The sequence below is a fragment of the Schistocerca americana genome, chromosome 3, assembly GCF_021461395.2.
Source record: "Schistocerca americana isolate TAMUIC-IGC-003095 chromosome 3, iqSchAmer2.1, whole genome shotgun sequence".
NCBI classification, from domain to species: Eukaryota; Metazoa; Arthropoda; class Insecta; order Orthoptera; family Acrididae; genus Schistocerca; species Schistocerca americana.
In genome coordinates, this window is record NC_060121.1 from 115,449,792 (window position 1) to 115,593,970 (window position 144,179).

Consider the following 144,179-nt stretch of genomic DNA (forward strand, 5'->3'; position numbering starts at 1 on the left):
TAATAACGGCCTTGATACGACTGGGCATTCATTCAAACAGAGCTTGGATGGCGTGTACAGGTACAGCTGCCCATGCAGCTTCAACACGATACCACTGGCGTATTGTGACGAGCCAGTTGCTCGGCCGCCATTGACCAGACGTTTTGAATTGGTGAGACATCTGGAAAATGTGCAGTACAGCAGTCGAACATTTGCTGTATCCAGAAAGGCCCGTACAGGACCTGCAACATGCGGTCGTGCATTAAACTGGTGAAATGTAGGGTTACGCCGGAATCGAATGAAGGGTAGAGCCACGGGTCGTAACACATCTGAAATGTAACGTCCACTGTTCAAAGTGCCGTCAATGCGAACAAGAGGTGACCGAGACGTGTAACCAATGGCACCCTATACCATCACGCCGGGTGATACGCCAGTATGGCGATTACGAATACACGCGTCCAGTGTGCGTTCAGCGCGATGGCGCCAAACACGGATGCGACAATCATGATGCTGTAAACAGAACCTGAATTTATCCGAAAAAATAGCGTTTTGCCATTCGTGCACCCAGGTTCGTCTTTGAGTACACCATCGCAAGCGCTACTGCCTGTGATGCAACGTCAAGGGTAACCGCAACCATGGTCTCCGAGCTGATAGTCCATGCTGCTGGAAACGTCGTCGAACTGTTCGTGCAGATGGTTGTTGTCTTGCAAATGTCCCCATCTGTTGACTCAGGGATCGAGACGTGGCTGCACGATCTGTTACAGCCATGCGGATAACATGCCTGTCATCTCGACTGCTAGTGATACGAGGCCGTTGGGATCCAGCACGGCGTTCCGTATTACCCTCCTGAACCCACCGATTCCATATTCTGCTAACAGTCATTGGATATCGACCAACGCGAGCAGCAATGTCGCGATACGATAAACCGCAATCGCGATAGGCTACAATCCGACCTTTATCAAAGTCGGAAACGTGATGGTACGCATTTCTCCGTCTTACACGAGGCATCACAACAACGTTTCACCAGACAACGCCCGTCAACTGCTGTTTGTGTATGAGAAATCGGTTGGAAACTTTCCTCATGTCAGCAAGTTGTAGGTGTCGCCACAGGCGCCACTCTTGTGTGAATGCTCTGAAAAGCTAATCATTTGCATATCACAGCATCTTCTTCCTGTCAGTTTAATTTCGCGTCTGTACCACGTCATCTTCGTGGTGTAGCAATTTTAATGGCCAGTAGTGTACATTCGTGGGGTAATTTATTAGCCCACGCGCCACCGTTTTGTTTACAGTTCCGTTGCTATTGCACCGTCTCCACTGGCCTACTATGTAATCTTAGCAGCGGCTCCGTTTTTGTATTGTGCAGGCGTGTGTTAACCAGCGACCATTATTTCTTTAGGTACGAAACCAGATGTTGTCGAAGTCTATACCACGTAATTATAAACGTTAATTCTCTTAATTGCTATCGCGGCTTGTTTTAGACTAGAGCGACGCGTGAACGATGACCAAATTCTGTAGTTATTGTTACGTAGTGAAGACCGCTGTGTCACTGGATACATCATAATCTTTTCTAAATGCAGCCATGTTTAGTGACAAGAAAGCAAAAATATCTGAGCAAGAAACTGACAGTGAAACAGACCATGCTGAAAAGGCAGAGAAAGAGAATGTTGTCGAAGAAAGCCAAGAAACAGCAAGACAGTCTGGCTATTTTTATGGAGAAAAACATCGTAAATAAAAGCATCAAGATGGTGATTGAATATTTTATGAACCAACGCGGCATGTCAATGATAAAAGCAAACATCAAAGAGACGAAAATGAATTCCAGGAATTTTTCTAGGGATTTACGGACTACAATGGACGAAGGAAAAATTTTGAAAATAATAGCAGGGTTGACGAATCTGCAGCACAAGTCCAAGTGGGACCGAGACAGCCAAAAAAGTCGACGGTGTCAAAATGTCACACGTCCACGCCTTACATGTCAAAAATACGCGTGTAATATGCGTTCCATTGACAAACAGGTATGTCTTGACTTTGAAGAACGAAGATAAGTGCTTATTTGATTCGTTCATGTAAGTACTCTAATTTTTTTATTGGAAGTCATTGTTTATATTTCTCTATAGTTTAATTAATCCATCATTAATTGATCTCCAAACAAATTCGTGACAGTTATTGAAGTACATTTTCTTTGTTTTTTAAGTTAATTCCAAAAACTCGGTTGACGAGGCCAGAGTTAATGTAAGAGCCTTCATTGTTGATAAGATCATGTTTCCTTTTTTAATAAAGATATATTTTTCATAAATATATGCCTTTCTTTTATTGAGTCTTTAACAACGTTTTAGACAACTAAGAGACATACAAGTAGATAAATTTCAAGTGGTTTTTGTTTTGGAATCCAAAACCTATCCACGAATTTATTAGCGTCAGTCTGAATGGCAAGTATAGTTAAGGGTTAATACACGACGTTTACACAACGCGAGACTTATACGAAAACAGTGGAATATACGAAATTTACTGCTCTGACCTTGGTGTTAGCTACATCGCGTAAATGAGCTGAATTTTAAAACCAGTACAAGGAAAATTTAGGAAAACACAGGTAGTAAATCAAGTTACACAGGCCATCTCATACAAGATGGTCACACGATGCACTCTATCGAAAACAATGTCGTAATTTTTCATTCAGTGAAGAAGGAAGATTTAATGGACTTACATAAAGAATAAAAATATATGTCCACTTGAAAAGGTCCGTGAAAAAGACGCTCAAAGAACCGCGCGCACTAAGAGACATTAGTATCCTGGCTATATAGTATGCCGCCCTGTCTTGATGGCTGCCTTTAAAGGCACTGAGTAATTTTGTAGCTGCCTTCAGGTGTTCGCAAACTTGTCCTTGCCTTTTAAGCAGTCCACATTGCATGCATGATGGGTTGGCGACCTCTATAGTTCCGTGTTCTTTTGTCCGCTCACGCTAGGGGGCGTAACTTTTCACTTGAACTGGACGCAACGGCCAAGGACACTATTACAGAATTTCATTAAATCTAAATAAATATCTTTAGCGTTTCATTTATAAATGATGCAGTTTAAAATTTTGCACATGACAAAATATAACTATTTTCAGCGCTAAAGCATCGCAGTATCATCAGTGTTTCAAAATGTATACTTCTTTTTTAATGATGACACACCCATTTGTCCTGACATTATTGGGAATATCATTTTTAAATCCAGCCGATTTCTGTCATCGTAAGGATCTGACATTGCTTCACTATAGCACAATATAACCTATATGTTCCCTTTCTTTCTGTACTTACACTATACGTCTGTAAACTTTATAATTCCATATAGAAACTCTAGCATTCCTGTTAAGTAAAGTATCTAAATATTCATTGCGTCACGTATTTATAACATGAGAAATTTCGCTGCAAAATGGCTGCAATATAGAAGCCTACTTCTCTCGTGTAGTAAAATATTTTTGAATTGATTCAACTGTGGGTTCTTGGTGGAATGTTGTGTCTTGTATTAACTAAGGCGAAACACATTTTTGGCCTTACTCAGTAACGTTATTGTTACTGTGCGGCCAAGGATCGGGTTATAAGCCCATTTTCTAGTATATAAATTATCTCAACGATGATAACAAAGCAAAGATAAATAAATAAACCTTTTAAACAGTTCATTCTTGACTTACACTGTAAAAGTTACTCGTACCTTCATTGCCAATTTTGACAAAATTACATACGGATTTACAAAATTCATTAGGACAGCATTTACCTTAACTATGACTAAACATACCATGGAGCAGAGCTTTGAACAGAGATGGAATTTTACTAAGGGAATAAGTGCACCACTGTTGGTCTTCAATGAATGGGGTTGCAATATTGTCCAAAATGGACGAATAATGGACTGAGATTGTTCCTTCAGTAATAGATGTGTATACCCACATTTATTACTGAAAGAACAAACTCAGTTCAATTATTCGCCCCTATGGCCAATATCGTAACCTCTAAATAGAAGATGAACCTTGGTGCTTTTACAGTTGCTTTTAAATTGTAATCAATATGATGTTAGTTTACTTCTTTTCTGAGTGTGCCAGTGAGCTTATGTGTTGAAAAAGACGCCTATTCGGGAAGATAAATGTGTTATGGTCTATGCATTATGTAATAAGATGATTAGTCATTTTGTTAGTGCATTTACTTACATTTTTGTTAGTAATTTTCTTGTCTGGCTACAGAGCACAGTAACAAGTACATCACAACTCAACTTTTTCGCTATCATTTGTTTACATCAGTCTAAAGCGACTTTAAAACTAAACTCAACTAATTTATATCGCTAAAACAGGAAAACTCTCCTAAGAAATCGCAAACACTTTCAGACCACACGACATTAACATTGCCTTTACAACGCATAACAAACTGCAACGCGCACTGAGACACAACATGAACGTACAAACACGTAATCACACACAATCAGGCATTTACAAAATAGCATGTTGTACCTGCAAAGTCCTCTGTGTAGGCCAAACCGGGCGAGATTTCCAAAAAAAATACAACGAACATATAAATGCCTACCTCAGTAACGGATACAACGAATCAGCTGTGGCCACCCACAAAAAAATCACAGGCCATCCATTCCATGATATTGCGCACCATCTTCATACATATCATAAAGTGGACAAATGACACCAAATGGACCTATGTGAAGAACTGGAAATATTCATTCACGACAAAATACACAGAGACATGTTGCTAAACGATAAACTTGGAAGTAGTACTCTTAACTCCTTTAAAAACTTCTCCAATATTGAATGTCCATTTCATTGAAAGAGTAAACCGCCGCCTCCCCAGTTTGCGATTGCATATAGACCAGAGAAGTCGACTTATCCACCATTTTGGATTGGAACACGGTTGTTTTTATTCAATGACATACTGCCTTTAGCGGTGTTTCATTCTGACGGACAACGAATGTTGGATACAAAGTTCCGAGCTTATTAGGTCTAGTGTTTTAGTTGCGCCTCCATCTGAAGATGAGGCTTTTAGTATCATGAAACCGGTATTGATCTAAATATAAAGAAGTAAATACATTTGAAGCGGTTTATTAATACCCTAGGTCAAAAAAATTTGTTTTTACCAACTATACACCTAATCTTTGCCACGACATATATCCATCTAGACATAAATGTTTCATCTTCATTGTATACCACTGTTTTATCAATAGAAGCTGCTTTATATTAGCTTTCAAGACCCTTCAGATCGATGTAAAGGAACGATTGTGAAAGTGTGAAGTTGTGATGTTTTTGTTACTGTTCTAGTACATACTCTAGACACTATGAGATATTTTTCTCCCTGAACAGGCGTCTTTTCCGGCATGCGACCTCACTGGCACATAGAGCAAAGGAAACTATCCGCACTTCATGTTTATTCCAATGTAAAAGCAACTGTAAATGTACCTGGTGTGGGCAACGTGCTGCCGAAATCCGTCTTGCTAGTAAAATATTAGTAACAGGTAACTGTTGCAGTATCCGTTTTTTCATATAAATCTTACAAGACTGTTCAGCCGTCAAATAACATGGATAAATTTAAGTGTGACCTTCGTGCATTCATTGAAATAACAAATTTCCTTTTTCGTGCATAGCCCTGCAGCAGTTTGTGTTTATTCGTAGTTATTATAAATGCTATTCTAATGAATTCTGAAAATTCATACGTAATTTTGTCCAAATTATCAACAGAGATAACTTATACAGTGTAAGCCCAGAATTGATACTTTAGAAAGCTCACAAGTTTATCTTTGCTCGGTTCTCATCTTTGGGATCAGTTACGTACTAGAAAATGGGCTTATGACAAGAAACCTTTGTCGTATAGTAGTAAAAGAGTTAGTGAAAAAGGTTAAAAAAAGTGTATCGTTTAGTTTACACAAAATAAAGTACTTTTTAACAACAAAACCAATACATTCCATGGACATTAATCTCTAACCTCATCTCAGCAGCCACCATGAAAATCATGAAATCTTGACAGTAAATGTGTATGTTTATGGCCTTCACCTGGTAGCCCATGTAGCCCTCAACTGACGTAATGCCTTCGATCACAGCCTCAGGTCCCACGAAAACCCAAAGAGTTAATACCTAGGATTTTCAGACGATTACACAGACACCTGTTGTTCCTACCAGTTACTTCAAAAATGGTTCAAATGGCTCTGAGCACTATAGGACTTAACATCTCAGGTTATCAGTCCCCTAGAACGTAGAACTACTTAAACCTAACTAACCTAAGGACATTACACACATCCATGCCCGAGGCAGGATTCGAACCTGCGACCGTAGCGGTCGCGCGGTTGCAGACTGAAGCACCAAGAACCGCTCGGTCACACCGGCCGGCTACCAGTTACTCAAGTTATACAGAATACCTTGTAAATCCGACAACGATACGAAGTGTGAGAATTAGAATGATTTCGATTCATTTTCTGCGTTCTGACTAAAGCTGGTAATGTATTCTGGTGGGCCACCAGCGCTGCCTGGACAGCCAGCGCATCAGTAAGTTATGGGCGCCTGCGATTTAAACGTCTGCTCGGCGCGGTGTTTAACTAATGGCCGGCGCCCGATGCTCCACCATGTGTCCCTCCGCCGCGACCTCGACCTGGATAATTGAATGGCAGCACCTGCGGCTGGCGGAATACGCTGATGGCCGTCTGAATAACGCATGGCGGGGCGGGCCCCTCCAGCTGTTTATAGCTTCGGTCGTCATTCGGCATCGCTTTACTGTCAGGGGATGCGGTTCAGACCGCAAACTGCCCGTACGTCATCATGCCTTTACAGCTTGTAACGTAACTTAGCTTTCAGGTTCTTCAACATACTACGCAGACGCTCAAAACTAAGACCAAGTTGTAGGAAATACAGCAGGTTTACTGAAAATATTTTGTAGTAGCGAGTGTAAATATTAACATTACTTCCGCAAGCACCAACCAGAGTTCCCATTGCTGATAAAACACCACAGGTTCAGTTAGAGAATCCAAATGAAAACGTCAATGATGTTTACGACAGGGCAATATGTGATAAATAAACATCATGCGTTAAGAAAACAAACAGAGTGCATTTCAGCAAAAAGAAGTAAAGTAACCATCAGGAAAAACGGAGGCGCAACACGCAGACAACACAGCAGACCACACCACACCAGGAAAAACAAAATGGTACCCTTTATTTATTTGTTTATTGTTCCGTGGGACCAAATTAAGGAGAAGGCTACATGGTCATGGAACGAGTCAATACATGAAATTATAACACGATAGTAGAAACAGTAACTTTCAGAACAAACAACATAGTCCAACAAAGCCTAAGACAAGACCGAACAACCTCAGACAAATTCAGCAATGCAGGAATGTACTAACTGACATGCAACTCCTGACAAACTCAATACAACAAGCAAAGAGGAACTTCCTAACAAGGTACACAGAGAACATGAGAGCCTTGAAGCGTGACAGCACACATTCCACTTTGGCAGAACACTTAATAAATAAGAAACATCACCCGATTAATATCGAAATTGATTGACACATCCTGAAAAACAGCAAAAGTTTACACCGAAAAGTACGAACAGAAGAAAATTATTACATATGAAAGGCTATAGATGAAGGTAAAAACGTAATAAACGAAAACACAATACTTTGCAACAACACTCTCTTTACGGCTTTAAGAACTGGCACGCCACACAGAACAGAAATAACACATTACTACACAACCACACAGACACTTTCACACACAATACACGCACACACACACTCATACATGATCACCATCACCTCCACCCCCCCCCCCCCCCCGCGTCCTCCCCTGCAGCTACCACCACTCCCCGTATAGCTTCCCAGTCGCACACACAGAGACAGAGAAATAAATATGGAACGCAAGGCGTCAGAACTCACGCTACTATTTCAAAGCCTTCCCCCAATACGAGGTGCATACTGCGACACACGCGAATAGTAAGATGGCGTAATGTTTGTAAAAGTTACGTTTTTCTGTGTTTTAATAATTCATCTGCAAGCCGGCCAACGAATGGAAGTACATGACAGATTACGTGAGAACCTAGTGCCCATTAAAACTGTATCCACAACGCTACAGCAGTTCCCAATAGTATAACATTGACGTAGGTAAGTACACATTTTCATATACGTTAATAAAAGCCGCTCATACAGGTGCAGATAACATGCTGTATGCCGAAAAAACAGCAAGAGAACACAGAAAATACGCCGCAAAGACAGCGAAAAACATAGAAAACTTGTTGTTCTTTTTAAATAATTACGGAACTATAAAACTATTCATACGATACAGTACGTGCAACCAAACAGTAACCATTTAACAACGTTGTGTAGTATTTTTAACAATACTAATTTTGCACTTTTTTTAGTATAAAGAAAAACCAACTGATGATGGCGATATTGTCCCTGAAACTAAAATTTGAAAATATATAAATAAATAAAAAAGGATTTTACATCAAAGTTGACCCAAAGTCCCACATTGTAACTATCGCATCAAGCACAAATGATACACCTATAGATTGTGTAAGAAACATAAAGATTTTAGAAATGAAATTTGATTGTGATTTGATAGGGAATGAACATACGAAGATACTGGAAGAAAAGAATTTCATGAACATGTTATGCCCCTATGCTTCTATTCTAAGCTTGTAACAGCCTGTGTCTTGTGGTCACATGCTTCTCCGACATACAGTCACTTCTTAGTTATGGGATAATTTTCTGAGGATAGTAGGGACAAAACATGGACACAGCTTTTAAAATGAAGAAACAGACCGTAACAATCATATGTAGAAGCACCAGTCAGGCTCTTTGTAAGGAAATATTTATAAAACGGGTTATCCTTACTGCACCAGCGAGTACATCTACAAATCTACCGCGCAAAGCAGGGAAATCGTTACTAAACATTTCGCTAACAGTTCTATACATAATCATGGAACGAGAGCCAATCTGGATTTACATTTGCCAAGGTGAAACAATATTCAATACAGCAGTGAACAAAATTGTGTAGTAAATTGTCCAAGGAGATGAAAACCTTACAAAAAAAAAATATGTTTTTACAAAGGCGGCTAAAACATCCTTCACGAGTAATGCATAACACACATTAAGGATTACTTAGTGGGCTCAGAGTAGCCGTTAATAACGAAAGAGGAACACCAAAACATCCCACGACATTACGATACATGATCATAATGTAATGCTTCTACAGGTAATTGGTGTGCCTATATCTGTGGTGCATGATAGTAACTAATGTCTTAGGAGAGGAAGAACTTCTTACCCGAGATCGCTTTAAAAACTTTATTGTAGATAATCGGATTCGGTAAAACTAAGTTACCGTCTTCAAATCTTCTTAAAGATTATTACGAATCTCTTATGCCAGCTACACACAAAATCTTTACATTGAATTTCCAGGTACATAAACTTGATATGATCGATTTAAGAAAATTAAAAAATATATTTATTTTAATTTTTTAATTTTTAATGATTTTAAGTTTTGATGTATTAACGCGACGTTTTCATGTTTACGTATCTGGAAATTCAATGGGACGATTTCGAGTATATCTGGCACAAGATGCTTGTGGTAAGTTTTATGAAGATCTAAAGACTGTGACTTAGTTTTGCCGAAACCGGCTGTCTACGATGAAGTTTTCATAGCGACCTCCGATAAGAAGTTCTTCTTCTCCTAGGTAATTACTACAGATCGCCCTTCGAGCTCAACATGAGTAAACTAATAATAGTAACTAATGTCTTGACATTCTCCCGAGCTGAATATTTTACCCATCGCGGGGGGATGATGACTCACTTTTATTTTAGGCGGTCTACATGGAGAATATAAAGGACATAGTTGCATGTTTAGGGGCCTGGTGTCGGTTTTCCCAACAGACAGGAGCTAGTGCGAGGGGTGTAGCAGCATATTCGTCGTCCGGGAGTCGGTAGTTGGCGACCGTGGTGAGTGCAGTGATGCGGTGCAAGTCTGTGTCTTATATTGTGAGTTATCTGGCGAAAATTGTTTGTACATGGAAAACGTTGTACAATCGAGACTCATCGATGAGCCTGCACAGTTGTTTAGACAGTGACTTCATATTCCGGGGGATGTAGTTTGCTCTGTCCTACCATCATAATTTAGATTTTCCATGATTTTCCTAAAGCATTTGACGCAAATGCCCGAATGGTTCCTTCATCAAGACAACAGCAGACCATCTCTTCTATCCTCATAAAACCATACTTATGTATTCTGTGTATATGTTTATTTTAAGCTACTTATTTTCATTGTATCATTGTGAGAACTCCTGCATCGTCTAAATCTAATCAAATCATATCAGCCGTATGACGAACAGCGGCTCTAGTTGTTCACAGGCTCCAGAAGTTTGCAGACTACGGAGTCCATATTGACTTCTGGAAAGTCTGAAGCGGCGTCTATGTTGCAGCCTTGCTGCTGTCACATCGCCAGCGAGGCTCGGCGTTGATGAAACGAGTCCACTGACAAGAAGAGCACACGGCAATAGGATTTTTTTATCTTTTTATATTAATGGTACTTGAAGTTGAGAACTGAAGAATCAATATTTTTATTTATTTATATATTGCTGACTTTGGGCAACAAAGGCCCTACAGCCATACAGTACTTTCAAAAGTGTCATGTTCACATAATTGCTATAGCCACAGCAGAAAAATAAAGAGTTCGGTGTACAAACCTTAAGTTTTTAATCTAAAATTTAAAAAATTAAAACACGAACACCACACAGCTAGCAGTAACCGGAACAGTTAACATCAATGTATTTTTCGCAGTAGAACAGTGATATGACTGTGAAGTACAAAGATAAATTTGTTTGTCATGTAAATTAAAAACACAAAATTAAGACCCAGATTTCGAAGCGCGCCGGTTCCATAGAATAATACCCACAGCAATTTATAATTAAAATTTGGACAACAGCTTCGATCAGAAAAGTAAATTGTTAATATAAAGTAGAAATACTAACAGACATCCCAGTTTTCGAACCTGACTGGTTTTATTTTTTTATTTTACACATCTAGTTTCGTAGTACCAAATTGAGGAGCAAATCTCCAAGGTCATGGAACGTGTCAGTACATGAAATTACAACATAAAGGTAATAACTGATAAAATAAAATGTTTATGAACCCAAAAAGGGGCAAGCCATAAGTTTAAGGAATCAGCTTATTTTTTCAAGGAAATGCTCGACAGGATAGAAGGAGTGACCCACGAGGAAACTCTCCAGTTTCGATTTGAAACCGCGTGGATTGCTGCTTCTTTGGGAAGACAAGATCCACACAACTTATTGGTTAAAGCTGTATACCAGCCTCTCTTAAATAACTCGCCAGCATATAACACATATATACTCGTACATCGAACCGGTGAAGTAAAGTAGTCACACTTGAAAGAAGCGGGTAGTCCCTGCAAATAGTTCTTTGTACAAGGCCGCCTGTGCGACGAGTACTTGGTAGACTCCAATATCTTGTGGTTCTGATCCGTCATTGCCGTTGTGTCCTGATCATAGTATCCAGAAGCAATGATTTTCGACCTGTATACGTGGGCAGAGTAACATCTATATCACAGTGTGATGAGAGAGGCCACATAACGTCTCAGCCGAAAGGAGATATGTGCCGTTCACAGTTGCTGTCATGATAAGCAGTTTTCTTGACTGTCGAGTCGAAATCAGTATAAGGAATCGGTGTTGGGTGGCACTGTCCCTCAGTAATGCTTCTCGTAACGAGGCATTCAATACAGCTTCATTATAGAGAATTCCTTAACGGCCTTTGTCCAAAGCAAACGGACGTCAGTGTCCAATGTCCGCGCATCTGTTATGTCCTCCAACACATGCAGGATATATCTGTTGGTCTTTTTATCAAACAGTAGTTTCTGCAACACTCTCTGAGAGTTCGTGAGGATCTATACAAGCCGGAAAGCCAACATTTGGTGTGTGTTGCTAGAGGGGCTGAATGAAACGTATCCCACAACTGCCTCAGCTTCAGAGCCATTCATATAGGTGCAAGCACACTATGGCGAATGGTGGGTAAGGCAGTGCTCGAGGTCGTTCTGAAGTCCCTTGGCTACAGTGAAGAAAGTACCGAACAGAGTAGGAAAGCAAAGAAGTTTCGAGTCTTGTACGACTAGGGATAAGAGATGTCACGGTTTCCCATCGCTGTGATGAAATATCAATATGCCAAGGCAATAATTGTTGAGGAATTCCATTTTGAAATTTGTCGAGCATCCTCAATACCATAAACCAAGGTCGATTATTCGATTGGCCGTGCGGCTGCGAGGTACAACGCTTACCTGCCACGTGGGCGGTTCAGGTTTGATTCATGGTTGATAGAAATTTTAAACAAATTCTCATGTTCTATGAACATGGGAAAAAATCGATACAGCTCGAAACTGGTAATCGCAGGTTCGAGTCCCGTTTCTTCCCTTTTAGTTTAAATACTGTCGCGCCCCAAATGTGAATGTTGCTTGGGATTAGGAGACAGGGTTCTGGAAGAATGGTATGTAAAAGGCGGTTGGCGGAACTGAGAGGGAGTCTTCACCTGACTATTACAAAAGGTCAGCATGGAATAAGCACTGAAATGACAAATACCTATGAGTGCTCTATAGCTTTCCACTTTCTTTAGAAAACAGCATCAACTCGTGATGTACTTGGTTTGAGGGAATTGTACTCACGAAAAGAGCAAGCTTTACCCAGAGACGGTGACTAACTAGCATCGTTCCGGTATCTTAAAATGGAACTGTCAGTTCTAACTGAGCCCACACCCACAACACGACACGCTGTAGTCCCTAACTAAATGCTTGGGATTTCATCAGCTGAGCTGCATTTACTGCAGATAACTCCGCTTAGCCCCGCCTGGCTACTCTATCCGGGTGCCTGTGCTGATAACACTAACACCTTCCTGATCTGACTGCTCAAAAAAAAAAAAAAATGGCTCTGAGCACTATGGGACTTAACTTCTGAGGTCATCAGTCCCCTAGAACTTAGAACTACTTAAACCTAACTAAACTAAGAACACCACACACATCCATGCCCGAGGCAGGATTCGAACCTGCGACCGTAGCGGTCGCGCGGTTCCAGACTGTAGCGCTTAGAACCGCTCGGCCACTCCGGCCGGCGCTCTGACTGCAATAGACATCTCGGAGCGTTCTGCTTCCGAGTTTTACTAAGTTTGCTCATTCGCTCCTGCCAGTCCCTAACATGGTGTGATGTCGAAGGACCGCCCATCTCACTGGCTCTAACTGTGAAGTATTCTTCGGAGACTGAGTTCAGAGACTGAGGCGTCTGTCGTTAAATCAGGTCTTAAACCTGCTATATGCTTTTCATTACGAATAGGTGTTCCTTCCAAAGACTGTCTCCCTCTGTCTTACCCTCACTCCTTGTCTGCAGAAACGTCTCTCTTGTTTTTACAGCTTACGGTGTTGTCGCTATCGTGACCGTCACCACCACGACGCCTCTAGTCAGTAGTTTTCCCCGATGCGTTTAGGAGCCTCTGACATTTTATGCAACCGCCCTTCAAGGTGTGACTGTTGTTGCGCCTGGCGACAAGCGTATCTTGTCTCGTAACTTTCCCTTTGTTATGTTTCAAACTCACAACACTAGGCCGTTTCTCGTAGGTGCTACAATACCTATAAAATTTAAATATAAAATTCCTTAAATACACGCTAATTAACAAATACCTAATTGTCATGTTTATGAAAAGTGCACCGCTTCTTATTTCTATATCACAAACAAAAATCTAACTGTCGTAGGAAATATATATTCGTAATTACCGTTTTTATCTAAAATATTGATAACAAAGATTGTTTCAATTAAAAACATAAAAAATTGATTCTTTACGTCTTTATTTATTTTACGCATCATGTAAACCGTAATGAACCAAAACCTTTGTTTAAAAATTTGCACTGCCCAGCAATCAAACCCACGTCACGCTCGTGGCTAGCGAGTATTCCACCACAGGGCCACAAGAGCCATCCAACGACCGAACTTACTTTACGGTATTAAAGGTGATCGGAAAAATTCGAAGTCGACATCCCCGAGAATATTTTAGAGCTGCATCTAACTGTGTCGAAAAGATGTATGTTTGAGTTCTAAACTTTACGTACCATAAATATAAAGAAATACAGGAGTCCGATTGTCGTGTGGTTGCGCTGTGGGTTTTAACAGCGCGTTCTGCCTGCACCAATCCAGGCGGTTCTCGGCAGGTGGGGATACCGAGCTGGTTTATGTCTTCATAAGCGACCATCGTCGCTCTGCCTGGAACCTGATCATTCTAACCGTGCCTTTGTTTAGTGAGCTGTTTCTCACTCATACACTTTCTCAGGCATCATATTCTTACATCTGCGTTCATAGTCTCCAAACCACTGTGAAGTGCATCGTAGAGGTTACGTTCCATTGAACCATACACTATAACGTTTTCCCTGCTCCACTCCAGTAAGCAGTGCTGTAAAAATTACTTCTCAAACACCTCTGTGTGCGGGATTGTTGGAATTTGTCGACAAGCGTCACACTGTTCATGTTTCTCAGCATTTGCATAACACTCACCCGTTGGTTAAATAAACCTGTAACCATTCCTTGTGTATGTCCGATATAAGCTGAGAGTCTTATTTGGTCTGCATTTCACGTACTTGAGAAACAGAATGGGTTTCCCTAGACTTTAATAGGCAATCTCCTCGATAGACTGACTGCAGTCTCGCAGTGTCCCACCAATGCAGTAGCCATACCTAGACTACAATGTTTGTTGTGTACTTAGAAAATGATTTGAAGTGCTGGTTTAAGAAAATATTTATTTCAATTGTTTCTCCCACCTCTCTGGGGCCAAAGGCATACAGATAATCACGAACGCTTCTTTCTGCGTAATACATTGTGGGGCAGACAGAAAACTTAGAAGATGCAACAGGTATACGAAAAAGACTGCCTACACTGTGCTTGTACGTCCTCTGCGAAAGTACTGCAATGTGGTATGGAATCCTTACCACATAAGGTTGACGGAGGATACTTAAAAATCCGAAGGAAGGCAGCTCGTTTTGTACTGTCGCGAAGTAGAGGAGAGAATGTCACCGATATGATAAGCTAGTTGGTTGGAGACCAATAAAATGAAGGCGTTTGTCGGGACTTCAAGACCTCGTTACCACATTTCAGTCACCATCATTCTCCTCTGAATTTGGGAATATTTTAATGCCGCCACCCTACATGGAAGAAATGATCATCGTAATGAAATAAGGAAAATCAGAGCTCGTGCAGAGATTTAAGTGTTCATTTTTCACACTCTCTGTTAGAAACTGGGACGGTAGAAGAATATATGAAGATGTTATCTGTTCTTGTCCGAAAGAATAGATTGCATCGCTGATCGTGCAGCTCTCGAAGAAGGAACACCTACGTAATACAGCCGCAAAACTTAAAACTCGAAATAATATCATACAGAAGCTATGTGGGACCACGTGGGGCTCTCCCGCGGCTGTACTGAGATCTTCGGCTCTGGGACTTGTCTACACAACAGCAGAATATGCCGCACCGGTATGGCTAAACAGTAAACACACAGGTTTGATCGATGCTCAACTAAACTACACAATGAGGATGATATCAGGAACAATAAAGCCAACGCCTTTACACTGGCTACCTATACTGAGCAACATTCCCCCACCGGACCTGCGCAGAGAGAACGCTCTCTTACGCGAGTATGGAAAAGTGCTGAACAACGAGAAACTGCCAATCCATAAGGATGTTCCTGCCCTGGAGATGAACAGATTGCGCTCAAGACACCCCTCTTTAAAAAAGGCAAAAAATACGCATCCTCTCAACCCGGATTATGGCAACCTCTGGAAAATGCGGTGGAGAGAATCTGTGCCCCAAAACCTGCAGAATATGCCATGCATCAATGTCCAACCACCAGGATTCAATTTGCCAAGGAAAACTTGGACGACCCTGAATCGAATTCGGACAAATAACGGCAAATGTGCAGACAGCCTCCACAGGTGGGGTAAAATCACCACCCCGAGATGTGACTGCGGTGCGGACCGGCAGACGATTCGTCACATCGTGGAAGATTGCCCTCTGAGACGTTTTGCAGGAGACCCCAATGAGTTTCTGACCGCGACTGAAAGTGCAATAGACTATGTCACAAATCTGGATGTTTGTTTGTGAACCTTTGTTTGTTATATATACTATTTTTAAACACTTTTATATCTACAACTATATGTTACACACTGTGACTACTCTTTATTTCTGTGTCTTATGATTTTTATGTCTTTTCTATATGATGTGTTATATGCCATAAGCTAAATAAATCTCGAAGAATGAAATTACGATGAAATCCAGACCTTTAGCTGCTTACAGCCGATGGTAAATACCAAACGGGACAGTTGAAAATGTATGCCTCGACTGGGAATCGAACCTGGGATGTCCTGCTTACATGGCAGACACTCTGTCCGTCTGCGCCACATAGGATAGTCCGAGTGCAGCGGCTTATCACAGGCACACTCCACGTGAGACACACATTCCCAACTTACTGTCCACACACTACATTTGTAGTACTTCTGCCCACCATACTCATTACTCGCGGCAGTCAGTTTACCAATTCCCGTAAGAGTTCGGGCAAAGTGAGTGCATCCGCACTGAAGAAGATCATTGGCCGGTAAGCCTTATCTATATGAAGTTGGTATCTGGTCTTTCGGACATTGTACTCTGTATAGTTATTTTAAATTTTTGATAAAATATTTATCGTTTTTAACTAATTCCTCTGCTGTATTCAATAAATATTTTAAATTCTTCAATTAAACTTAACACAAAAATTAAGTCTCAGTAACAGATGCCACTTTCTGCATTGAATGCTATATTCAATATTTCCAGTTTCAGGATCTTACTTGAACATCAATATTTCTTTGAAAAGTACGTTGAGGGTTAAATTCAACAACAGTTAACGAAATTTGCGTTTTTTAAATTTTTTGTGGTGGTTACAAAGTCGGTAGTACAAATTACAGAAGGTGCAAAGATATCGCTGAAATTCTGCTGAAAGGTATTTTCAGATTATAAACCCTACTTATATACCAGTATCTCTTTAAAAAGCTTGTTGACAAAATAATTCAACAACAATTAACGTACTTTTTTAATTTTTTAGGGTGAGCATAAAGTACAACCCCTCCCCCCCCCCCCCCCCCCCCCCCAATTAGTAATGCACATTGATCTCTGCAGCCATTCACAGACCATACATTTATATACAGAGAGATAACCTTCTCATAAAATTAGAAAGTTGTTATGAAATGTAAGAAGACTTGTACACAGTCTACACTTGGGGTTAATGACCAGCAACTGAACCCAGATATAAACCTGCTGCAGTGTGAGGAATGACCCACAGCAGGTGCGAAGGTCAAGGCCTGCGTCCCTGTTATTGGCTCCTGGTGCAACATCGGACACAGCTGTATTTCCAGTTTTTTCAAAATACTTCACTCACATCCTTGTTTCATATAGTTATGATTTAGGATGGTGCATAAACAAAACTGAAATAAAACTTCCTGGCAGATTAAAACTGTGTGCCCGACCGAGACTCGAACTCGGGACCTTTGCCTTTCGCGGGCAAGTGCTCTACCAACTGAGCTACCGAAGCACGACTCACGCCCGGTACTCACAGCTTTACTTCTGCCAGTACCTCGTCTCCTACCTTCCAAACTTTACAGAAGCTCTCCTGCGAACCTTGCAGAACTAGCACTCCTGAAAGAAAGGATATTGCGGAGACATGGCTTAGCCACAGCCTGGGGGATGTTTCCAGAATGAGATTTTCACTCTGCAGCGGAGTGTGCGCTGATATGAAACTTCCTGGCAGATTAAAACTGTGTGCCCGACCGAGACTCGAACTCGGGACCTTTGCCTTTCGCGGGCAAGTGCTCTACCAATATCCGCAATATCCTTGCTTTCAGGAGTGCTAGTTCTGCAAGGTTCGCAGGAGAGCTTCTGTAAAGTTTGGAAGGTAGGAGACGAGGTACTGGCAGAAGTAAAGCTGTGAGTACCGGGCGTGCGTCGTGCTTCGGTAGCTCAGTTGGTAGAGCACTTGCCCGCGAAAGGCAAAGGTCCCGAGTTCGAGTCTCGGTCGGGCACACAGTTTTAATCTGCCAGGAAGTTTCATATCAGCGCACACTCCGCTGCAGAGTGAAAATCTCATTCTGAAAACTGAAATACTCTGATACCACATAATTATAATTTTTGAAATATACTTTCACAGCAGAACCATGTTAAACTTCATGCGAAAATAGGAATGATTCTGGTGGCATGACTAACCAACTGGGATACTATTTCCCAAATAATATACAGTGGCTATCATTAATATTTTTAGTAGCACATAGGGTGTAATGGGTATAAGTGCAGATATTTTTATTGATGACTGAGAAGAGTGTACTGAACAACACTAAATCAGAATTCACTTAACTCGCAGACTAACAGTTATAGCTATAAGAGTAGTACGTTTTTAGGTTTAGCGGTACCTCCAAGAACATATGGCATGAGCAAACCATTAATGGTTATTTTCCTCTGGGCAGCAGGTCAGGTGTTGAAGTGTGGACACACAGTTGCAAAATGGTTAGCCTAAGAAGGCGTAATCAATTTCGTGGTGCAGTTACAACCATGCAGAAAATATCAGGTTGTAAATTGTAAGACGTGTTTCTGGGACGACTGTTAAACACAGGGAAAAGACAACCAACACACTAACGTGCGGGCATCTAAAGGTATCACATTAATAGAATATTTTTGTAAATAATACTTCACACATTAACGCTATAGGGGTGGTTTGTGTCGGTCTAATGTGCAACCAGTCGCTTTTTGAATCTGATGTGAACTGATGTACCACAGACTAATTTTTGAGCGGTTCCACGCTCATAATCAGATGGAGCAGTATATGGACCACGTTCAGCTAGACGCCTTGGTTGTGCTGATGCCAGGAATAACAGAAATGTAGATATTATTTTTTACTTATTCACAGTGTGCTGTATACCCAATTAAAAACAAGTAACTCCAATTGCAAATAAGATATTAATTAATTCCAGTTTTGGCCTTTACATCAGGCCATTTTTCGAATAGATCTGAAACGGCCACCGTTAATATGATGGATATGTAAATATTTTACGTGACAGGTGATAAACATGAAGTTTAGCTATGTACAGTAAAAGTACAGCAAGAAGTGTAACACATTGTTCAGTAGAGAAGCAACGCCAATTGATAAAACAAGTAAAAGTCAGGCGGAATTAAAGCGTTTTGTATCCAGTTATGAAGTGAGAAATATGGAAGTGTCATGACTGTACAAACAATGCAGTTCGAGGCATTAAAAGTAGTGACACGTTTAGTTTTAAGAAGAGTTATAGGCTGGCATATCAGAAATTTCAAACTGCGTGCTTTGCCAATACAAGGCTACAAATAATTGGCAACGCATGGAGTTTGAAGTTTCGAACACGGAAAAATACGGATCTTTTAAGACTAAGCAGCCCAATGGTTTTAATGCATCGAACAGTATTGTTTTATAGTTATGAAACATCCATATTTTCACCATGCAGTTGGGCACAATAATTTTAAACCCATCTGACCTTTACTTCTTTCACCATCTGGCGTTGCTTCACCACAGCGCAATATAAGTTACATATTCTAAGTGTAGTTCTGTTGTTCATATTCAAGCTTTCTATTTATCACCTAATATATAAAATATTTATACATCCATCATATCATGCATAAATAATGGCAGTTTTAGATTCACTTGAAAATGGCCTAACGTAAAGGACGTAATAAGCAACTGAGGTGGCTTTTCATTAATTAAAGAAAATTAACTATTCGCTTTGAGGTCTTATTTCTTCATTTACGAAACGAAGAAATCTTTACATTTTACGATACTAACACTGCACTTGTGGTATCCAAAACAAGTTTATTCCGATAATGTATATTTTAGCAACTTAGACACACATGCACACGCACACACACAACGACACGGCGCACGCGCGCGTGTATAGCACGCACAGCCTTTAGATGCACTTGCTTTAACAGTACATAAACGTTGAATTAAGTACAGAGTATATGAAGATCCTGGGTATTACATGCATAATGTCAACTTACAACACCTACAGCTTGCACTGTTGACTCACATCCATTATTCCCGCTCGTACATATTTTATTCCGAAATTTAATGTATCTCATGTAAAACATCGCAATTTAGCACACCGTCATATCTTCATCTCTAGCATCTTCATACTCTTTCAACCTATATTCATTGTTTGTTTGTTGTGAAATCTAAATACCGTATACATAGAAAGTGTTGTGTGCTGGCAAAATGTACATTATCGAAATGAATTTGTCGTGGATACCACGACATACTAAAACATAATTATCATTTCATTTCGTACACATTTCATTAGTTAAATTTCCGCAGTTTCTGCCATCACCACGACCGTAGTATCTTGCTATACACGATTCAGAATATAATGTTCTTGTAACGCTTCAATCTGATAACGAGTTTTTAGTGGCTCGAAAACTAGTTAATGGTACAAAAAATCGGTTCAAATTTGAAACGCGACTTTTTGCATTCTTTACCTATATGAACGGCCAGTTTAAATCAAAGCTGCAGTTAGTCGTCCACAATGGATATAATAAATTTAGCACTATAGCGTCTTAAATCTTTGGTCATAATTTATGTATTCTTGAATACAGGAATATTTGGTGGAGTATTCCTTCTACTTTACAACCACATTCAAACATTCTTGCTCGCCACCAACGAATTCTACGGTGTAGTGAGGACCAATTACTTCCCGCTCTTCCGACAGTTTCCTTTTCAGGTCTTTTGATTTGATTGTAGTTCTCCTGGGTCTTTGTACCCAGTTCGTCCCATAAATTCTCTGCAATATTAAGTCCTAACGACTGAGAGGTCTCTTTAACACTCTGGAGCAGTTATAAAGAAGACATTCTTTTACAAGGCATATGTGTTTCAAGTACTTATCTTGAAATATTTGAATGATTGATGATGTTTGGTTTGTGGGGCGCTCAACTGCGCAGTCATTAGCACCCGTACAAATTCCCAATCTGTATACACTCCAATTTAGCAACTTACACGAATGATGATGGAATGATGAGGACAACACAGACATCCAGTCCCAGGTCAGAGAAAATCCCAAACCTGGCAGGGAATCGAACCAGGGATCCCGTGAAATTTGAATGTGGTTCTAATCCCCACCCATATGCAAATTTCGCTTCAGGATGTTAAGATATCTGTGGTGTCACCGCCAGACACCACACTTGCTAGGTGGTAGCCTTTAAATCGGCCGCGGTCCGTTAGTATACGTCGGACCCGCGTGTCGCCACTATCAGTGATTGCAGACCGAGCGCCGCCACACGGCAGGTCTAGAGAGACTTCCTAGTACTCGCCCCAGTTGTACAACCGACTTTGCTAGCGATGGTTTACTGACAAAATACGCTCTCATTTGCCGAGACGATAGTTAGCATAGCCTTCAGCTACGTCATTTGCTACGACCTAGCAAGGCGCCATTACCAGTTACTATTGATACTGTAAAACATGTACCGTCCAGAGCGACGCTCATCATTAATGGATTAAAGTTAAGTATTCCACCAGCTACGTCCGTTTTTCTAAATTCTAATTTCCTTGTCCTGTTCCAGACCTCACGCCAGCCTGCGTGAGCTAAAACGCGTGCCTTTCGGCATCCTCTAGTAACCCGGTATTGGCTCTCCTGCCAACCACAACAATATCCACATCGTCATTGAAAGTAATCTCTCCCACACTACGTGAGGATAAAGGAAGACACAGGAGCAATTCAGAGGCGTAGTGCTACATTTGCAACCTACAGGTTAGAACAAAACGAGAATATTATGCAAATGCTTTGTGTTTTTTCACGAAACACTATTCATAATGCGCTGGCGTAAACTGTCGCCAGCACGCCGGTCGGCAAAGATGTAGCAAGAAGATCGATAGTAGGTGCTGGAGCAAGCGCGCCTATCAGGAGAGAGACCAAAGACAGGCTCGCAAGCAACAGGCCGTCAACGCCCTCTCGACCGCAAGTATTTAGATCGCCGTCGCTGGGACCGGAGGACTCAGTCCCAGTCACTAGCTCAGCCACTGACGCACCAACTCGCACTCCAGTGTGGCGTCTGTCATTCATCGCACAGTGGGACATGTACTTCACCAGCAGTGAGATTAACGTGGACTATTACGGAAGAGCCTGTATCGCAACACATGGACTCTCTTAAAGATTAGTAGCTTCCTGTTAATGTAAATAAGGAACCCTGTTAATACATGTGCGCAGTTATGTTGCAGAAAGGGGATACCGGCCGAACAACATCCTGCCCCTTCATTCCTATGGTACAAGGCTCTACAGTGGCAACGAGGACTCAACACATACAGTTTAGAGAACCAGCAATGGTGGCTGGCTGTCCTAATTCCAGTAATGTACATCTCGCATAACGACCACGAAGACAAGATACTAGAAATTAGCATTCGAATTTAAGTATATTGACGGTCTTTATCTTTCACTCTGGTACAGAAAAAGCAACGATTAGCAGTGGTACAAGGTACCCTCCAACATACACCGTATCGTGGCCTGAGAAGTTTAGATGTGGATAGAGATCAGTGAATACAGGCCCTTACCAAAATACTACCTCGGCCGTGTTTTACAGCTGGTTGCAGATGTCCATCCTGAAATTCTTCAATTGGTTTCCACAAAACAGGACGTATTCCGTTTCTTGATAACGTATTTAATCAGTTCTCATCAGGAAATGTAGCATCATTCCACCACTCTGACCTTTGTTAAGGTTGCCCCGCGTGAAGTGGAGCCTTTTGCCACTGTTCGTTTTGATCACGTGTGGCTCTTACCTTGGCACTCTTCTCTTGTACGCTTCTCCTCGGTCAACCCTCCCAGACGCATTCACTTGCTTGGCACATCCTTGCAGCAGCTGGAATGCAAATTTAGGCGCAGTTAATCGAGGGGTACGCTTAATTTTTCTTATGAAAAACTGTGTCTCTTTCCAGAATGAGATTTTCACTCTGCAGCGGAGTGTGCGCTAATATGAAACTTCCTGACAGATTAAAACTGTGTGCCCGACCGAGACTCGAACTCGGGACCTTTGCCTTTCGCGGGCAAGTGCTCTACCATCTGAGCTACCGAAGCACGACTCACACCCGGTACTCACAGCTTTACTTCTGCCAGTACCTCGTCTCCTACCTTCCAAACTTTACAGAAGCTCTCCTGCGAGCAGGAGAGCTTCTGTAAAGTTTGGAAGGTAGGAGACGAGGTACTGGCAGAAGTAAAGCTGTGAGTACCGGCCGTGAGTCGTGCTTCGGTAGCTCAGATGGTAGAGCACTTGCCCGCGAAAGGCAAAGGTCCCGAGTTCGAGCCTCGGTCGGGCACACAGTTTTAATCTGCCAGGAAGTTTGTGTCTCTTTCATTTGGCTTCCTTGTTTGCATTTTATGAGGGGCAAATTCTGTCTTCCTCCTTTTCTGAACCGGTCTACTAGGTACATTAAGCAAAGTAGCACTATGTCTGCGACTACGTCTCTTCGCATGGTGAAGAAGTTGCTCTTCGAACACCGTGCTAGTTGCCTTCAATCCCACCGTGCCCCTGTAGACCACACGGTAGGACAGAACGATAACATAAGAGCTGTCAAGTCACACGTAACACGCATTTACACAAAAGGATTTAAGTCGTGCTGATACGTGATCGAATACTAAAGATTCATTCCTTTACGACCCTCCCAAATTAGTTATTTAGAAAAATACTATGTTAAACCTAAACTCACGAAATGGCTTTTCTGTAACGTCTGCTAAGAGTTTTTGTCTCTAGCACCCCTATGTATAAATGAGATTCACCTCATAAATCATTCACAGATTTGCAGAGTTGCATAGGCTTATTTTTACAATTACGTCATTGTTGTTTAAATACTCCCCGTTGATTTTACTGCACTAAATAAAGCCTGAAGCATTTTACTTTTTACCGCACAAAATCATATATTTTCGTGCGATCTTTAAGCAGTACATGAGCCGTGCTGCGGCTCGAGTTGGTGCCGTCGCTTGGTTGGCATCGTTTAGTTGGTATAAGAGGGCAGTTCAATAAGTAATGCAACACATTTTTTTTCTCGGCCAATTTTGGTTGAAAAAACCGGAAATTTCTTGTGGAATATTTTCAAACATTCCCGCTTCGTCTCGTATAGTTTCATTGACTTCCGACAGGTGGCAGCGCTGTACGGAGATGTTAAAATGGCGTCTGTAACGGATGTGCGTTGCAAACAACGGGCAGTGATCGAGTTTCTTTTGACGGAAAACCAGGGCATCTCAGATATTCATAGGCGCTTGCAGAATGTCTACGGTGATCTGGCAGTGGACAAAAGCACGGTGAGTCGTTGGGCAAAGCGTGTGTCATCATCGCCGCAAGGTCAAGCAAGACTGTCAGATCTCCCGCGTGCGGGCCGGCCGTGCACAGCTGTGACTCCTGCAATGGCGGAGCGTGCGAACACACTCGTTCGAGATGATTGACGGATCACCATCAAACAACTCAGTGCTCAACTTGACATCTCTGTTGGTAGTGCTGTCACAATTGTTCACCAGTTGGGATATTCAAAGGTTTGTTCCCGCTGGGTCCCTCGTTGTCTAACCGAACACCATAAAGAGCAAAGGAGAACCATCTGTGCGGAATTGCTTGCTCGTCATGTGGCTGAGGGTGACAATTTCTTGTCAAAGATTGTTACAGGCGATGAAACATGGGTTTATCACTTCGAACCTGAAACAAAACGGCAATCAATGGAGTGGCGCCACACCCACTCCCCTACCAAGAAAAAGTTTAAAGCCATACCCTCAGCCGGTAAAGTCATGGTTACAGTTTTCTGGGACGCTGAAGGGGTTTTTCTGTTCGATGTCCTTCCCCATGGTCAAACGATCAACTCTGAAGTGTATTGTGCTACTCTTCAGAAATTGAAGAAACGACTTCAGCGTGTTCGTAGGCACAAAAATCTGAACGAACTTCTCCTTCTTCATGACAACGCAAGACCTCACACAAGTCTTCGCACCCGAGAGGAGCTCACAAAACTTCAGTGGACTGTTCTCCCTCATGCACTCTACAGCCCCGATCTCGCACCGTCGGATTTCCATATGTTTGGCCCAATGAAGGACGCAATCCGTGGGAGGCACTACGCGGATGATGAAGAAGTTATTGATGCAGTACGACGTTGGCTCCGACATCGACCAGTGGAATGGTACCGTGCAGGCATACAGGCCCTCATTTCAAGGTGGCGTAAGGCCGTAGCATTGAATGGAGATTACGTTGAAAAATAGTGTTGTGTAGCTAAAAGATTGGGGAATAACCTGGTGTATTTCAATGCTGAATAAAACAACCCCTGTTTCAGAAAAAAAATGTGTTGCATTACTTATTGAACTGCCCTCGTACTTACGGCTGTCGTCTTCTTCTTGTGTTCATTGGCACCAGTCCGTTAGCAAGCGTTGTCTGTCCGCTAGTGGCAACAGCGACGGTTATCGATATCTAGTAACGGTGGTACTATCTTTGGGGCGACGTTATGGTGTTTCCGTGTCGTGTGAGCTATTCAGGCCTTCAGCCGTGAAACAGTTTTTAAATTATTACTAATGGGGCCATCAGCCGAGAAATAGTTTGAATTTGTTGTCATCAAGGCCTTGAGCCGTGGGTGTGTCCCTCTCTTAAAATTTTAATTAGAAAATTGTGTTCTAGCAGTGAGATTTTGATAATTGTTCTTTTAAAAATATTTCAATAACTGTAATTGCTGGTTGAAGTAGTTCAACTGGGTCTTAAGATTGCTATTCAGGCCTTCAGCCGTGAAACAATTTTAAGTTATCACTATTGGGGCCTTCAACAGAAAAATAGTTTGAATTTGTTGTCATTAAGGCCTTCAGCCGTGCAACACATATTAATTTATTGTCACCTTTTATTCGTTGTTATTTCCAAATAAAGTGTACGTGATTGAAAAATAAACTAACCGACAGTAATTGATTACGGCCCCGTCCAGAATCGCAACCCAATCCTGTGTTCCTCGGTACCAGGTCTCAGTACACATAAATAAACTGTCAGGGAACTGAATCTTCTGAAAAATTGTAGTATGTCTGCAGCATGCCACTTTTAACACAAAATTAAATTCCTGGGTTTAAAATTGCACATCAAAATTGCACTCGATAGGGCAAAAAGAAAGTCTGCAAAACTGACATTCACTGCTAGAATCTACAGTCTCCTTTACCACCAGTCAGGGCACATTTAATGTTAGCGAACACTTTAAGTATTTTATTGCAGGAACAGAAAGGTGCCCAACACAACAGTCCTGACGTTCTTCATCTGAATAGTACGTTCTCTTGTTCGCCAACAGAACTGTAATCACTGTCTATTGAAAAATCGTCCTCTTTGACGACCACTTCTTGATCTGTGTCACTGACATGTTGCTTTATTCACTAACAACTTCATCAAACATAGAATCGTTGACAAATCCCTGCGAACACATTTTGTGCTACACGAAGCGCGGTTTAGGAGATCCTAGCAAGTGGCAGCAACAAAGGAAGAGGGTGATAATGCAACCAGCAATAAAACATTACAGAGTTGGCGTTTGAAGGGGGGTTGGTGGAGGATAGAGGCACTTCGCCAGAATTTACCTTGGACAGCAAAATCGAAATTCTTGATCAATCTCAGAGATCACACCTAGAGAGCTAACGGTTAAGATTTTACAGAGAATGACGCTTCGTTATTTAAACGCTCTCTCCCTTGTGCTGCGAAGATTATTTACGTACGTTGCATTCGTTATCACTCCAATGACATCGCAGATTGATATTACAAACTGCATCTGGCCGAATGATGAATGCAGCCTGTACAGCCCGGTGCGTTCACTTCCAGAGATGAGACGCTACACGTCCCGTGTTGTTCCCCACTTGTTAGCGAGGGTGACGCCAGCTGGGCGCCGTGTTTTGCCAGGGTGAGTGCAGGGCGAGGCGACATGTGGCTGGGCTCTTCATTAAGGGAGAGAGCAGTGGGCGGCCGGTCCCCCGGGCCAGGCCGGCCGGGCCGCCGCTATGAATACATGGCCGCATTAGCGGCCCCAGTATTGATCCGCGGGGGACACCTCTCTGCCGCCACCGAGCGCTGTGGGGGAATCCGCCGCCCGACTCGCTGCGGAACGCTACGGCGCAGCTCGGTGATTCACGGCCACCGCCTTCTCGTACAGATGTCACGGTTCTGTCTGGACCTCCTTACGTACATGTACAGACAAACAAGTGATTACGGTTTCAGAAAAAACTGGTGATCAGTTCAGGAGAAGGAGCTTCAAAAATTGAGCAAGTCAGTAACCCTTTGGTCCACCTCTGGTCCTTATGGAAACAGTTATTCGACTGGACATTCATTCATGGAGTTGTTGGATAACCTCCTGAGGGATGTAGTCAATCATTCTTTCCATTTGGTGCGTTGTATCGTCAAAATCCAGAGGTGATTGGATGGCCCTGACCGTAATACTGCAAACATTCTCAATTGGGGAGACATCCGACGATCTTGCTGGCCAAGGTAGATTTTGTCAAGTACGAATACAAGCAGTATAAGCTCTTGAGGGCTGGCATAATCTTGCTGAAATGTAAGCTCAGGAGGTTTCCCATGTTAGTAACAAAAGGTGAAGTAGAATATCGTCTCAGTATAACGCTCCGCTGTTAGGGTGCTGGGATGACAACCAAACAGGTCCTGCTGTTAAAAGAAATGGCAATCCAGACCATCACCCCTGTTGTCAGGCCGTACGGTGGGTGATACCCAGACTGGTATACCACTGCTGTCTGGGGAGTCTCCAGACACGTCTTCGGCCTGGAATCTCATTGACTGGAGTAGAAATATCTTCAGTGATAATTCCAGCTGAACACGTGTCTGGACACGGCCAGGACAGGGGTTCGTTGCCTCCATACAGCTCTCAAACCAGCAATAATGGTCTCCAATGACATTTCATTTCGTAGCAGGACCCCTTTGATTGGCAGCTGCGTCACCCTTAGAGCACAGCAGTATGTTGACGGTCCCGTTTTTTTTGTTTTTTTTTTTTTTTTTGCCATTCATGGCAAGCCATACTGGGGTTACATTTCCACAAGATAACCCCCGCCCGCACACGGCGAGAGTTTCTACTGATTGTCTTCGTGCTTACAAAACCCTACCTTGGACAGCAAGGTCGCTGTATGTTTCCCAGACTGAAAACGTTTGGAACATTACGGTCAGAGCCCTCCAACCACTCGGGGAAGTTACATCCGTAACGGAATAAGTGCTGAGGCTGTCAACTGTCAATTTGTTTATACCGCCAAACTCATTTTCCTCTCTGCTGTATTCAGATTATACACCGAATAATTTCTGAATCATAAGATTTCATCTCCTGACATCTAAAACGACACTCAATGCAAATGAGAATCCACAAGTAAAAACTCGCTTAGGAAATACGGAAAGAGCAGATACGACCACTGGTTGCGGGGTGACGCTGATGCATCGCGAATCGGAGGGTGTGTTCACCTTTTCTGGTTGCTTGAGAGGTCTACAACGTGTGGATTGTCAAGGCCTCCGTAGCTTCGCGGTAAACGCTACGTACTCTCACACACGGGGCAGGGTGTCGATTCAGTTCCCAGTGCTGCCAAGGATTTTCCTTTTGTGGCAGGACTGGTAGGGGGTGTACTTCACGCGAAATGACGAGCTACCGGTTTGAGAGGTAGCGGGTCCAATGTCGAAACGTCGACAACGGCCGAAAGTGCGGTGTGCATACTGCATGAATGGCTGAGGATGACATGGCGGCCGATCTACTATTGCATGATCTTCAGGACCCATCACGAGGTTTCGCTCTTAAATCTATCACGGCATAATTCGATCATCGGTATAAATAACGCAGTTGGGGACAAAACATTTTTTGTGTAATTAATACAGCGTATTTCTGCCAGCTGATTGTGCATTGTACTGGAATTTCCTGGCAAGGTAAGGCTGTGTGCCAGCACAGCAACGTAAAAGACTCGCTGTGTCAGTATTCCTGGACTGTAGCTACGCCACATTTCGTAATACCCTTACATGACAAAGATTCATTACAAGTATTCATGTTCGGAATCTTTTCATTGGGAAATTTATCTTATTTGTATTCGGATATTTATAGCTGAATACAATCGGTACATTCATTCGCAGCTTAATTACCCCTCCGTCCTAAATGTACATGAGAGAGAACGGCAGGTTATTGCGCGCAAACCCACGCAAGGAGTCAACCAAACTGCGACGTTTTTGTGTTATTTAAGAACAGAATTTCCGACTGCATTATCCGATATGGTTCATAGATTGCTATCAAAAATGGCACTGTTTCAGTTGATGCACGGTGTGCGAAACAGCGATGTGCCCAAGGTGCCAGAGATTGGCAAAAAGTTGAAACGACGTGACAGACATTGACTTTTTACGGGTAAGAAAGCATCTGATAATGTGATTCAACGATAGCTTCATAAACATTACTTCCAAGTTTAAAATGTTGAATCACACTATAAACACGCCGAATCAGACGCTATAGTTCACTGATGCGAATACCTGGCTCCCAGCGAAACATTACCCGAGATAACAGTGAGGGCTTTCTCATCGTTACTTATGAACTTATTACCCATGTGAACTGTCGTTCTACTTCGACTAACAACGCTGCCGGTAGTGTGGTGTAACCAATACTGGATGAATACAGTAAAATGGGGAAGCATTATAAAAGGAAAAATTTGTGTGGCATTCTCTAAATCATTATTGCGAGCTGACCTGAGTCAGTCCTTGAAGATCACGCCTACCGCAAACTATGATTGTCTTTCATGCGTGGGATGGGAACTTTCGGCAAGATACTCTTCCTTGGAATAAGGGTGGAAGTGGCCGAAAATGGCTAGAAGAATAAGATCAAGGCTTCAAAAATCTACAACGAGCATCCCACTCTGAAGTATCATTCCATCCGAACATCCCCGCTACAGCCACGATCGTTGTGTATGGAGTTTCTGTTACTTTGGCTATCCTTCTATAGTCATGGGAAACACAGCACACAGTGGACCTCCAGAACTTTTCAAACCATTTAGTTCCAAAAGGCGATTTCTTTAGACACAAATAGTGTCGAACTGGCTGAGGAAGCACGTTTGTTAGCGCATCAGGTTTCCATTTGAGGAGAGAGGTTTAAAGTTCAAACCCCTAAATCGATTAAGGCCAATGCTGGGATGGTTCCCTTGAAGCGTGCTCTGGTGATTAAATCTCCTACCACTGCGCCACGCGGACTGCCTGCGCGGCTAGAGGCGCCATATCACGGATTGCGCGGCCCCTCCCACCGGATGTTCGAGTCTTCCTTCGGGTATGTGTTTGTGTGTGTGTGTGTGTGTGTGTGTGTGTGTGTGTGTGTGTGTGTGTGTGTGTGTTGTTCTTAGCATAAGTTAGTTTGCCTAAGTTTAAGTAGTCTGAAAGTCTAGGGACCGATGACCTCAGCAGTTTGGTCGCTTTGGAATTCACACACACACACACACACACTCACACACACACACACACACACACACACACACATTTGAACATTTTAACCACTGTGCTATCCAAGCTCATAGGTAATCTCTGACGCTCTCCCCTCGTCATTTCTGATCAGCTGCTTAATATTGTTATCTTGTAAAATTCTATGAAAGTCTTGTATGTGCACATATCGAGAAACCTTAATCTGAATAAGTAAGTTATACAACAGTAACCTTTAATCATCAAAAACATAAATAGCCCACAGAAATGTTTCATGCAGCATTGAATGCAGTATATCTACAAGTTTTATTTACATATCTCCAGAGTGGCTACTTTTGCGACACAAAATATGTCCCATTTGTAATCGACTTCTTGCCAAATCCTATAAAGCAAGTCGATGTATGGTATCAACTGCTTGTGTTACCCTTGTCGCAGATCGCCCACGTGTCCCGGAAGCGGAGGAGTAAACAGTATTTCATACAACCCCATACATAGAAGCCTATTGGGGTTGAATCAGGCGATCGTGGTGATTTTGTCCCACGACGTCTAATCTAAGTCTTCCCATTCCTACAGAAATACGCAATGATAATGTGATGGCGCACCGGCTTTCTGGAAAATGAATTCTGAGCTCGTATCCTGTTCAAATATGTCCAGGTACGATATACCTGTTACAGATGAATCGGCAAACAAATCTCGTTACAGCTTACAGCGCAAAAAATATTTACCTTAGGCGAGTCTCATACATATTCGATTACGTGACGTGGTTTCTGCTGACCCTATATCCGAACATTACGCCGATTCACTTTGCCTCGGCTTTGTCACTAAACACAATTTCATTAAGAAGTTCATTTTCTGTGTGCATTTTGTTACACATTTCTACATAAAACACAACCCGTTACAATTTGCAGAGCTTGAATGACTGGCGTTCCGTAATATTAGATTTATTCAATTCTAAGCTGCCATGTCTCTTTGATTTATCAGGACTACATATGTAAGACTGCTGAAATCGTTCAATTGTTGCATCGGGGACTTCTGGCCGACCCTGACGTGGTGTCCAATATGACACACAGCCAGTTTCGGTGAAATAATATCAGTTTGTCTTTGAGGTAGTGGCTTGCGATATTTAGTCTGAATTGTAGTAATGAATTCGGATTCATGAAACCATAAATTACACTGCGCGCACTCTGCACCGTTATACGACTGCGTGATGACTGTTGGAATAATTCTTTCGCGCATGCCATCTAGCGGGAACGTCGGGATCTAACAGCGTCAGGCAGGAATAGAATTTGAAGACACACGGCGTTCGGTGCTGTGTCAAACATTCAGAGAGTTATTCATCCTTTTCACAGTTAAAGATTTTTGTTGTATATCTAATTTATAAGCACCGTGTATATAGACTGAACCAAAATCGGTGGTCTCGGAGGTGAGTGTGCTAACCTTGATTATTCACACTAGTCTGTAACAAAATTTCGTGACGTGCACACCTTTGGTAGAAAATATACGTAAAAATAAAAAGTCAGCACTATATAATTGCATACGACCGGGAGGGCGGTGTGCTGACCACATGCCCTCCGTATCGGCATCCAATGACGCCTACGAGCTGAGGATGACACGGTGGCCGGTCAGTACAGTTGTGCCTTCATGGCCTGTTCGTGTGGAGTTTAGCTTTTATATAATGACATGCACGATCAAAGTCTCTCTTCAGTGTTACGTACCAGATCTACATTCCATGCTCTGCATAGGTGCTGGGCAGTTAGTGCAGTCGGTAGGACTTTACGTCAGAATACTTGTGTTCAAGAATCGCATTCTGGTTCTAGCTGCAGTTTTTTCCTTCTAATTTTGTACTTTGTTTTATAGTTTCTGGCTTCTTAACCGTTATACATCAATTACAGCGTACCTTATACAAAAAGTGGTAAGGACGCTATAATTGTTTTATTGCTCCACTTTTTTGCTGTTAAACGTTTATTCTCTTCCAAGCTCTGAACAGAAATGAGAACACAATCTTTTTAATTAGTTCACTTTTAAAGACGTATTTTGCGTTTAAACAGTTACTCTGTTTGTTCCATGCACTACAATCCTCCCTGCATTCTGGACTATTGGCAACATTGCTTCCCTTTTCATCTCCCTGAAGAAAAGACAGTCCCCTCACCTCTGGCTTTTTAATTTTGCAGGAAGTGGTATAAGGGAAGCAATACTGACAATAGACCGGAAAGCATAGAGGGGTGTTGTGCGTGGGTGCAAACAAAGTAATTATTTGAAAGCAAAACACGTCTTTTTAGTGGAGCAATAAAATGAATACTCTCTCATTTCTGTAGTGGTGTAAAACAGTTACATGTTTTTGTATAATACCTGCTGTAAGAAGCCAGTTATGCTGTCTAAAATTAGAAAAATTACTACTGAACACAGAATCGAGTTCTTGAAGTTGAGTATTCCAACGCAAAAGTTTGTCCACTGCACCAACTGTACAAGAGAGCATTCTGTAAGACAGATCAAAGTTTTCTTCGGGAATATAGAGACGAAGCTGTACGATATAACTGGTGAAACATTTTTATTTCACCGTGATTCACTACAAAGTTACAGGAGTAATTTAAAATCAGTGTTCTGTAGTTGTAAAGAAATTTCACAGAGTCACATAATAAGAAGCGGTGAACTTTCTGCCTTTATGAGTGCGCAAAAAAAAAAAAAAAAAAAAATAAATGCATTTCCTATCTGTTACGTCCTTCATACTACTTCTAGTCTGAATGTTTCAGATCATTTGTTATGTTGAACTGTGAGCATTTAGTACGCCCAGAGCAATTTTCGTGGTCTTTTGAATAAATCTAAAATATACTCGTACGCGGTCATGTGTTCTGATCTGCAGACATCACAGAACGTCTTACAAAGAAGTTATAAGTCATCTAGTGCTTATCAACACAAGGTATAACCGAAACATGTGCGTTGTTTCACAGTTTTCTACGGAATGTCAATAGTAAACAATTACGTTGACTGACAGCTTAAGTCCGACAAATTAAATATTTAATTTATCCGAAATAACAGTGAAACTTATTACTAATTTTAACAGTCTGGAACCTGAGAATTTCCTGTCGGAGAACGAAAAAACTGAACAGAAAATTTTTAGTATTCCTTTACGTGGGCCTTAATAATTTATCAACGAATGAGAACAGTCATCCTAAAGCCAAGTAAACATTGCAGCTATTTTTAGGACAATACCTAGAAATCTGTTGATAACCGGGTCAAATGTTCTTGTACAACGGCGTGAGAGGCCCCTAATAGAATGATTATTCCTGAATACACAATCTGTACATCACCTTGTAATTCGAATTGCCAAAAATTAGAAACAGTTTTACTTCTAAGTTTAGAATATGTGTGACTGTCTGCATAGGCATAACGTCTGAAAAAACGCTTCACAAATGGGCAACCGGATTTTGATATGATTATATAGTAAGTGGAAGATCCACAGTTTGCTTTAGATGTTCAGCGACGAAAAACTAAGCACCTCAATAAAGTCTGTAATGTCAATGAGTCGTTATTAGAACCAGTCAGGTCAGACGAATTTCTAGGAGAATCACTATGTGTGGATATCGAATAGAATCACCACATATGCACAATCGTGGTTATACCTGGTGAATGGCTACGGATCATTGGCAGGATATTGGCAAAGTGCAGTTAATCTACAAAGTGAGTGGCTCATAAAACACTTGTGTAACTCATTCTATAACATTGCACAAGTGCATGGACGACACTAAATAGAAGCAGTAAGGGATAGTGAATGTACACAAATAAGAGCAACACAAACAGTCATAGGTTTGTCTGACTCACGGGAAAATTTAAAAGAAGTACTGGGAAACCTGAGCTGGCAGACGCCTGAAAATGAATGCTACGAAAGTTTCAAGACAGAATATTAGCGAGAAATCCCGAAATATACAACAGCTTAGCATCTATCGCTAAGACAAAATTAGACTAATTACAGCGAGCACAGAGCGTCTTAACCAGCCGTCCTTCTTGCGTTCTGTGAGCGAATGAAACAGAACGAAACCCTAATACGTGGCACAGTGGTGTACACCCTCTCCCACACACCTCAGAGTGGTATGCGGAGTATGGTTGCAAGTAAGTATTTGTCATCTTGCACTTTGCTCGATGTGGTGTATATTATGTATTCAGCTTTGTTGTACGTTTGTCAGGAGCTACTGAAATCATGCGTCAGTATTTGCTGTGTTTATATTGTTTCATTGACTCAGAACCTGTAAGTTGTGCTGAGAAAAAGTCACGAAGCGTTGGAAAGTGAAGTGAGCTATAAGCAGGCGTGCTCTACCAACATGCTCAAACGTGCAGAAATATGAAATACGAGAACTGTTCGTAATGTCCGATAGGTCGTGAAATTGAAACTACAGTGAAAATCCTGTGAATCTTGGCACAGATGTATTGGGCAGTGCCTGTAGTATGCCTATCAATCGCGTCATGTCGCTCTTTACAGTTGTGAGCACACAGTGAGCACTTAGAGATGCCTAGAACAATATTACTCCCGCAAAGAATGGGTGCACGTTGTCAGGTTTCTCCTGATTTCACGCAACCCTACATAACGTACCTGTCACGTGTTTCCTTCTCCTTGACAGTTCTCAACTGCATACTGCAGGGCCACTGAGGGCGTCCCCGCAGCGTTTCCAGTGGGAAGTGTTTGACCACTTACCATACAACCCGGGCTTGGCTCCCTTTGATATTCATCCCTGCTCACATGAAACAGTTTTGCACATATAACGAACTGCGGACCAGTGCAGAGATGTCGGGGAAAGCACTCGGTGGGTGCCTTCTATGGCGAGGGCATTAGAAAGTTGGTACAATGCTATAGGAAATGTATAAGTCGGAGCCGTGACTATGTACCGTAGAAAAGTCGCTGGAAGGTGTAGCAAATTACTGCTATTATATATATATATATATATATATATATATATATATATGACGAATCGATTCCACAGACCGAAGGTGAGGAGAGGGGCTAGTGTAATTGGTTAATACAAACCACAAAAAAATGCACGGAAGTATGTTTTTTAACACAAACCTACGTTTTTTTAAATGGAACCCCGTTAGTTTTGTTAGCACATCTGAACATATAAACAAATACGTAATCAGTGCCGTTTGTTGCATTGTAAAATGTTAATTACATCCGGAGACATTGTAACCTAAAGTTGACGCTTGAGTACCACTCCTCCGCTGTTCGATCGTGTGTATCGGAGAGCACCGAATTACGTAGGGATCCAAAGGGAACGGTGATGGACCTTAGGTACAGAAGAGACTGGAACAACACATTACCTCCACATGCTAACACCTTTTTATTGATCTTTTTCACTGATGCACATGTACATTACCATGAGGGGTGAGGTACACGTACACACGTGGTTTCCATTTTCAAATACGGAGTGGAATAGAGTGTGTCCTGATATGTCAGGCCAATAGATGTTCAATGTGGTGGCCATCATTTGCTGCACACAATTGCAATCTCTGGCGTAATGAATGTCGTACACGCCGCAGTACATCTGGTGTGCTGTCGCCGCAGGCTGCCACAATACGTTGTTTCATATCCTCTGCGGTTGTAGGCACTTCACGGTACATATTCTCCTTTAACGTACCCCACAGAAAGAAGTCCTGATGTGTAAGATCAGGAGAACGGGCTGGGCAATTTATGCGTCCTCCACGTCGTATAAAACGCCCGTCGAACATGTACCTCACCCCTCATCGTAATGTACATGTGCGTCAGTGAACAAGACCAATAAAAAGGTGTTAGCATGTGGACGTAATGTGTTGTTCCAGTCTCTTCTGTACCTAAGGTCCATCACCGTTCCCTTTGGATCCCTAAGTAATTCGGTGCTCTCCGATACACACGATCGAACAGCGGAGGAGTGGTACTCAAGCGTCAACTTTAGGTTACAATATCTCCGGATGTAATTAACATTTTACAATGCAGCAAACGGCACTGATTACGTATTTGTTTATATGTTCAGATGTGCTAACAAAACTAACGGGGTTCCATTTAAAAAAACGTAGGTTTGTGTTAAAAAACATACTTCCGTGCATTTTTTATGGTTTGTATTAACCAATTACACTAGCCCCTCTCCTCACGTTCTGTCTGTGGAATCGATTCGTCAGTATTTGATGTGGTTTACGAAATATCTCCAGCGGTAATGTTTGGTGACTCACCCTGTATATATATATATATATATATATATATATATTCGCCGTGGTTTCCATTTCACACCGATCGGATCTTGCTTTCCGGATATCCTTCGTATCATCGGAAGCTCATTATGGTTTCATAAACGTGACACAAATGTGATTCCTTGCGACGTATCCGTGGTTATGCACAGGATATCATGAAACCACAGTTCATCGTCTACGGAACGTCCCAGAGTGGAGTACACATAGAGTCATTCTGAACATTTCATGTAATGCTGCTATGTGTCTTTATGATTTACTGCCCTGAACTGAACTGACGGAAAGTGTTACATCGTGAATGCCTTGAGCGGACGCTACCAAACTGGTATTCCAGTATATTCACGGCAGTGGTGTCTGTTGATTACAATTTCATAATTCCACGAGATTATATTCAGTATTTTCCGAAAAAGAGGAAACCATTCCCGCAGATGAAGAAGGATGTGAGTAAATGATGGCTGCTTCGTGTGTCTAACGTAAATGCAGTTTTTCGGGCGCAGATCGCAATAGAGCATACCCAGAGGACGCGAACGTGCATCTGATAGCCATGTTTCGGACTTTGAGAAAGGTCGGGCCATTGGCATGAAGGGCATGGGAGCAGCATGTCGACAATCGTACAGATAGTTGGCTGGAGACAGGAGATGAACTCAAGAAAAACAGTGTTGCAAGAAGAGCAGCCGCAATTCTTTCAGAAGGGATACACAGCTAGAAGACTGTAGGAGTCTTCGACGGGCCCTGAGGAATAGACAGGAACAATAATTGAAATCCGACCTGTGGTTGCAGGTAGTGTGTCGCCACTCACTTTTGGTTCAAAAATGGTTCAAATGGCTCTGAGCACTATGGGACTTAACATCTGTGGCTCATCAGTCCCCTAGAACTTAGAACTAGTTAAACCTAACTAACCTAAGGACATCACACACATCCATGGCCGAAGCAGGATTCGAACCTGCGTCCGTAGCAGTCGCGCGGTTCCGGACTGAGCGCCTAGAACCGCTAGATCACCGCGGCCGGCTCACTTTTGGGAGCAGAATGCTCGAACCTCTGTTGCCAAGCGTTATTTACCGCAGACACCAAGCCACAGACGACAACGACTTGCACTGAATAGAGTCAGATGGGTCACTGGGTATTCAGCGACGTGCTTCTGTTGGTGGCGGTCAGGTCAACGCCAAAGTTTCCGTAGTCAGCTTCATGAAAAATCTTAGCAAGCATTGATTGACGTTATCGATACCTCTCTAACTCCTTTAATCATGGTGTCAGGAGCAACTGGTTATGACTGTGTACCAAATGCCACATTCCAGCAGGATAACGCACCACACTACGCTGCAGTGCACCACACAAACACCTTTAGGAATCTACGGGTCTATAACAGGGACGGCAGCCCCACTGATTTCCCACCCATTGAACTGTCTGGGGTACGAAGGGAAGACTTTTACTCTCATGTAGCCTCCAGCCAGCAAACTTCATCAACTGGGACGGCATGTGTTTCAGGCATGGCAAGAAATTCCTCAAGATGATATTTCCGCACCACAACAGATACAAGAGTGTACTCATGCCTGTGGTGTTCGTATCTCATACTGATCCTGACGACTGACATTAATTCCGAATGCAAAGAAAGTTTAATCATTCAGTACCCGTTATTTGATGAACATTAGCATAAAGTTTGATGAATGTCAGATACGATTTATCGTGTAATACTTTCCATCACCGAATGTAGTTGTTCGTGCTGTCTTTATCTTGCACACGGAGGGCAACATGGAGCGCTTCACTATATGGTGGACTGCTGGAGAACGCTAGCAGCGTTGTAAATGGTTGCAATGCAGAGTGGAGAACAAATACTAAGCGTACACAAAGAAAAATACATGAAAAATTCGTGTGACTAATATTAACTGTGTCCGAGAGCTAAAATAAGCGATTACAGCATCAAATGTCGTAATTTTACAAAGAACACTAGGGCATAGGGTAAGTTCTACCTGGAGGTTTGATATCCAAGACGTATATTTGATCAATCAGAAGAAATAAAATGCAATTGAAAAAGAAAAGGGTCCTTAAACGCTAGAGGCATCGCTGCAGATGGACATGTCGCTCTCTTCCACAGTTCCCCTCATCACTTACCGTGTGTGTAATTTTTCGATTTATAGAATTTTAGAAAAAGCTACACAATAAACATGAGTTGGAGACAACGAAATCAAATGAATCAGTTTTGTGCGCGATTATTGAGACTCCATGGATTCTACAACTCTGAATGTTGAGCAATGTGGATTCAACAAGATCATGGAAACGAAAAACCAGGTGGTTAATGTTTCCTTTAGAGCTTACAGTGGAAACAGCAGTCACAGATAACCTAACAATCTCGTGACTCTCGCCTCAAAGAACTTACTGCAGCAACGCGTCAACGACGTAGTTTCCGCACACGTAGAGGGGAAGAAATACATGGCGTTCAATTCGTGAATTATACAAAGCGCGACGATGAAAGGAAGAAGGTCAGATTTGAAGACTATTCGGAATGTAAGGTTCGATAGGTCGCGAAATAGAAATAACAGCGAAAGTCTGTTGAAGCCTTGCACAGATGACTGTCGACTGTATTACGTCGCTCTTTTCAGTTCTGAGCGCACAGTGAGCACGCTAAGGTGCGCAGAACAATATTGTCTTCCCCCAAGTATGGGTTCCCTGTGCAAGGTTCGTTTTATTTCCTGCAATCCCACACGACATACCTATTATGAATTTTCTTTATTTAGGACTCCATACTGCAGTGCAATGGGGACGCCCCTGCAGCATTCTCGGTGGGAACTGTTTGATCAGCCACAATAAGTACTGACTTGTCTGCCTCTGATGTTCATCTACGTGCACGTGAGCGGTTGACAACGAACTGCAGACCAGGGTAGAGAAGTGGTGGGAAATAAAAGCGGCTGCCTTCTATGACGAGGATATTGGAAAGTTGGCACAATGTTGTTGTTGTTGTGGTCTTCAGTCCTGAGACTGGTTTGATGCAGCTCTCCATGCTACTCTATCCTCTGCAAGCTTCTTCATCTCCCAGTACCTACTGCAACCTACATCATTCTGAATCTGCTTAGTGTATTGATCTCTTGGTCTCCCTCTACGATTTTTACCCTCCACGCTGCCCTCCAATGCTAAATTTGTGATCCCTTGATGTCTCAAAACATGTCCTACCAACCGATCCCTTCTTCTAGTCAAGTTGTGCCACAAACTTCTCTTCTCCCCAATTCTATTCAACACCTCCTCATTAGTTATGTGATCTACCCATCTAATCTTCAGCATTCTTCTGTAGCACCACATTTCGAAAGTTTCTATTCGTTTCTTGTCCAAACTAGTTATCGTCCATGTGTCACTTCCATACATGGCTACACTCCATACGAATACTTTCAGAAACGACTTCCTGACACTTAAATCAATACTCGATGTTAACAAATTTCTCTTCTTCAGAAACGCTTTCCTTCCCATTGCTAGTCTACATTTTATATCCTCTCTACTTCGACTATCATCAGTTATTTTACTCCCTAAATAGCAAAACTCCTTTACTACTTTAAGTGTCTCATTTCCTAATCTAATCCCCTCAGCATCACCCGATTTAATTTGACTGCATTCCATTATCCTCGTTTTCCTTTTGTTGATGTTCGTCTTATATCCTCCTTTCAAGACACTGTCCATTCCGTTCAACTGTTCTTCCAAGTCCTTTGCTGTCTCTGACAGAATTACAATGTCATCGGCGAACCTCAAAGTTTTTACTTGTTCTCCATGAATTTTAATACCTACCCCGAATTTTTCTTTTGTTTCCTTTACTGCTTGTTCACTATACAGATTGAATAACATCGGGGAGAGGCTACAACCCTGTCTCACTCCTTTCCCAACCACTGCTTCCCTTTCATGCCCCTCGACTCTTATAACTGCCATCTGGTTTCTGTACAAATTGTAAATAGCCTTTCGCTCCTTGTATTTTACCCCTTCCACCTTCAGAATTTGAAAGAGAGTATTCCAGTTAACGTTGTCAAAAGCTTTCTCTAAGTCTACAATGCTAGAAACGTAAGTTTGCCTTTTCTTAATCTTTCTTCTAAGATAAGTCGTAAGGTTAGTATTGCCTCACGTGTTCCAACATTTCTACGGAATCCAAACTGATCTTCCCCGAGGGCCGCTTCTACCAGTTTTTCCATTCGTCTGTAAAGAATTCGCGTTAGTATTTTGCAGCTGTGACTTATTAAACTGATAGTTCGGTAATTTTCACATCTGTCAACACCTGCTTTCTTTGGGATTGGAATTATTATATTCTTCTTGAAGTCTGTGGGTATTTCGCCTGTCTCATACATCTTGCTCACCAGATGGTAGAGTTTTGTCATGACTGGCTCTCCCAAGGCCATCAGTAGTTCTAATGGAATGTTGTCTACTCCCGGGGCCTTGTTTCGACTCAGGTCTTTCAGTGCTCTGTCAAACTCTTCACGCAGTATCTTATCTCCCATTTCGTTTTCGTCTACATCCTCTTCCATTTCCATAATATTGTCCTCAAGTACATCGCCCTTGTATAAACCCTCTATATACTCCTTCCACCTTTCTGCCTTCCCGTCTTTGCTTAGAACTGGGTTGCCATCTGAGCTCTTGATATTCATACAAGTGGTTCTCTTCTCTCCAAAGGTCTCTTTAATTTTCCTGTAGGCAGTATCTACCTTACCCCTAGTGAGACAAGCCTCTACATCCTTACATTTGTCCTCTAGCCATCCCTGCTTAGCCATTTTGCACTTCCTGTCGATCTCATTTTTGAGACGTTTGTATTCCTTTTTGCCTGCTTCAATTACTGCATTTTTATATTTTCTCCTTTCATCAATTAAATTCAATATTTCTTCTGTTACCCAAGGATTTCTATTAGCCCTTGTCTTTTTACCTACTTGATCCTCTGCTGCCTTCACTACTTCATCCCTCAGAGCTACCCATTCTTCTTCTACTGTATTTCTTTCCCCCATTCCTGTCAATTGTTCCCTTATGCTCTCCCTGAAACTCTCTACAACCTCTGGTTCTTTCAGTTTATCCAGGTCCCATCTCCTTAAATTCCCACCTTTTTGCAGTTTCTTCAGTTTCAATCTGCAGTTCATAACCAATAGATTGTGGTCACAATCCACATCTGCCCCTGGTAAGGTCTTACAATTTAAAACCTGGTTCCTAAATCTCTGTCTTACCATTATATAATCTATCCTATACCTTTTAGTATCTCCAGGATTCTTCCAGGTATACAACCTTCTTTTATGATTCTTTATGATCTTGGCACAATGCTATGACAAATTGCTAATTCAGAGGGGCGACTACATAGAGAAGTAGCTGGGAGGTGTAGCAGATTATTGAAAATAAATCATTTCCGCTTTTCATTGTCGTTTCCATTTCGCAATGGATCTAACCTTCTTTCCAGAATAACTCTTGTTGACTACTTAAAAAATTACACATGTTGGTTTCTTATAAAATTTAAGTTGGTTATACGGAAAGATGTCGAACTGATATCTCAGTAATGTTTCTGTCTTGTACTGACACGTAGGGACGCAGTTTTGCCGGGAGCAGAAGCTGGGACAGATCGGCCACGGCGAGGCCGTGACTTGGTGGCGCTGGCAGCGAGGGCAGGGTAGTGGAGTGTAGTGGTGTGGGGATTACGAGTGGCTTTGCAGTCTCCCCATCTCGTGGGCCCGGCTCCCCCAGGACAGGGCGGCGGCACCAATCTGCATGTGTTGCGGGGGCGGTGTAGTGGGAAAGGGGGGGGGGGGGTGGACGAGGCTCTGGAGGCAGACAGCGCCCCCACAGCACGTGCGGATACACTTGCCCCGTGTCCCAGGCGCGCTGGGGAGATGCCCGTAAGAGCAGACGTCACAGCATAGAGCGGGCCTCGTCCGCTGAGGGGAGGCTGATGGTGAGAGGCGCAGGTAGATAACTCGCGAATGTCACAGCGACCTCAGCAGCGTTTCTCAACATCAGGATCATCTTCATCAACAACAATGTCAACAACAACCATAACAACAACAACAACAAGAATTCCTTACGGCATATGCTTTACACCTTGCCCACCCCACCGATGCAGCCGAGTGGCCAGCGTGTGTGATTGCCATGCGCCAACCCGTGTCTAAACCCCGGGACTCTTTCTTGGTGAGAGGACTATAATTTGGTCCACTCAGAAACGTGAGGTCAGCTGAGGCACAAATTGAGTAAAAAGTAGCGGCTGCAAGGTTTCAAAAGCCGGAAGAAGAGTGTGCTGACTCCACGAGTCTCCATGCCGCATCTGCATGACGCCATGTGACAGAGGACGACACGGCGGCTGGTCGACATCGCCTACTCTTCAATAGGGATGAAGAAAATAGACTGTTTAAAACCGGTACCGGTATTTTTGTTCTGAATTACCGGTATTTTTCGGTACTTATTTGGTTTCGGTTAAAAAAGGTGTTCTTTTTTTTTAATAACCGAGTAAAGAAACCGAAATATCAGTTACCCATAGCAGCAGTGCTAAAAGTTTTCGCTTTTATAATAATCTTTTTTTAAGGAGTAATTCGTATTCGTAAAATTTGCAATGATTGTGACATAATGCGTTATTAAAGAAAATGGGAAAAGCGGTCAGAGCGATTCTAATAACGCTGCCGATAGAAACGGGCGACAACGACACTGCACTGTAATTAATACTATATTGCTGGAACGGAGATGTAATTGTTGCCGTGTGTCGTGGCTAAAGGTACGCGTGTACGCGCAATGTGCGAGATTTGTCTTTACCTGGACTATACGGTGGTTTATCGCTATCGGCACCCGACGTGCATTGTATTGTATTATGGGACCAACCCTAGTCTGGAAATAATTTTACAAAGTGACATAGCAATAAAGTACAGTCCTTGATTTGTTTTAAAAATTAAAGATTTTCCTGGTGTTTTCCCGAAATATAAAAAAATGGTTCAAATGGCTCTGAGCACTATGGGACTCAACTGCTGAGGTCATTAGTCCCCTAGAACTTAGAACTAGTTAAACCTAACTAACCTAAGGACATCACAAACATCCATGCCCGAGGCAGGATTCGAACCCGCGACCGTAGAGGTCTTGCGGTTCCAGACTGCAGCGCCTTTAACCGCACGGCCACTTCGGCCGGCCCCGAAATATAAAAGAGGAAGGAAATGGTGGTAACAGTAATAAATGAAAACAGCTAAAACAATTCATTCATTGTAGTAATAAAAACAGGAAGTACCTGATCTGCTGCCTATGTCTACATAATATACCTTTATCTGTTTGCAGCCCTTGAAATCCGACAAATTAATATGAAAAACATATTTCTTCAACCTCAGTTTGCACCCTTTAGCACTTACTCTTCGCAATGCTCAAATAGTAGTATAATCCCCGACAACACCATGATTTTTCAGCAGAATTAAAAAAAAAAAAAAAAACATTAGTATGAATAGAAAAAGTCTGGTGATTTTTGTAGCATTCAGCCACTTATCCCTTTTCGTGAACGGCAGTGAACGGTAGGCAGACTAAGTTTTCGTTTATTTCCCTATTTACTTTAATATTTTGATTACATGTATCCTCAGACTGAGAGAGTAAAAATTTTGCTCGATTTCTACGTTTATTACAGCAGATAATAGAAATAAAGAAACGAAAATCGGTTACTTCAGAAACCGGTTATTTTGAGTGGTTTTAATAGATTACAGTGGTGTGGAGAAAAACGATATAACCATAAATCGGTTGTTTCAGCGATAACCGCCATCTCTAATCTTCAGGGCCTGATCACGCTGTTACATTTTTTGTATTCTGTACACCCATTCTAAGTCATATGTCTTTATTTATGATGCGAAAAACATACCTTAAGGTTTGCCAGTGACACTGAAATTCTGTCAGAGACGGCAAGGGATTCGAAAAATGGGATTAACGGAACGGGTAGTGTCTGCAAGTGAAGCACCAATGTGAAGATACGTAAAAGTAAATTTAGAAGAGTCTTCAAATTTGTTGTTTTCTTCTTCGTATATCTCACAAAAGGACCATGAATTTAAAATTAGAGAGATTCGAACGCCCACAGAGGCATACCTACAATCCTGCTTCCAGCGAACCTTTCGAAATTGGAACAGGGAAGGATAGAAGTAACAGTGACACGTAAGGTGCCTCCGACCACATACGGCAAGGAAATTTGCGGAGAGGAGCTGTGATTGCAGATGGAATGAATCTGAATTAGGTGATGATGAGGGAATTAGATTAGGAAATGAGACATTGATTATAGTAGACGATTCTGCTATTTGGGAAACAAAATTACTTACGACAACCGAAATAGAGGAGATATAAAATGCAGACTGGCAGTAGCAAGGAAGACTTTTCTGAAACAGGGAATCTCTTTTAGCACTCAATATAAATTTGAGTGTATTTGTCTGGCACGTTACCAGCCTCATGTTAAAGTTAAACGTGGATGACAAGAACAACAGACAAGGCTACAGAATAATGCTGAAGATTAGATGAGTTCATCGGATAACTAGTGAAGAGCTACTCAGTCTAATAGGAGCAAAAATAAATTTATTCCATAATGTGAGTAAATGGAGCGGTATGCTGATGGGACGTTCCGAGACATCAAGGAATAGCCAATATTTTAATGGAGGCAAGCATGTGGGGTAAAAACTGTAGGAGATCAAAATTTTAGTGCAGTGCAGTAACCAGCTCAAGTACGTGTAAAATGTAGTAGTTATACCCTAGATGAAGAAACTTGCGCAGCGTGGAGTAGCTCCATCAGACCTGGAAACCACACGATAAGATGAAGACTTAAGTTTCATTTCACATTTTTAAAGGTATCCAACATTCATGTTGTGACGAAAGGTTCTTTTGCGGACATGAGGAAAGCTAATTGTATGTAAACAAGTGATGTTTGTTATTTAGTAACACAGTCCATAATTTAGAGAGCAATCACAGCAACAATAGTAGTCCGGATAACAATCAGGCCAAGGAGACGGAAGGGTGTACTTGATAACTGCTAACAATGAATCGCTCTGGCGTAGGAACAATCGAGACGAACAATCTGATATAGGACACTTTCTTTCAGGCCGCGAAACAACCTCAAATTGGCTTATAAAAGCCAACTAAACCAGATGACTAAGATTTTCAGAATCCTCTCTCTCTGCCACGACTTCGTTCACTATTACGTTATTTAAACTTCCGGGTGAAGGTAATGAATGAAAAAAGATTTATGTAAATGTTACTCAAAAATTAATTTCGTTTACTCGTATAGTTCGATCAAAACTTAAAGCTATAGGTTTAACTGTTAATTTTTAAGTAAAATTTATATTCTGTACGCACAAGGGCAAGGTTTTTTTTATATTAAACGATGATTTTAGCCAAAATCTCAGGCGGAACTCATACGCTGTAGGTTTCGTGGCTTTTGTAGCCCAGTTTGAGGCTGTTTCCGTTCTGAGACAACACAAGCCTCCTACAACAATTTGTTCGTCTCGTCTTGAGCTGCATTACTATGGTATGTTACAAACAGATACAATAAAATTAACCCAGCAACGCTGCACAAACCAGTGCTGCCGAAATCCGCTTGTGCCATTTATATGTAGGAGACAACTGGCTGTTTCAAGGAAAGACTCGAGTGAACAGAGCGCTGGTCAAAGTAGACTGCTGTCTGTTCTTGTTGCAGCCACCGGCACGTTGATTTCATTGAATCATGTGAACAGCATGTTCCATAAGCAAAACGGTGACGGGCACTTCGTGTAATTTTCATATCTCGTTGAAGGATGGAACCACTCTAGAGTGCTAGTACAAACAAACCGAACTCCGAACCAATGAATCACACAAGTAAAATGGTTAAAAGTCAATGTAAACTTTAATTGTAAGGCATTCCACACTTACAGTGTTGAAATATGAAAACAGAAAAATTCTGTAACAGAATATACTCATTAAAAATAAAGTAAAAATACCAACAAGTCCCTTCCACATCATCTGGCCGGTGTGGCCGAGCCGTTCTCGGTCGCAGGTTCGAATCCTGCCTCGGGCATGGACGCATGTGATGTCCTTAGGTTAGTTAGGTTTAAGTAGTTCTAAGTTCTAGGGGACTGATGACCTCAGATGTTAAGTCCCACAGTGCTCAGAGCCATTTGAAGCCCTCCACATCATCAAACGTAATGCAGGGTATATGGTATTCCCTACTCACCATATCTGTTCTTCATGTGCCATGCTCCCAGTGAGAACATCCAAGAGCCTCTTTGGCTACCTATTTATTGTTTTTTTCTTCTTTCATTTATGCCGTATACGTCACATAACATGTGGAAACTCATTTATAAAATACGGTAAATGTATATTTCCTATTGTATAAGTTATATTCCCAGAAAAACTAAAATTAAGGTAAAATCAGAGGAAACGGGAGATAGAGACAGTTGAAGGACATTTGAGTGAAAGGAGAGAAGTAAAGGTGTTTGTTGCAGTATTTGGTGCTAAGATTAACAAGAAACACAAAAAGTTACTTAAAATGACACTAATAAGCAAAAATAGATGTGTAAAGAGAGAACAGACTGTTTGAGTATGAGCTACAGCCCAATGTTTGAAAGTAACTGCAGCAAATTAATCGATACCATGGATCTATAATGGATAAACCATCAGAATACATCTCCACTGCCAAGCATGATAAATCCAGAAACGTAACTTAACACTTCTGGACAACGTTACAAATAAAAAAGGGTTAGTAGTTATGACAATCGAGCACACATAAGTTCTTTAGATTACCAGATACTGTTCGAGCTCATGCCAGACACAGAAACGTAGTCAAAGATATTAATATATAGGTAGGAAACACAAATCATATACAAACTTTTTCTCTGTAGGTCACACTTTATTTATTCTAACTACGTGACTCGGCATACTTCCGTCATCAAACGTGTCTTAAGACAAAAGATGGGATACACGTTATTTCACATATTATTAGAGATGAGGTACGTTGACAAATCTATGAAAGATAAATGCAATATGTAGATATGAAAGATACCAATAACTTAAAGAACAATACAACCGATTACACCAAATGCTACCTGAACTTACTGAGTATAAGTTCATAATGGTGGTAACGGAGTCACGGGTGAGAAATTGTTCAGCCGCCTCCAGGTGGCACTCGAAACAAGAAAAGCCCTCTCTAGAATGAGATTTTCACTCTGCAGCGGAGTGTGCGCTGATATGAAACTTCCTGGCAGATCAAAACTGTGTGCAGGGCCGACACTCGAACTCGGGACCTTTGCCTTTCGCGGGCAAGTGCTCTACCAACTGAGCTACTCAAGCAAGACTCACGCCCCGTCCTCACAGCCTTACTTCTGCCAGTACCTCGTCTCCTACCTCCCAAACTTTACAGAAGCTCTCCTGCGAACCTTGCAGAACTAGCACTTCTGAAAGAAAGGATATTGCGGAGACATGGCTTAGCCACAGCCTGGGGGATGTTTCCAGAATGAGATTTTCACTCTGCAGTGGAGTGTGCGCTGATATGAAACTTCCTGGCAGATCAGCTCAGTTGGCAGAGCACTTGCCCGCGAAAGGCAAAGGTCCCGAGTTCGAGTCTCGGCCCTGCACACAGTTTAGATCTGCCAGGAAGTTTCAAAGCTCTCTCTAGTTTAACGTAAGTAAAACCCAAATTACGTTAAAAATACACTTTTGATTTGGGCTTCCATATTTTACTAAACAATAAAGGACAAATTCGTAAGGTTAAACACACTGGTGTTGTTTAGTTCATAATGTATAAAATATACTACCAAGAGATGATCGGGCAATCGATTAATGTAAATGGATTCAGTTGCAGCATGCAAAAGGCGTTATGATTGATACAAACTATGTATCTGCTGCGGAAAATGGCTGCTGCAAGGAACTTGCTATGTTTAGGTTATCTTAGAGAGAAGAAACGACATCACTAGCTCTAGATCTCAGTTTTTCAGCATATTCGTTTTGTTTTAAGTCATTCATTTGGGATTCCTCAACACGGACCAACATCTCATAGCAATAAGAACATAAGAAAGATGTCAATGCAGCACTTTAAACAAATGACAATTTAATACAAAGTTTATCATGCTAAAAGGGCTCTCCTGAAACCCACAATTCTATGTTATACAACTAAAGATCCTGATCTATCACACCGGTTAGGGCTAAATCGTATCAGAATGTGGGACTGAAAGATTCCAGATAGATTATGTGACAGGAAACCTCCGTCACAGGAGCATCGTACCTCTTAAGACGTCCGTACCAGCTCCAGGCGAAACGGACTTTTTAGAGGACGGTGTGGCCGGTGTGCTCATTACGTATTGAGTGATTAACGTCCTGTCAACACCGCGATTACTAACGCAGCCACACGATGCAAACGGCAAAGATTTAGACGTGAACACGCTGAAAGTGTCACTTCGGCACCCGCCAGACGTGAGTAATGGAAACTACAGAACATCTGGGGCGCTGAGAAAGTAAGGGCTTAAAGCACACCCTCGACGATTTTGATATTTTAGCCGTGCATACTATGCTCCTGAATTCTGTTGATCTTACGGTGAGTCAGGTTTATCTGTGCTGTACGTCTACACTGTATGTACACTACTGGCCATTAAAATTATTACACCACGAAGAAATGCAGATGATAAACGGGTATTCAATGGTCAAATATATTATACTAGAACTGACATGTGATTACATTTTCACAACTTTGGGTGCATAGATCCTGAGAAATCAGTACCCAGAACAACCACCTCTGGCCGTAATAACAGCCTTGATACGCCTGGGCATTGAGTCAAACAGAGCTTGGATGGCGTGTACAGCTACAGCTGCCCGTGCTGCTTCAACAGGATACCACAGTTCATCAAGAGTAGTTACTGGCGTATTGTGACGAGCGAGTTGCTCGGTCACCATTGACCAGAAGTTTTCAATTGGTGAGAGATCTGGAGAATGTGCTGGCCATTTTCTGTACCAAGAAAGGCTCGTACAGGACCTGCAACATGCGGTCGTGCATTATACTGCTGAAATGTAGGGTTTCGCAGGGATCGAATGAAATGTAACGTCCACTCTTCAAAGTGCCGTCAATGCGAACAAGAGGTGACCGAGACCTGTAACCAATGGCACCCCATACCATCACGCCGGGTGATACGCCAGTATGGCGATGACGAATACACGCTTCCAATGTGTGTTCACCGCGTGTCGCCAAACACGGATGCGACCATCATTATGCTGTAAACAGAACCTGGGTTCATCCGAAAAAATGTTTTGCCATTTGTACACCCAGGTTCGCCGTTGAGTACACCATCGCAGTACACCTGTCTGTGATGCAGCGTCAAGAGAAACCGCAGCCATGCTCTCCGAGCTGATAGTCCATGCTGCTGCAAACGTCGTCGAACTGTTCGAGCAGATGGTTGTTGTCTTGCAAACGCCCCCATCTGTTGAATGAGGGTTCGAGACGTGGCTGCACGATCCATTACAGCCATGCTGATAAGATGCCTGTCATCTCGACTGCTAGTGATACGAGGCCGTTAGCATCCAGCACGGCGTTCCGTATTACCCTCCTGAACCCACCAGGTTCTGCTAACGGTCATTGGATCTCGACCAACGCGAGCAGCAATGTCGCGATACGATAATCCGCAATCGCGATAGGCTACGATCCGACCTTTATCAAAGTCGGAAACGTGATGGTAAGCAATTCTCCTCCTTACACGATGCATCACAACAACGTTTCACCAGGCAACGAAGGTTAACTGCTGTTTCTGCATGAGAAATCGGTTGGAAATTTCCGTCATCTCAGCCCGTTGTAGGTGCCGCCACCGGCGTTAATCTTGTGTGAATGCTCTGAAAAGCTAATCATTTGCATATCATAGCATCTTGTTCTTGTCGGTTAAATTTCGCGTCTGTAGCACGTCATTTTCGTGGTGTAGCAATTTTAATGGCCAGTAGTGTATGTACACTCCTGTTCAAAAAACTCAAAACACCTTGAACGAATAGAGGTAGCACGTACATATTCACAGGACAGGACATTAGTGTGTTCTGCAGAAATGATTTGCATTTGAACCACGTCGGTCCGCAGGTTCAAGCTCAACACCGATATCGCGGTGCAACACCACCTACGTGTAAAATGTGCCTGCAGTTTTCGTTGTCGCTAACCGAAGTTAATGGATCAGGGTGAGTTAAGCAGATGTGGAGGATGCCTCGCAGACGTATGCGCGAATGTAAGATATGGAACCCAAACTGATCTTCCGTAAATAAGGTCGCCTTCCATCTGTCTACTCATTCTAATCTAAATAAACTGTGCCATGTCGAACGTTAATGTTTCATTCAGACGGTATGTAGATCGAGTGGCGACCGGTTATTGTTCGCGAATATGCTACAGCAAACTGTAAATATCGCATTAAAATTATGCGAGCTAGGAATTTGAGTAAAATTACGCCATTTCTCTTCGAACGCGTGCTGGTATGCCGATAAAACAGACGAAAACGTCTTTTGTGGCGCTTCTCTGCGAAAGCTACAAATCAGTACCGAGTGCTTAAATGACGGTGAGCTACGCTACGACCAACTCAGAGGGGCGACGCGGCTATCTGTTTTCTACTGCCCATGCTCTGAAGTGAGGCCGTCCGTTGCGGTACTATGACTGCTGCGTGGCTCACAGCACCAGGTCGGTATTGCTCTGAGAAACTGTCTGCGAAAGGCAAAGGTCCCGAGTTCGAGTCTCGGTCGGGCACACAGTTTTAATCTGCCAGGAAGTTTCATATCAGCGCACACTCCGCTGCATAGTGAAAATCTCATTCTGTCTGTGGGGTATTGTGCAAAGATACGGTATGAGGACATCATGAAGAACTGTTGTAGTACAGGCACTGCGGGTGATTGGTGTAAAGCAGGGGCTGGTTATTTGAGTTTGTGGGATCAATTCCTGATAAAAACAACATTTTTAAAAAAAATTTGTTATTCGCAATCTTAAACTATTCATTATAATATTTAAATATATTGAGGCAGTTAACTTTATATATGTAAAATTAATATACTCAATTTAGTTATGATTACTACAATCGGAAGTCAAAAGGCTGTAGCCTAGGTGGTGGTAAAACAAGTGAGCATACCAGGAAATTTTGTATAAAAGTGTTTCCTGTACTAAATAGACCCTTTTCGAATAGATCTTCCGAGGAAAAAGTGAAATTTAAAGATTTAAGGAGGTTTTCTTGAAATGTAAATCCAACAACAGAGGCGCCTGAGATGAGGCTCATCGCTTTGGCTTTAGTAACACCAAAAATATCGAAATACGTGCAAAATACTTTTGATCAGATTTTTAATTATCCAGAAGCAAAACATAAGCTCAATTGCTCAAAATCTCATGAAAGTTTACCAAAAGATTTACCCCCACAATCAACGAAACTGAAGAAGTTATGAAAACCTTATAAGGCGAGTGGAGACGGCTCTATTACAGCGAATCTTTTGAAATGCTCTCCGCCAAAAATAAGAAAATAAGCTAATATTAATCTTTCAGGAAACCTGGGAAACAGAAAAACTCTCAGGAGAATGAGAGGTGGCCTTGATACATCCACTATGTAAGAAAGGCAACAAACAAGGTGTTAACAACAGCAGAGGAATTTTCTTGTAGCCAGTAGCCTATACTATATTTTCCAAGTTTTATACTAAACGGAGTAGGAGCAACACTGGAGGAAAATTTTGAGGAATATCAAGGTGGTTTGAGGAAGGTCAGATCATATTCTGAACAAGTACACTCCTGGAAATGGAAAAAAGAACACATTGACACCGGTGTGTCAGACCCACCATACTTGCTCCGGACACTGCGAGAGGGCTGTACAAGCAATGATCACACGCACGGCACAGCGGACACGCCAGGAACCGCGGTGTTGGCCGTCGAATGGCGCTAGCTGCGCAGCATTTGTGCACCGCCGCCGTAAGTGTCAGCCAGTTTGCCGTGGCATACGGAGCTCCATCGCAGTCTTTAACACTGGTAGCATGCCGCGACAGCGTGGACGTGAACCGTATGTGCAGTTGACGGACTTTGAGCGAGGGCGTATAGTGGGCATGCGGGAGGCCGGGTGGACGTACCGCCGAATTGCTCAACACGTGGGGCGTGAGGTCTCCACAGTACATCGATGTTGTCGCCAGTGGTCGGCGGAAGGTGCACGTGCCCGTCGACCTGGGACCGGACCGCAGCGACGCACGGATGCACGCCAAGACCGTGGGATCCTACGCAGTGCCGTAGGGGACCGCACCGCCACTTCCCAGCAAATTAGGGACACTGTTGCTCCTGGGGTATCGGCGAGGACCATTCGCAACCGTCTCCATGAAGCTGGGCTACGGTCCCGCACACCGTTAGGCCGTCTTCCGCTCACGCCCCAACATCGTGCAGCCCGCCTCCAGTGGTGTCGCGACAGGCGTGAATGGAGGGACGAATGGAGACGTGTCGTCTTCAGCGATGAGAGTCGCTCCTGCCTTGGTGCCAATGATGGTCGTATGCGTGTTTGGCGCCGTGCAGGTGAGCGCCACAATCAGGACTGCATACGACCGAGGCACACAGGGCCAACACCCGGCATCATGGTGTGGGGAGCGATCTCCTACACTGGCCGTACACCACTGGTGGTCGTCGAGGGGACACTGAGTAGTGCACGGTACATCCAAACCGTCATCGAACCCATCGTTCTACCATTCCTAGAACGGCAAGGGAACTTGCTGTTCCAACAGGACATTGCACGTCCGCATGTATCCCGTGCCACCCAACGTGCTCTAGAAGGTGTAAGTCAACTACCCTGGCCAGCAAGATCTCCGGATCTGTCCCCCATTGAGCATGTTTGGGACTGGATGAAGCGTCGTCTCACGCGGTCTGCACGTCCAGCACGAACGCTGGTCCAACTGAGGCGCCAGGTGGAAATGGCATGGCAAGCCGTTCCACAGGACTACATCCAGCATCTCTACGATCGTCTCCATGGGAGAATAGCAGCCTGCATTGCTGCAAAAGGTGGATATACACTGTACTAGTGCCGACATTGTGCATGCTCTGTTGCCTGTGTCTATGTGCCTGTGGTTCTGTCAGTGTGATCATGTGATGTATCTGACCCCAGGAATGTGTCAATAAAGTTTCCCCTTCCTGGGACAATGAATTCACGGTGTTCTTAATTCAATTTCCAGGAGTGTATTTAATCATAAGTGCATCATGATTACTGAATTCAGCATTTTTCTTTGAAACATCATGTTGCGTATTGTGCAGGCATTCCTTAGGCACCATTGTCATGACTCCACCATGGACGAGTGAAGTAAAGCATGGGGTGGTAATTTGTGAATCCGGTCTGATTCCCAAAGATATCAATTTTTTTGTTTTTGTATCCCTTGCAATGTTAACCTATCAACTATAAAATTTAAATTTATGTTAACAGTTCAGTTTAAATATGCAAAATCAATGTATTCAGTTTTCTTATGATTACTACTATTGTAAGTCAAAAGACAACAGTATATCACATTGTTAGTAAAAGTACACCACATTGTTAGTTAGTTAGTTACATGTTCCATAGGTCATCTGAACAATTCTTTTATCGAAATGATGTGTAACGAGTCAGTCTGCAGGGTATGTATACATGATTAGTGTTAGCATTAATGAACTCATTATTATTTTCTTGCTTCTCATGCAAATATACTTAAAAACAAGCTTTTTTAAATTGGCTATAGGTTTTTAAGCAGAAATTTGTCAATAGAGTAGAAGAAGTTATCCCGTAGAAACAATTTTAAATTAGATTTAAAATCTGTTTGACGACCTGTCAGACGTTTTATGTCATCGGACAAATGATCAAAAACTTTTATTGGTGTACATGTAACTCCTGTCTGAGCTACTGAGAGCTTTAACAATGGGTAATAAAGGTAATTTTCCCTCTACTTTTGTAACTATGTGCATCACTATTGTTCTGAAATTGTGATGGATTATTCATGACGAACTTCGTTAGCGAATATATGTATTGTGACAGCGTAGATAAAACGCCTGACTCCCTCAAGAGTTACCTACATGATGTCCGTGGTTGAACACCGCATGTTATTCTTACTCCTCGCTTTTGTGCAATCGAGACTTTCTTTCCGCCGGGCAGTGTGACCGAGCGGTTCTAGACGCTTCAGTCTGGAACCGCTTGACCGCAACGGTCGCAGGTTCGAATCCTGCCTCGGGCATGGATGTGTGTGATGTCCTTAGGTAAGTTACGTTTACGTAGTTCTAAGTTCTAGAGGACTGATGACCACAGATATTAGGTCCCATAGTGCTCAGAGCCATTTTGAACCATTTTGAACCATTCTGAACTTTCTTTCTAAGTGATGAGTTACGCCAGAAAAATGTTCCGTACGACATTGTTAAGAGGAAATAGGAATTTGATTTCTTTGTTTCCCAGATCAACAATATACGAAGAAAAAAAGTAGCGGAACGTAATTGTTTGGGGAAAATGAACTGTGTTTGTAGCGTATATCGGAAAAAAATGGTTTCTATGCTTTCGTGAAAACACCTTTGAAAATATTAAACATTCGTACAAAGAAATAAGCATAGTGTGCAGATGAATAAATACAGTATCCTGACCAGTTTCTGTACGCTGTGCGTACCTGCTTCGCGCGTCCACAATGCGGTTTTGTAAACGTCTCTGTGGCTACGATTCTTCACAGCGTACAGCCGTTCGCGCTTCGCAGTTGAAAGCTGTCAAAAGCACTGCCAGGTGGCACGGATTTCCTTAAGTTGACTAGAATGGAGGGATGTCTTAGTAGTAGAGACTAAATGTGCTAACACTTCATGCGTGATGCGGCATTTTTCTCTCATCTCAGTATTTATGACGATAAATTTCTTGAACTATTTGTCGTCTGATGTTATATTTGTGTGGGTACATTCAGCGGCCTATGTGGATACTGCCTGTGAAATATGTTGAAAGTAATGAGTTGCAGAGAAGAAGTAAATTTAAACGTCGTGCACAAAGCGGCAGTTTTTCACGCATGTCATTGTTTATGACGTCATATCTCCTGACGTACAGTAAGTAAGTGTCTCTTACTCCGAAAGCGATCGTTGGCTGAGAGTATGGGGTTTGTGTACCAATTTGGTTCAAATCGGACCTGTGGTTTAGCAGAGGATGTGGAACTCTTTCTCACACACAAATTCAAGCGCACACACACACACACACACACACACACACACACACAAACGCACGCACGTACGCACACGCACAGATATATACATTTTATACATTTTTAAACTATGTATGGATTAAATGTAAATTTGGGCATTACTAAAGAGTCAAATCATTTAAGATGAAATAGCTGTGTTAATTTGTATTCGTGTAGCTAAATATGTTGTGCTGTGAGGTTGGAAAAGGACTAAGCAAAGACCTGCACTCCTCACGACTCGTTTCTGTTAATTACAAGATTTTTCTAATTTGAATGGTGGTCCACTCTGTTAAAATAGACGAAACAGTTGCAGTTTAGCGTGCTCGCGAGAGTATTATGCATGTTCAGTAAGTAAGTGTACTAATTCTTTTTTTCGCAAAAAGAGAATTTGAAAATAATACTGGTTATTGCTGGTATACATGTTGACTATTTTTCCCCGTAGTCACAACCCCGTTCAGTACACGTGGAGAGCCGTGGCACAAGCATCTTTATGCCCTCCTCGAACAACTCTCCCGCCAGCTCCTTCCTCCACTTCAGAACACCTTTCTGCACCTTTACAGCGACGTCCAGCATCCCAGTGTTAGACCACAGACCTTAACCGTCTCATCCAGCACAATATGAGTTTTATCCTTTCCCCAAAGTCAGATCTCTATTAAATGAAAAAAAAATTCAGTCCGTTGAAGCAGCGGAAGTAGAAGCGCCACCCCTCGTCAAGCAGGTGGCAGAGGAAGTCTTCCAGCATTGTCTCCACCAACGGAAAATTCGCGTGGAGAGTTGCAGGGATAGAGAAGGGGTGTGTGTACTGAGAGTCACAATAACTAAATATCTATGATTTTGAAATACAATTTTTTATCTACATAGATATTCCCCCAGCCACCGTACGGTGCGTGGCAGAGGATACCATGTACCACTACTTATCATCCCTCCTCCCCCCGCCCCCCTGTTCCACTCGCAACTGGAGGGAGGGAAAAGCGATTGTCCAGATTCCTCTGTAATGAGCCCTTATTTCTGTTATCTGATCTTCGCGGTCCTTACGCGCGATGTATGTCGCCGGCAGTAGGTCCGATCGGCAGTCAAAATGCCGGTTCTCTACATTTGCTCTATTCTGTTTCTCGAAAAGCACGTCGCCTTCGCTTCAGGGATTCCCATTTGAGTTCCCGAAACATCTCCGTAACACTTACGTGTTATTCGAACCTATCGGTAACAAATCCAGCAGTCCGCCTCTGAATTGCTTCGATGTCTTCCTTCAATCCGACCTGATACGGATCCCAAACACTCGAGCAGTACTCAAGAATAGGTCGCACCAGCGCCCTACATGCAGTCTCCTCCACAGGTGAACCTGTATTTCCTAAAATTCGCCCAATAAACCAAAGTCGCCCATTGGCCTTCTGTTGAGTTCCATAAGTCACTTGTCACTGAAAGAGCCATCTAGCGGCAGTTTGAAAACTGGGCAGGTCAGACTGTCCAGTAAGATCTGATCCTTTTCGGGAAACATTGTAACTGTTTGTGCGGATGTGGACTTCCCAAGTCCTTTGTGTACGCAGGTAAGCTGGTCGGCTGGTCGGCTATTGTTACAGTACACTTGTTCGCCAACTGCTTGAATACCGGTGTGGGATCCGTACCAGATAGGGTTGATAGAAGAGACAGATGATAGATAAAATCCAGTGAAAGACTCTGCAAGAGAGACACTCAGTAGCTCGGTAAGGGGTTTTGTTGTTTCGAGAACATACCTTCACCGAGGAGTCAAGCAGTATATTGCTGCCTCCTACGTATATCTCGCGAAGAGACCATGAGGATAAAATCAGAGAGATTAGAGCCCACACAGAGGCATAGCGACACTTTCCACGAACAATATGATACTGGAATAGAAGGGAGAACCGATAGAGGTACTCAGTGCCCTTCGCCACGCACTGTCGGGTGGCTTGCGGAGTATCGACATAGATGTAGATGTAAACGGCCAGCAGGTAGGTCGGAGACTTCACAGCTAGTAGACGTATATCTCGTCCAGCCAAGGGCCGCAGCTCGCGGATACCTCGTGCACTTGTTAGATATTGCTGAATAGCACCTGTAAAGTAATACGGAATAAAGTGTTTATGTATCAAAAACTATGTCTTCGGTCTAATTATTGTGAGTGGTAACAGAGGGAGGACAGTGAGTCGTCTCGCACTACACGCTGAAAACTTAAATGTACTAATGCAGGACTAGAGGCCTGAAAGTGAGTCGTGTACCACAGTTTTCCCATGCTCGCTTTGCTACTTTACTCCCAGATATTTAGACGACTTAACTGTGTGCTTCCTTTATATTATAGCCACACTTCGTGCTTGAAGGACTATACCGGGACTCTGGACTCCCTCATGGGTCGCACAACTTTGCGGTCAAGTGCTGTTCTGGAGACTCTCGGAGAGCTGTTTGCCACTTCTGTGCGTGGTTCGGCAGGAGAAATAGTTCACATCGTAAGAGAGAGGTGCGCAGCTGGTCCCGGGGTCGCAACAGGACGCCTGCAGGCTCGACAACGGCCGACGCACAGAGGCTGTGCTGGTGCTGCGTGGGAACGCCGACACGGGGGCGCCCACACAGGAACGTCATTAGACGGGCCCCGGCTGTCCGCGGTCCACTCCAGCGGCCGCATTTAGGAGCCGGGGCTGCACGTTGGCCGAGCCTGACGCCTGACTGTCAACAGCCGTGCGGAGGGCTTCTCAGCCTACACTTCACAGGCCGCCTGTTCTCTGCTAAGGCGGCTGTGGTCACAGTGGCGCCGAAAACGGTCGCCAGACGCCGTCGCCAGAGGTCTCACGACGACAACGGCCGACAGCTCCTCACAGTGGGTCCCATCTCCTCCGCCAGTTATCCCTGGAATGGATGCCACGACCCCTCTGTGCTTCGATAAAACTCCTCCACCGCGCCTGTTGCTAGTAAAACGACGCCGAATAAATGTGAATAAGCTATATCTGTCTCCAACACTGTACAGGGTGGTCCATTGATAGTGACCGGGACAAATATCTCAAGAAATAAGCATCAAACGAAAAAACTACAAAGTACGAAACTTGTCTAGCTTGCAGGGGGAAACCAGATGGTGCTATGGTTGGCCCGCTAGATGGCGCTGCTATAGGTCAAAAGAATATCAACTGCATTTTTTAAAATTGGAACCCCACTTTTTATTAAATATTCGTGTAGTACGTAAAGAAATATGAATGTTTTAGTTGGACCACTTTTTTCGCTTTGTGATAGATGGCGCTGTAATAGTCACAAACATATGGCTCACAATTTTAGACGAACAGTTGGTAAAAGGCTGGTTTTCTAAATTAAAATATAGAACGTAGGTACGTTTGAACGTTTTATCTCGGTTGTTCCAAAGTGATACATGTACCTTTGTGAACTAACCATTTCTGAGAACACATGCTGTTACAGCGTGATTACCTGTAAATACCACATTAATGCAATAAATGCTCAAAATGATGTCCGTCAACCTCAATGGATTTGGCAGTACGTGTAACGACATTCCTCTCAACAGAGAGCAGTTTGCCTTCCGTAATGTTGGCACATGCATTGACAATGCCCTGACGCATGTTGCCAGGCGTTGTCGGTGGATCACGATAGCAAATATCCTTCAACTTTCCCCACAGAAAGAAATCCCGGGACGTCAGATCCGGTGAACGTGCGGGCCATGCTATGGTGCTTCGACGACCAATCCACCTGTTATGAAATATGCTATTCAATACCGCTTCAACCGCACGCGAGCTATGTGCCGGACATCCATCAAGTCGGAAGTGCATTGCCATTCTGTCATGCAGAGAAACATCTTGTAGTAACATCGGTAGAACATTACGTAAGAAATCTGCATACATGCGTTGAGATTGCCATCGATAAAATGGGGGCCAATTATCCTTCCTCCCATAATGCCGCACCATACATTAACCCGCCAAGGTCGCTGATGTTCCACCTGTCGCAGCCATCGTGGATTTTCCGTTGCCAAATCGTACATATTATGCCGGTTTACGTTAACGCTGTTGGTGAATGACGCCTCGTCGCTAAATAGAACGCGTGCATGAACTCTGTCATCGTCCCGTAATTTCTCTTGTGCCCAGTGGCAGAACAGTATACGACGTTCAAAGTCGTCGCCATGCAATTCCTGGTGCATAGAAATATGGTACGAGTGCAATCGATGTTGATGTACCATTCTCAACACCGGCGTTTTTGAGATTACCAATTCTCGCTCAATTTGTCTGCTACTGATGTGCGGATTAACCGCGACCGCAGCTAAAACACCTACTTGGGCATCATCATTTGTTGCAGGTCGTGGTTGAGGTTTCACATGTGGCTGAACACTTCCTGTTTCCTTAAATAACGTAACTATCCTGCAAACGGTCGGGACACTTGGATGATGTCGTCGAGGATACCGAGCAGCATACATAGCACTCTCCCGTTGGGCGTTTCGATCACAATAGCCATACATCAACACGATATCGACCTTTTCCGCAATTGGTAAACGGTTCATTTTAACACGGGTAATGTACCACGAAACTAATACCATCCGCACTGGCGGAATGTTACGTGATACCATGTACTTATACGTTTGTGACTATTAGAGCGCCATATATCACAAAGCAAAATAAGTGGTCCAACTAAAACATTCATATTTCTTTCCGTACTACACGAATATTTAATAAAAGTGGGAGTTCCTATTTAAAAAAACGCAGTTGATATCCGTTTGACCTATGGCAGCGCCATCTAGCGGCCATCATAGTCCCATCTGGTTTCCCTCTTCAAGCTAGACGAGTTTCGTTCTTTGTAGTTTTTTCGTTTGACGCTTATTTCGTGAGATATTTGGCCCGGTCACTATCAATGGACCACCCTGTATATCTGTCCACTATTTATTGCTATAGCCTGACGAAGTTTTATGAATATATGAGAATGATTTGACAAACATGATACTCTGGATGCGGCCGACAGCTCCGTTCTGTTGGCCGCACCGTGGGTAGTCGAGCTGTACTGTAAAGGGAGCAGAATGCGGGAGCCGCATCCGCCGTCGAGGCTCATGGTGCGTCGGGTACCGGGCGGAGCCCGGGTGTGAGCAAGGGTCTGTGCAAGGGGGTAACAGACAACGTTGGGAAGGCAGCAATTACTAGCCACACGCGAGTGAAATATCTTTCTGAATCGTGTCCATTCGTTTGAGAATCATGAAGGTTCAATATGTAAGGAACACATCCTTTCCAGAGAAAAATAACTCTTAATGTAAAATAGTTGATGTAACACAAAAAATACTTAGTGTAAAATGGAAGTAATCGAATTCAAAGCAAATGGTTTAAGAGCTCTAATGCTCGTATAATATCGATCATTGGTACCCAAGAGTTAACGGAATCACGCAGATGTAAATACACTGGCGGAAAAAATTACAGTACGAAGAAGGAGTTGTGCGATATAAAGAAGAAGTCGGTAGGCGTGTTCCTACATTTGAAAGATGACATCTATTCAAATCTAGTGCCAGTCGCCTTAGAGTGGCGTTAGTAGCACCATTAATAGGATGGAAGTCAGGTCCGCATTAAATAGACGCTGTAACTGTCGTAAACAATAGTTACTTTTGATATTAGACGAGGTGAGTTGATGATGGTCAAGAAAGCCTTTAAGGCGTCAAAGACGCCATTACTAACACCTTTCTGAGTTTGAACGAGGACTACAAGAAGCTGGGTGTTTCTGCTTCGTTACTGCAGAAAGACTTGGCAGGAACTTAGCCACTGTTCACCTTTGCTGACAGCAGTGGTCACGACAACGTACGGTCGTAAGAAGACCAGGCAGGACCCGGAAGGCCACATGGCATTACCGAGGCGGACGGCCATCACGTTTGGCGTAAGGCCCTGGTGCATCGCACTGTATCTGCAGCTGCGCTTTGAGCAGCAGTTGGCACCGCAATGACACAATGAACTGTTTCAAATCGGTTACTTGAAAGACATCTCCGAGCCAGACCCTCTGTAGCGTGCATTCCACTGATTCAAAACCGCCGCCATTTCGGACTTCACTAGCATCAACCGAGAGCTCTTTGGAGGCGAGGGTTGTGGTCTGTTGTGTTTTATGATGAAAGCTGGTTCTCCCTCGGTGCCAGTGATGGGCATGTATTGGTTCGAAGGAGTCAAGCTGAGGCCTACAACCAACCTGGCTGTGTACTAGACAAACTGGACCTACATACGGAGTTATCGTCTGAGATGCGATTTCGTATGACAGCAGGAACACTCTCGCGCACTCCAACTGCAAAATTGTACGTCAGTCAGGTGGCTCGACCTGTTCTGGTGCCATTCACGAACAGCGTTCAGTGGGGTGTTTTCCGACAGGATAACGCTCGCCCACATACAGGTGGCGTAACCCAACATATCGTACAAAGCGTCAAGATGTTGCTTTGGCCTGTTCAATCTCGAGATCTGTCTCCAATCCGGCATGTATGGGACATTATCGGACAACTACTCCAGCGTAATCCACAAAAAGCATTAACCGTCCCCGTATTGATCAATCGTATGCAAGAAGCATGGACTTCTATCCCACAAACTGACATCTGGCGCCTGAACAACACAATGAATGCGCGTTTGCATAATTTCATTCGGCATTCTGATGGTTGCACCAGTTATTAATGTACCAGCATTTCATATTTGCAGTGGGTTGCCTCACACTTACATTAACCTGTGGATCTTACAATGTCAACCACTTTAATACGTCATCTAGACAAATGTACTCCCGTAGTTTCATTACTGTACGTTAACTAATTTTGGTACAGTGATTGGATTACATACTCGAGATGATTCACGGTCAGACCAAAAATTAAAATTGCAAACACCCTGTGCAACTTCAAATAAATTCAGCAAAACGGACATATGTCAGTTGACCTTCAATGCCTGTCATTGAGCATATGTACGAAAATAAGTTACTCGGAAAACCTAAAGGACTGAAAAGTGAAACGCATACACCACATTTCTAAAGCACCTCGTGTAACACAATCATGATCCTACTGACACGGAAACACTAATAACCAGTAATAATTATTGGTACATAGCTAATGATAATCTGTCACAGCCGAGAAAGGATGCTCTACAGTGACTTCAAGCACCAAAATACACACACGCCAGCTTTTCCATGTGAATATACATTTTTTTGATGTTATTATATACGTCTAAAGTTTTCGACGCAGATTTTGCCTGTGTTGCAGATGATATTCTGCACCAATTATAGACATGAGGCTGAAATGAATAGACAGCACAGAACATGCATGTTTTGAAACAAAGTAAACGTTCAGTTAATTAATACTGGACGCAGCCGTCTCGTGAGTACACGAGTACAGTACGAGCAGGTGCTACCTTGGAATGCTGAGGAACTGCGGTGTCGGCATACGGGGCCAGGGGCCCACGAGGAACACGGGTCTCGCGACGAACTTGTAACGTTGAACTAGTCGACTTGACCGCCATAATATGCGAACGCCCAAAGATCTATACAACCATGCATGAGCAGCGCCTATTAGACGCAGGGGTCCGACAGACGATCGGTTCCAGTCATTCCACCAGGAAGGAGGTACACGGCTCGTGCTGTCTGTAGCTCAACCATGCCTAGACGGTCAATACCGTGGTTCGATATCGTCCGCATTGCTACTTTCTGCCAAGAAGGGTGTCCGTCCAGGCGTCTCGGAGTTAACGAAAGCGATGTTGTTCGGACATGTAGGAGATAGAAAGAGTCAGGAACTATCGATGACATGCCTCGCCCAGGCCGCCCAAGGGCTACTACTGCAGTAGATGACCGCTACCTACGGATTATGGCTCGGAGTAACCCTGACAGCAAGGCCACCATGTTCAATAATGCTTTTCGTGCAGCCACAGGACGTCGTGTTACGACTCAAACTGTGCGCAGTAGGCTGCATGATGAACAACTTCACTCCCCACGTCCATGGCGAGGTCCATCTTTGCAACCACGACACCATGCAGCGCGGTATAGATGGGCCCAACAACATGCCGAATATACCGTTCAGGATTGGCTTCACATTCTCTTCACCGATGAGTGTTGCATGTGCCTTCAACCAGACGTATTTGGAGGCAACCCAGTCAGACTAAAAGCCTTAGACACACTGTCCAGCGAGTGCAGCAAGGTGGAGGATCCCTGCTGTTTTGGGGTGGCATTGTGTGGGGCCGAAGTACGCCGCTGGTGGTCATGGGAGGCGCCGTAACGGCTGTACGATACGTGAATGCTAGCCTCCGACCGATAGTGCAACATAGCGGCAGCATAATGGCGAGGCATTCGGTTTCATGGACGACAATTCGCGCCCCCATCGTGCACATCTTGTGAATAACTTCCTTTAGAATAACGACATCGCTTGAATAGAGTGGCCAGCATGTTCTCCAGACATGAACCCTATCGAATTTGCTTGGGATAGATTGAAAAGGGCTTTTTATGGACGACGTGGCCCACCGAACACTCTGAGCGACCTACGCCGAATCGCCGTTGAGGAGTGGGACAATCTGGACCAACAGTGCCTTGATGAACTTGTGGACAGTATGCCACGACGAATAAAGACCATAAATGTAAGAGGACGTGCTACTGGGTATTAGAGGTACCAGTGTGTACAGCAGTCTGGACCACCGCCCTGTGAAGGTCTCGCTGTGTGGTGGTACAACATGCAATGTGTGTTTTCCATGAGCAATAAAAAGGGTTGAAATGATGCTTATGTTGATAACTATTCCATTTTTCTGTACAGGTTCCGGAACTCTCGGAACCGAGGTGATGCCCAAACTTTTAGATGTGTGTAATGTTCACTGCACGAGAAGGGACACTACTCTGCAAAGATTTAAAACACAACGTTCAAGCTCCACTGAACCAAAAGAACAAAGAGAAGCTCATCACTACTGTCACGCAGACTTCAACCATCGATTTTAAGAAGCAAAATGACAGAATAGCAGCCTGTACAAAATTAGCAAAGTTATTGAGAAGGAAATTGCAAAACCATTCCCAGCACACAAGAAAAGAGGGTAGAATGAGTCGAATTTTCTTATGTACCGAAGTCATGTTAAAGTGTGTAACTGCCGAATTATGGCACCGACAGGTGTATTTAATGCCGCTTTTTTTCCCCTGCGGCACTGAAAAGATTCTTAGAAACTTGATCGAGCACTAACAAGGCAATACAGTCGCAAACCACCGTCCCGCCCTCAAGATAACACGTCCCACAGCCGTCTGTCCAGCAGCAGCATATACACTCCTGGAAATGGAAAAAAGAACACATTGACACCGGTGTGTCAGACCCACCATACTTGCTCCGGACACTGCGAGAGGGCTGTACAAGCAATGATCACACGCACGGCACAGCGGACACACCAGGAACCGCGGTGTTGGCCGTCGAATGGCGCTAGCTGCGCAGCATTTGTGCACCGCCCCCGTCAGTGTCAGCCAGTTTGCCGTGGCATACGGAGCTCCATCGCAGTCTTTAACACTGGTAGCATGCCGCGACAGCGTGGACGTGAACCGTATGTGCAGTTGACGGACTTTGAGCGAGGGCGTGTAGTGGGCATGCGGGAGGCCGGGTGGACGTACCGCCGAATTGCTCAACACATGGGGCGTGAGGTCTCCACAGTACATCGATGTTGTCGCCAGTGGTCGGCGGAAGGTGCACGTGCCCGTCGACCTGGGACCGGACCGCAGCGACGCACGGATGCACGCCAAGACCGTAGGATACTACGCAGTGCCGCAGGGGACCGCACCGCCACTTCCCAGCAAATTAGGGACACTGTTGCTCCTGGGGTATCGGCGAGGACCATTCGCAACCGTCTCCATGAAGCTGGGCTACGGTCCCGCACACCGTTAGGCCGTCTTCCGCTCACGCCCCAACATCGTGCAGCCCGCCTCCAGTGGTGTCGCGACAGGCGTGAATGGAGGGACGAATGGAGACGTGTCGTCTTCAGCGATGAGAGTCGCTTCTGCCTTGGTGCCGATGATGGTCATATGCGTGTTTGGCGCCGTGCAGGTGAGCGCCACAATCAGGACTGCATACGACCGAGGCACACAGGGCCAACACCCGGCATCATGGTGTGGGGAGCGATCTCCTACACTGGCCGTACACCACTGGTGATCGTCGAGGGGACACTGAATAGTGCACGGTACATCCAAACCGTCATCGAACCCATCGTTCTACCATTCCTAGACCGGCAAGGGAACTTGCTGTTCCAACAGGACAATGCACGTCCTCATGTATCCCGTGCCACCCAACGTGCTCTAGAAGGTGTAAGTCAACTACCCTGGCCAGCAAGATCTCCGGATCTGTCCCCCATTGAGCATGTTTGGGACTGGATGAAGCGTCGTCTCACGCGGTCTGCACGTCCAGCACGAACGCTGGTCCAACTGAGGCGCCAGGTGGAAATGGCATGGCAAGCCGTTCCACAGGACTACATCCAGCATCTCTACGATCGTCTCCATGGGAGAATAGCAGCCTGCATTGCTGCGAAAGGTGGATATACACTGTACTAGTGCCGACATTGTGCATGCTCTGTTGCCTGTGTTTATGTGCCTGTGGTTCTGTCAGTGTGATCATGTGATGTATCTGACCCCAGGAATGTGTCAATAAAGTTTCCCCTTCCTGGGACAATGAATTCACGGTGTTCTTATTTCAATTTTCAGGAGTGTATAAGACAAGAGGCAACCGACTCATGGTTCACGCGTTTACCTTCACACATGAAGTCCAAAAGTCTCTGCTTCGTTGTTGTAGCGATCAGACATGCTCATAACGCTATTCAGACTTTCCTAACATATACGACAGTCGAAAAAGTGCATGTAGCTTTTCCTTGTGGCAAATGTTACCAAATTGTTACAAGTTCGGCACTGCTGTACGCTGAAAGGTACCCTGCCATGCTATAATGACCTGTCTTATAAAACATGATAAATAAATTTCGAGAGGACTGAGGAATGAAATACGCCAGCGGAACAGAACAGCTACTCATGAGAGACACTCACGTAATATTTTAGCAGCTGTAGCATGTTCTACCCATTTCATTACGACGCAGCTGGAATATACGAATGGGATCAACCAAAGAAGCATTCTGCGAATAATATATTCCAACGAATTTCATTCTTTCTACTTTTCGCTCCGTCAACCACTTCACAACGACGTATTTCGAATGGGTTAAATTTCTCTGACACGTGTCTAATAAAACAATAAAGTGGCGTTTCTATGCAGGATTTTGTTTCCGGACGAAGCATCATTTACAGATCATGGGCAAATTAATTTACTGGCCAGTTTAAAATCAACGCTGGCCTCGAGAAAAACGACCTTGGACTGTCTACGTAAGGTGAAGGCTTTTTCAGAATGGCACTTTACACAGGGCAGTCTACGTGGTGTCAACATGACCGACTGAGATCGTTGGATAGATAGTTCGGGAAACAAAAAACGACCTTCGCATGCATCACATGCAATACCAGTGGACTTTTATCTGTCAGTAAAATTAAAACGTGATGTCCTCAGGGAAACACCGACGAACCCCAAAGATATGAAATTCCGTATGACCCAAGCGAGTGCTGCAATAAGTCCAGTACTTGCAGTATTGGTTACCTGTAATCGCTTTATAGCATGTATCAGTGTTCAACAGCATCATGTTGAACAGTTGATACGACGCTCATAGTAATTAAAAGACGAACCGTATATGGGTCATGTGTTTGCTTTCACTTGGTACAGTACGACAGGCGTTTGTGGGGGCTGTCCTGAAGCGATAGTGGTTTACGGTGCTGTTATCTCGTTACTGTTTGATCAAGTTCCCCACATGTCACATCTACATCTATATAGATACTCCGCGACCCACCGTACGTTGCGTGGCGAAGGGTACCCCGTACAACTACTTGTCATTTTCTTTGATGTTCCACTCGCAAATAGAGCGAGGGAAAACGACTGTCTGTAAGCCTCCGCATGATCCCTAATTTCTAGTATATTGTCTTCGGGGTCCTTACGCGCAATGTATGTTGATCACGGTAGAATCGTTCGGCAGTCAGCCTCAAAGCCGGTTCTCTAAATTTTCTCAGTAGTGTTTCTCGAAAAGAACGTCGCCTTCGTTCCAGCGATTCCCATTTGAGTACCGAAACATCTCCGTAACGCGTACGTGTTGTTCGAACCTACCGATAACAAATCTACCAGTCTGCCTCTGAATTACTTCGATGTCTTCCATCAGTCCAACCAGGTACGGATCCCAAACACTCGAGCAGTACTCAAGAATAAGTTGCATCAGTGTCCTATATGCGGTGAACCACTCTTTCCTAAAATTCTTCCAATTAACCGAAGATGACCATTCGCCTTCCCTATTACAGTTCTCACATGCTCGTTCATATCTCTTCGGAACGATACTCCCAGATATTTAAACGACTGGAGTGTCTCAAGCAGGACACAACTAACACTGTACCCGAACATTACAGGTTTGCTCTTCATATTCATTCGCATACACTTACATTTTTCCACATTTGGGGCTAGCTCCCATTCATCACACCAACTAGAAATTTTGCCTAAGTTATCTTGTATCTTCCTACTGTCACACAGCTTCGACATCTTACCATACCACGACATCATCAGCAAACAACCGCAGATTGCTGCCCACCTTGTCAGCCAAATTTACGTATATAAAGAACAACAACGGTTCTACCCCGTTTTCCTTGGACACTCCTGACGGTACCCTTGTCTCTGATGAACACTCACAGTCGAGGACAACAAACTGGATCCATTACTTCACAAGTCTTCGAGCCACTTACATATCTGTGAACTTATTAGATATGCTCGTACCTTCGTTAACAGCCTGCAGTGGTGCACCGTGTCGTGTCGAATGCTTTCGGAAACATAAAATATGGAGTTTGCCTGTTGTTCTTCGTCCATAGTTCTCAGTATATCATGTGAGAAAAGGGCAAGCTCAGTTTCGCACGAGCGATACTTTGTAAAACCATTCAAATTCGTGCACATAAGCTTCTCAGTCTCAAGAAAGTTTATTATATTCGAACTGAGAATATATTCGAGGATTCTGCGGCAGACACAAGTCAGGGATATTTGTCTGTAAGTTGATGGCTCCGCTCTTCTGCCTTTCTTATATATGGGAGTTACTTGCGCTGTTTTCCAGTCGCTTGGGACGTTGCACTAAGCGAGAGATTCACGATAAATGCAAGCTAGGTAACTAGCCATCTCCGTAGAGTCGTTCGTTCTTTGCAGTGCCACACAAAAACTGTCGTTTTATAGTGAAAGGTGGAGCATATTTCGGAGATGTAATCGTTACAAATTACTTTAGTATGATAGGAAGTTCGTCACTTTTACCGCTATCATAGCGAAAACCATACCTCGACATATTTTCCTCATTATTAATATACAATGTCGCGCTAAACTTAAGGCGGAAAGCAACTTTCCCATGATGTGTCACTGCCGAGTAACGTGGCTCGATGGAAGTTGAACCACATGTTCGTCTTTTTTGTGGTGAATTCGGCCCGGGCTTCATTTTTATGGATGATAACACGTGACCAAATCGAATATCGCTCTGGAAACGAGAGAATATTCGGCGAATAGACTCGGCTGTCCGTTAACCCGACTTAAACCCCAACAAGCAGATGTGGGATGCGTTGCAGAGAGGTATTGCAGCGCGTCCTCATGCGCCAACGAGTGTCCAGCAGTCGTCAACCACGCTGCTGGGGAATGGAATATCATACCACGAGAACTCATTACCAACCTAGCGGCCAGCATAGAAGCGCGTTGCAGCGCAAGCATTGCCGACCGTAATGATCAGACTCCCCATTAAGAACACTGCCGTCCTTTCTGTAATATCTAGGGACCATCATTAATCGCAGTGACTTCAGCGCAGTTATTGTCTTTGAATAAAAGTGTCGTTTCTGTTCGTCTCATTGCGTATTTCCTTCAGCTACCTTCTGTATCATACTGTGGCAGTCCTTTCTAGGCATGGTCCTAGTTTCATCGAGTCGTGCTATTTGCTAGTGACCGTGAAGGTAATATTAGAGCAGTAATCCCCAAACTCATTACCTTCGAGTGGTCCGCCCCTGGAAGCTGAGTGGTCTGCGCGACGAAATATCATGCCTAACGGCCCGGGTTCGATTCCCGGCTGGGTCGGAGATTTTCTCCGCTCAGGGACTGAGTGTTGTCTTGTCCTAATCATCATCATTTCACCCCATCGACACGCAAGTCGCCGAAGTGGCGCCAACTCGAAAGACTTGCACCAGTCGAATTGTCTACCCGACGGGAGGCCCTAGCCACACGGCATTTCCACCCTGGAGTGCGATCAGATGTTAGCTAGTACTCATCACCCCGCACGCTCACCTACGCACCGTCGATCATTGTCAACAATGGGACCTAATTATACTTTAGAATGAAAAAGAATTTTTTTTGGCCTCTTTCATTTTTAGAATGAGGAAAGATAAATGATATTTAATTTCTGTGCGTGTTTTTATTAAACTCCGACCTAATGATTCAGTGAGACAATTGGTAATGTTTATTCCTAACCACATTTTTAACAGAATGACGTCTCAATTGTCAGAGCGTCACGAGTGCTACCAGGAAGTCCTCCAGAGAGGAAAAACCTATCCATACTGAATGCAGACACTTGTTACAAGACGTGCTTCCTTTGCGCCACTCCTGCTCCTAGCAACACTTGCTAAGCCCACGCCTTGCACCCCATTTACAATAATTTCGTGTGTCTCAATGGCTGCAGCGTCTTTCAATTGGACGCCACTTCGGCGACTTGTGTGTCCCTAATCTACCTTAGTTATCCAACCGGGGAAAGGGCACCGACATTTTAACTTGGAATCCGAAGCACGTGTCATTTCTGGCGCTGCAGACTGAAAAATTCGTGGTCTGATCGGTATTCGATCCCGCAACGTCTCCGTTTGCAGGCGTGCGCCTTACCAGTTGATCACCAGGCCCAACAATCAACTAACTTAAAATGTGTGCCCTACACAGAGGCCTACTCTTTGTGCTTCACTTGACTGTTGGACTCCTTACTCCCGGATTAGCAGAAATTATAAGGCTTCACGCTGCTCTGCTTTGTGTCTTAGCACTGCCACTAAAGTAATAATAATGATAATAACAATAATACAGTTTTGGCACTACAGCAGTCTAGTAGCCATTACAGGGTTACTGTTGTATTTTGCTGTCAAATACATCGTTTATTTTGGCGAAGTGAAGAATGAAGCAATTTATGGTCTGTTGCGGGAAGTGGCCGAGCGGTTCTAGGCGCTACAGTCTGGAACCGCGCGACCGCTACGGTCGCAGGTTCGAATCCTGCCTCGGGCATGGATGTGTGTGATGTCCTTAGGTTAGTTAGGTTTAAGTAGTTCTAAGTTCTAGGGGACTGATGACCACAGCAGTTAAGTCCCATAGTGCTCAGAGCCATTTGAACCATTTTTTTTGTTGCTGGAAGTACCTAGAACTCGGAAACAGCATTTTCATGAGAGATTTATGCTTATGTGATGTATATATCTCATATACATCCCAGTTTTACTGGCATAGTTTGTGAGCGTTGTGAGGAAGATGATATTTATACAGTGAACAGCTAAAGAAACTGGTACACCTGCCTAATACCCCGTAGGCCCCTGCGGGCACGCAGAAGTGCCGAAACACGACGGAGCATGGATTTGACTAATGTCTGAAGTAGCGCTGGAGGGAATTGATATCATGAATCCTTCAGCGCTGTCCATGAATCCGTAATACATCTCGTTGCAATGCATCCCAGATATGCTCAATAATGTTCATGTTTGGAGAGTTTGGTGGCCAGCGGAAGTGTTTAAACTCAGAAGATTCTTCCTGGAGCCATTGTGTAGCAATTATGGACGTGTGGGGCGTCGCATTGTGTGTAATTGCCCAAATCCGTCGGAATGCACAATGGACATGAATGGATGCACGTGACCAGATAGGATGCTTACGTACTTGTCACCTATCGAAGTCTTATCTAGACGTATCAGGTGTCCCCTATCACTCCAACTGCACACGCCTCACACCATTACAGAGCATCCACCAGCTTGAACAGTCCCCTGCTGACATGCTATGTCCATCGAGTCATGAGGTTGTCTCCATACTCTTACATGTCCATCTAGTCGATTGAAACGAGACTCGTCCTACTAGGCAACGTGTTTCCAGTCATCAACAGTCCAATGTCGGTGTTGACAGGCCCAGGCGAGGCGTAAGGCTTTGTGTCATGCAGTCATACATGGTACACGAGTAGGCCTTCGGCCCCGAGAGACCTTATCGATGATGTTTCGTCCAATGATTCGCACGTTGACATCTGTTTATGGCCCAGCACTGAAATCTGCAGAAATTTGCGGTAAAGTTGCACTTCTATCACGTTGAACGATTCTTTTCAGTCGTCGTAGGTCCCGTTCTTGCAAGAGATTTTCCCGGCGCAGCGATGTTGGAGATTTGATGTTTCACCGGATTCCTGATATTCACGGTACACTCGTGAAACGATCGTACAGGGAAGTCCCCGCTTCATCGCTACCTCGGAAATGCTGCGTCCCATCGCTGGTGCGCCGACTATAATACCACGTACAAACTCACATAAATCTTGATAACCTGCCATTGTAGCAGCAGTAACCGATGTAATAACTGCGCCAGACACTTGTATATATAGGTGTTGCCGAATGCAGCGCCGTATCTCTGTATTTCAATACGCAGACCTCTACCAGTTTCTTTGGCGCTTCAGTGCATATTCGTTTCACTGGCTGTAACCTACACCATATTGCGTCACGTGTTTTTGCTAGTATTACTGGTAACGTATGTAATCAGTATTAATGTTTTGAGAGATGATGATAACAGCAATGGTCTTTTTAAAAATAATTTAGTTTCATGACCGAAACACAACTGAACGCTTTCGTTTCTACTCGCTGGAGAACTCCATTTTACCCCTCAAGGCTAATCACCGCCAGATTGGGAAACACTATGTTAGAGAGACTCAAGCTCTCGGAGATAGCTATCAGTGTAATGTAATAGAATGAGTATAAGCCGTGACTTATATAAAAAAAAACACACATTAATGCAATGGCTCAGCATAAAAGAGAAATAACTAATGTAGAAATATTATTAACAGTATAATATGTTGTTTAATTTAGTCCGACGTGTATAAGCACTCAGTAAAGTAGCTCATTTCTCAGGGTATTTATGAAATCGTCGATAATGAACTGTCCTTTTCTTATTTACCCAACCCTACAGATACTATTCCAGGCTCATGAGAAGTCGTGTGCTAATTGCACTAGAGAGTATTTGCCAAGACTGTTCGATGTGAACAACTGCAATACGTAACGTAATATCGTGGTTTCGTCTCGATTCCCTAATATAAGATAACAAGAGTAGCATCTACAAATAAAATCCTATAATGGAACTGGAATCCTGTGACCAGACCTTTTCTGCCTGGGATGTTTTCTCGTTATATAAAGAAAATCTGTAAGTACTCGTAAAATGGTTAAATTATTAGTAGCTGCCTCCGGTCTCGTGGGATCTGAAATAAAGTTAATTGTCCTAACCGACGGCACGTGTCGTAGAGAAACTAAAACAAAAATGTTAAAGATTTTTCTAAGATGGCGCCTAACAATGAAAATTCTTTGTTAAGGTCCATATCTACTTAAGACAATCCAGGTATCACATTACCAATTGACTGACCACATACACAAATTCTTTTGACAAAATAACCATTACATTTTTCGGGTTTTAAGTACAACTTACATTATCAGCTGGTACAACAAGATGAGCTTTACACAAGAACGTCCTCTTAGGCCCGAATCCAAGCAGATAAGATAATTGAAAGGCAAAGGAAAGATAATTCATGCATAAAGCGCAAGAGTCCATGGAATAGCATGTCCATTGTAATTCCGTCTCTTCTTCTTTGGCGTACTTGCCGATTATTTATAAAATTTGTCGTAATATTTAGTTTACATTTTTTTAAACGCAAGTCCACCCAGGAGAAACAGTACAAAGCCTTACCAACAGATAATTATTGCTGCCGCCCACGGGTGGTTACAACGGGAAAAGAGGTACGCGACATTGGTATACAAATCGTCCTCCGCCGCACATCATAAGGTGGCTTGCGGAGTATGACCGTGGAGGTAGATCCGCGGACCAGCTGGACCACGTACTAGTAGTTCAATTCTTTTATCTTGGCGATCCGCGCATGCCCGCCCAGACGCGGGAGATAGCTGCGTTGCCAGTTGCACGCGCCAAGAGAAGCAGCGCCATAGTATAGTTCGCAAACTTACGTTTAGGGTGGAGCGCGCAGTTCATGAAGTAAAGCCACAACGGCCGCATTAACCCTTTCGCTGCTACAGAGACGTGCTCCCCGCATTCCGCGATGTGCGCGATTTTGTCATTGCATTGCTCGCCTGTGTAGACACATGGTGTTTCGACTGCTTTGACAGACTTTATCATTCGATTTCATAAAAACTATTTGGCCCAAAAATTTGATTTTTACACATCTTCTTGACGGATACATTACCCCCATAAATGACTTAATTTTGTTTCGATGTTCAACGCAGTTATTGTGCAGCATTAGATGCAGTAAACCATTGCACGAAATTTTGAAGAGTTTGCAGAGGTAAAAGTCCATAGCGTATACTTTCCATATGGTCGACTTTAGTTGTCTCTAGAAATTTCAAAAAATTACATTCAAACGAATAAAATTCATGAAGTAAAACACTTCGATATTGTTTTTAAATAAAGAAAATATTAAGCATCGAACAAGGTTTCAGCTCAGAACCTTTCCCTTAGCAGCCATACACTTTAACCATTACGCTAACGCAGCTCGTAATTAAACGTATCTCCCGCAGGACTTTAAAATATCACGCAAAATACCGACAAACACTGTTGGTATGACTATGAATTACTCGTGTTTCGTCGAAGTACAATAGAAAATAACTATTACCGCTGTTCTTTATTGCGAAAAAGCGGTTAGTGAGAATGATACAAACACCTTTCCTTGCTATCGCCTGAATTTGGAGGCTCGTTGCTTGTTTGGTTTAATTAATCAATAGACTATGAAGCAATTGGTATAAAGAATGCTTTTTCCAAACTTTCTATAAAAGAAAGTCTGCTATCAAGACATTGCTTTTGTTCAATTACTTTATTTATGACTGAACGTTTCTAAAACTGAAGACACTCGTCCGTGCTCTGCACTGCAGTCGAGCTCTGGCAACGTCGTTCTCTGCTCATTGGCTGACTGTGTTTTGTGACGCCAGATGCGCAGAACGATCCTAAACTCGGCCGCCGTCATAAATGACGCGCACTTTAGTGAACAGCAGGCGGCAGCGCACAGGTGCACCGGAGGCCGTGTTGGGTGGCGCTGCGGGAGCCGTCGTAGGCTGGCAAGCGGCGCGTCTCCGCTACCGTGTCGCCACAGGTGGCTGGACAGTGACGCCCAGCCGCCTCCCGGCGCTCTCACGGCCTCGCCACACAATCTGTCATAGGCGGCGCCGCTTTCTCCAGATTCTGTGGTCTGCGGCCCTCCTAAAGCGGCAACACGCCTGACGACTTTTCGGCAGCCGGACGCGGCAATACGTCTGGACCGTCAGTCGCGTTTCGCGTGAGAAAACTCTCTTAGCAGCGCGTCACACGGCCCTGTTGGTACATGATTTGCTGAGCGGGTTGGCTCGCAGGAAACACTTCTCGGGAAGAAATCAGGCACTCTGCGGGAGCAGCGACAACCGTGCGACCCATCGCGCGATTAACGAGCCTGTATTCCGCATGTCCTGTTGCAATGCTAGGTTTCCTTCTTCAGCAAAACAGTAGTCGCTTTCCCGTCTGCCTCCGGACTCAACTCACCAGCCTCACACCCACATGGACACAGAAAACGAATAATAACTTGCATCAATTTTACGTCAAATTCCAAATTCTAGATGAGGTTTTTGTTACTAAAGCCCCTGTTATACCATCGGCTTTCTTGTATCAACTGGTTACTCGAGACAAGTGCGTCTGCTGCAACGCCCCTGTCGTTTTATTCGCGTACTGTCCCGTTTCTTTACAGCGGTCGTTATATTTTACACCTCAGCGCCAAAATTGGCGATGCAGCGAAAGCTGTCTGCCGTGGAGTTTGGCATGTGAATGGTGAAAGTGAGGTTATGAGGGATTATTCTTTTTTACGAAAAATTCAAAATATAGTTACAAAATATAGCAAAAAGAGATGATGATAGAGTTTATTAGTGACCAACGCTGAATTCATAGAAGAAGTTCTTGTTAAAGGTCGTTGGTAAACTGTTCACACTCCTGAGAACTGAAAAAACAGGAAAAGTGTCATCCAACCATTACACAACTTACACATTTGCCGGCCGGTGTTGCCGAGCGGTTTTAGGCGCTTCAGTCTGGAACCGCGTGACCACAGCGGTCTCAGGTTCGAATCCTGCCTCGGGTATGGATGTGTATGATGTCCTTAGGTTAATTAGATTTAAGTAGTTCTAAGTTCTAGGGGACTGATGACCTCAGATATTGAGTCCCATAGTGCTCAGAGCCATTTGAACCATTTAAAATAACACTTTTTTTTTGCTCGAGAAGATATATGCTTGCAAACACAAAACAAATTATGTAGAACACAGGAAATAGCGCCTTTTTTCCTTTATCCTTTTTATCTTGTCGTTTTTTCTAGGTTCTAAATAACTAAGAAAGATTATTCTTCTCGTCCACCAATTCCTAGTTTTCCACAGTTGACATAATTTTCATAAAAACACGTTATTCTATTTACGTTCTTTTCTATACACAGTGAAGGTTGTTTTTCTGTAAAATGCAAATATTGTTTGGTTTCAGGTATTTCGTCTCTCTTGCAGGGGAACACTAGTAGGAAAAAATACCAGGACCTCGTGTAACTTTTCAGTGTGCCAAGAAAACAAAACAAACAACACAGTAACGGTTAGGAAGACACGAAATCGCAAAACTCTGTTTCTATAATACGAGTGAACTCGACCAGAACAGGTTATGACTTCCGATCTTAGCAGACACCGCCATAGTCCCTTGCCTCTGCGAATGCTAAGGGTGTAGCGTATTCGGAAATTTTGAACTCCACGCCCGGCATAATCTACAGATCACTGACATCATAGACACAGTCGTGTCCTGTTGGTCGCTGATTTACACTCAAGTATGAAAGGCGCACCCACTTCCAGAGGTCGATTTTGACCAGGAAGTCGCTCATGTAGAACCGGCCTGAAACTTAATTCAACTAAGAGAAGTGATCAGCAATGTTTCCATTGACTGTTTTCCGTTATGTCCTTCTTCCTACTACCAATACTTCTCCCTTTTTCAAAATTCTTGATACGCACTCTCACATGTACACCCTGATAGCCGAACGTGTTAAAGCGCCGGCCCCGGATTGAGTCCGCCCGGCGGATTAACAACGAGAGTGCTGACTAGCCTAGGTGTGGCTTTTAGGCGGTTTCTCACATCCGACTGGCTGAATAGCGGGCTGGTAACCAGGCCCCGTATCTGCAAACATTGAGACAACTTTTGCACATTTCCACGTGAATTAACTTCACCTAGTCATCTGAGGTACACATATTCTGTTCCGTGGAGTTAGTGGGAGGCGACAGAAACGGCATCCGCCCACCTCTTAAATTAACCATTCCAGATCAGTATTTTTAGCCCGGCTGTTCTACAGCAACGGTTACAGAACGGCAGGAGTAAAAGACAGCCAACTAGCTGCAGTAAATGATGGTTTTCAAATAACATTGACCTCGGTTTCGACGGACTAAAACCCGTCTTCTACAGAAGAACAAACAAACTTTGCATTAGCGAGTCATTCAGTAAAATCTGTCTCCACATGACATGTATGAGCAACGGTTTGTATGTCATATGTAAAAATTAAGGCCTCTAGAATCATGGGCTTGTCACATCACCAAAATATTCTTGATTTTAGGGACACTGTAAACAGAACCTGGATTCATACGAAAAAATGACGTTTTGACATTCGTCCACCCCGGTTCGTCGCTGAGTACACCATCGCAGAAGCTCCTGTTTGTGACGCAGCGTCAAGGGTGACCGTAGCCATGGTCTCCGAGCTAATAGTCCATGCTGCTGCAAACGTCGTCGAACTGTTCGTGCAGATGGTTGTTGTCTTGCAAACCTCTACATCTACATCTGCATTTATACTCTGCAAGACACCCAACGGTGTGTGGCAGAGGGCACTTTTCGTGCCACTGTCATTACCTCCCTTTCCTGTTCCAGTCGCGTATGGTTCGCGGGAAGAACGACTGCCGGAAAGCCTCCCATCTGGTGACTCTGGGATCGAGATGTGGCTGCACGATACGTTACAGCCATGCAGATAAGATGCCTGTCATCTCGACTGATAGTGACACGAGGCCGTTGGGATCCAGCACGGCGTTCCGTATTACCCTCCTGAACCCACCGATCCATATTCTGCTAACAGTCATTGGATCTCAACCAACGCGAGCAGCAATGCAGCGATACGATAAGCAGCAATCGCGATAGGCTACAATTCGACCTTTATCAAAGTTGGAAACGGTACGTATTTCTTCTCTTCACACGAGGCATCACAATAACGTTTCACCAGGCAACGCCGATCAACTGCTGATTGTGTATGAGAAATTGATTGGAAACTTTCCTCATGTCAGCACGTTGTAGGTGTCACCACCGGCGCCAACCTTGTGTCAATGCTCTGAAAAGCTAATCACTTGCATATCAGAGCATCTTCTTCCTATCGGTTAAATTTCGTGACTGTAGCATGTCATCTTCGTGGTGTAGCAATTTTAATGGCCAGTAGTGTACTTTTATTGCTATTTTAAGAAATACGCAGTAACGTGTCTGACGAGATCCGAAGATGATATCATAGATTACCGAAATCGGTTATCAAGAATAAAGCTTAATATTTGAGATCTTGGCAAAGAAGTTTATCTTCTCTAATGAAAGAAAGACGTATATTATAGAAAAGTGAACATACTAATGATGTGAATCATTTGTTTGAATCTATTTTAGATTGAAGTGATTCGTCCAATTTTTTCTTAATAAAAGTTGAAACACACTGAAATGAGAAGTGAATTAGAAAACATCATTATCTATTCAGTCACTTAAGAAAGTCCTTAATTTCATCAAACGATACTTCATCTCTATTTCAGTCGCATGGGTTGTCTAAAGACAGTCTGTATTATAATTTTGTGTTCTTTGTAACTTCATATGACATCTCCCAACTGTACTGTACCATCAGGTGTTTATGTTACTGGTTTCAGTGCCAACGCATCATCACCATTTTAGCTTCTTAAAGTGCCTTGAGAATCATGAGCAAATTATTGTACACTGACGGTTCATATCTGGCTTGTAGATGAACTCTGACGTTCCAATGATGCAGTGGCAAGAAGCCGAAAAATTCCCTTACATTAGCGCTCTTTCTTTTAGCGAGAAAAAACGTCAAATGATCGACACGACAGACAAAGGGAAAATTTCCCAGTCTGGCTCCAAAACTGTGTCGACGGTTATTACTCATATATTTTTGGTTGTTGTCATGATGATATTTAGAATTTTATCGCACAATTGCGAATGGTAACAGTTTTCTTGCATAAATGTACGTTTGCCATATTCGTTTCCACACTACACACTTCGCATGAAGCTGACAGGGTGAGTTCGATTTGATATTTCTTAGCAGTAGTTGGGTAGATTTACGCAATGATGTCTACCCAGATAGCTCTCATATTAGAGGGTCAAATCTTCGCCTCGACATTTCTCTAAATTTCTTAGCAGTTTGTGAGATGATATTTGATTGTTATAGGATACTTAGGAGTGCGTTGGACTGATGGATTCCTGTTGAGGATTTCCTTAATATGTCCTCTCACGTATGTTAGTATGTAGTAGAAGCAGACATATCTGCAAATTTTGTATTCTCGATCGAAATATTTGGAAGTTTTCTGTGATAGTTCTTTGGCGTTCCCTGAGTATCTTGCTTCTTTATTTGTTTGCTGTAATGCAGTGCTGTCACGGACTTCTCATGCGCATCCCAGCCTTACGTCGCCTCCCAGCACAGTTTCCGTACAGCAAATATTTTTTTCTTTTGGCTTCGGCGTTATCGGCTTGACGTAATCAGAATGTTAAGGACAATACGGGCTTAGTTGGCTTGTTTATCAGTCTTTGTAGCGGAAATGGGTGGGAGGAACTCACCTTGGTAGGGATGGGTGTTCGGTTACAAAAGTTTTTGTAATTTTCGCGGAGTTGGCAGGACTGATCTTCTGAAACAGCAAGCTACTACTTGTAGTCCACTCGTTTATTGCTGTAACGAGCACATTTGTTTGTAGATGTGTCAGAGCAAAACCTTTTAGCAGAATGTCAGATGCCTTCAATAACTACAAGGAAGGACCTTTACCACAGACAAGTGCTTCCACTACCACTCGGTCTGCTAACTACTGGCCACTGGACCTGAGTCGTAAGTCATCAACACTTGAAACGACTCAGTATCAGTCAAGAACCAATCAGTAGCCTATTCCTGCTATTCACTGAAATTCTTCTGAGATAATTATTTGAAAAAGAGACAGGGAGTTTCTGTTCAACGCTATTACAATGAATAATGAAAATTTCTACTTAGCCTGCAGATCCCGTGTCTGCACCAGAGGCCATCACCGTCTTCTCGTAGCTGAAGTGTCTGTTGGTTGGTTGTTTTGGGGGTGGAGACCAGACAGCGAGGTCACCGGTCTCATCGGATTAGGAAAAGGAGTCAGCCGTGTCCTTTCGAAGGAACAATCCCAACAGTTGCCTGTAGTGATTTAGAAAAACCACCGAAATCCTAAATCAGGATGGTCGGAGACGGGATTGAACCGTCGTCCTCCCAAATGCGAATCCAGTGTGCTAGCCACTGCGCCACCTCGCTTAATAAGTGCCTATCGCTCCATCTAGTGCTGCTGACGAGCGTCAGTGCACTGCAGCTGCTCGGATTACCCTCTGAATCTCTCTCCTTCCGCTTTTACCTTAATCTGCCCTCTCTGGGCTTTTACATCGTTCTAAATTGCTTCTGGGAGCACACGGCCCTCACCGATATCTGTCGAAAATATTCCCTTGGAAGCTTTCCTCAAAATGTCATCGTCTTAATGTTTGACTATCACTCTAATTTCCACTCGAAACTGCTACATTATGGGCATCAGAATATTACTACTGACGCCCTTGACCTCAACCGTCATTGACTTGGTGTGGCTGGTCAGCTACTGAGTACCAGTGGTTGACTCAGAACTTGTTATCCTGTTTTTTCACTCATCTGTTCTATGTGCCTGAAGGCCTGTATCCTCGTTATGATCTAACATGTAATTAGCGCCAGCCGTTGTGGCCGAGCGGTTGTAGGCGCTACAGTCTGGAACCGTGCGACCGCTACGGTCTCAGGTTCAAATCCTGCCTCGGGCATGGATGTGTGTGACGTCCTTAGGTTAGTTAGGTTTAAGTAGTTCTAAGATCTAGGGGACTGATGACCTCAGATGTTAAGTCCCATAGTGCTCAGAGCCATTTGAAGCATTTTGTAGTTAAAATTATAACCGTTTCCTGATCTGACATGTACAGGGTGACAACTATTGAGCTATATGAAATAAAATCCTCATAATTTCTGAACGGTTGGCGTTACGACTGTCAAACTGCACCGTTGATGGCGAGGCATGATGGGAATCAGTACGTGCATGCGCGTTTGGTTTACCGACGAAGACCACTTTCATTTAGATGGGTTTGTCAACAAGCAAAATTGTCGCACTTGGGGACGGAGAATCCGCATTTCGCGATCGAGAAGTCTCTTCACCCTCAACGGCTGACTGTGTGGTGTGCAGGGTCTAGTCACAGAACAATCGGTGCGATATTCCTTGAGACGGCCGTAGTGGCCGTGCGGTTCTAGGCGCTACAGTCTGGAATCGAGCGACCGCTACGGTCGCGGGTTCGAATCCTGCCTCGGGCATGGATGTGTGTGATGTCCTTAGGTTCGTTAGGTTTGATTGGCTCTAGGCGACTGATGACCTCAGAAGTTAAGTCACATAGTGCTCAGAACCATTTGAACCATCTGATATTCCTTGACGGCACGGTGACTACCGAACGGTACGTGAATATTTTGGGAGATGATTTCATCCCCATTATCCAAAGTGACCCTGACTGCGACAAGATGTGATTCATGGAAGACGGAGCTCGACTCCATCGAAGCAGGAGAGTGATGTCCTAGAGGAGCACTTTGGGGATCCTATTCTGGCTCTGGGGTACCCAGACGCCACTGGCATGGGCCTCGATTCTCCAGATATGAACACATGCGATTCCGATATTAAAGACAAAGAGTACAGCAATAATCCCCTTACTACACCCATTTTGCACATTCTGGCTCTGTATATGTACTTTTTGCTTCTAATTTTAAAGGGAACAGCTTCTAGTGGACTTCGGATTCCCTGTTGCATTTAACAGCTACTCTCTTCCCACCTATCTGCACACCCCTATTACTGTTACCATAATGCTGTTGCTGAAATATGTCGTCCTCCTTCCATCCAGGCTCAATGCTGAGCTGAAAACATTCAGGAGGCCATCCACCGCATCGATGTTCCGATACTTAGCCTGCGCAATGGTGGCAGGCTTCTCGAACATGTCGTAACCTAAATCTGAATATCTGTAGTAACGTTTACATGTTGAATAAAGTGTGTGCTCGCCGTAATTTGTAACTAATTAAGGTTTTTTCATATAGTCCGGTACTTTTCACCCAGTAATTAAAATGTTTAACATTTTCTTCGGTCGTGATGCTTTGTAGATGGGGTAGCTATGTGAGGGATCAAGCTATTTTATCGCAACACCACGAAATGTCGTGGCAATTCGAACCAGTGTCGCAGCTTAGGGCTTCATGCCAAAAGAAAACTGATGTCATCGGGCGACAATGTGTTGATACACAGGGTGAGAAGCAGACAACTGAGCCATACAGGCTCGTAGCCGAAGGCGCCTCATCGCGACGGGTGGGCAAGGAGAAGAAGAAGGTGATCGTGGTGTAGGGAGCGAAGGAGGGAGCTATTGATCTACGAATGTAGAGACGAGCGAGCGGAGCGGGCCACTTAGCGCCTGCGGCGGCGCTACTGGAGCTGGAGCTGGAAGTGATCATTACAAGGCACGCCCGTCTCATTAGGCGGGGCTGAGTCACGCGCAGTGGTGACGGGGGCGCCGCGGGGACCCGCCCCACGGGGGGCTGCGGCGGCGGCGGCGGCGGCGCATGAAATATGGCGGATTACTGTCACGCAGATTAACTGGCCGTCCACTAAAACACACGCCGGCTATCGGCGGCGGTCATCTCGCCAGACGCCACGCAGCCCTCACTACCCGGCGGCCATGTTTTATGTCCCCGCTCTGTTAACGAAGCCCCGCCGACTTCTTTATTATCGCCGATAAGCATCGCCAGACGGCCGAGCGCCGAGTGCAGGCGGCGGCGCCCGCCGGTAGGAATATACGGAGTGGTGTTACCGACTCGCCCGCCGGGCAATTGACGTACAGGTCGAGGCGGCAGTCCCTTCGCGGCTCCCATTGTTACTCGGCATCGGCGATCGGTTGGCGGCACCGGCTATTGCATTGATTTCCAGTCGCTATTGATTTCCAGTCGCGCTGCTGTACTAGTATGGCTTTCTCTCCGTCGGCGGAATCCACTGCATAATTTTCTAGAGGTAACTTGTTTGTGACTGCGAAGGTCTCTCCTCGTACTCCATTACCTCCCCAAGGTCGTGTTTACCATTAGCGCTTGTTCCTTGCGTTGCAGGAGAAGGAGGCTCACACGATTCGTGTTGTCCTTGCTGTATTCCGATCTCCCGTCACATCCAGAATGAGATTTTCACTCTGCAGCGGACTGTGCGCTGATATGTAACTGCCTGGCAGATTAAAACTGTGTGCCGGACCGAGACTCTGCCATGAAGTTTCATATCAGCACACACTCCGCTGCAGAGTGAAAATCTCATTCTGGAAACATCGCCCAGGCTGTGGCTAAGCCGTGTCTCCACAATATCCTTTCTTTCAGGAGTGCTAGTTCTGCAAGGTTCGCAGGAGAGCTTCTGTAAAGTTTGGAAGGTAGGAGACGAGATACTGGCAGAAGCAAAGCTGTGAGGACGGGGAGTGAGTCGTCTTTGGGTAGCTCAGTTGGTAGAGCACTTGCCCGCGAAAGGCAAAGGTCCCGAGTTCGAGTCTCGGTCTGGCACACAGTTTTAATCTGCCAGGAAGTCTCCTGTCATATCTTTACAAGAGACTGTTACGTGGCGGTAGTATATGAGATGCAACTTTATTATTGTGTTGTTGTCGCTCTGAATCCGAGGACTGGCTTGCTGGAAGTCTCCATACTGGTCTATACAGTGCAAGTACAGCATGCTTTTAATAACAGTGGAAGTGCTCACAGAGGTGCAGTGCGGGCGGTAATTTCGTACAGCGATTAAACGAGACAGCTGTTCTAATGCATTAATGCAAAATCAATTTACACTGGAAAAGTATTAGTTACAGCTTGGGCCACCTGGTGCAAATTTGGCGCTCTGAACGCAAGAGAAAGATAAAGAAACGTTCCCACTCGCAATGGATTTGCAATGCAATGTGGGCACAAAAGGTCAAAAAGTGAGAAAGGCATACCGTAATATTGATTCCACTATTAAATGCCACTTACACTGTTTGTTCAATATGAGCACTGGAGAAGTCGACAAAATGCTTACAGCGCCATATTTGCACCTGCTACGCGAAATTGGAACTATTTAAATTTCTACCGCAAAAGTTGCACTAGCACACCCTACGCGATACTGGATTTCAGCGTCGGTATGTACGTTAGTCAACAGATGACTGCCAAGGTGAGCAAAGTGCTCATTACTCCACAGGATTACACCATTTTGTACTATGGTTAGATCTTTATAGTTATTATCTGGGCCACATTTGTGTTGTCCTAAAGTTGACACCCAGGCCAATGGCTATCTATGGCTCATTACATACATCAAAAATTTCTTGAAGGACTTCCTCTGATTTAGCCACAATAACATTACCATCAGCATACTAGAGTCTTATGACAGAAGTCGTGATTATCTTGGCTCTAGCTATCTGTCTACTGAGATTGAAAACCTTCTGTAGAAACTGGAACACATGGGTATGGTTATATTTAGATTAAAGTTCAGTCTTGATCACGTTATGTCTGTTTTAATGAGTAACCGGTTTCGGTTTTTTCTATAAAACCATCATCAGACCCATTGGCTCCTTTGGGTTGGTAGGTGGAGCTCTCCTTGCTGCTGTGCAGTCAACTGCAAGATCAGTTGACTGCACAGCAGCAAGGAGAGCTCCACCTACCAACCCAAAGGAGCCAATGGGTCTGATGATGGTTTTATAGAAAAAACCGAAACCGGTTACTCATTAAAACAGACATAACGTGATCAAGACTGAACTTTAATCTAAATATAACAATTAATTGGTCATTGAATTCCAAAAATGTTTACCAAAATTGTACATGGGTATGGATCCACAGGTTCCTAAATTACGCGGTCCGTAATTTAAATAGGCGTTTTTGTAACTGATGGCTGAAATTACTTATTCGTGTGAAAAGCAATATCAACGAAACAGCTTTTTCAATGCACGGGCCACATTTTTTAAAAATTCGACAATAAGGGTTACCATTTCGCACTCGTCCGCAACTAAGTTAAGTAAAACACATGGTAGCTATAGTGACAGTGACTTCATAAAAGAACCTTGGTGGTATGATGTACGACAAGAGGAACATGTAACTCGCATTTATGAATATTAAATACCTCCCTGGGAATTACCACGCCGCTGAAGTTCTCCGCTGTCTTCCTGCCTCCGCATGAATTACAGGCGCCCGTTATCCGATATGTCTAACGTTATCATGTCACGCAAGATGGCTGGATGAATGATTTCCCTCTATTTTTTTCTAATCAGACAATGCCATTGTAGTAAGAAAATTTTGCAGCGTTCTCACCTGATATTCATGAAACCCTTCAGTTCCTATCAGTAATATTCCATATATTATTTCCAACTCGTCTTTCTAGGAGTCAGTGAATGATACACTCCTCTCTCTCTCTCTCTCTCCCTCTCTCTCTCTCTCTCTCTCTCTCTCTCTCTCTCTCAATATTCTCTCCATGTTTTCAAACGTTAATTATCATTTCTTAATAGTTACTATCCCTCATATAATATTTTCATATTTCTACCCACACGTGTCAGTACAAACTTTTCCATTACTGCTTCATGATTTGCCTTCCTTTCTGACGAGCAGACGTTCCATTCAGCCATCCCTGTTCCTCAGCAGATTTTCTTCCTCCCTTACTCTTTTGAGAACTTTCCATTCCGTGCCTAATTTTGGCGTCACCTTGTGATCTTGGTTACCAAATGATTGCAAATTATTGTTTTATAGTTTTAGATTGGTTCACAAGTGTTACTGTCAGATTCATATATTCAGGAACTCCGCACTAGTAACTGTTATTTCTCTTGCTGAAAAATGGTTTCTTGACCTGCACCAGACTGCTTTATCCATCTCCCTATTTTTGATAAACCTGTGTAACATTGCTTGACAGATGGGCAGTTCCTTAAACTCGTCTGTCACTTCGTACTTCTTAGTTTTCATCATCTTTCTAGTACTCTCCATCCAATAGTCAACGTTTTGTTTATATTTTGTGCTTAGTGGTTTGTGAGACCCATTGAGTAACTGAAGGTCTCGCTTTCATTCGCCCACGTATTGCACGCTGTCGGCGAGCCTTGTCATTTCTATCTATTCACCTTATTATTTTATTCCTCTTTGAGGCTTGGATTCACTTCTTTCATAAAAAAGAAAGAAAGAAAGAAAGAAAAAGAGGAAGAAAGATCGGAGTTTAACGTCCCGTCGACAGCACAATCACTGGGACGGAGCACAAACTCGGATGATGAGAGGATGGGGATGGAAATCGCCTGTGTCCTTTCAAAGGAACCATCCGGGCATTTGCCAAGAGCGATTTAGGGAAATCACGGAAACCCTGGGTGGGAGCTCAACTGCTGCCCTTCCGAAAGCGAGTTCAGTGCTCTAACCACAGTGCGACGTCGCTCGATGCATGCATTCAGCACCGCTTAAACAACATGAGTCATAAACTAAAAATTTATTTATCGCCCTTATTTATAGGGTCTCAACTTAAACTTTCAGTTTCATTATTCCTTCCTGGTTTAGTCCCCCAATACTTCCTATCCATTCTCCACATTGTTCGTACATACGCGGCAGCAAGGCCTACGTAATGTGGTCCAGAAACCACGCATGATTATAGGATTTTCCCGGTCTCATACTTCACCCCTTGGGCTAGGGCCAACAGAAAGATCGTCTTATAGTAACTATCCAACAGTGCGTGGTCAATGTTTGAATATTACACACTTCTTCCAGTTTAGGCAAATGGAGCACATCGGTTGGTTCTTTTTTCATTGGACGTGGTCTACGGTACGCCTTTGGTATAGAAAGAGCGAAGGAAACAGTGGAGAAAGGGAGGGACACAGGGGCAATAGAACATTATTGACAGTGACAGAACAGTGCTAGGAAAAGAGTGAAGGAGAGAGTGCCGGTGGTAGAGGAATAAATAGAAGGAGGAAGTGGAAATGGGTGAGAGCCAGTGATACGGAGAGACAGGGTCCATGACAATGAGGACGGGAAGAGAGAGATATTGACAGCTAGAAGAGACAGTAGCAGTGCGAAGGAATTAACGAGATAGTAGCAGAAAATGAGAGCAAGAGGGAGACAGTGACAGTGAGAAGAGACAGTAGTAGTAGGACAGAACGAAGGAGACTGTCGCTGTGAGAAAGAGGACAGTGGCAGAAAGACACAAGAAGATAATGACAATGGGTTGGGTTGAATAAGTGAGTAAGAATGTGTAACGTCCCCTTAGAAAAATTTATAAATGACAGTGCTGGAAAACCTCTTACGTTATTTGATTTTCAAACAGCTGAGCAAAACTGAACGTACTCAGACATTTCTCTCTTTACTTATTCTGATCGTGACTAAACTGACACACAATTTTTCTTTTTTTTTAGCGCAATGCAATCTGACTTTCAATAATCCCAAAAAAGAATGGCCCTGACTAACAATAACCAATACCTTTCATTAATCACTTACCTCACAAAAATCTTCGTTACTCGAACTACTGCAATACAGCGACCGCAAATACTGCCAGCTAAATGAATTATTCTAACTACTGAAGACACTAACTACTGATAGGCATAGTTAGCAAATGAAAGATTTTGGTGGAGAACAAACAATGTATTTACCTTAATAGTGTTCAAAAGTCATCATATACATATCAGTTCATGACATCCAGTCTTACAAATTTCCTTTTTCTGACAGGCATACGTCCAGATCGTCCGCTCTCAAAACTCTGCCATCTCTCTCCCCATATCCACCACTGCTGGCGGCTCACCTCCAACTGCGCAACGCTACGCGCTGTTCACATCCAACTTACCAACACTACATAAGTGAATATTCCAACAATGCCAACCAGCCACAGACAGCACACAGCACTGTCAGTGATTTTCATACAGAGCGATACGTGGCGTTACCAACATAAAAACCTAAACAGCCTGCTTACAAATGAGTAACTGAGAGTGAATAGGTAATAGAGATTTAAAGCAGAGGGTTAGTAGGTGTGACCGAGTTACAGTTAGTAGAGCTCGTGGGAATTTGAGTTGAGCTGCATGTTAAAAAGAGCGCGATTATGTCTGCATTACGAGAAAATTTATAAGGTGCTGAGGAAGAGAGAATGAAGCAACCGGTACCCCATTTTTCAATCAGTCTTTAAATAAATAGGAGGATTTTCGCCGTTTTTGTGCTCATAGAAGATTTTTCCGTTACTTTCGGATAACTTATATGTGCTTACTTTTTCAAAATATTTATTCAAGTCCATTGCGATCCTTTGTTTCCTTACTGAGCGAAAACATTACAAATTACACCGGTTCGGCATCGAGCAACTTCACAGACAACGACGGGAGTGAACGAAGACAGCGAATTTTCAGTGTAAACACAACACTGTAGTTTATTTGTTGACGCTCATGACACAGATGACTACGTCTTCGGCAACCCTCTCACCTCTCTGTACTCCGTCACTCTGGGACACTTGCCAACGATTTCAGGTCACGAACTGGCACCACCTGTTACCTCTAATGAAGTGTATTGGCCAGAACTGGAGCCACGAAGAGTAGAGAAATTCCGGTCCACTAATTATAAAAAAAAGTAGATAAAAGTGACTGTGCCGGCTGTTTCGGTTATTAACAAATTTAGATCAGTATTATGGCTCGAGTGGATGAAGTAGAATACCGAGGAAAAAAAAAGAATCTGAATGAAGGTAATAAATCATGTGACTGTTCCATTCACGTAGTCTGGCAGGCAAATGAAACTAATTTTTGAAAGTCGGTACGAATATTATCTTTGAGACACTTATTGAAACTAAAGCCAACTGCGTCGCTGGAAAACCAGTCTCACGGGTCTTTATAAGGAGAAAGAGGCGCTAAAACTGTAATTTTTCGTTATTCTTTGAAAAGCGCAGCTGCAGAAGGACTGAAGAAGAGTGCTTCCGCGTCGGACTGCCTCGCTCACGGCGCAAAGTGAGGCGATCCGGAAGCCAACACATGCAGGTCCCGGGCGCACGGCGCTCGGCCGCTCGCTCTCGCTTTGACAACTTAACTGCCCGACGGCGGCGTCCGTCAAAGCGGCAGTGGCGCGCCGAAACTGGCCGCACGTCATTCCAAATGTGAAAACCAGCGACGTGTCGGCCGGCGACCCCGTCGAGCGACACCTTAAAAGGCGCCATAGCCGAAGAGGCACATCGTGGCCTTAAGTCAACGTACAAACAAGAGTTTCGACACAGCAGACGGCGAAATACAAATTCACTTATTTCAGGAGTTAAAAAGCTTCGTATCTCAAAGGTAAGTAACCAAGTTCTAAAGGCTAGAAACGAACGTAAATGAGTTTAAAATAAGGTTATGGGTCTGTTCCACCAATCATCTGAAAAACTCTGCATTTGGGTATAATCGGTGTGTAATTTCGTCCACAAGGGTTGTGAAAAGTACCCCTAGTACGTTGCACAGTCATACCAAAAAGAAGCACTGAAAGACCTAAGTCGAAATAAGGCCCGGGAGTAGACAACATTCCATTAGAGCTACTGACAGCCTTGGGAGAGCCAGCCCTGACAAAACTCTACCATCTGGTGAGCAAGATGTATGAGACAGGCGAAATACCCTCAGACTTCAAGAAGTATATAATAATTCCAATCCCAAAGAAAGCATGTGTTGACAGATGTGAAAATTATCGCTTTAATAAGCCACGGCTGCAAAAGACTAACACGAATTCTTTACAGACGAATGGAAAAACTGTTAGAAGCCGACCTCGGGATGATCAGTTTGGATTCCTTAGAAATATTGGACACGTGAGGCAATACAGACCCTACGACTTATTTTAGAAAATAGATTAAGGAGAAGCAAACCTAAGTTTCTAGCATTTGTAGACTAAGAGAAAACTTTTGACAATGTTGACTGGAATACTCTCTTTCAAATTCTGAAGGTGACAGGGCTAAAATACAGGGAGCGAAAGGCTATTTACAATTTGCACAGAAACCAGATGGCAGTTATAAGAGTCGAGGGACATGAAAGGGAAGCAGTGGTTGGGAAGGGAGTGAGACAGGGTTGTAGCCTCTCCCCGATGTTATTCAATTTGTATATTGAGCAAGCAGTAAAGGAAACAAAACAATAACTCGGAGTAGGTATTAAAATCCATGGAGAAGAAATAAAAACTTTGAGGTTTACCGATGATACTGTAATTCTGTCAGAGAGAGCAAAAGACTTGGAACAGCTTTTGAACGGAATGGACAGTGTCTTGAAAGGAGGCTATAAGATGGACATCAACAAAAGCAAAATTAGGGTAATGGAATGTAGTCAAATTAAGTCGGGTGATGCTGAGGGAATTAGATTAGGAAATGAGACACTTAAAGTAGTAAAGGAGTTTTGCTATTTGGGGAGCAAAATAACTGATGACGGTCGAAGCAGAGAGGATGTAAAATGTAGACTGGCAATGACAAGGAAAGCGTTTCTGAAGAAGAGAAATTTATTAACATCGAGTATAGATTTAAGTGTCAGGAAGCCGTTTCTGAAGGTATTTGTATGGAGTGTAGCTACGTATCGAAGTGAAACGTGGACGGTAAGTAGTTTAGACAAGAAGAGAATAGAAGCTTTCGAAATGTGGTGCTACAGAAGAATGCTGAAGATTAGATGGGTAGATCACATAACTAATGAGGAGGTATTGGATAGAATTGGGGAGAAGAGAAATTTGTGGCACAACTTGACTAGAAGAAGGGATTGGTTGGTAGGGCATATTCTGAGACATCAAGGGATCACCAATTTACTATTGGAGGGCAGCGTGGAGGGTAAAAATCGTAGAGGGAGACCAAGAAATGAATACACTAAACAGATTCAGAAGGATGTAGGTTGCAGTAGGTACTGGGAGATAGAGTAGCATGGAGAGCTGCATCAAACCAGTCTCTGGACTGAAGACCACAACAACAACAACAACCAAAAAGAAACGTCAGGTGCCACGTATACCGTGGATTCTCAATGTAACATCCACGCCCACTTTTTCTAGCACATATGAGCGCAATTTGCTTACCTCTTAACTAGTAGAGATAACTCGTTGCCTTTGTGTCGATTGGATTCGTCTCCGACGGCTACTGGCTCTGCTGCTGCCGTTTTGCGTCCCCTTGCTCTCTATTAGTGAACGACTCGATTCCCACTTTCGGTAAGTTCGCCGAAGAATAACACTCGAATTGATTCCGCTAACTTTTGGTAGGCGGCGCTTCGCTTGTCAATTCGGGCGCCGCGCTGTCGGGTGAATCAGGCTTTTTAATGGTCAATGCACCGTGTGTGAGCGAGGCCGGCCGGAGTGGCCGAGCGGTTAAAGGCGCTACAGTCTGGAATCGCACGACCGCTACGGTCGCAGTTTCGAATCCTGCCTCGGGCATGGATGTGTGTGATGTCCTTAGGTTAGTTAGGTTTAAGTAGTTCTAAGTTCTACGGGACTTATGACCACAGCAGTTGAGTCCCATAGTGCTCAGAGCCATTTGAACCATTTGTGTGAGCGATGGAAGTTGATATAATGACAAGTGAAAAGGGTACGTAACTGTTGGTGATAGACGGTTATAAATTCTGTTTCCTTAAGAGTGTTGTGGATAGGCTTAATGGATTGAAGTCTACGAAGAGGACATGAAAATAAATTGTTTCAATTGTATTGAAATTGTATTCGAAATTAGACCATAAACATGAATAGGATTACTCTGGTTAATTAAGTCAGCAGAAATTCAGTAATTTTCGAAATAGAAATGCTGAAGAAAATTTCTGTGAGCGACCGTCCAAACTTAACGCTTCTAGTCAGCTAATGGCGATGATGACGATGATGTTTGGTTTGTGGGGCGCTCAACAGCGCGGTCATCAGCACCCGTACAAAATCCCAACTTCTTCGTAGTCCAATTTTTTTCACAGTCCAATCTAGCCACTGTCATGAATGATGAGAATGATGATGAAATGATGAGGACAACACAAACACCCAGTCCCCGGGCAGAGAAAATCCCCAACCCGGGATCCTGTGATCCAGAGTTAGCAATGCTAGCCACTAGACCACAGGCTGCAGACAGCTAATGGTGGGTCAAACACTCTCACAAGTCAGAATTTGGTTCGAATAAGGAAAAATATTAATTCCGCTCGATTACTCAAACTTCCGTAGTTTCCCAATAACTTACCAAAATCACACGAGGCACTGGCGAGAAATGTTTTCCACACAAACAAATGGCTCTGAGCACTATGGGACTTAACATCTATGGTCATCAGTCCCCTAGAACTTAGAACTGCTTAAATCTAACGAACCTAAAGACAGCACACAACACCCAGTCATCACGAGGCAGAGAAAATCCCTGACCCCGCCGGGAATCGAACCCGGGCGCGGGAAGCGAGAACGCTACCGCACGACCACGAGCTGCGGACTCCACACAAACAGGGGAGATTTTTTTTTTAAATTTGTTAACGATTCTGAAAATATTTGGGATCATCAGTAGTTGCCCTAAGCTGTTCGACCAAATATCTATAATCCATGGAGTAAGAGAAAGAAAATGTTTCCCTTTTTTTCTTTTGCTCTCAAACAAATAATGTGAAATATATCAAGAAGCTTTGTCATCAATTGCAAATAACACCAATCCGGACCTTGTATACGTACTCTATGTAATTGTTTGCGTTTGGCCCCAAGCGATTATAAAGGGTTACAGATTTCATTTCTGGGAGACATGGTAGAGAAAGTTTCAGTCGTTGAGACTGTCAAATGATTTTAAATCGAAGGAAACTGAAACCAGCAAATTTCTAAAAACTTTATTTCGATTACCTCTCCTATCCCCTGACTAAATAGGAGATTGCTTCGTCGAAGACCTGACGTCCCAGTAACCAAACAATGACAATCTGGATGACGTTTCTGGTTACTTACTCCATACCTATACTCTTTCAGATAGGGACTTTCCACCCATTATGTGGCCAACTTAGTAGTAGTTCTGCGGTCAGCCATTCCAGTCTAAACTGAACGTTCAATTTTACTCTTCCCATCCCAACATATTCCATCTGTTGGAGACATTAAAACATGTTCAAATTCAGCATCAAGTTAAAATGAGAAGCGAGAAGAAAACCACTCCCCAAAAAGTGCGAGACAAGGCTGCATAGGAGAACAAATGGAAATCTGTCTGATTCAATTAGTATCCAGTAAGAATATTCAAAACGTCTGCTGCAAGTTTCTCCCACATATATCATTTTGTTACTTGTGCTTGACAATTACAACTTTGCTTCTACTGTACTTACATTATGAGATAATCAAAAAGACAAGAGTTTTTAACCTTACCTACTGCATTTAGACAATCCTAAGTCTGTGTAAAATGGGAAGAGATATGTTAGGTACTGCCGATGGCTTATGGGATCTAACACGTACACTATGGAAAACTAAGTTGGCATCTGATGGGAATCAATGCATCCGCTTTCAGATAACCACGGTGGCAGCTTATGGGAATCCAGAAGTCCGTTTCGGAATCAATTCCATACAGTAAACAGTGTATAACGGAATAGAAAATGGGAAGTCTCAATGTTACTATAATGAGAAATGCGACATATTAGGGTGCCATGTGATCTATATTACTCAGAAAACAAAACAAAAAAAAAAAAATACCAGGGAAACTATTTCTGCAGCCAGTCTAACATTAAAGTTTACCGCAAAGTTCCCAGATAATAATCATCATTTCTAGCGCACCGTATGAACTGACAGTTACTGAAGTTATTGTTAACAATTATTAGTGCAGGTAACATCAGCAACGCAGTTGGTCATGTATATTATCATTCAGACAACAAATCTAAATAAGTAAAGCGTCGCTTCTTGACGCCAAGCTTCATAGGTGAATCACCGATTCTGTATAGGTTCCAGCACGATGCGGCATCCACTAACCACTTCGTTCTCACGCTGAGACCACCTGTTCGTAGTGGGATGGATAGGTGTAATGATCCAATCTAGCTGCTAGCTTACAGCGACGTTAATCTTTCTACACTATACATTAAAGCGTGTTAGTTAAATGTAATAAAATATAGGCACAGGTGTGACATAAACGCGACAGGTGTTTGAGAGAATAGTAGTTACTGTGTTGTCGTAGCTCTTCCATTATTCATCATCGAAGTGCAAATCTGGGGTTTGAATGAAGTGATTAAAACACAGCAAAAAGGAAAAGCTCGTAGCTAACATTGTGAATAATATGATCACCGTAGTTTTTAACATTGGTCTACTAAGGTGTGGATACACGGAATTTTTTTGGCTTTCGGGCAGTGCCCATTCAGCCATCTCAATACTGTAACGTCAGTTATGACAGTACGAATGTAAGGACAACGCAACGCCCAGCCTCCAAGAGGAGAAATGTCCGACCCGGGCCTCTTCTCTCAGCAACGCAGCTACCGAAGCGGACAGCACCAAATATGATATAGCTTACATACATGTTGCGCTATCAAATTTGAACATTGTTCCGTTATCAAATCCGTAACGAAAAAGGAAAGAACGTAAAACAAAGCAGTTTATGTTTTGGGAGGTAATACTCTGTTCTATTTCATGCGTTAACATAAACTATTTCAAGCAAGGACTCTTGAGGATCTTCTCATCATATTTGTATATTATATGGAATATACTGTCTGATGTCGGATATATTCAAGTCTTTTACGCTACTGGCGATTAAAAATGCTACACCACGAAGATGATGTGCTACAGACGCGAAATTTAACCGACAGGAATAAGATGCTGTGATATGCAAATGATCAGCTTTTCAGAGCATTCACACGAGGTTAGCACCGGTGGCGACACCTACAACGTGCTGACATGAGGAAAGTTTCCAACCGATTTCTCATACACAAACAGCAGTTTCCTGGTGAAACGTCGTTGTGATGCCTCGTGTAAGGAGGAGAAATGCGTACCATCACGTTTCCGACATTGATAAAGGTCGGATTGTAGCCTATCACGATTGCGGTTTATCTTATCGCCACATTGCTGCTCACGTTGGTCTAGATCCAATGACTGTTAGCAGAATATGGAATCGCTGGGTTCGGAAAGGTAATACGGAACACCGTGCTGGATCCCAACGGCCTCGTATCACCAGCAATCGAGATGACAGGCATCTTATCTGCATGGGTGTAACGGATCGTGGAGCCACGTCTCGATCCCTGACTCAACAGATGGGGACGTTCGCAAGACAACAACCATCTGCACGAACAGTTCGACGACGTTTGCAGCAGCGTGGACTATCAGCTCGGAGCCCATGGCTGCGGTTACCCTTGACGCTGCATCACAGACAGGAGCGCCTGCGATGGTGTACTCAACGACGAGCCTGGGTGCACGAATGGAAAAACATTTTTTCGGATGAATTCAGGTTCTGTTTACAACATCATGATGGTTGCATCCGTGTGTGGCGACATCGCGGTGAACGCACATTGGAAGCGTGTATTCGTCATCGCCATACTGGCGTATCACCCGGCGTGATGGTATGGGGTGCCATTGGTTACACGTCTCGGTCACCTCTTGTTCGCATTCAGGGCACTTTGAACAGTGGCCGTTACATTTCAGATTTGTTACGACCCGTGGCCCTACCCTTCATTCGATCCCTGCGAAACCCTACATTTCAGCAGAATAATGCACGACCGCATGTTTCAGGCCTTGTACGGGCCTTTCTACATACAGAAAATGTTCGACTGCTGCCCTGGCCAGCACATTCTCCAGGTCTCTCACCAACTGAAAACGTCTGGTCAATGGTGGACGAGCACTTGGCTCGTCAAAATACGCCAGTCACTTCTCTTGATGAACTGTGGTATCGTGTTGAAGCTGCATGGGCAGCTGTACCTGTACACGCCACCCAAGCTCTGTTTGACTCAATGTTCAGGCGTATCAAGGCCGTTATTAAGACCAGAGGTGGTTGTTCTGGGTACTGATTTCTCAGGATCTATGCGCCCAAATTAAGTGAAAATGTAATCACATGTCAGTTCTAGTATAATATATTTGTCCAATGAATAGCTGTTTCTCATCTGCATTTCTTCTTGGTGTAGCAATTTTAATGGCCAGTGGTGTACCTTGTTAAAGTATCTTGCATCAGTGTATTCAATCCTTATTACACGAAAAGAGTCGTGGAAGCTCATCGAAAGACCTGGTGGAGGATTTGGAGTGCCTCTGTCAGATAATGAAGACTTGTGGGCGCATCTTGGACAGTGAAAGGGCCCAGATGCTGATGAATCGACACTTCGAACGAATGGACCTTCATGCAGATAACAAGGATCTGCCCATCAGAATCCGCTTCGTGCTTCAAGATGTGATAGAACTCAGACAACTGGATTCTTCGTAAGGCGGCGAGCGTTGAGGGCCCAATTCCTTTACACCAGGTAAGAGATGATATGATCTGGATTTGGTTCTCACATTGGTTTACCAGGAAGCAGAAGCTCAAGTGATATGTTCTCACGCCCTGCGATGTCTTCATTTCTGTTAAGAGGTCCTCCGCCCCTTGGTGGTATTCGTATGTCACACCACAAGTTCCCGTATTCATCAGGAAATGGAATTACTAGTGGTCTTGGTCGTCCGCAACGTCAGCAGCAGCAAAGTTTCTATTCAGGTGGTGGGACTAACAGACATGATATTGGACAGAATCATGGGAAGCAAAGCAGAAACATGTACAATTCTCATCAGCAAAATTTTAGTCATGGGGTGGAGGATGTACCACCAAGATTCAAGCGACCTATAATAATTCCGCAGGGGCCAGAGAATTTGGATGATGTTTCTTTAAGGCGTCCCTCAAGTTCTATTGTCTACAAGCAGATAATGGCAAAACCAGCCCTTGGGCTTAATGCTGCGCGCCAGACAAGTTTAAGGCCAGATTCTTCTCCCGCGTGCCTAAGTCAATTTACTTTTCGTACACTATGCGTAAAGTATTACAAACGCTGTGACGGATTCCTTATCTAGTTTTATTTATTTATTTATGTTTTTGGGGGGTGGGGGACTGTGGAAGAAGTTCAATGAAGGATTGTAATCAGAGGTCTAGGCTGAAGCTTTTATTAGTTTAACTCGGCCAAGCCGCCGCTATTAGGGTCCTAAAACAGAAGTCCCCTGAAAACCAGCAAAAAGATCGTGACTCGGACTCTGGATTACGCATATGATTCTGATAATAAGGTAGCAACACACGTTTTAGAAATGCAGTCCAACCGATTCAGAAGGAACATGGGTCAGCCACGTTTTGGACTGGTATCGTAGCAGTATGTCGGACGCCTACTATCGCTATCGAGGATAAGTTGATGGTTGTGCAATATCGGGACACTCTCCTCCAGTCTATTGCCCAGTAGTATAGCTAACATTCAATGATGGTTTTGCCCTGAAGAAGGCAGCTATAAATCGGCCGAAAAGCCAGTTTATTTTACTACACTCCAAGACGAAAAAACGACGCACCAAGAAGGAATTATTCCACTGGGGTGGAAATGTGTAGATGTGATACAGATGTACAGACAAACAAATGATAACAATTTCAGAAAAATTGAACGATTGATCCGAATGATTCAAATGGCTCTGAGCACTATGGGGCTTAACTGCGGATGTCATCAGTCCCCTAGAACTTACAACTACTTAACCTAAGGACATCACACACATCCATGCTCGAGGCAGGATTCACACCTGCGACCGTAGTGGTAGCGCGGTTCCAGACTGTAGTGCGTAGAACCTCTCGGCCACCACGGAAAGCCTATTTATCCAAGAGAAAGCGCTTCACAAGTTGAGCAAGTCGATAACGTTTTGGTGCACCTCAGGCCCTTACTCAAGCAGTTATATGGCTTGGCAATGATAGCGTTGTTGGATATCCTGCTGAGAAACATCGTCCTAAATTCTGTCCAATTGGCTCGTTACATACTCAAAAGCCCGAGATTGTTCGACCGCCCTGCCCATATTCTCCAAATGTTGTCAACTAGGGAGAGATCTGGCGAACTTGCTGGCCAAGGTGTGGTTTGGAAAGCACAAAGACAACCGCTTCCCTTGTGCGGGCGAACATTGTCCTGTTGAATTGTAAGTCTAGGATGGCTCGCCATGAAGGGCAACAAAACGGCGCATGGACTACCATCGACCTACCGCTGTGCTGCAGGGCTGCCGCAGATGGACACCAAAGGCGTCCTGTTACGAAATGAAACGGCACCCTGGACCTTCACTCTTGGTTGTCGGATCGTTCGGCGGGCGACAGTCAGGCTGGTATTCCCCTGCTGTCCGCAGCGCCTCCAGCCACACTTCGGTGGTCGTGGGGGCTCAGTTTGAAGCGGGACTGGTCACTGAAGACAGTACTGCTCCAGTCAGTGAGATTCCAGCCCTACACACGTTTTCATCATTTGAGATTAATGTCAGTTCAATAAGTCTACCCTGTAGAGCATCCGACATTACTTTTGTTTCTATTGAAATTACTCTCTATTGTATAATGTACTTTGTTCTAACACGATAAAATTTCACAAGCCAGTGACGCACACGATAAGATATTCCCGATAATCGCACCTTTACGCCCGGGTTCTCGGGTTCTATTCCCGGCGGGGTCAGGGATTTTCTCTGCCTCGTGATGACTGGGTGTTGTGTGACGTCCTTAGGTGAGTTAGGTTTAAGTAGTTCTAGGGGACTGATGACCATAGATGTTAAGTCCCATAGTGCTCAGAGCCATTTGAACCATTTTGAATCGCACCTTTGTTGTCAGGCAATAACTCAAAAAGTTTTCTAATCGTGCGGTTGCGGCTGTGTCGTAGAGTTGCTGTTTCAGTTTCCTGCAGTCTCTTGACGACCGACCCGACTATCTTCTCCAGGTGCTTTTGTTGTTTTTGTCTAGTCGCTGCCTGGATTCCAGCCAGACTGTGAATTATTGTAGGTCTCGCGTCACTGTTAACCACAGCCGAATTCGACTCCCGAGAAAACAAGGAATAACCACATGGAAGTGGAATCTGTCTTTTGGAAACCGTGTCCAATAAAAAGACAAGCTGCGACTCAGGCGGTGGCGTAGTTTGGCGCGTGCCTCACAGATGGCTCAGTTGTGCTGGCGCACCGACCCCAGCTTGCTGGGGAGTTAATCGATATCTGACGACGGGGCCTTCGGCGCCGCCAGCTACTGCCCGTTGCTGCAGTGATTGCTGGGCTTAACCGGCTCAGCAGGGGCTGCCACACGACAGCCTTATGAATACGTAATGCAGCCCAGCACCGAGACAAAACGGCATCTCCATTTTAGCGTCGAGTCCTGTACTTCCTCTCTTTCCGACGATACTGTACGTTCCAGAGACCATGTCCGCAGAAACTAGTTTACGGCAAAAAGTGGTAACAAACCCGGTTGTAGAGGTTGTAACGTTTCTTAGTTAAATAACTGGAAAGTCACTAGCTCGTTAACAGCCGTTGGCAGTCACCTCTTTCAAACCGATGGCCTGTCACCCACTACATACGCTAACTGATGTTCCAGTGCGGCCAACCTGTTCACGACAGTCATAAACCGACGGAACGATGGAGAATAATAAATTGTAGACTCCGTCAAAACGTGAACAGAACGTCTTCTGCGACGTCATAATTTCCTCCAAGATAGAGTGTTTTGTTTTAACGCCATATATGACGTTGAGATCATACAGTTATATAATGTGTACTTGTAAGTGTACTGCATTTTCTTATTTAAATCTTAAAACAAACAACGAGATACAAACAGAGAAACGAATTAGCAGTTATGTAAACAAAAATATAATTTTGAAATAATGTAGAAAATAATAATAATAACAATAATAATATTTTTTAAACATACAGTTTTGCAGCAGCTGACAGTAAAAGTAGAAACACAGAAAAATTCCAGACAAATTAACTGAGTATAGCATGTAAATAGATAAACATAAGAAAGCTTCTTATTTAAAAAATGTGAGTTTATCAACTATTACTTCAAATAATATATTATGTACTACACGTTATCAGAGGCGAAACGGCAATAACCAAACACTAAGCAGTGCAACACTAACAGTAAATCAGAACTGGTACTATTGTGGGGTTGAAAACTATAAAATTTTGTTTTAACTCCATACATGACATTGAGATTATACAGGTATATAATGTGTACTTATAAGTGTGCTGCATATTCATATTTAAATCTTAAATTTAATTCAATTTCTTTCTTTTGTAGACTTATTGACCGACGTCCCCTGTGGTACAAGAATTGCATTCAATTAGAAACAACTTTAGCGGTGATAAGACATTAAAATGTTTGAAAAGGGGCGCTGTACCATACAACTATTTTAAATGCTATGAACAGAATTATATACAAGTTTTGTATACTTTCAAAGTACAGTGACATTCCATTTTATTTCCCACAACAAGTATGTTTAAAGTGAAACACTGGATTTCAGCATATGCAGATATTTTCCGGTGTCTCCTTGTCATTTTTGCCATTTTCCTTTTCAAAATTCTTCAGTATTGCATTATACTATCTGACCCATTAATTTTTTAAAGAAATTTCAGTAACGAACTACAACATTCTGTGTCAGTGAACCATGTGTTATTTCATTTCAGATGTTCACTACCAGCAGTGACCAGTTGAATATAAAGAGAACAATAATTGTGGAGTAACAATGACAAAGACCAACACATAAAATCTGCTGATTAAAGAAGTAACCGCACTAACAGAATACGCACAGGCGCTTTCATAGTTCGGTAGCGAAATTATTCAAATAACATTAACATAAAAACTCCTTAAGTGCAAAGGTAGAGTAGGATTTTGTAGAGTACTAATTAAAACTGTATTGTATAGAACAAATAGTTTAAAAATATTTGCTTCTTGTCCCTTAAGATAAGTGCAACGAATACGTGATATTTAAAATAATTTTCCTGTAATAAAATACCTGAAAAAAGGCAGGAAAAACGTTGTGACAGTTTAATTTCCGGATTTAGCTATTAACAAGCTGCTTTGTAATTAATTACCAGGTTATGAAGTACATGAACTTCAGCTCACCTTCTTCTCAAGTTCTTTGGTGAAAGAGTTGAAATATTTCTTGTTTCTTTCGATAAACAGAGGTGAGTTTCATCTGAGTCTCTAAGATTCATCACAGTTAAATGTAATACACGTTTTTTGGAACATTTCAGTTTACATGTTTATGGTACAATATATTACAAAACCACTGGGTCAAAGGAATACGCATATATTGCTTGAAGTAAGTATTATCTATAGCACACAGTAACTACAGCTATGGGTTAATCTAATCCTCATCTGAAATAAAATTCGTTTCAGGAGAGATATCTGGCTTTTTTGTGTAATGTTCCGGCAGAACAATGTGATGCTCTGTCTCTTCTCTACCAAATATATTCTTAATTTCAATATCATACGTTTGTAATTTCACAGCGTTGTAGTTTGACTTGGCAGTCTGAATAATTGGGGAATAAACGTGTGACTTACAAATTTGTTTCCACCGTTGGTTAGATACGGATACGAGCCATCAAACGGCACAACTGATGAGCAGTCAAGAAGTGTTATTACCTAGGCCAGAAAAAAAAGGAAAAGGTTTTTTTTTTCATGCAACGGATAGCATAACGTATACCATGGTTGTAGAAGTCTACATTTTGACGACTGCTACGGTCGCAGGTTCGAATCCTGCCTCGGGCATGGATGTGTGTGATGTCCTTAGGTTAGTTAGGTTTAAGTAGTTCTAAGTTCTAGGGGACTGATGACCATAGATGTCCCATAGTGCTCAGAGCCATTCTACATTTTGACTGTTCAGGAAAAGTCCCGCCTCGAAAATCACCTGTTCATCATTCTGGAAATGACCGTCACGCAATTGTTTCTTCATCCGAGGGAGGAGGAAGCAGCCATTAATGGGCCCCACGTTGGGAGAGTATGAAGGTTTAGATAAAACTTCATAGTCCACAGGAGCAGCAGCTATGCCTGTGTCAGGAGCAAAATGAGCCGAGGCGGGGAGCAAAAATAACGATTTGGACAGGTTCTAGCGACGCCTTGTCTTCACACCTCGTCAGGAGATCTCGATGCTATGATTTTGTGATCGTTTTCGCCTTAGGACCATAATTTGCCAGCGTGACGTTGTAGGCCGCAAAATACTCAGCATCACCTTGCCTGTAGATGGCTGGGGCGTCACTCAAACTATCAGGATCACAAGTTATCCTGATCGCTTTGAGTAAAAAGAAGTTTATTCTGTACTGCATGACTAAAATGGTTCGATAGTTATGTTCGGTAGTTGTTATGATATACAGCATACTGTACGTTTCTTTATCGTTCTAAAATCAATCCACAAAACGTGTATAAAAAGATAAAATCTTCCTGTGAACAATGAGTACAGTATGTGCATTGTTGTACGCGAATGTGCATTTCCTTGTGTTTGTGGTGCCCGTCAGTCAGTGCGGCCAACATCGGCTTCTGTTGTGACCTTAACGTTTACACTGATTTGTCGCTCTATGTTCCATTCACCGTACCTTTTATTTCGTTTTGTACGTGTGTTTTAATTTACCGCTTGCCATAAGTCTTCTAAAAGGAAACATGTCGTCTTATCGTTGGCAGACAAGATAAATGTCCGTAAACAATTAGACAAAGGCGTGAGTGGTAAGCCGTTAGGTCGGATGTTTAGCGAGGGAACACCAACAATTTCAGACATAAAAAACAAGGAGGCGTTACTAAGATTTGTGTCTGTCCTTGAGAAGTAAGACAGAAGTTCGTCGAGAAAAGTGATGAAGACAGCAAAAAACAAAATCCTTGAAGGGGCGGTATTCAAGCGGTTTTTGCAAAAGCTAGCATTGGGAAACCCTCCTACAGGGCCGACTGTTTGTTAGTAGTCGAACTTAAAGTTAGCCTTCGTTTAAAGCGAGTAGTGGCTGGCTACGGAATTTCAAGCCTAGGCGCGGAATTCGTAGGTTAGATTTAAGAGGGAAAAATTATCAGCAAGCACAGAATGTAGCAGACAATTTTACTGAAAACTTCTAAATTGGAGCATAATCTTACGTACCTGAATTTTTGCACATCGGCAATGAGATAGACCTCATTTCGAAGGCTTTGCCTCAGACAACATTAGCATTTAAAAGGAAAATTTTAGCTGCTGGCTTAAGGTTAGTAATGACCGTGTTACCGTGCTGAAGTATGCTAACACCACAGGTAACAACAAAGTACCCCTTCTCTCGATGGGAAAATCGAAAAACCGTGGACTTTCATAAATGTTAGGAAACTTGCTATCTTTTAGAAATATCAGCCAAACGCCTGGATAACAGCTGCTTTGTTTTGCGAATGGTATGATTCAATTTTCATACTTGAAGTAAAGAAATGTCAAACGACCACAGGGAAATTAGGCAGTAAGGCAATGTTAGTTCTGAACAATGCACCTACCCACCCAAAATAAAACTTTCGTGATATAGAAGACGGACATTTCATAACACTCTTCCTGCAGCCGAACTTATCGATACTTCTGCAGCCCGTGGACCAATCGTTTATTGAAAGTATGAAGCGACATTACAGAAGACAACTGTTGAGGTAGCCCTTTTTAACAAAAGAGGGAAATGAAAAAGGAATTACGGCTCATTACCAAAAACTGAGTTTAAAAGACTGCCCTTACGTAGTGGCGGAGGCGTGGAATTTGGTGAAGACGACCACATCAAAAGGAGCATGGAACAAATTGAAAGGCATTTCGAGCAAAGATGAGGTACAGATAGACGAAGATGGAAAGAACAAGGCTAAAAAGGAAGAGAAAGAAAGAGAAGCGGCGGATGACGAAATATCACGTAAGGACATAAGGAGACCCTTTGGAAAATCCCTAGACGTACCGACTACAACGCAGAGGATATAGGCAAGTGGCTTGCTTGTGATTCTTCGGACCCTGAATTCCAAGTTATGAGTGACGATGAAATCTTTCAAAACGCGAGCGAGAAATATTGAAAACAGGAAAACGACTGACTGACCGTTATGTTCAACGGAGACTAAATAGCATGGTTTTAGAGCTGTTAAATTGATATTGCAGCAGTATGTATGCACAAATTTAGCTATTTTTTTTAAAAAAAGAAATGACCTGTTTTAATGATCTATGCAATTCTCAGGATATTCTACTATCCTGATCGGGTCCAGTCCCGAGTCAGCCGCGTAACTAGAGTTCGACCGCACTAATGTTTCCAGTAACTACTTTGCCCCTTTGGCACGGGCTCACAATGAGACACCTGGCACTCGCCCATTGTGATAAAGCGGCTACGGAAGCCGTCTGAAGCGGCTTGACACAACTGCAAAAAACCCGCTGCTTCCCCAGTTTTCTTTTCCGTAGACCACTTTCCTTAGAGTGTGACATTTTCACCTCAGTATTCGGTAAGTCGTTTTAATGGTCATCCTTCCTTGTCGTAGAGTTTACAGAACAGTGTCTTCCAAGACAGTATCAAGTGAGATGGCCCACTGGGGGTACACGAAAAATAAAAAGGAATAATTTTTGCCAAACTGGTTACAGAACAACCTTATTTCCCTTCAAAGTACTCTCCATTACAGCTACTACAATTACACCACCGGTAAATTCATTGTTCGAAATATTTGTTGTAATCCTCTTTAGTAACGGCTGACAGCCTTTACCTCGTTTCTTTATTTCTTTGACTTCTTCATTGTTGTCAAATCGACGCCCTTTCGTGCCCCTTTCCATGCGGAGCAAGGTTAGGTGAGTAAGCTGCGTGGGCAGCAGACGCATGCCATTTTAGCCAAAAACAACCCAAAAGAGATGGCTGTGTGTGCAGGTGCGCTGTAATGGTGGAAGATCCAGTCTCCTGTTTGCCACAGATCGGGTCTTTTTTGACGAAGACTGTTGAGCAATTTTCTTCAAACTTCCAAATAAGAGGGATTGACGGTCTGACATGGGGAATCAAACTCTGGATGAACTAAGATCTTGCTATATAAAAAAATAGCATTGTTTTAATGCTTGATTTGACATGACGACATCTTTTTGCATGGGGTGACGCTTACGTAATAGCCCAAGATCCGCCTAATGGCGAGACAACTTCTGAGAGAGGCATATGTCTCTTGGAGACTAGGCGACATGGAGCCTCTAGTATTAATTCGCGATGCAATTTCTGTGTCGCATTGTCAACGCGAGGGTGCGAGAATTACAGTAAACGGGCAGTGGTGCATCAGATTCAAGCTACTGGACTCCCAGGAGAGGTTCCATGCAGAGAATGTAGACGTGGTAGAGTCTTGGAGAGAAGCCGCCATGAAGCCTGCAGTCTTCAGTCGCGATGCTATTTCTCTGTAGGATCGTCGATGTGAGATTGTGAGAGTTACAGTTAACCGGCAGAGGTGCATCAGATTCAAGGTACTGGACTCACAGAAGAGGTTCCATGCGGTGACCGTAACCGCGTTTGTCAAAGTTTTCAATTTAGATAAAATTTATGTGCCACCTTGTGAGTGTGAGGGTGCGAAGGTAACAGGAGACGGGCAGTGATGCATCGGATACAAGATATACAGTAAATAGGCAGTGATTCATTGGACATAAGATTCTGGGTCTCTGGAGAGATACCACGCAGAGAATATGTATGTGGCAGGCTCTTGGAGTGAAGTAGACATGGAGCTCTTAGTGCTCAATCGCGACGCAATGTGCGTCATCAATGTGCGAGGGTAACAGTAAATGGTCAGTGTTGCAGCGTATACAAACTACTGGACTCCGAGGAGAGGTTCCATGCGGTGAAATTAGCCACTTTAGAGTCTAGGAGAGAAGTCGGCATGGAGCCTGCAGTGGAATTCCTGTGTTGCGTCGTCAATGTGAGGGTGCGAGAGTTACATTAAATGGGCAGTGTTCCATCGGATAATAAGTACTGGACTTCCACGGATGTTCCATGCGGTTACGGTATCCGCGTCTTTCTCTTGGAGAGTTGCGTCGCAATATGAGGGTGCGAGGATTACGGTAAAAGGGCTGTGTTGCATCGGATACCAACTACTGGACTCAAAGGAGAGGTTCCATGCGGTGAATGTAGCCACTTTAGTCTCTTGGAGAGTATTCGGCCTGAAGCCCGTAGTGTTCAGTTGCTATGTAATTTCTGTAGTGCATCGTCTATGTGAGGGCGCGAAGGTTACAGTAAATGGGCAGCGTAGCACAGTAAATGGGCAGTGTAGCATCGGATATAGTCTGCTGAACTCCCAGGAGATGTTCCATGCGGTGAAAGTAGTAACTTTAGTCTCTTGGAGAGAAGACAGCATGAAGCCTGTATTGTTCAATTGCAATGCAATTTCTGTGTCGTATCGTCAACGTGAGTGTGCGAGGGTTCCAGTAAACGATCAGTGGTGCATCGGATAAGAGCTGCTAGTCTCTAAGGAAAGGTTTCATTCAGAGTGTATAGACGTGGAAGTCTCTTGAGAGAATTCGGCATGGAGCCTGTGGTGTTCTATCACTATGTAAGTTCTGCGTCGCGTGGTTAATTTGAGGGTGAGAGGGTTACAGAAAATGGGCAGTGTTGCATCGGAAATAAACTATTGGACCCCTACGAGAGGTTCCCTGTGGTGAATGTAGCCACTTTAGTCTCTCGCAGAGATGTCGGCGTTGAGCTAGTAGTGTTCAAATGAGATGCAGTATCTGTGTCACGTCGTCAATGTGAGGGTGAGTGTGTACAGTAAATGTGTATTGTTGCATCCGATACAAACAACTAGACTCCTAGTAGAGGTTCCATCACTTGAAAGTAGCCACTTTACTCTCTTGGAGAGAAGTCGTTATGGAGAGTGCAGTGTTAAATCACGATGCAATTTCTGTGTCGCATCGTCAATGTGAGGTTGCGAGGGTTACAGTAAATGGGTAGTGTTGCATTGGATACAAAGCACTGGACACCCAGGATTGGTTCCATGCGGTGAAATTAGCCACTTTAGTCTCTTTGAGAGAAGTCGTCGTGGAACCTGCAGTGTTCAGTCGGGATGCAGTTTCTGTGTCGTTCCGTGAATGTGATTGTGCGAGGGTTACAGTAAATGTGTAGTGTTGCATCTGATACAAAGTGCTGGACTCCGAGGAGAGGTTCCAAGCAGTGAAAGTAGCCACTTTAAACTCTTGTAGAGAAGTCGGTATGGCGCCTGTAGTTGAACAGCGATGTAATTTCTGTGTCGTATCGTCAATATCAGGTTCCGAGGGTGACAGTAAATGGGCTGTGTTGTATTGGATACAAACTACTGGACTCCTCGGAGATGTTACATCTGGTGAAAATAGATGCTTTAGTCTCTTAGAAGTTGGCAGGGAGACTGTAGTGTTCAATCGCAAGGCAATTTCTGTGTCGCGTCGTCAATGTGAGATTGCGAGGGTTACAGTAAGTGGGCAGTGTTGCATCGGATATAATCTACTGGATCCCAGGAAAGGCTCCATGTGATGAATGCAGCCACTTTAGTCTCTTGGAGAGAAGTCGGCATGCTGCCTGTAGTGCTCAATCGCGAAGCAGTTTCTGCGTCGTTTCGTCATGTTAGAGTGCGAAGGTAAATGGGCAGTGTTGCATCGGATACTAACTACTGGACTCCCTCGTTAGTGTCCATGCGGTGAAAGCAACGACATTAATCTCTTGTACAGAAGTCGTCATGGCGCCTGTAGTGTTCATTAGCAATGTAATTTCTGTGCTGTATCGTAGGTATGGGTGCGAGGATTACAGTAAATGTTCAGTGGTGCATTCAATACTAGCTAGTGGACACCCAAGAGCGGTTCCAATTGGTTACTGTAGCCTCTTGGGTATCGTAGATGTACACAAGCTGCATGACTCCGACATTTTTCTCGATTATTATACAATGGCCCAACACTCACCTAATGGCGAGACAACCCCTGAGGGCGGCATTAGTCTCATGGAGAGAAGCCGGCATGGAGCCTGCAGTTTTCAATCGCGATGCAAATTCCGTGTCCCATCATCAATGAGGGGTTGCAAGGTGCATAAATGGGCAGTTTAGATCAAATGGTTCAAATGGCTCTGAGCACTATGGGACTTAACTTCTGAGGACATCAGTCCCCTAGAACTTAGAACTACTTAAACCTAACTAACCTAAGGACATCACACACATCCATGCCCGACGCAGGATTCGAACCTGCGATTGTAGCGATCGCGCGGTTCCAGACTGTAGCGCCTAGGACCGCTCGGCCACCCCGGCCGGTGGCAGTTTAGAATCGGATACAACATACTTGACTCCCGGGAGAGGTTCCGTGCAGGGACTGTAGCCGCGTTAGTCTCTTGGAAAGAAGTTGGCATGGAACCTGTAGTTTTCAAACGCGATGCAACTTCTGTGTTGCATCGTCAATGAGTGGGTGTGATGGTTACAGTGAGCGGGCATTGGTGCATCTGATACAAGTTACTGGACTCTTAGCCGTGGTTGTAGGAGGTGACCATAGCCGCGTTTCTTTCTTGGAGAGAAATCGGTTTGGAGCGCGATACTTTCAATTGCATTGGCAATTCTGAGTCGCATCTTCAATGTGAAGGGGCGAGTGTTTCAGTAAACGGGCAGTGTTGCATCGAACACATGCTACTGGACTACTAGCCGAGGTTCCATGTGGTGACTGTAGCCTCGTCAGTATGACAAATGTCAACTAGCAGAATGACTCCGACATTGTCTTCGAGCCTTATTCAACAGCCCAGCTCTCGCCTATTGGCGAGATAACTCCTGATGGCTGCATTAGTCTTTTGGAGTGATATCAGCATGGAGTCTGTAGCATGCAATAGAGGAACAATTTCTGTCTCGCATCTTGAAAGTCATGGTGCTAGGTTACAGTACATGGCCAATGGTGCATCTGTTACAAGCTAATGAACTCCAGGGAGAGGTTCCTTGTGGCGACTGTAGCTGCCCCAGCATCGTAGATGTAGAATAGCACAATGATAACAACATTTTCCTAGATGCCTATGATATAGCTCAGCACCCGCCTAATAGCGAGACAAATCCAGACGCCGACGTTAGTCTCTTGCAGAGGAGTTGGCAGGGAGCCTGTAGTATGCAATCGCGAAGCATTTTGTGTCAGTGTGAGGGTACAGGGGTTACAGTAAACGTTCAGTGGTGTAGAGGTCACAAGCTATTTGCCTCCTAGGAGAGGTTGCAAGCGGTGGCCGTAGCCAGAGCCGTATCATGGATGTGCACTAGCAGTATGACAAGGAGAATATCCTCGAGGCTTATGCAATAGCACAGAACCGGCCTACTGGCGAGTCATCTCTTGAGGGTGGCATTAGTGTCTTGGAGAGAAATCAGCATGACCCTGTAGCATGGAGTCACGATGCAACTTCTGTTTCGCATCATGAATTTGAGTGTATGAATGTTATAGTAAACGGGCAGCGGTACATCGGTAACAAGGTACAGGACTCTCAGGAGAGGTTCCATGCGGTGACCGTAGCCGCCTCCGTATCATAGATGTACAATAGAAAAATGACGTAGAATATGTCCTCGAAGTCTATGCAAAAGCCCGGCACCCGCCCAATCGCGAGACAACTCCTGAGGGCGGTATTAGTCTCTTGGAGGGAAGTCGGCGTTAAGCCTGTAGAACGCAATTGGGAAACAAGTTCTGTGTCGCATCGTCAGTGTGAGTGTGCGAGCGTTACAGTAAATGGGAGTCGTTGCATTGGCTGCAAGATACTGGACTCCCAGGAGATGTTCCTTGCGGTGACTGTAGTCGCGCCGGTTACAAAGATGTACACTAGCAGAATGACACCGACAAAGTCCCCGAGGCGTACGCAATGGCCCAGCAATCACCTAATTGCGACACAACTCCTGATGGTGGCGTTAGTTTGTGAGAGAAAAGTCGTTATGGAGACTGTAGTATGGAATCCTGAAGCAATTTCTGTGTCGCATCGTCAGTGTGATGGTGCGAGGGTTCCAGTAAATCGGCAGTGTCGTATCGGATAGAAGCCACTGTAATCCCAGGAGAGGTTCCATGCGGTGACCACAGCCACGCAGGTATTGATGAGTCGACAGAAGTGCCGACACAGTGTGGTTTGAGGAGACCGAAATGCACGCTATAAGCTCACGCAGGATGGCGTGAGGTCTGAAACAGGATACGTAATGAATGCTATAAAGAAAAGTACGTAGCTGCTGGAATACTTAACTTTAATCCATCATTTGTATACATCGTTCTTGATGAGACGTGCTTCATACGATAACTATCAATTGCTATGGCGCCTTGCTAGGTCGTAGCCATTGACTTAGCTGAAGGGTATTCTAACTGTCTTCTCTGCAAATAAACGAGGCTTCGTCAGTGTTGCATCGCTAGCTAAGTCGTCCGTACAACTGGGGCGAGTGCTAGTAAGTCTCTCGAGACCTGCCTTGTGGTGGCGCTCGGTCTGCGATCGCTGACAGCGGCGACACGCGGGTCCGACATGCACTAATGGACCGCGGCCGATTTAAAGCTACCACCTAGCAAGTGTGGTGTCTGGCGGTGACACCACAGGTATCATATATGTACCCTAGGGGAATAACTCCGACAGTGTCCTCGAGGCTTATGCAATAGTCTAGAATCCACCTAATGGTGTGACAACACCTGAGGTCGCAATAGTCTCTTGGAGAGAAGTTGGCATGGAGATTATACTATGCAATCGCGAACCAATTTCTGTATCGCATCATCGATGTGAAAGGGCGATGGTTCCAGTAAACGGGCACTGGTGCATCGGATACAAGTTACTATATTAAATGAGAGGTTCCATGTGGTGATAGTAGCCGCAGCAGTATCGCATATATACTGTAGTAGAATGACTCCGATAATGTCTTCGAGCACCCTCCTATTGGCGAGACAACTCCTGAGCGCTTTTTTAGTCTTTTGGAGCGATGTTGGCATGGAGTCTGTAGCATGCAATCGCGAGGCAATTTCAGTGTCCCGTCGTGAAAGTGAGAGTGCGAGGGTTACAGTAAATGGGCAGCGGTGCATCTGTTGCAAGCTATTGAACTCCCAATGGAGGTTCGTTGAGGTGACTGAAGCCACGCCAGTATCATAGATGCACAATAGCACAATGACAATAACATTTTCCTCGAGGCTTATGAAGTAGCCCTGATCCCATCTAATAGCGAGACAACTACTGAGGGTGACATTAGTTGAAAGGTGGCTACACTGTGCCACTGCGCCAGAGATTGCGCCAAAGAGTACTATTAAGCCGCCTCCACAGTGTGTGTTACGAGTTCGTGGCAGTCAGTGCTTGTTGAGAGTTAGTAGAGGACAGTGCGTGTTAAGAGCTCGTAGAGGTCAGTGGTTGTCGTGGAGTTGGAGCGAGATGTTGTAGTAAAGAGTGTTGTTCCATGTTTTATGCAGTTATTTGATGGAGAGATAGCAGATGTTATTGTAATGAGTGCATTTCGTCAATATATATGAAGGTAAAAACTACAATGTTCTTTTATTAATTGTGTATCTGAAATAATGCGTCACTACAGGTTCAGTCAACAAAGCATCTGGCTTGTGTTCTTGTATTAGAGTGAATTCTGGTTTCCTTGCGTAATTATAGTTTTTCTAAATTTCTTTGTCACGTCAGTATAGTTGGTATTTAAAAAATTCTTGTCTTGTTGGAAAAGAACCGTGCCAGATGTGGACGTTGAGTCACACTCCCACATACAGAACAGTTACTCTTGTGCTTGTTGGCTTCGTAGATTTTTATAGTTGCTGGGGTCTTAATTAATTAACTGTGTTTACGAAAATTTTCTTACATTGTTCTTTGCAGTCAGATTGCGTAATAATACTAGGCAGGGCCAGCCGATTACGAGACATTACGTAATCGGACAGACAGTTACTAAAAATTAAAATTAAAAGTATTTTCAAAATTATTTAATTAAGCCCCCATGCACGTGGCGACCGCTGCTTCGGATCGTCCCTTGGATTCTTCTGATTGTGAAAATTGTAGACTGTAGTATTGTTGTAGTAATTTGAGTTTAGTAATTGTAGTCTATTTTGCATGTGTAAATTTGGTAATTGGCATTCTTCTAATGGTATTTTTCAAAATTTAATTTTTATTGCCTTGTATACGCGTTTGACAAATTAGTGCAATTATTTCAATTGTTCGATGGATCGTGTCTGAGGGAGACATCTCATGCGAATAGTATTGTTGGAGATAAAGAGTCATTGTGTGTAATTTCGTACAGTGACGAATCTTTCGTATATTTTGTAAATGATTACGCGATCAATGAAAAAGGCGAAAATGATGAATAGTGAGAATAACGAAATTGTTAACATGGCGAACTCGCCAACAGAGGAAAACAGTATGATGGATAATGAAGTGGAAAACAATGTAATAAGTCGGGAAAATAGTCCGGAACCATTTCAAAATTTTTCTCAATCAGAAAATTCACAGAATCTGAGATTAACGAGAGAAGATTCTGGAATAGTGTCGAACACAGATAGCCTAATGGCTATGCAGAAGGAAGTTAGTTTTGCGGGAAATGTTAGGGGCGAAAAGAATTCTGAACAATTTAATATGGAGCAGTTGATGAGTGCAATATTAAATTTGGGATCTCGGTTAGACTCACAAATGGGAACTTTACGGGCTGAATTAAAAACTGATATGGGAACAATGGAAACACGGTTTGGATCTGAATTAAAAACAGAGATTGGAACAATTAAAACAGAGATGGGAACTTTGGAAACACGGTTAGATTCAAGAATAGGGACATGTTTCAAAAATATGAAAGATGAATTAAAGAAAGAAATCAGGGAAGAAGTACAGCCGATTCTGAATTCTCACAATAATAGATTAATTGCAGTAGAAATCAGACAAAGGGAACAGGATAGAGAACAGGAAGAAAGAGATCGCGTGATAGTACAAAAATTTTCTGAGTTAAATTTACAACGTGCAAACGATAAGAAAGAAATATTTGAAAGAATCGAGGAATCTGTACCAAATGACAGAATAAATAATCTAACACGACAATATGAACAGCTAGCTACCAAATGTGACAATACTGAAACCCGAGTCGCGACACTTACGGAAGACGTAAATAAACAGAAAGAACAATTAGGTGACTTATCGGAAAGAGTTGAGGAAATTGCAGATAAATTGACAAATCTTAGTTTACATGGGGACAGAGATTCGGATGATACAGCTCCATTACCATTCGCAGAAACCGAAGAGTATCAGTACATAAATAAGCATGTTGAAAATCAGGGAAAATTTAATGAACGCGTGAAAAAGGAATTTGAGGCATTACGGAAGCAAGTCAAGCAGATCGAAGGCGAAATTGTAGGAAAGGACAGTAGAAGGAACTTAAAATCACAGATAGCAGAGGGGTATGAAGAAAGTAATTTATTTCATTTACGAGAAGCAACAAGAGAGCGCCAGGCGCGTGAACTTGACAATAATCGACATTCGGACTGGGACAGACGCGGTAGGTCTTTGTCGCCACGAGGCGAAAACTTTGACTATAAACACTTTTTGACTGTTCGGAAATTCAAGATCTTCCGCAACTCTAAGAATGACATACATCCACGTGCATGGTTAGATCAATTTATGTACGCACTTCCACCAAATTGGCCACTAAGTCACAAACTGGAATTTATGTGTGGATATTTAGAAAACGAACCGGCGACGCGGATGCGCGCACTCATTAGAGATTGTAATAATCTAAATGATTTTTATCATGCATTTCTATCGGCATATTGGTCCGAAAACACACAAGACAGAGTCAAACATAGTCTGATTATGCAGCGTAATTTTAAACATTCTGAGTTCCGCACGCCGGCAGAGTACTTTGAAGACATGATTCGAAAGAATCAGTTCCTGTCCAACCCTTATAGCCCGACTGAATTAATTCGCATTTGTTTAACTAAGCTGCCACAATCCATAAGACAAATTGCTTTAGCCGGAAGATGTAAAGACGACATTGAGACTTTTAAGACTTTGCTACAAGAACTCCAGTACGACAATGACGACGGGACTACCTGTAATTTTTTCAGTAACAGTAATTATGATAGGTTTTCAGATAAAAGGGACAGTGATCGGAACGGGCGTTATATGGGTAATTTTGAGAATGACAGACGTAACAGACACGACAATAGATACCAGCCCTATGACAATAACAGACGTTCTAACAGAAATTACACAGACAATTACAATAGCGGTAATTCGTACCGGAATGATCAATCATACGGAAACAGTAATCGGTATCATCAGGACAGAAATTATTCATACAGTAATAGAAATTCTTACTACAGAAATAATCAGGGTAGTAGATACAACAATAATTTCAGAAATGACAGTCGAAATTACACAAGAAGTAGTTATGCAGACAGACAGGAAAACAGAAATTTTAATAACAGACACAACCAAGAATTTGCATCTAACAGACAGGAGGGACCTAATTGGCATCCTCCACGTGATAGAACCTCAGAGAGACAAGTGCAAATAGTAGAAATTGATCCGCGAAATGACGCGAATACTCAAAGACGTGACGCAAACAATCGACAATGACTTGTAGCTTCGGCTTCTGGCAGCAATATAGACGGTTCAGAAAGTAATGACACTACGACTTTACACTACGTACGCCTGGAAGACATGAGAGACATTTTGTTAGATGAAAAGGAAAATAATGTAGACGCATTTTTACATCCTGTTATTGAAGTATGTGTGGGTAAGAATAAGTTCACTGCAGTTTTAGATTCTGGGAGCCCATTGAATGTCATTAGTGAATCAGTTTTTCGTATATGTGAAAGAACTATTGCCTGTCCTGTGTTACCTATTTCTAAAACTACAATTCGAGGTGCTATTTCTGGTAAAAGTGTGGAAGTCAAACAACAGACCAATTTAAATTTCATTTGTCGAGGATACGAATTTTCTGCTAATTTTATTATTGTTCCATTACTCAGTACACAAATTATATTAGGTATGGAGTTTCTTAACGCACATAAGGCAATTTTGAACTTTAAAGAAGGAAGTGTAAATTTGACTGTTGCTGGAATGCCGAAATGTTTAAAATTTTTCGAGTGTTTAACAAGATCTGAGTCAGATACAAAATGTTTAAGGTTTCTTACTTCTGATGTTTTCGTTGAGCATTATGACGACAATGTGTTTATTCATGATAATGACAACAGATACAGAGACGCGATGGATGATATAATTAATAGCGAAGAATTAATTAACGAAAAGGTTAAGAAAGCTGAAGTGCCAGATGACGTTGCAAGAGAAGAGCTGCACCACATTTTAACTTCACATGCTACAGTGTTTAGTCATCACACAGGAACTATACAAGGCTTACAATATTTATTTAAAGTAAAAGAACACACACTATTTCGCGGAAAAACGTACGCTATTCCTTTGGCTTACAGAGACAAGGTTAAGAATGAACTTCAGTACATGTTAGATCAGGGCATTATTGAGCCTGCAGTCAGTCCTTATACTAGCCCATTACACGTTGTTCTTAAAAAGGATGGGTCAATTCGTTTGGTTCTGGATTCCAGACAGATAAATAATATCATCATTCCTGAAACTGACCGCCCACAAAATTTAGATGAACTTCTTCAACATTTCCATGGAATTAAAGTTTTATCCACGATTGATATGCGCGCAAGTTTTTGGCAAATAGAACTCCACCCTGACTGTAGGAAATACACCGCCTTTTTAGCTTTTGGTAACTGTTACCAATTTCGTAAATTACCGTTTGGACTTACTGTATCTTCAGCAGCATTCATTCGTAGTTTAAATGAAATTTTACCTGTTTATCTTCGTGACAACATTACTTCTTATGTTGACGACATTCTTATTGCTAAACGTTCTTGGAGTGAGCACAACAAAATTTTGGACTCATTATTACGTATCTTTGCAAAAGTTGGCATGACAGTGAACTTGGAAAAATCTGAATTTGGTCGTTCTCAGGTGAAATTTCTCGGTCACATTATTTCTACAGAAGGTATTCTCCCTGATCCAGAGAAATTAGATGCTATTCGTAATTATGCTGTTCCTACTACAAAACGTGATGTTCGTAGTTTCCTTGGTGTCTGTAATTTTCTTAGACGCTTTGTTAAATTGGACGATTTGGCCACACCACGTTTATGTGAACTATCTGGAAAGAAATCTAATTGGTGTTGGGATGAGGAAGCTCAGTCAGAATTTGAACAGCTTCGTGATGCTTTAGTTGCTGCTCCACTTCTTTCACATCCGGATTTATCTAAAGAATTTTGTTTGGCGACGGACTCATCATACAAGGGCCTAGGTGCACATTTATTTCAAGAGATAGAAGAAAACGGCGTTGTAGTCCAGAAAACTATTGCATTTGGAAGTCGTGTTCTTTCTAAATCAGAAAAGAATTATTCGATTACGGAACTTGAAGCTTTGGCTGTTGTTTGGGCTTTTACAAAATTTCGCACATTTTTGTTTGGCAGACATACTAAGGTTTACACCGATCATCGAGCTCTGGAATTTCTTATGTCAACAAAATTAACTCACGGCAGATTGTCACGATGGGCGTTGTACCTACAGGAATTTGACTTTAGTATTGTTTACATACAGGGTTCTTCAAATATTGTTGCCGATGCTTTATCACGTGCACCTATGGGTTTGAAACAAAATGCTGAAGAGGACTGCAAGGAAAACAATTATTGTTTGATGTATATTCAAGGTGTTGCTTTTGAGAACTTTATTTCGTCTTCGCTCCAGGATATCGCTAAGGAGCAAAATAAGGATCCAATCTGGAAGGATATTAAGGAGAAGTGGAGGAGAAAGGAAAGCGTAGCGATTAGACAGCATTATTTAGTTCGCAATGACATTCTTTTTAAACGAAAATCGGTCGACAACTCCGTTTGGTTAGTTTGTATTCCTGATGAGTGGGTCAATAAATTGATTTGGTATACGCATCTCAGTTATGCACACTTTGGTCCCCGAAAATGCTTTCATAAATTACGAGAAAATTGTTACTTCAGTAATATGGAAAAACGTATTCGATCTGTTCTTGCCAAATGCAAATTATGTCAAATGGCTAAGCCTCCAACGATTTCTCACAGAGCACCGTTGTTTCCTATCATTCCAGCGAAATTAAAGGAGATGGCTGCAGTCGATTTGTTCGGTCCAGTGGTTCGATCTACTAATGGTTTTGCGTACATTTTCGTAGCAGTGGAGTTGACGTCAAAATATGTGTGTTTTACACCTTTACGCAAAGCAACAGCTCGTTCAGTATCTAATGCTTTTATCAAACATTTTCTTAAAGAAGTCGGTCACGTTGACAAGGTTATATCAGATAATGGATCACAGTATCGTTCTAAAATTTGGCTTCGTACTCTACAGCGTCGTAAAATTAAACCAATCTTCATTTCACTTTTTCACCCTCAATCTAATGCTTCAGAGAGATGGATGAAGGAAATCAATAAATTGTGCCGTCTTTATTGTCATCAGAATCACAGAACTTGGGATCAGTATCTTCATATTTTTCAAAACATTCTGAATGAACTTCCTAATGACTCAACTTCTTTACCGCCTCTATTGATATTAAAAAATAAAGCACCGACAAATCGCATATCTGAAATCATTCCTTTTCCGCCTTCACGGAAACTGCGGCATTCTGAAGTTGTTAACCTGGCTCTACAAAATATTGCATCTGCGGCTGCTAGAAGAGAGAAATCAGCTAGACGTCCTGGTCGTTCAAAAATCTTGTCAGTTGGTCAAAAGGTATTAATTAAGTCTCATCGTTTGTCGCACAAAGGAAAAGGCTTGTGTCGCAAATTTTTTCTGCTTTATAACGGTCCATATAGAATTCGCAAAATTATTCATGATAACACTGTCGAAGTAGAAACTCTTAAATCTCGACGCTCTAAAGGAATACATCATATATCTAACGTAAAAATTTTTGTGGAATGACATACTTGTGAGAAACCAACAGCTAGATGTAAACACGCAGAGAGTACAAGGATACCGCGCTGTGTTTTGGCGGCGGCACATACTCAAAGCAACAGTCAAGTCTGCGCGCCGCACAAGGCAGTCGTTGACCGCGAACAATAGCTTCCTACGTCACGCGCCCACAGCTGATCGAGCGCTCAGTGCGAATGCACTGACAGCCGTAAACAAACACATAGTCTAATTTCTCCGATTAAATTCAGTATAAAGCTATAAGGACTTGTTGAATTGTGTTATTAATATTCAGTATTTTGCAGGATACGGTGTATAAAATATTTAAGACCTTCAGGTAAATTCTGTGCGTGTCCGACGTTAAGACGACTTGCTATCGAGAAATTTTCAGAAAGAATGTAATTTCCAAGAAGAAACTAATAAACTAAAAAGGTAACTATTAATTGAGTTCATTTTTCAGGTAACATATTTCCACTTAGGTACGTACTTTAGACGTAAATTGCTGCTCGCGATTACGTGATTCATACTTTGTGCTAATTTCATGTTCTATGAATTTACTTGTGAAGCGACGTGCTTGCGTACGTTAACTGATTTTGACAATGATTATTAATGAACTGGGTTGTGACTTGTATATATTATGCATCGCTTGGCTGCACTGCTATTTCACTGATGTCATATTTTTTAATTATGTGCCTGCTGTGCTTATTTATTTAAATTATAATTGTAACCTGATTTATTGTGCTGATGTGGTTAGGTATGTAAGTTATACTTTGTGATTTATCTGCTTGCGCCTCCATGTTTACTTGCTAAGATGACATATGAACATTTATTTGCTTAGGTTGATATGATGCTAATGACTTGTTTATTACGTAAGATATATGTTTGCTGCTTTTTGTATGGATTACATATTTACACATTTCTGTTTTGTTGCCATAACTGCTCTTTAATTTGGTGTAAAGAAATGCTGATATACTGTGTATAAACATAGAGTTTAGGTCACACTATGGTATTAATTATAGATTGTTCGCTTGGCAGAGCCTCGTTGTAAGAATTGTGCTGCATCCACTTGTTGACATTCTGTTCTCTACTGGTATATTTACTCGCTATTGCATGTCTTGCTTACGCTCAGTGCCTTATATTTTTAAGATAAGAAAATTAACTGCTATAATTCGACGAACGATATTAGTACAAGAAAGTCATAGAAGTCACATGAGCTGAGGTTTTATGGAAGCTGTATAAATTTATGCTAATAGGAAGGAAGCTAACGACATGACAGACCAAAACTAGGTTTAGACTATTAACAATTATTAGACTGCATTTTTCGTAAGCAATTGAAATAGGAAGTGACACTTGACACAAGAAATACTCCACATGTTTGCTTCTGTCTGCCATAATTCTTGAAGTGGTGTACACACTGTGAAATATTATGATCATTCACACTCCGTAATCGTACTTAATTACTGAGAGTTATTCGAACTAAGTCTGTTAGAGGTCATGTATGCATTTCTTTGTTTATAATTTATAATGAGTAGAACATTTGGGTCAGATGGATTACACAGAGGTTGTGTGTGGACACTGTGTCTTCGTATTGTATGGGATGCTGAATTGAAGTTGCATTAGGATTTTATCTGTACTTGTTCGAGGAGACTGACTAGAGGAAAGAGTTGTTATGGAAATGAAATGATATTGGTGCTGAGGTTTATATTTATCGACGTATTATTGAGGTATAGAGATTATATGAAGTTGATGATTATTGGAGTTTTTGTGGACAAGAGGTAAGGTAAATGATATTGATGATAAGACGTATTGAAGAGGTATTATTGAGGTATTATTGAGATTATGTGATGCTGATGATTATTGGAGTTTTGGTGTATAAGAGGTAAAGTAAGTGAGGAGCATATTTTTTTTGGTTGGTCTTATGGAACAAGGAGGATGAAGATAGCAGACTAGAACACTAAAATAGAAGGAAGATAGTCTATACACACACTTGGTTAAATCACTAAGCAGTATATACTTTTTTTTTGAAGAGAGGAAGTAATTGCATATCGTGGCTCACTGACAGTTGTTCAACAACAGTACATTTTGATCTGGCTTGGCAAACATTGGTCTTGACATGATGACTATGACGTTGACTAACTATTATTGACTATTATACATTGCTGCCAGTACTACTTGATACACATGATGAACATCAGATTTAGACAGAATTTCATTTACACAATTAACACTATTCAGTTACACAGTAGTACTTAATGTGGATGAGAGATGAGTGAGTGTGTTCTGTGTGTTTTCCTTTACTAATCCTACCCACCTATCTCGTAAATATTATTTATTTGTTTATAGTGGCTTGCACTGACACCCATAAATATTATAGGTTTACTGGTATTTGTGTATTGCAATAGTTAATAGGATAATTATCTGATATCATTTGTGTGTTTGTTATGATTTGTATCTTACTGTAAAAGCATTTGTATGTGCATTCAAACTATTGTTCATGCCTGAACTGTCTGATTAGTGAAGATAAATATTCTGAACTGTTACCTGCACTTTTCAACATGATGTGTGACATTAGGACATGTTTAATTTCTGCTCATAAACTCTGATGAACAGTGTGATCAGTGTTAGTGAATTTTGTGGAACTGCTTCTGCTGAGAAATGTGACTTTTTGGTGTCTGCACCTGCACTCAACATTGCTGGGTGCAACTGATGAACTGTTTCTACTGAAATAATGTCACTTGTTGCTGTTTGCACCTGCTCAACATTGCTGGGTGCAACTGATGAACTGTGGGTGCAACTGATGAACTGTTTTTACTGAAATGAAGTCACTCGTTGCTGTCTGCACCTACTCAACATTACTGGGTGCCACTGATGGACTGCTTCTACTGAACTAATGTGACTTATTGCTGTGTGTACCTCTTGAACTTTACTGGGTGCAACAGATGGAACTGTTTCTACTGAACTAATGTCACTTGTTGGTGTCTGCACCTGCTTAACATTGCTGGGTGCATCTGATGGATTGTTTCTACTGAACTAATGTGACTTGTTGCTGGGTGTACCTGCTAAACTTTACTGGGTGCCACTGATGGACTGCTTTTACTGAAAAGATGTTACCTGTTGGTGTCCTTTTTTTTGTATAAACTAATCATTGAAAGCATTTTATGTGAACATTTGTATAAACTGATTTTTTGTATATTGTGTAAACTATTATGTAAAGTCACATGTATGAAAAGAAGTTGTATTGCTTACTGTATTTCATATATTAGGTTACTGTAAGGTCAGTGCAAAGCCAAAATTTTTAACGAATTATGTGATATTTAGGTATTAATATTATCTTTTATTTTTGTCTGTATTTTTCTGGACGAATTTGGTGGTATTTTCACCACCAATGCTGGCAAAAATACCATCAAATTCTGGCCTGTGGAGGAGGGGCATATGAAAGGTGGCTACACTGTGCCACTGCGCCAGAGATTGCGCCAAAGAGTACTATTAAGCCGCCTCCACAGTGTGTGTTACGAGTTCGTGGCAGTCAGTGCTTGTTGAGAGTTAGTAGAGGACAGTGCGTGTTAAGAGCTCGTAGAGGTCAGTGGTTGTCGTGGAGTTGGAGCGAGATGTTGTAGTAAAGAGTGTTGTTCCATGTTTTATGCAGTTATTTGATGGAGAGATAGCAGATGTTATTGTAATGAGTGCATTTCGTCAATATATATGAAGGTAAAAACTACAATGTTCTTTTATTAATTGTGTATCTGAAATAATGCGTCACTACAGGTTCAGTCAACAAAGCATCTGGCTTGTGTTCTTGTATTAGAGTGAATTCTGGTTTCCTTGCGTAATTATAGTTTTTCTAAATTTCTTTGTCACGTCAGTATAGTTGGTATTTAAAAAATTCTTGTCTTGTTGGAAAAGAACCGTGCCAGATGTGGACGTTGAGTCACACTCCCACATACAGAACAGTTACTCTTGTGCTTGTTGGCTTCGTAGATTTTTATAGTTGCTGGGGTCTTAATTAATTAACTGTGTTTACGAAAATTTTCTTACATTGTTCTTTGCAGTCAGATTGCGTAATAATACTAGGCAGGGCCAGCCGATTACGAGACATTACGTAATCGGACAGACAGTTACTAAAAATTAAAATTAAAAGTATTTTCAAAATTATTTAATTAAGCCCCCATGCATAGTCTCTTGGAGGAAAGTCGGCTTGGAGCCTGTAGATTGCAATCGCGAAAAAATTTTTGTGTCACATCGTCAATGTGATGCTGCGAGGGCTGCAGTTAATGGGGAGCGGTGTATCGGATGCAAGCAAATGAACTCCCAGGATAGTTTCAATGCGGTGAGCGTAGTCACGCCAGTATCAGAAATTTACAGTATCAGAATGTCTCCGACAAAGTCCTCGAGGCTAATGGCTCAGAGCATGGGACTTAACATCAGTCCCCTATGACTTAGAACTACTTAAACCTAACCAACCTAAGGACATCACACACATCCATGCCCGAGGCAGGATTCGAACCTGCGACCGTTGCAGCAGCGCGCTTCCAGACTGAAGCGCCTAGAACCGCTCGGTCACACCGGCCGGCGAGGCCGATGAAATAGTCCAGCAGCTGCCTAGTGGCGTGACAGCTCCCACGGGCGGCATTGCTGGGTTTTCCCATTTGCAACCCATACCTTCTCCAGTGTGATCCCACGTCCATGTCTGCTCCGCTTACATCCTTTTGTTACCTCGTCACGTGCCCTCAGCGCCACTGGGCGACATCCAACGCCGCGGTGGCCAGTGGTCATAATTACCAGTGTAATTGTCAACACTCTTCTGTAGCTTCAAATTTCAAATGCTTCGATTATATTCTGTTCTAGTTTTTCCACAGTGGTTTCACCGCCATACAATGCTGTGCTCCTAACGAACATTCTCACAAATTTCTTCTTAAACTTAAGGCCTAACTTTCATACTAGTCGCCCTCTCTTGGATAGGAATGTCCGTTTGCCAATCCTATTCTGCTTTTCATGTCCTCCTTGCTCCGTCCGTTATGGGTTACTTTGCTGCCTAGGTAGCAGAATTCCTTAACTTCGTCCCCTTCATGATCCCCAGTTCCGAGTTTAAGTTTTCGCTGATGCCATTTCTGTTACTTCCCAGTACATTCATCTTCATCTCCTAGTCACCGTGTATTAGGAAGCCACGCCTGTCCAATGATAAATGGGGAGGTAGAGACTGAAAAATACAGATACAGCTGTACTGGCATGCAACATACACACATCAAGAGGAAGGCTGCCTGCAACTGCAGCCGAAACGTAGGAAACACACTGGAAAGGAAGGGAAAAGCGTAAAGAGATAATATCTAAAATATCGGTAGTTGTAACAGCTGCGCTCTAGTAGTTTGAGAAATTTATTTTTTGGAGGGGTCGGTGTGGACATGGTTCCAGTGGCAGAAAGAGGCATGATCAAATCAGATTTACGAAGTTCTACCAAACCCGAGACCATGAAATGTAGTCTTATCTTAATTCGTACGTCTTTTAGGTAATCGGTGGATACAGTGGATCACTAAATATTAAACTAGCATAAGAGAAGATTTGAAGTGACAGACGAAGTTTCTATCTATGTAACAGAGCAGAGAAGTAAGAAAGAGGCAAAAAAGAGACAGTCGCATTTGTTGAAATCAAAACTATATATCTTGCGACCGGAAAAATTGAATGAAAAAGAATGTTTGCAATACAGTTGTATGTATATGGGTGCCAAATTAGGAGAATGGAGAGAATAGAAACGAGATGACTAGGAGATGTTTAGAAATGTGATGCTGTAAGACGCTGTTCATGATCAGATGGACTGGCCGACTAAAGAATGAAGGCGCCTTGCAGCAAGAGAACAAGCAAAAATGCCTGGTAAAGAACGTAACAAATGGAAGAAAGAATGTGGCTGGCCTGTATTACGATATGAGCGATTTCAGAATGAATCTTGTGCTCTGCAGAACAGTGGACAGTTTTGAAATTTCGTGGCTGACTAAAACTGAGGGCCAGAATAGGACTCGAACCTGGACCTTTCCTTGACCAGGCAATTATCTTACCCACCGAGCTGTCCACCCACGGCCCGCCCCCACAGCTTTACTGCTGCCACTGCCTCTTCTGTCCGCGCGGAGTGTCCGCGTGGTTTGAGGCGCAATGTCACGGATTGCGCGGCCTCCCTCGGGCATAGGTGTGTGTCTTGTTCTTAGTCTGGTGTAAGTGTAGGGACCGATTTCCTCCGCAGTTTTCTCCCTTAGGAATTCACATACATTTGAAAATTTGAACACTTGAACTACTTCTTCTGCTTCCTTCCAAGATTCACAGAAGATCTCCTGGAGACACTGGATCTGGATGTTCAATCGGTAAGTTCACTGCCCAAGCAAGGCAAAGTTCTGGATGCGAATCCCGGCCAGGTGGAGAGTTTTAACTGCCAGGATTCATTTTGTAGATTATCTTCCAGGCTGTGGCGAAACCATCCTCCACGACATCGTCTCTTCCGGGCGCGCCAGTAGCCTCTGCAAGCCTCCGAATGCTGTTCGACAGATGCTACAATTATCATTGGTTAGTTTTATAAAATCAGTGTTCGAACCACATCAGCCAGAGGATATGCACCACCTCTTCGTCATGAAATGGATGGCTGCCCCCGGCCGGATTTTATACAAGATCGACGCCGCGAAAAACTTATCAGTGATATCATCGTTGCCTCACTCCTCAACCCACTCCACTATTCAGTCACGTACGGTACACGGGAAGAAAGAATGACTATCTTCCTAGTGAACCTGAATTCCTATAATTTTAGCTTCATGGTATTTAGGCTAGATCTGTGATGGAAGCAGTAGTACCACCCTTGTGAGCTCTCACTATTTTGTAAGTAAGGCTCTTCGCTTTGTACAAGGCCTCTCTTCCGAATGTCACCCACTGCCTACTGTTCAAAATCCCGTGACGTTCTCATGCTGACGAAACAAACCCGTGACGAATCGTGGAGATGTTCTTTGAGCCTTCTGTACATCTTCCGTTGATCCAACAAAATAACCGTTCCAGACTGACGAGCAGTATTCAAGAACAGGTCAGAAGGGGATCTTGTAAGCGATCTGTTTCGCGATTCCTCAGGATTCTTAAAGTAAATTTGTGTCTCTCATCTACCTTGCCTACGGCCAGATAAATATGATCCTTCGAGCCTTACATTTCTTCATTTCTCCAGCGAGAAAATCCTGCGCACTTTGTGAGTCAGAGGAGCGAGTAGCAGTCAATCATTGTTTATATACAAAAAACGGGCGACAAAGAAAGGCAATTTAGGAACACTGATCACATGTGCGAGAAGTATCTTCATTCCCACGTGCTGTCCTGTTAGTGCAGTGGGTGTAGTTCTGCGTTAAGAGCAGCCGAGTTCAAGAAATCGTTTCAGAATCAGGTTTATATTTTTTTATTTTATAATTTTGATCTGTCCAATAATGCTCTAAAAATACGGTGTCTTAAACGATATATATCCTTTAAATAAAGTTTTTGAACGTCGAACGTAAGAATTACAGCGATGTGGCAGAAGTCATGGGATACCTCCTAAAGTAATGCAGCAACTCAACGTTGCATGGACTCAACAAGTCTTTCAAAGTCCCCTGCAGACCTACTGCGCCATGATGTCTCTATAGCCGTCCATAACTGCGGAAGTGTTGCAGCCCCAGGATTTTATGCACCAACTGACCTCTCGATTATGCTCCATAAATATTTGATGGGATTCATGTGGGGCTGGGTAGCCAAATCATTCGCTGGAAATATCCAGAATGTTCTTCAAAGCAAACGCGATCAATTGTGGCCTGAGAAGATGGCGCACTGTTATCCCTAAAAGGTGAACATGAAGTCCATGAGTGTTTGGAAACGGTCTCCAGGCAACCAAACGTAACCATTTCCAATCAATGGTCGGTTCATTTGAACCTCAGGACTCAGACCACTTCATGTACATACAGCTCGTACCATTACGGAGCCACCACCAGCTTTCACAGTGCATGGTTGATAGATTGGATGCATGGTTTCGTGGGGTCTGCACCACATTATAATCCTATCATCAGCTATTGACAACTGAAATGGGGGCTCGCCTGACCATACCATTATTATCCAGTTGTCTAGGGCCCAAACGACATAGTGACTAACTCAGGAGAGGCTGTGCATGCGATGCCGTGCTGTTAGCATAGCCACTCGCCCGCTGCCATAGGTCATTAACCTCAGATACTGTCGCACTGTCCTAACGGATATGTTCGTCGTACGTCCCACATTGATTTCTGCGGTTATTTCACGCATTTGATTTCTGCGGTTATTTCACGCAGTGTCTTTCATCTGTTAGCAATGGCAATTTTACTCAAACGTCGCTGCTCTCGCTCGTTAAGTGAAGGCTGTTGGCGACTGCATTGTCCATGGCGAGAGGTAATATCTGAAATTTGGTGTTCTCGGCACACTCGTGACGCAGTGGATCCCAAATTGAATTCCCAAACGATTTCCGAAATGAAATATCCCATGCGTCTAGCTCCAACAACCATTCCGTGCTCAAAGTCTATTATTTCCCATCGTGCGGCAATAATTACGTCGGAAACTTTTTCACATGAATCACAGGAGTAAAAATGACAACTCAGCCAATGTTCTGCGGTTTCATACCTTGTGTACGCGTTACTACCGCTATCTGTATATGTGCATATAGCTATCCCATGACCTTCTCAATGTATTGGACAGACGTATTAGAAGTCGCTATGAACAGTTATAACCAGTTAAAAACGAATTACCTGTCATAGGAGCCGCGCGGAGTGGTCGCGCGGTTAGAGGTGCCATGTCACTGATTGCGCGACCTCTCACGCCGGAGGTTCGAGTCCTCCCTCGGGCATGGGTGTGTGTGTTGTTCTTAGCATAAGCTAGTTTACAGACCGATGACCTCAGCAGTTTGGTCCTTTAGTAATTCACACACATTTCATTTCATTTCACCTATCATAGGACACAAATATGTACAATATTTATCAATGTGGATATGTGGCGGCCGAGGTGGCCGAGCGGTTTTAGGCGCTACAGTCTGGAACCGCGCGACCGATACGGTCGCAGGTTCGAATCCTGCCTCGGGCATGGATGTGTGTGATGTCCTTAGGTTAGTTAGGTTTAAGTAGTTGTAAGTTCTAGGGGACTGATGACCTCAGTAGTTAAGTCCCATAGTGCTCAGAGCCTTTTGAACCATTTGTGGATATGTGAAACATACATACTGCATTCAGTAACAGCGGCCAGTTGAGTCAGAGCTGAAAGACACAATAATTCGTTACATGTTGATGATAATAAAATAGTAACAAACTTTGTCAATTACCTGTGAAGCGGGCTGCTAGATCTACTAGTGACGTAAAGGCCTAAAGAAATGTAGCGGATATCAAAGTGCTAAGCATGATAGCTGACACTAACTTATTGAAAACAGTAGCAATGAGTAGCGTAATCTGGTAGCTGATGAAGTTGTGCGAAACAGTCTGAATGGCTCCGGGGGAGCTGTCTAGGATAAATTAAGCAAGGACAGGGCAAGAAGGAGTGGTGTGATGTCGGTATTTCTTTCTCGTTGCAGGACGGGGTACAACTGAAGTAAGCAGAAACAGTGCTGGCAGTGGAACGGATGGTGTGAGGTGATGCTGCGCGTGAAAAAAAAAAAAAATGCAGAGAAACATTTAAAGTCAAAATAAGTCTTTAAAAGTGTAATAATTAAAGAAATCTACTCACTTTCTGTGCTAGTATCACAAAATTTCACGTGTCCCGCATAAGATCTGCTGTGATTATTGTTTACCGATTAAGAAACGAAACACCGTATCCTACAATTCAGAAAATAAAATAAATTACACGTATACGCGGAATCGAACGCTCTAACCCGAGTATTCTAACGCAAAACTCTATCATGTGCACTAACTGATGACTTTTATCATATATTTGCTTGACTGCCTTCCTTTGGCGTGTATTTCCCACCGGAAATATGCAGGGGACGAAATTTTGCAAGTGACTTTTCTTTCCTGTTTGTATATAATGAATCACGCTTAAGAGTGCGAGTGCCCAGGTTTTGGCTAACACTGTATGCACACTGCTCAGAACAATTACAGGAACATGACTTAGGGCGTCCGCCATTCTCCACTGAGCAATAATTGAGGACTGGGTATGTTACCAAATTATACATTTATCTTTCACAAACTAAGTACGCAACGAAACATCATTACAGTCTCGACCGTTTACATAAATTGAAATGTGCGACATGTGTCGAAAACAAAATGGGAACAGTCATTCATCCCGTCGTCCTGGGTGTTTTTCATTGGACTCTGAGAGCTTAATAACGTGTACGCCGTCCGTGAGCGTTTATCACTGACTGAAGCCTACGGAGCATGCCTGTATAAGACTACAGAGGTCGCCTTGTGGTATCCGTTCCCATACTTCAATGAGAGCCCGTGGGAGTTCGATGGAACAGGAGGACCGCGAACACGCCTGTCAGGCACGTCCCAGATATGCACGATGGGTCTTAGTTAGGACTCACCGCCGGTCATTCCATTACAATGCCCAGGCTTCACATGACATTCCTGCTGCCCCGCGCCACATAGGCCATGGCATTAGAAGAAATTAAGGGTCACTACCGTACCCAGCAGCCACCACGTGGTCGAACAGGACCTTGTTCGCCTGGCGGTAAGGCGACCGTGGATACAGAAAAGATCCGTATGGTTGTCAGCACTGTGTCACAGAACCTTGGAAATCTGTAGTTTCCCTGGATAACACTTGGCAGGTACCGCTCAACACGGACGCGGCCCACAAAAACAACCATCACCTTGCGTTAGAGGATATCTGGACACGTCTGTGAACAACACGTTTCGCCAGTGACGAAGTTGCCAGTTGACATGGCAACGGCAGAATCGAAGGCGAGCGGGAAGATTCTGTCGTGTCAAGCGGGGTACTCGAACAAGACGTCTGAGTCGTAAGTTACTTTCTCGTAACCTGTTCACTACAGGCTGATAGGATCCAGATGCTCCAGTGGCCCGTCTGAAATCGTCTTACAGCGCTCTGGCGGTATCATTACGACACCGCAACGGAGAAATGCCCAGATATCTGCAATTCAGAGGCGGTCTGCTAGATTTGTTACTGGTAGGTTTGATCATCACGCGAGTGTTACGGAAATGCTTCAGGAACTCGGGTGGGAGCCTCTAGAAGAAAGGAGGCGTTCTTTTCGTGACTCGCTACTGAGGAAATTTAGAGAACCAGCATTTGAGGCTGACTGCAGTACAATTTTACTGCTGCCAACTTACATTTCGCGGAAAGACCACAAAGATAAGATAAGAGAGATTAGGGCTTGTACAGAGGCATATAGACAGTCATTTTTCCCTCGTTCTGTTTGGGAGTGGAACAGGGAGAGAATATGCTAGTTGTGGTACGATGTACCCTCCGCCACGCACCGTTTGGTGGATTGCGGAGTATGTATGTAGATGTAGATGTAGATATCCATCTCCATATGGGGTTGCATCGCGTTGGCCACCTTGTCCAACTCGTCATTTGTACTCACTTGTCTCTCTGCAGCGTGTCCACAATCTATGGATGACTCACGGAGAGGTACTGGATCGCAGCAACACGACCGAAAGTCCACCCTTTTTTCATCATATTTAACGTGCACTGCATTAAGATGGCGCACTCCATGTGCTTGGTTGAATACAATTTCCGAAAATGACAACTGCTATCTGTGAACCTCACTACAAAATACTTGGGCACCGGTACCCACTTCCTTCTGACGGTCACCTGACACTGTAATGCATAACACAGCCGATAGATGGCGAATGATTTTAATTTTTGCCTACATTGAAAGCAAAGATGTCAAACCACGCAATAAGAGCACATTCGACTTGTATCAAAAAAGATTTAACGTACCGGACGTTGGCGCAAGTGTTCCCCAATTCTTCTGAACAGTGCGTAAAAGAAATACAACAGCATAATCCATTACAGAAGTCATCAGTGTGAAAAAAATTTAACATACAATTACAAAAATTTTACTTTTGCACCAATGCGTGTGAAACTTGCTATGTTGTGTTAGTGCTATAGTCAGGGGTAAGCGAGAAAGAAATTGGAAACGTGTGGGAAGTTCCTATGGGACCAAACTGATGAGGTAGCTGTCCCTAGGCTTACTCACTACTTACTCTGACTTAAACTAAGTAGCTAAGGTCAACACACAGACTCATGCTCGGGGGAGGACTCGAACCTGTGACGGGGGGAGCAGCGAAAATCCGTGGCAAGGCGCCCGAGACTGCGCGGCTACTCAGCGCCGCAAGCATGAAAGAAACAGGAAAAAATCTTATAGACAAGTTACATACGGAGTTTTCGTAGGTTAGTAAACAAGACAAAATGTGTTCCGTTTAAAACGAAAAAAAGGACCTCTAAACGCCAAATATAGCGGAGCGGCAGTATCTTAGGGCAGTGACTTATTGGCGCAGGGGCCGCCAAGAAGATTTTAATGGCGGCACTTAGGCGCCGGGTAATGTGGAAACGAGGGCCGTTAATCGGCCGACATTAGCGCCGGGGCGAGTCCACACATCACACGGCCACCCCCACACTGCCTGCCTGCCTGCCTGCTTAAAGCGCTTGCCGATGAGACAGGTCAGAGCCGCTGATGGATGGCCGTTTGCTCAGCGGATCGCGTTGACTCTCGCGCGCCCCACGCCTCTGTCCCAGCCAGTAAATAGTACCGCCCGTCTGCGGAGGCGATCAGGCGCTGCCGATCACTATCAGTGGGAGTGGGGAGACTGCGGTACCATATCGCCGCCCCATCCCGCTCTTTCCGGGGAAACTACTCAGGAGAGATTTAATGCTAATGTTTCCGACACAGCCGGGGGTACAGTGCGTCCCAAAACTTCAGGGTCAGAATTATACAGATGAATTATACACTACTGGCCATTAAAATTGCTACACCACGAAGATGACGTGCTACAGACGCGAAATTTAACCGACAGGAAGAAGATGCTGTGATATGCAAATGATTAGCTTTTCAGAGCATTCACACAAGGTTGGCGCCAGTGGCGACACCTACAACGTGCTGACATGAGGAAAGTTTCCAACCGATTTCTCATACACAAACAGCAGTTGACCGGCGTTGCCTGGTGAAACGTTGTTGTGATGCCTCGTGTAAGGAGGAGAAATGCGTACCATCACGTTTCCGACTTTTATAAAGGTCGGATTGTAGCCTATCGCCATTGCGGTTTATCGTATTGCGGCATTGCTGCTCGCGTTGGTCTAGATCTAGCATAATATGGAATCGGTGGGTTCAGATGGGTAATACGGAACGCCGTGCTGGATCCCAACGGCCTCGTATCACTAGCAGTCGAGATGACAGGCGCCTATTCCGCATGGCTGTAACGGATCGTGCAGCCACGTCTCGATTCCTGAGTCAACAGATGGGGACGTTTGTAAGACAACGACCATCTGCACGAACAGTTCGACGACGTTTGCAGCAGCATGGACTATCAGCTCGGAGACCATGGCTGCAGTTACCCTTCACGTTGCATCACAGACGGGAGCGCCGGCGATGGTGTACTCAACAACGAACCTGAGTGCACGAGTGGCAAAACGTCATTTTTTCGTGTGAATCCTGGTTCTGTTTACAGTATCATGATGGTCCCATCCGTGTCTGGCACCATCGCGGTGAACCGAGTGAAGCGAGTACTCATCATCGCCATACTGGCGTTTCACCGGCCGTGATGGTATGGGGTGCCATTGGTTACACGTCTCGGTCACCTCTTGTTCCCACTGATGGCACTTTTAACAGTGGACGTTACATTTGAGATGTGTTACGACCCGTGGCTCTACCCTTCATTCGATCCCTGCAAAACCCTGCATTTCAGCATGATAATGCAGGACGGCATGTTGCAGGTCCTGTACGGGCCTTTCTGGATACAGAAAATATTCGACTACTGCCCTGGCCAACATATTCTCCAGATCTCTCACCAACTGAAAACGTCTGGTCAATGGTGGCCGAGCAACTGGCTCGTCACAATATGCCAGTCAGTACTCTTGATGAACTGTGGTATCGTGTTGAAGCTACATGGGCAGTTGTACCTGTACACGCCATCCAAGCTGTGTTTGACTCAATGCCCAGGCGTATCAAGGCCATTATTACGGCCAGAGGTGGTTGTTCTGTGTATTGATTTCTCAGGACCTATGCTCCCAAATTGCGTGAAAATGTAATCACATGTCAGTTCTAGTATAATATATTTGACCAATGAATACCCATTTATCATCTGCATTTGTTCCTGGTGTAGCAATTTTAATGACCAGTAATGTATAACAATTGAGCCAAGACTGAGCATTTTCATATAACGGAGCACTAGAAATGATCTTTAACATTTATTGACATAAGCAATTTATAAAAGCCAATACGGATGAATGAGAGTTGGTGTGAGAACTGCGCACTAAACCTCTTTCCAATATACTCTTGTTTCAAGTACATGAACCTCCAGTCAATCTATTCCGGCGGTACCTCTACACCAAATTTCTACTGTAAAAGAATCGATACGAATCCAACAATCTGAAATGAACCCAAATCGTACAATGATTAGCTAGATGCTCCTGGATTACTAGCACTCCTACAACTTAGTCCAAGGGTATTTAGATACTCAGGAGATTTCTGGGTTGATCATTAGCGTACTCAGGTTAAATAGTCTTAAGGTTGCGTTTCCGTTAAAATTGGCTCAGTTGAACGTAACAATTAGTTACTTTCAGAAAAACTGGATGATTTATTCAAGAGAAAGCGCTTCAAAAATTGAGCAAGTCAACAATCCGTTAGTCCACCTCTGGCCCTTATGCAAGCAGTTATTCGGCTTCGCACAATTCTGTCCAATTGGAGCATTAGCTCGTCAAAATCCAGAGCTATCCAGACGGCCCTGCCCATGATGTTCCAAACGTTTTCAATTAGAGATCTGGCGTCCTTGATAGCCAGGCAATGAATGTTTGAAAAAGCGCGAAGGAAAGCAGAAGACACTCTTGCTGTGTGCAGGTGACTATTATTTTACTGAAATAAAAGCCCAGGTGAGCTTGCCACGAAGGTCAACAGAACGGTACGTGTGCTGCACTTTTACCACAGATAACAACCGAACGGTTTTTGCTTAGAAATGAAAAAGCACCCCAGACCACTACACCTGGTTGTTGGTGCGTATGGAGGATGACAGTTGGTGTCCCACCATTGTCCGGGGCATCTCCAGTCAATTCTTTGCTGGTCATCAGGGCCTCGAATCTCACCGACTGCAGTAGAACTGTCTTCAGTGATGAGTTCGGCTTAGAACTGACCCACGATGGCCTGTGGAGATGTGTCTGGTGAGTCGTGATGACCCAGAAAATGCTGGGATAGCAAACTCACTGTTTCCTGGCATACAGCTCCATTACCAGGAGTGATGGTCTCTGGTGCCATTTCGTAGCAAGACCTCTTTTTTTTGGTATTCGCGGCACCGTTACAGCACCGTGGTGCGTCGACGATATTCTACACCCCGTTTGTTGCCATTCACGACAAGCCATCCTGAGCTTACATTTCAGTAACATAATTCCCGCCCGCACATGACGAGAGTTGTATTCGTGCTTGCCAAACCCTACATTTTCCAGCAAAGTCGCCGGGTCTCTCCTGAACTTGGAACAGTTTGAGTATTATGGGCGAGCCCCTCAAACCTGCTCTAGGTGTTGATAATCTAGCGCCAATTGGACAGAATTTGGCACGATACCCTTCAGAAGAGCATCCAACAATTCTATGGATCAATAACAAACCAAATACTTGTTTACTTAAGCGCCAGAGGTGGACTATGGGCGTTTTTGGCTTGTTCAATTTGTGAAGCTCTTACTATTGAATATATCACCCAATTTTTCTGAAACTGCAATCATCTACTTGTCTGCACAGGTACGTCACGTGTATCGATTGCAATGGTGCGTCGTCTTTTTGTCTTAGAGTGTATATGATTCTGAAGACACCAAAACCGTGGCGTCTGTCAGATGCGCGTCCTGCGTACCACCTTTGCAGAAACCTGGGCTATTCAAATCATCAGCAGAGAGAAGCATCATTTCCCCGGAACTTGTTGCACTACTAAACAATCCATTCACATCAATGCGGCCACCGCCTAATTTCAGCGTCAACGTGCTATAGCGCCTCACAGATGGCAGAGACACCACTAGCAGTAGAAGATACATAAAACATGTTCGGGGGGAGGGGGGGGGGGGCGGGTTCACGCAAAACACTGCAGTCGGTGTCGTAAGACGGAGACAGAGCAATTTGTCTGACGTCCAAAATGGGAATGGTCATTGACTTTCGGAGCTAGGGTGGTAGCATTTCCGAAACGGTTAAGTTTGTGAAACGTTCGCATGTCGCTGTAGTTAAAGTATGCCGTACACGACAGAGTGGTGCTATCCATAGCCAGCTGCGGTGCACCATGGGTCATGAATGACAAGGGTGGACAACGGCTGCAGACAGATATGTGTATGCTCGAATAGACGTGCAGCTCTTGAGCAACTGGCCGCCCAGATGAACCAAGGTGCTACCAACAGGGTCTCCTCCACGGCCGTCCAGCATTCGTTGCTGCGTACGGGCGCCAATACCAGCTTGACTTCTGCTCGGTGGTGATGAGTGTCAATTCAGATAAATCACGTTTTATCATCCATGGACAGATGTCCGTTGGCGTGTACTCCGTGAACCTCTGGAAGCAAATACCCTGCGATAGTCATCGAAAGGGGCCATCATGCTGGAAGGGAATCCCTGGGGGATCTCGTCATTCTGGATGGCACAGTGGGCCACACTGGATCACCACAGGTATGCATCTATCCTTGGGGACCATGTCCACAGTACACGCAGTTTGTTTTACCTCGGCACTATGGCGTCTACGAGAGGACAATGCAACGTATCAGACAGCTTGCAGTGTATGCGTGCGGTTCAAAGAGCATTAGCATGAGTTTACTGTTCTCCCCTCGCCACGAAACTCCCCGTATTTAAACCCAGACGAGAATCTATGGCACCATCTCGATCGTGGTGTTATCTCCATTGATTCTCAGCCGAGAAACATAGCGCAACTGTCCACGCGCTGGAATCGGCACGGCTCACATCAGCTTGATTGGACAGTGTAGGAGCAGTTTGTTACTGCTCGCAGATGACTGCAACTCTATATTTAGTTTTCATTAACTCTTTATCTGTTCTAACAGCACTTAAAAATTTTAGCATCTCTTTGACTGAAAGCCCAATTGCATACACGATTATAGACATGATGGAATCGGTGCTTGAAGGAGGCCATTCCGTTAATTTCACTTGTATGAAATCGCACTGTAATATCAATGGCAACGAAGCTGATATGGCAAGGTACACTACCTGTAATGCAGTTCCTAGTACGAATTACCGATATGCCATTTACTGAGGCACGATAGCCAACCGGTAACGAGAATGGGAGCAGACAAGAAGACACAAGGGCAAGGATAACATATCAATTAATCTATCGGTCCCCTGGTCCACAACATCCTCTACACACATTCATTGTCAAGCCACCTTGCCCCTGTGATAGCCACGCACACATTTACCCACGACAGTTTCGTTAACATCTACACAGGTTGCACACGCAGAGAAAGTTTCATGCCATTGTGTAAAAGAAAAGGAACGAGATCACCTTTTCTTCGAGTCCCGCAGTCTATATGGAAATACTACAATCCTTCTGCAAGAATTTCTGAATGTTGGTCACCCATCGCCGACATGCACGTTATCTTTGTTAGCAACAGAGGATCACAGACTTTTCAATGCGATGTACAGCTTCATTGTTGCCGCAGCTATCCGCATCTAAAACATCTATTTCATGGACTGTACGAGACTGTTCTCTAACATATAAATTGTATATGATTATATGATATAGGTCTATCAGTAATTACGTATGTTTTGTCTACAACGTGTTAGTATGTGTGTGTGTGAGAGAGACAGATAGAGAGAGAGACAGAGACAGAGACAGAAAGAGGAAAGAGAGGGAGAGAGGGGAAAGAGTGAAAACAAATAATACTTAAGAAGTAATGATCTATCGGCACCGGTAGATGTTAGGCAAAACAGAACGGGCTGAATGCTGTAAGCTAAAGGCCAATAAATTAAATTTAAAATAACTTAAGCCTTTCACGAACAAGTAAATCTGAGAGAAACTGTTGAAAAACGATGACCAGCAGCTTTAGTGTTAGTGTCATAATGTTAGTCGTTGGGTTAAAATCGTTTGTCCCTATCGCTTCCACAGTCGGTTTATGATGGGGGGTAAAGTTACTAGTGACCGACTGCACGTCACCGCAGCGGCGCTCGCTAACTCATCGCTGTAGGCTGGCGCTCGTCTTGGAGACGGCTGGCTACAGTCCCGCGGTGAAGAAACTTTTACCGCAAGTATTTGGCGCGCGAGTGGATGACAGGTGTTAATAATTTATTCTTCAAACGCTGTTTCACGCGTAGTCATAGTATCTACATCTACATCTGCAATTCATACTTAAGTGCCTGGCAGAGTATTTTTCGTAACACCTTCGGGCTGTTTCTCTGCTGCTCCACTCTCGAACAGCGCGTGGAAAAAACGAATACTTAAACCTTTCTGTATGCGTTATGGTTTATCTTATTTTATAATGACGATCACTTCTTCCGCAACGAAAAAAAGCCTTTGTTTTAATGACTGCCCAATTCGTGACTCTTTCTCCCCTATTTCGCTGAAATACAAAACGAGCTGCTCTTCTTTGAATTTTTTCCAATCTGGTAGCCATCCCATACCGCACAGTAGTACTCTTAAAAGAGGTCGATCAAGTGCAGTGTAGGCAGTCTTTTTACTAGACCTGCTGCATCTTCTAAAGGTTCTGTCGATAAAATGTGGTCTTTGGTTTGCTTTCTCCACAACATTATCGATATAAACGTTCCAGTTTAAGTTGTTAGTAATTGTAGTGCATAGGTCCAACTGACAGCCTTTAGATTTGTGTGATTTATCGTGCAACTGAAATTTAAGGATTTCTTTTTGTAATCGCGTGGATGACCTCACGCTTTTCCTTAGTGAGAGAAAATTTCCACTTTTCGCACCATATAGGTATCGTATATCGTGTCTAAGTTATTTTGCAATTGGTTTTGATCTTCTGATGACTTTAATAGTCAGTAAATGACTATATCATCTGCAAAAGATCTAAGACGGCTGCTCAGATTACCTCCTGAAGGTAGGTTAGCAACAGCAGACGGCTTATAACACTTCCTTGGTGAACGCTAGACATCACTTCTATTTTACTCGATGAATTTCCGCCTATTTCTACGAACCGTGACCTTTCTGACAGGAAATCATGATTTCAGTCGCACAAGTTAAGCGATACTACATAAGCACGCAATTTGAAAGTCTCTTGTGATAAACAGCGTCATAAACCATCTGGAATTATGTCCCTGTCGATAGTACTCATTACTTTGTGAGAACAAAGAGCTAGTTGTGTTTCACAAGAACAATATTTTCTGAATCCGTGCTGACTGTGCACCGTTAACTTCGAGGTAATTCACGATGTTCGGTGCCAAAACGCTAATGCAAATCGTCCTTACTGATATGGGTCCTATTTCCCTTCTTAAAGTACTGGTATGATCTGTGCTACTTTCCAAGCGTTTGGAAAGGACCTCTCATGAAGCGAGTGGTTATGTATGATTGCTAAGTATGGGGCTATTTCATCAGCATACTCCGAAAGTAACCTTACTGTGATGACACCTGGACCGGAAGACTTGCCTTCATTGAATCCTTTAAGGTGCATTGCTAACCAAGTTACTCACGTTGGTAGTTGTTCTCCATTCGACTTCTGGAACATATAGTTTGTCTTCTTTGGTGAAGGAATTTCGGGAAACTGTGTTTAATAACTCCGCTTTAGTGGTGCTATCATCGACGATGTAGTCACTGGTATCGCTCAATGAATGTACTAATCAGTCTTACCGCTGCTGTACTTTACATATTACCTGAGTCTCTTTGGATTTTCTGTAAGATGTCGAGGCAGAGTTTCGTTGTGGAAGCTATGAAAACATCTCGCATCGAAGTTCGTACTGAGCTTCGACCCTCTGTAAAACATCGCCTACGTTAGAGAAATTTTGTTTCTTTAAATTTTGCATGCCTTTTTCGTTGTTTCTGCAACAGTGTTCTGACATGCCAATGGGGATCAGCGCGATCATTTAAATAATTTATTCACTACAAATCTCTCAGCTGCTCTAGATACTGTTTCTTTAAATTTAATCCACACCTGGTCTACACATTCATAGTTAGTTGGGAAGTAGCGGAGACTGCCTCTTAGGAAGCCATCAAGTGAATTTTTTCTGTTCTTTTTTTTTCTTTCGGTGAATTTTGCATTGATGAGTCTCGCTACGACGACCTCGTGGTCACTAATTCCTGTATCTGTCATGATGCTCCCTGTATACTCACGATTATTTGTTGCTAAGAGGAGAAGTATGTTTTCGCAACCATTTACACTTCGAGTAGGCTCCCGAACTAATTGCTCAGAATAATTTTCGTTGTAAGCACTCAGTAAAATTACTGACGGCTTTGAATATATATTTTCGCCAACACATCGAGGGTAGATTGAAGTTACCACCAACTATAATTGCATGAGTGGTGTACCTATTTGTAATGAAACCCAATTTTCCTTCAACTGTTCAGCTACTGAATCACGTTAGCCGTGGGGTCAGTAAAAGCAACCAATATTTATTATATCGTGGTGCTTATTTGTGAATCTCCTCTCACACGGTCAAACACCATTTCATCAAACACTACTGTACGAACAAACCTTCGTCGTGGCTTTAGACCAGCTCTACATGTCTTAATAATCCCGTTCCTCACAAATTTCTGTCTCTGACGAGTAAACTGATTCATTTAAGACGACAGCTAATGTGAAACTTTTCTCTACCCTTTCGTTGTAGTTGACGGGTCTGTGCCCTGCTGCAGTATACGTTAAGCATATGTCTTTGATTTCCTGTAAGGAGTAATTTTCCATCTTGGACAGCCAGTCGTGGATTGTAAAGAGTGGTAATTTCCACTATGGACACATCACAAAAGATTTTGTACTGTTTTTCCTGTCCCGCTAACGGTGATGAGGCAACTAATTGTTTGTTGAGCTATAATGGCAGTTCATAGCACGTGCCTCGCACTAACTGCTCTCTGACAACTCCATGAAATATTCATTACCGATTGTCCATCTCAAAGTACTCAGGTTAGAGTCTTCTAGAGTCTGTATACTCACTTTGTCAGAAAAGTTTCAGGACAGGTCTTTTTTTAAAAATAGAAAATTGCACTAACCAAATAATGATACTAGCGTCTATCGATGTAGTCCCCTATCACATACACAGTAGCCAACGTTTCTGGAGGTCTTTGAAGCAAGCAGGGAAGGTTTTGAGCTCATTTGTCACACCCTGTTGGACGTCTGCGATATCTTTATGAAGCTTTCCTTTCAGTCGCCTTTTCATCGCGGAACAAGAAAAAATCACAAGGCGAGAGGTCGGGTGAATATGGTAGATGTGGGATGGCCATAACAGAACGTTTGGCCAGCTACTTGGTAACAGGTAAAGCAGTATAGGGTCTTGCACTGTCATGCAGTGAGATACAGTCCTGAGAATGCCAGAAATCAGGGCGGCGACGCAAATGTTCCAACATTTCGATGTAAACAGTTTGGTTCGCTGTTTGGCCTGGAGGAATTACTCATGGTGAACTATCCCTCCACTGTCAAAGAATGCGGTCAACATTGTTCTCGAAGGTTGTCGTTTGTCTTTTTTCGAGGCTGGTGATCCAGGACTCCGCCTTTCAGCACTATGATGCTTCGTGTGAGAGTGTACTGGTAGCACCAACTTTCATCCCTAACAATAATATTTGACAAAAATGTCTTCGTGCTCTGTTCAGTAGTTCAGTAAAGATTCTTGGTCTTTCCTCTCTTTCTGTTCGTCTGTTAGTGCGTGAGGGACTAGTTTTGCATTAAGTTTCCGTTTCGCCAAACATTAGCGTAAAATTTTATGGCACACACCACGATTCAAATTAAGTTCTTATGATATCGGACGCAGAGTTACCGGACGGTCTTAATGCGATAACTGCGATACACGCTCCACGTTTGCATCGGTATGTGCTGCAGACCGCTCTGGCATCGTCTTGCACTGAATGTCTGCTTTCACGAAACCTTTTATACCACTCGAAAACATGACATCTTGAAAGTTCCTCGCCTACATATGTTTGCTTAATCATTGTCCACATTTCATTACAGGTTTTCCCGAGCTTAACGCAGAACTCAATGTTCACTCTTTGCTCACAACAAGTGATGAGCCAAGAACCGACTCAGTTTATTACTAAGCACAGATCTGTCGTCTAGTGAGTCTGGCCAAGGTCATTTCAAGTAAAATAAAACCTTTTTAGTACTGAAAACTCAGAAATACAAAGACCTGTTCTGGACCCTTTTCGGCAAAAAAAAAAAAAAAAAAAAAAAATGGCTCTGAGCACTATGGGACTTAACATCGGAGGTCATCAGTCCCCTAGAACTTAGAACTACTTAAACCTAACCAACCTAAGGACATGACACACACCCATGCCCGAGGCAGGATTCGAACCTGCGACCGTAGCGGTCGCGCGGTTCCAGACTGAAGCGCCTAGAACCGCTCGGCCACTTCGGCCGGCCTTTTCGGCAAAGGGAGCAATATTAACCTCAAATTAACAATAACCTCATAGCTTTGGAATATCCTGTATACTCCCTTATGGGCTCCTAGAAACACAATTTGCGGATAATTCAGGCAGCACTCATGGGAGGGGTAGAGGGTGACAGCTACAGGAAAAATTAGGTGCGGAGACCCAGGGCACAAGTTTTGCGAAACCAAGTGATTTGATTGTATTAGCCAGGTAATAGAAAACTTGACGAATGTGTAACGATTTGAACAAAGAATGTCAGGTGCTGATAGCTGGGGGAGATGGAAACAGCATGGATAAAAACGAAAAATAGCGTATCAGGGGTTCCCTGGACAAAACCGAGGATGCAAATGTGGGTTTTGTGGAGTCTCAGTTGTGTTATGACCAATCCAGTGTTAACTCTGCTGTGAAGTGAGTTAGCTCGCAACTGAGACGGCTGCTTCAAATGGACGCAAAATCTCATAACTTGGCTGTTCCAGTAGTTGCTATAGGACAGTGGTTCCTAATTTAGGGATAATTGCCTCGTGAGAGGTAAAGTGAAATTTTCGGACGGAGTAATACAAAAGGGTTCAACCATGTTTCGGTCGCGAAACTAAATTTTTTGAAAAGATCATTGTTATTAACATCATTCCCCAAGACAATTACTAGCGGTTACGTTTTGTTTTCAAATACTAGTGTTAACACGTATCATAATGTGGTGGAGGGTCTGTACATAGATCTATACTCCGCAAGCCATCTTACGGTGCGTGGCGGAGGGTACTGTCTGTACCAGTGTTACTTCCCCCTTTTCCTGTTCCAGTAGCGCATGGTTCGGGGGAAGAGCGACTGCTGGTAATCCTCAGAGTGGGCTCGAATCTCTCTAATTTTGTCTCGATGGTCGTTTCCCGAGATGTACGTAGCAGGAAGCACTATACTGGTTGACTCTTCTAGGAATGTACGCTCTCCGAACTTTAACAGTACATCGTACCGTGAACAGCAAGCCTCTGTTGCAGCGTATGCAACTGGAGTTTTCTGAGCATCTCCATGACTCTTGCGCGCTTGCTGAATGAACCAGTAACGAAACGTGCTCCTCTTCTTTGGATATTCTCTGTTTCCTCTAGCAGCTCTATATGGTACAATGCCACGCTGATCGAAGGAGTGTTTTGTGAGCTACTTCCTTTGTTGATGGACTATATTTCCTGAGAAATCTCCCAATGAATCGCAGTCTGGCAACTGCCTTAATCCCGATTAATTTCATTCGGTCGTTTCACTTTAAATTTCTCCTTTCATATCGAGATATTTTATGGAAGTAACTGCTTGCAGTGATTGTTCTGGAGTTGTGTAATCATACAAGTAAGGGTCTTTGTGCCTACAAATTCGCAATACTTTACATTTGTTTACTTCACGGTCAGCTGCCACTCCAGGCACCACACGCCGACCCTCTGCAGGTCTTCCTGCACTTCGATACGATTTTCTACCACCGCGACGTCTCTCTATACAACACCGTTACCCACGAAAAGCCTCATGGAACTTCCGACATTATCTGCTACTTCATTTACACATTTTGTGAATGCTAATGGTCCTTCCATGGAGTACTCCAGAAATTACTTTTACTTCTGAAGACTCCTCTGTGTTTAGGATTACATGTTGAGTTCTGTTTGCTAGAAACTCTTCAGTCCAGTCACGCAGTGGTCTGATATTCCATACGTTCGTGTTTTGTCCATTAGGCGTCCGTGTGGAACTGTATCGAATACTTGCCGGAAGTAAAGGAACACGGTATCTATCTGCGCATCTGTATCTTCTGCTTTCTGGGTCCAGTGGACTAACAAAGCGAGCTGGATTTCACATGATCGTTGAATCGGAACCCATGTTGGTTCATACAGAGGCGACTGTCGGTGCCCAGAAATATCAGAATACGCGATAATCAAACGTGTTCCTAAATTTTACAACAGACCGACATCAGAGATGTAGGCCTATAGTTTTGCGCCTTTGTTCGATGACCCTTTTTGAAAACCGGTATGACCTGCGCTTTCCCAATCATTGGAAACGCTGAGCTTCTCTTCCATATCTACGGTACACTTTTGATAGAAGAGGGGTAAGTACTTTCGTACACTTTGCGTAGAATTGAACTGGTATCCTGTCACGCTAAGTACCCTTGCCTCTTTAGACCTACTTCAGTTGCTTTTCTATCCCATGCTTAGTTATTTCGACACCTGTCATTTTGTCGATCGTGGGACAATTTAAATGAGCAATTAGAGTGAAACAGTATTGAAAAAAGACGTTCAGTATATTGGCCTATTCTGTATCATTCTCTCTTTCAGTGCCATTATTTCTGGTTAAAAAATGGTTCAAATGGCTCTGAGCACTAAGGGACTTAACTTTTGAGGTCATCAGTCCCCAAGAAAAAATAGTTCTGAGCACTATGGGACTTAACATCTGAGGTCATTAGTCCCCTAGAACTTAGAACTACTTAAACCTAACTAACCTAAGGACATCACACACATTCATGCCCGAGGCAGGATACGAACCTGCGACCGTAGAAAAAGCTCGGTTCCGGACTGAAGTACCTAGAACCACTCGGCCACAGCGGCCGGCTATTATTTCTGGGAAGATGGCTTCGATGCGTTTACTAATTTAACGTAATATCACAACTTCTTAGAATTTACTACCAAATTAGTAGATAGAGTTTTACTTTCGTATTCGTTGAACGCTTCAAGCACAGTGTACCTTACGCTAATTTTGGCATTGTTAAGTTTTTGTTTGTGAGGATTAATCTATGTTTGAATTTGCAGTGAAGCTGTCTTTGATTTCGTATCAACTTTCCAAGACGTTTGTCAAACCACGGTGGGTCATACCCATTCCTCACTATTTTGCTAGGAAGCACATTGTATGAAGATCTTGAACTTTATCCATTGATGATCGGAATTGTCAGTGCCGCAGACGAAATTTCTGTGATGAACTTATGATGTTGCTGATTAGCATTCCCTTGATGCTATCGCCAAGTCTCTGATAACCCGCAGAACAGTGATGCGCCCCATAAGGTCATGCAAATCATACACACACAGACACACACACACACACACACACACACACACACGCACACGCACACACACACAAACTCTGTCTGAAAAGGCCTCGGAATGTCGGACGATACTGGCCGTCCGTCGTGTCATCCTCAATCGACAGGATGTGGATATGAAGACGCATGTGGTCAGCAAAACGCTTTCCCGGCCGTTGTCAGTTTTCGTGGTCAGAGCCGCTACTTCGTAGTCAGATAGCTCCACAGTTAGTCTCACAAGGGCTGAGTGCACCCCGCTTGTCAAGAGTGCCCTTCAGACTCGGACGGTGACTTGTCCAAGTGCTCTACAGCGCTTGACTTCGGCGATCTGACGGTAACCAGTGTTAGCACTGCGATATGGCCTTTGGCCTCGTGTAAATTAATTTACAGCAAAGATGGTGTTGCGCAAAATGCAAAATGAAATGATAGTTAATAGGAGTGGCCCAACTAAGTATGAAAATGTGGGTAATACACCATGCACATACATTTTGTGATCAAAAGTATCAGGACACCTGGCTGAAAATGACTTACAAGTTCGTGACGCCCT